Genomic DNA, 144179 nt, shown 5'->3' on the forward strand with positions numbered 1-144179 from the left:
CCTGTCTTCTCTAATTCCAATCCAGCATCCCCAACCCAGGGCTGGGGGAGGAAAGGGGACACAGGGAGGAGATTTGTTGCCTGTGATCTCAGACGATAAACATAACAGGACACAGGCATGAGGACGTGATATTTTCTTTCTTCTCCCATGTGACAGGCCAAAGATTAAAATCTCTCTCCCCTTCTCCCACTCCTGCTCTTGAACTTGAATGCACTTGAACAGTTTGTTCACAGCAGCTCCATGTCTGTGTGTGAGTGCGAGAGCACGTGTGTAGTTTTTGGTAGTCTCTGCTGCTTGTAATTATGCTGGCTTATAACAAGAAGCAAAGGTCAGGGTTCTGCTGGAAAAGGAGTGGGTGTAGTGGGACCGCTGTGGGACGTTTCCTTCTGTGCATCCAAGTTGGTAGGCTCACACAGAGGAATCAGCAACATTCTACAAAAGAAGAGGGAGGCCAGGTGCGGTGGCTCATGCCTATAATCTCAGCACTTTGGGAGGCTGAGGCAGGTGCATCACTTGAGGCCAGGAGTTCAAGACCAGCCTGGCCAACATAGTGAAACCTCATCTCTACCAAAAATACAAAAATTAGCAGGGCTTGGTGGCGCATGCCTGTCATCCCTGCTACTTGGGAGGCTGAAGCAGGAGAATCACTTGAATCTGGGAGATGGAGGTTGCAGTGAGCCGAGATCACACCATTGCGCTCCAGGCTGGTGACAGAAAGAGACTTTATTTCAAAACAAAACAAAACAAAAAAAGAAAAGAAAAAAGAAGAGGGAGGCAGAAAGGATGCTCTTCAGATTCAATGCCATGGCAAGGGGTTTGTGCTCAAATTTCAGTTTTTGAAATGCAGGGATTTCCTCTTGTGGGAGCTCAAATAGCTTATCATGTGAAATTATGATTAAGGTTTAAGTATTTTTCTTAAAATGGGACTCAAAAATGCCTGCCACTGTTTGGCTGATCTGGTGAAAGCAGCCGTACCACTTAACTTTCACAGGGCCCAGTGACTAGTAATTCACAATTTGTGGTCCAGTGGGCTCTCAAGCTGGAAGGGACCTTAGAGATGATCCAAACCCACTCCCTTGGCAAACACAGAAGCAAAGGCACAGAGATCCACTTCAGTCCCTTCTCTGTCCTCTCCCTGTCCCAACTAAGTGGACAAAGAGCTCTGCTCTCCATTTCTCTCCCTATTTGCTTCTCTGCTATCTTCTCCATAAATCCACTTTTCTGCCTGCACAGTCTCTGACCCTACATCACTCAGAGTTTAAGTTGTGCGCTCCCGTGCAGTGTAACCATCCATCCATTTATCCCTCCATCCATCCATCCATCCAGTCTCCTGTTACAATGTATCTAGGTTTGGAAGGGTGACACCCTAAATTATGTGTTAGCTACTTCTTCATCAATTACTTGAAGCCCTGCTTTGGACCAGATCCTACATAGGTGACACAAAGCTGCATAAAGGTGTCAAGGAGTGCTGGGCTGTTGGGCTGAACAGGAGGTGGAATATGATGAATATCACAAAATAGGCACCAACAAAATGCTCAGGGGGTATTCTCAGGGGAATTCAGAGCAAGTTTTGGGGATGAGTGGGAAGAAGCTTGGAGGGGATCCTGAGGGGCTGGGAGAGAGGATAAGAGACTCTTTGTTTTATTTTTGAGACAGAGTTTCATTCTGTCTCCCAGGCTGGAGTACAGTGGCAAATCTCAACTCACTGCAACCTCCGCCTCCCCAGTTCAAGCGATTCTCATGCCTCAGCCTCCTGAGTATTACAGATGGGACTACAGGCATGCGCCACCATGTCCAGCTAATTTTTGTATTTTTAGTAGAGATGGGGTTTCACCATGTTGGCCAGGCTGGTTTCAAACTCCTGACCTCAAGTGATCCACCCGCCTCATTTGGCCTCTCGAAGTGCTGGGATTACAAGTGTGAGCCACTGTGCCCGGTCCAGAGACTCTTTCTTACCCTGTGTGAGCTCTGCTACACTGGAACTCAATGGCTGGGGACCTGAGACTCAAACCATTATAGGCAGAAAGAGTCTTTAAAGTCTTTGCATTTTAGCTTTATAGGTAAAGGCACCCTTACCCTCTCTTTCCCCAACAGCTTAAAGAAAAAATAAGTCAACATTTCTCTTTGGATTCATACAAATCCTTTCTCTCTATGTATGGAACTAAGTGGCTCCCTGAGAGGCAAATACCCACTTCATCATGGACAAATTTAACCTGAAATTAAGAAGCATTCCAGGGAATGGCCTAAAATTATCCAGAGCTTCACTTAGCCTTGTAACCCTGACCTATGTCCCTATGTTATCACAGATGTCTTTATTTCCTCAAAGACTTTGCCTTACTGATAGCTCAATTCAAATTGTCAAGGTAATTTAAAAATATGTTATATAATATACATACTTGAAGTGCATATACAAGTTTAAAATAGTTTTGTTACAAACAGACATTTTCTTTCAATAAAACTTACTTTGTTCATCCAAACACACTTTGGGGCACCAACTTATACCAAACATTAATGGGGCACAAATGCCAAGAGTCACTGGAATGAAGCATGGTGTACCAGTTTTCTGGAAATCAAGCAGAAACTGTGCCTCCTCCCTACTGGAGGTGTTTCCTTTTTAGAAACAAGTCTTTGAGACTTGAAACCTATTCTATAAATCAAGTAATCAATATAAGCTTTATGGCAAACTCCCTTAAATTCCATGACAAGGAACTCTGAGGCATGGTCCCAATGCTTTTCTTGATTGATATTGTCTGAAATAAGGTTCAGTAAACCTTCAGCCTTGAAAATATTTTAACCTGAGGCATGTGGCCTGTATTTGCCTTTCCTCTGGTGCTTCCAGCACTTGGTGGGCTGTGTTCTCTCGTTCTTCAAGCTTGCCCATGCATTATATGAACAACTTCAGAGCAAGGCCCAGAGAAGTTTGATGACCTTTTCTAAGCCAGGGAGTAAGATGGGATGCCTGAACCTGGCCTCCAACATCACAAGTTTATCAGGTGGTCATTCATACCATCTTGGGCTGCGACGGACCTAAGATGGCCTATTTTGTGCCAACACTCTTGTTTTTCAGATAAGGAAACCAAGGCCCAGAGTGGCTTTTCTTGATCATCCAAAGCTATGGAATCTCAGATTCTTAGAGTCAGAAGGTACATTAAGCCTTTAGTTATCCAGTTTCACTTCATACCCAAAGGAGAAACACTTTCCACACACTCTCTGCCAGGTGATCATCCGGCCTCTCCTTGCATGCTTCTTGCACTGGGGAGTACATAATTTTTTTCTGACTTTTCTGTTTACGGACATGTCTAATTGTTGTCAAGTTCTTCTCTATAATCAGAGGAAACCCACTTTCCTGCTGCATCCACTGACAGCTGCATTCCAGAGATTCCAGAACAAAACCTGGTGTCTTCTGGGTTCCAGAAGGGTTGCTCTTCCCCTGGCATCCCTTAGCCTGACTGAACCATTATGTTTCCTGGAGAGTTAGGGCCAGATTGACTTTCAGTAGCATGGCTTAGCTAGCTATGTTTATTTATTTTGCTTTCATTTATTAATGATAACCATCACCTTCTATAAGTCCCACCCATTTCCCTTCCTTTTCTGATGTGCAGAAAGCTCTTATTAGAACATCAATGAGTTCACTGCACTCTTTAAAATCAAGGTTCAGAAAAAAGCTGGAGTGTGCTTCTCTTGACAAGGCTGCTTGAGTATAATCATAGCTCTGTCACAAAATATGCAGGCTTATAAGGGGTTGTCAAATTTTTTCCTGAAGTGGGAGATGTTTGGGAAAAATTTTTTTGAAAGTTGACTGAAAAAGAACAAAAAGAAAAAATCAAGGACCAAATGATTTTATGCAAGTTTTGCACAGCTACAATTTGCAAACTTTGCTTTGATTAATGAGAATGCAGAGGACTCCTGAAAAAGAGAAAAATGAAGTTCTGAGCTGCACACGTAGTCATGGGTCTTGACCTTTCCATTTGATGAGGTTTCTATTATCTTAACCTAGTGAGGAAGCAAGTGATATGAATGAACTGAAAGTATTAATTTTCAGCCATTCAGATTCAAACTTCTTGTTCTGAAAGGAAAGATATCCAAGGTGATCGTTTAATAAACATGCAGGTTTCTTTAAGCAATGTTCCGCTCAAATGATTCCAGTTATTACATTACATTCCACACCATGACTTTGGAGGACTTCTGGATTCTTAAGCATTAAAGTTTTTTAAAAAGTTTCTTTTAAAACTATTTGGATTTATGTCTCAACGTAAAGGAGAAAAATTCAGGTCTTTTTGAGTTCTGCAGATGGAATCAGTGAAAGGTGTCCTGGTTTTCTTCATTTCTCAGGCAAGCCTCTTGGATTTCCTGTGGACAACTGCTTGTACCTCCCAATCCTAAATCAATTCGTCTCTGGCCTAAGCATCTGGTTTCTTCAAGGGCCCTCACAGACACAGCTCCACATCACATAGCCCTTGGAGGAGCAATTTTAAGGAGGACACACTGTAAGTAAACCTGGCACTGAGTGGTTTCTCTATGGCTCTCAGATTGTGACAGGGACAGTCCTGGAGTCCCTGGGGCATTACTATGTCCCTGGGGCATTAATGCATCACTCCCTTACTTTTGAAGTGGAATCTCCCATGCACTCCAGTGATGATTAAGCCTCCTGTGGCCGCTCAGCTTAAGATTTCAGATCTCTTCCTGGCTTAAAATGCACTTTTCGTTTTTCGCCAGCCCTCTTCTGTCACTCCTCTTTGCCCTGAATTAGAAGCATATCAGCAGACAGAGTCACAGAACCTTAAACTGCCCACATGGCAAATTTCTATCTTCTAGTTCTCCAGTTAACTTCTTCTTTCCCTTTCTTTTTCGCCAAACACCAAGGGTAAATGAGATCACTGTCTGGGAAGAGCATGAAAACCAGCTCACCCTTTCCTCCAAATGAGAATGCAATCCCACCCTTTAAATTTCCCAGCGATTGTAATGAGGATTATGAACAAGCACTGCAGACATCAATTTTCAAATGAAATGTAAGAAGAACCCTTTTAAGTTCCTAATCCTAATTGTAGACTAAGGCAGTATTATTGGAGTTGATTTTAAAAACCAGGTTGATGATGCCTCAAAATTAAGTTATATTGTACCTGCACATGCAAAAGAAAGGGACATCAAAGAGGGAGTCAATTTGGATGGCAAACAGAAATAAATGCCGGGCTGAGACATTGAAGACATCTGGCCTTTTTGGAGCCCGATGTTTATTTCTTAGGTGGGGACAGTTAGAAACTTTCGTGAGAGCTGGCTGTGGCTTTGTTATGTCCTCCTCTCACTACTGTGAGTTTATTTCTGTGGTTGTCTCATTTCCAGGGCTGAAATGATGTATTGCTTGTTTAATTTGTCACTCTCTGTAACTTTTTTTGTATTTTAATAAACAAAAGTAGTCTTTTAGGCAAGAAGTCAAGGTTGATCTAAATGCATGCAGTCAGAATTAGACTATTTTTTTTTTGTATGTAAGTCTATGCACTCTTCACTTGGATGAAATCCCTAAAGAATAACATTTGGTGAAAATGAAATGGCAGAACAATAAAGTAACATTTTATGTATTCAAAAATATTTACATCAAGAGGATTTCATTATAGCTTAAATTTAATAGAATTTTTAGCAAATTAAGCAGAATTTAGGAAGTGTAGTTTCAGCAGTGGTAAGAATCAAATAGCTTTCCTAGATTATAAAATCTCTGACTATAAGTTTTATCCAAAGATTCATGTTTTCAATTTTAAGCAATTAAAGAGATCTTGGGGCTGGGTGTGGTGGCTCATGCCTGTAATCTCAGCACTTTGTGGGGCCAAGGTGGGCAAATCATGAGGTCAGGAGTTCGAGACCAGCCTAGTCAACATGGTGAAACCCCATCTCTACTGAAGATACAAAAAATTAGCCGGGTGAGGTGGCACGGGCCTGTAATCCCAGCTACTCGGGAAGCTGAGGCAAGAGAATCACTTGAACCCAGGAGGCAGAGGTTGCAGCGAGCCAAGACTGTACCATTGCACTCCAGCCTGAGCGACACGGTAGGACTCCGTCTCAAAAAAAAAAAAAAGGAGAGATCTTGGACATTTTAAAAGTCTAGTTTCTTCATAACGTAAAACTAAAGCCATAATTTTACACTTAGATAGTTCTTCGTAACAATTGAGCCACAGAATTAGACTATTTTAAAGGAAATGCAGTTTCATTACTTTCAACCTTGAGCAATAGAAAATTGCTCAGAAGAGGGAGTCTTTTTGGGATTTGCTCAAATGGAGATATGACATTTGTAGTTAACATGTCATTTGTTTTATAGACTTTGAAGTGTTTTGAATTTATTCTCATATGTAATTTTAACACTGCCTCCTATCATCTTTTTATACTTTGATTTATCTCTATCCAAAATATGTCAGATCCTAAATTGATAACACTTGAATAAAAAGGGTTTTGTTGCCCGTGATGAAGCAGTGTCAGTGGCTCTAGCGTTGGGCAGATCTGGGTTTGAGTCCTGGCTTGGCAGCACTGGCTGGGTGACTTTGGGTGTGCCGTTTACCCTCTCCTGGGTTCCGTTTCCTCAATGGTAAATGGGAATAATGACAGTCCTTACTTCCTGGTGATGTTGTGAAGATAAGATGACCTAATGCACATTGCCACTTACAACAGGCCTGGGAACGTACTGTAAAGAACAAGAGCTGTTATCCTGAGGTTTCTGGGAAAATCAGAGAGTCCCTGATTCATCAGGCAAACACCTGAATCTGAAAAGTCTCTACGCGCTGTAGCACCCTTCCTAGGAGGACACCAGAGGGCAAGGGCACCTCCTGCTGTGCCCAGGTTTAAACTCTGGGTGAATAACAGATTTAATTTCATGAGAAGCAAGCTCATTTTATTACAGGTATGGAAACATTTTATCCATCTTCAGACAAAGTGAACAGTAGATGAAAGGATGCCATTTTTTCCATTTTTTTCTGATGTGTAGGGTGAGAAAATTGCAGTGTGAGTTTCTGAGCAGTCTCAGAGGCCCCTATGTTACAATAAATAAGACCATGCTGGTGTTCATCACAAAGGAAGAGCCCTGGACTGGGCTTTCTCTACACCTGGGTTCTAAACCCAGTTCTGCTGCTGTCTTAGTCCGTTCAGGCAGCTGTAATGAAATATCTCAAACTGGGTAATTTATAAACAACAGAAGCTTATTGCTTACAGTTCTGGAGGCGGGGAAGTCACCAGAAGATTTGGTGTTAGGTGAGAACGTGTTCATCATAGATGATGCCTTCTTGGAGCCTCCTCCTATGGCAGAAGGGGCTAGGGCGCTCCCTCAAGCCTCTTTTATAAGGGCACTAATTCCATTCGTGAGGGTGGAGCCCTCATGACTTAATCACTTCTTCAAGCCCCAACTCTTAACACTATTGCATTGGGGATTTAGGTTGCAACATACGAAATTTGATGGGACACACATATTCAGACCATAGCAGCCACTAACAATATGGCAGTGGATAAATACCAAGCTCTATGGGCCTGACTCCCCAGAGCATATGATGGTTCCATTAGTCAGTCCCCATGGTCCCTTGGGCTTCTGAGTCCACAAAACAGCTCTCACAAGTGTAACTTCCCACTCTGGGGAGGAATAAAGCCATTAGATGACAACATGGGCCCGTCTAATGAAGCCTGCCTTACAAAAAGGTCTAGGGCAAGAGGTGGTTTTCCTCCCAGATATGTAATCCAAGGGAAAGACCCGTCTTGGCTGTGCTCTGGGGTGACACAAGGCAGGCCTGCCATCACCTAGTGCTGCTGCCCAATATCAGGCTGTTGGGCACTGTGGTTAAATTGGGGTGGAGGCAGGAGGTCCTCTACTTGGCAAAGAAACAACAGTGATTATTCAGATGGATAATAAGACTTACCTAATGCTTGATCAGAGTGATGGATGGTCTTCCAGGAACTTTCCATATTTAGTTCCAACAGGACATCCTTGCCTCCATGTTGCAAGCAGCAGCTATCTCTCAGTGGAAGCACGTGCTGCTGTTTCTTCCTGACATGAGTTTATGTGACACTGTTACACTTGCTCCACCTGAAAGCCAAGTCCACTTAAAATCAAACATTGATCTCTGTTACTTTTAGATGAGGGAGCTGCCTTTTGCAGCTCAAAAAGGAGGCCGAGCTAGGCGGATCGCCTGAGGTCAGGAGTTTGAGACCAGCCTGGCCAAGATGGAGAAACCCCGTCTCTACTAAAAGTACAAAAACTAGCTAGGTGTGGTGGTGCACACCTATAATCCCAGCTACATAATCCCAGCTGAGACAGGAGAATCGCGTGAACCTGAGAGGTGGAGGTTGCAGTGAGCTGAGATTGTGCCACTGCACTCCAGCCTGGGCGACAAAGCAAGGCTCCATCTAAAAAAAAAAAAAAAATTATATTCACCAATAACATGATCTTAAATACAGAAAATCCCAAGGAATCCACTAACAAACCATTAAAGCTAATAAAAGTTCAGCAAAGTTGTGGGATAAAGGATTAAGATACAAACATCAATTGTACTTGTGTACAATTGCAATAAACAATCAAAAAAAAACTTAAAGAATTCCATTCCCAATAATTCCAAAAAAATCTTAGGAATAAATTTATCAAAAGAAGTACAAAACTTCTCCCTTGAAAATTACAAAACATCACTGAAAGAAATTAAAGACCTAAATTAAAGGAGAAACATGCCATAGTCATTATTATGATGGTAATATTTCCCAAACTGATCTATAGATTCAATGCAATCCTTATCAAAATCCCAGCTGGCTTTTTAAATTGACCATAAACGTGACATTTATTTTTGGACTCTCAATTGTATTTCATTGATTCATATGTCTGGCTTTATGCCAGTACCATACTTCCTTGACTACCCTAACTGTAGTAAGTTTTAAAATCAGGAAGTATCAGTCTTCTAACTTTGTTCTTTTTTTAAGATTGTTTTGGGCATTCTGAGTCCCCTGAATTTACACCTGAATTTTAGGGTCAGTTTGTCAATTTCTGCAAAATAGAAGCCCTTATCTTTTTCCTGATCTTGGAGAAAAGTATTCAGTCCTTCACCATTAAGTACAGTGTTAGCTGTGTTCTTTTTCATAGGTGCCCTTATTGGGTTAAGTTTCTTTCTATTTCTAGTTTATTGAGTGTACTTATTATGAAAAGGTGTTAGATTTTGTAAAATGATTTTCTGCATCTACTGATATTACTATGTGATTTTTTCTTTTTGCTTTTTATTCCACCAATATGGTGTATTGCATTGATTAATTTTTGGATGTCAAACCAACCCTGCATTCCTGGAATTAATATCACTTTGTCATTATTCTGATACCAACTAGTGTGCTACATTTCATCTCTGGCACTAACCAGCCAAACTTGGTTCACATGCCACAAGTTAAAGGACATGGTCCACAACAAGATTGCCCTCACTTCAGATCAACTGACTACAAATTGGGGACTCACATGACCCCATTGGGTTAATTCACTAGAATGATTCACAGAACTCAGAAAAGCACTATACTTATTACAACCAAATATAGAGTCATGTAGGGTGAGGTTTGGGAGGGTCCTAAACACATAACTTCTGTGCTTTCTCCCTGTGGAATCAGGGTATGTCATTCTCCTGGCACATTGATGTGTTCACCAACCCAGGAAGCTCCATTGATTGTGTCCAGGGGTTTTACTGAGATTTTATTACACAGGCATGCTTTATTAAACATTGACCATGTGATTGAAGTCAATCTCCAGTCTCTCCCCAACCTGTCCTTGGAGGTTGGGAAGCCAGGCTAAAATCATATGGCTCCAAGCTCCACCCTTCTAATTACATGGTTGATCTTTGCAGCTCCCATCCTGAAGCTGTCTCGGGGCACACAGTGAGTCACTTCATTAGTACAAACTAAGATGTGTTCTAAGGGGCTCATAAATAAAAAAAAATACATTTTTATCACTCGGAATTCCAAGGGTTTTAGAATCTCCATACCAGGAACCCAGGGCAAGGACCAAAATCTTTATTAGACAACAGTCATAAATTTTTTAATGGTGGCTATTCCTCTTCCCCATACATCTCATCCCCCTTCCCTGCTTGTCAACTTTTTTTTTTTTTTTTTTTTTTGAGACCGAGTCTCACTCTGTTGCCCAGACAGGAGTACAGTGGCTCCATCTCAGCTCATTGCAACCTCCACCTCCTGGGTTCAAGAGATTCTCCTGCCTCAGCCTTCCAAATAGCTGGGACTACAGGCACCCACCACCACAGCCAGCTCATTTTTGTAGTTTTTTAGTAGAGACGGGGTTTCACCATGTTGGCCAGGCTGGTCTCCAACTCCTGACCTGAAGTGATCTGCCCACTTCGGCCTCCTAAAGTGCTGGGATTACAGGCATGAGCCACTATGCCCGGCTAACAGTCATAATTTAAAAAATGTGTTACTAGATACAGCTTGCTAGTATTTTTCACTGAGGATTTCTGCATCTATATTCAAGAAATATTGGTTTGTAGTTTCCTTTTCTTGTAACATCTTTATCTTGTTTTGGTATCAGGCTCATAGGATGAGTCAGAAGGTGTTCTGTTATTTTTTGGAAGAGTTTTGTGGAGAATTGGTATTACTTATTCTTTAAACGTTTAGTAGAAGTTACCAGGGAAGCCATTTGTTCTTTTGTTTGTGGGATGTCTTAAAATTACTAATTCAATCTGTTTATGGGTCTATTCAGTTGTTCTATTTCTTCTTGAGTCATTTGCAGCCTTTTTGTCTTTATGGAATTTAAAAAATTTTATCTAAGTTAAATTGTTCATAGTATTCATTTGTAGTCTTGTGAGGTCAGTTGTCATGCTCCCTTTGATTTCCGATTCTGTATGCCACTGTTCTGGAGATGGGAGTGAAGTCAGTGCCCTGCTATTTTTGGAGTGATACCTGTGTTTTGTGAGCAGGGCACTAGGTGGTGGTGGCAGCCTCTGGTCCTCTTTGCTTGCCTCTTGGTGTGAAATCGCTGTCCTGCCAGCGAGCTGAGATAAGGGTGTCCAAAGCTCCTGTAATCTCAGCTCGTCATGCCTGGGGAAGAAGCTCCACTTTATGAGTGGGGGCTTAGTGAAGGGAGAGGACCCCTGGACTCAAGGCTGCCCTCACCTGGAGTTTAGCCTTTCCAACACACAGCTTGGGGAGAGGAAGACGCTGGCAGCCTGCCCCTCCTGGGGAACTCCTGTAGCCCTTTACTCGGAACTGGGGAAGGGGGAGTCCCACCTTCTTGGCCACAGCTGGAGTGGAGCTTCCATCACATTGTTCTGGGGCAGGGGGAGGGAAGGAATGGCTATGACTCTGGTGTCACAGATTCTCACAGTTCTTATCGAGGTTTAGATTTTCTTGAATAAACGTTTCATTAACTGCATGCCTTTGGGACAATTTCCAGAGACTTTAAATAGCTCTTTTAAAAATAATTTTTACCAGTTATGGTTGTTCACTGGAGTTCCTCGTGTGCCATTCAGGAATATACCTTCATCTCCACCATTGGCTCTCCTGTCCACAGAATGCGTTAATTCTTGGCTTTATAATTCCAGGTGGCTGTGAACAGTTCAGGGAAGGCTGACAGAAAACATAAGACTGGGAAAGTAGATCTAGCAGGCATATGTGTGGGGAATTAATATTGAACTGAAGAAAATGTTAAAAATATGTAATGATTCACTTTGAAATGAGAAAGTTAAGGTTATAAAGAGCTAGGAAATATGTTCATTGAACAACAAGCGAGTGGAATGCTTACATCACAGAGCAGGGTACAGAGATTAGACACAAGGAATCATCTCCTGGCAGGGCTGTTAAATAAGAATATACTTCCCATAAAGTTTGCAGAATAGCATTTTAAAATAGGCTAGATCCTTATCTTCATATAGTTCATCTTATGAGTGGCTAAAATGCAACTTCTCTATCGCCTCACTCCTTGTGGTAAGTTTTGACAGAAGGGCTTTATTAACACAAATTATTAAAATGACTTCAGTGCTGTACCTTCCACCTACAACACTGAACCACAGCAAAAACACCCAAGGGTATCCTACAACTTATAACAGCAAGGTGCAAGGGAACCAAAGAAGGTTCTTGGCCATGTAGATGATTATCTTGTTCTTCCTCCAGAAAGTTACACAAATAAAAGCAGGTGTTTTTTTCTACTTGACTTTCTGCAAGGCTGACTTAAGTTTACTGTAATACTGCCCAAAGATGAGGGAACAGGGTAAACAGCCTCATTAGCTCCCATGCAACGCTAGGAATTTTAGGTCATGTTAGCTTCCTGAACATGGACAAGCTATTGTTCTTCCTTTTCCAGGATGGGCAGATAAACTATACTTCAAATATTTATCCTATCCTCCTTATCTTGCCTACTCTAATAAGGGACTTGGTTGTGATGTCATTTCCAATGAAATGCCAAATATAGAACCATGTCAATTTAAAGAGATAGATACTACTAAATGAGATGACTCCTTTCAAATGAAAACCCTAAACATCTTAGGAGAAATGCATGCTTCTCATGTGTTGGCAGCATTCCAGAACTCAGCCTTTCTTAGGCGTCTCCCACTCTTCAATGGCAGTTCAGTGATTTCTTCAATAAGCGGAAGTAACAGCAGACACATTATACAGTGATAATCTGTTAGTTTCTCTGAGCAACTGAAATTAAAATATGCTTAACATATGCAATCCCAATTTTCAAAGCTTGATGAAAGTTACTACTTACTAAAATGATACCCTAAGATTGACTAGAATTGTGACTCTGGCGTCACAAAGCAGAAACTAGAAACTGCAACTGGTCAAATTCACAAGAGATATATATATATACACACACACACACACACACACACACACACAAAATGTTGGCATACATAATTTAGTATACAATTTGTGTATTGTGTATCTCACAAGAGAGATATAAGCATGGTTTAAAAGTTGTGGAGATGGGAGATCAAGACCATCCTGGCTAACACGGTGAAACCCCGTCTCTACTAAAAATACAAAAAATTAGCCGGGAGAGGTGGCGGGCGCCTGTAGTCCCAGCTACGCGGGAGGCTGAGGCAGGAGAATGGCGTGAACCCCGGGGAGGGGAGCCTGCATTGAGCTGAGATCGCGCCACTGCACTCCAGCCTGGGTGAAAGAGCGAGACTCCTTCTCAAAGAAAAACAAAAAACAAAAGACAAAAAAACAAAAAAACAAAAGTTGTGGAGATGTTTTTAAATAAAAAGCTAAATTATCTGAACTAAAAGAAAGTAAATTTAAAGTGGTTTGAGGAACAGCAAAATGGCCCACAGCAGTTAATGTGAAAACACTTTCTCATTTTAGTTTTATTAAAACTAACGATTTTAAAACTGACTTGAAGCAATTCCATTGCTTATTTTGAGGTGTTTATCTCCCTCTTGGAAAGTAACTAGCCAGCACTGACATGCTACTACATGCTGATGAAGGTTGCCTCACATACTAGAAGGCAGATTTCAAAGGGCAGGAGTGTGGAAATACAGTTGTCTGTCAGTTCGGTGATCTTCTTTGATAATTTCTGCTCCTTAGCAGCTGGCAAGATAAGAAAGGAACACAAAATATCATAAAGATCTAGATGTATTCCAGATGTCATGAAAAAAAAAAAAAAACTCAATAAAGAACAGTATATTCCTTGGAAAACTGTTAACACTGAGGTCACAGATTTGTAAAATAGCTTGATTATTGTATGTTGAAAAGCCCATGATTTAAAAAAAAAAACCCTTCATTTTAATGGAGTTTTAAAATAGCTTAAGTTTTATGTATATAAAGAGTTTTGCAAATATTTTTCATGAACTACTTGTACAGAAAAAAGGGAGGGGAGTGAATTTCACTTTTTTCCCTCAAAATCCTTTTAAGTCTTAAGTTTCTTACCTAGTTAAGAGTTTAAAATATAAATCGAATTAGCAAGATTAGAGTTACACAAAATTGTATCCATTAATAAAGTTGCATTTGATTAAATGCATTTTAAATAATTTTCTGAGCCCTATTAAAACTCTGTGTATCTGTAAAATGCACTATTACTTGAATTGGTTTGTAGTGTATGTCTCATTCCAAAAAGTATTATAAAATCTGAAGGCATAAATAACAAATTATTGTTTTGAAATAAAACGAAACAGATTTTTCCATAAATATCTCAAATCACGGTCTCTGAGAATGGCTCAGAACTTCAGGTCATCTGGTTCCATTTTTCCCGATGTGATAAATACTCCGATCAGCCACCTCCCAGACTCTATTTGAAGACATTCACTGGCAGAAAACTCACTCCTCTCCATGGCATGAATAATGCAATGATTTGAGCATTTAGTAGTTGTTAGTCACTGTGTTAAGTGCTTTTCTAACATTATCATAAAATAATTCTGGGGTATTAATATCCAGATACAGATACGAAACTAAATGTCGATGGAGATGAAGCAATTCTGTTAAGTGACAGTGTCGGGTCAGCTGGCACAGAGTTGGTATCTTAGACACTGCACTAAGCTGTGGCATGCTCTCATTTTATATTTTTCTCCCTATATTCTAAGATAAACATCATAGGTTTTTTCCCCAAACATTTATGTATTCAGCATTCTTATATTCTCATTACAATTCTGGTTACCTTTTCCAGAATGTACACAAAGCAAGCCTTGTGACTGTGGGAAACGGAAGCTATCTTCTTCCTACTTATTTTTTGTGGAGACAGGGTCTCCTTATGTTGCCCAGGCTGGTCTTGAACTCCTGGCCTCATGATCCTCCCACCTCAGCCACCTAAAGTACTAGGATTACAGGTGTGCACCACCACACCCAGCCCTTCTACTCAATTTTGTTCTAAAAACATTATTAATCTATGAAAATTCAAACAATAAAAAATATTGTAGGATCAATAAATACTAGTTCCTCCCTACCCCCTTCCCCAAATTCAACTCTATATTGTTAATTAGGAATTTGTTGTGTCCTACTATATTTCTTTTTTCTATTCCTTTATATATTTCCACAGATCTGTGTGTAGATGCACATATATACATATATCCTGCATATATATATGCAGGCAGTCTTTGCTTTGAACAATTCTGACAGGCACAATTTCAGTTACATGGTTTAAATAACACCAGTCCCCAAACAACACAGTTCAAATTTCATTTCCATGGCATATTAGCTGTAATTACTAAGTACAAACTTCACTGTTAGCTCTTCAACCCACAACTCACTAGTAACAGGTGTGTCCCATGATCAGTAACCAATAATGTCACTTATCTCAAAATCCATCAGTGACTGGTCACTATGCATCTGTTATGCACAGACAGCAACGTGTGTAGTTGTATTGCCTTTTTGTGTCCTGGTGATAGAGGCACATGACATTTTACAAAACTGGAGAGTTAAAACAGGGAACTGGCCAAAAAAGACAAAAAAATACAGCAAAGAAATGAAAAGCGGTAACACTGGAAATAAAATTTGGGCTAACTGTGGGAATGCTGATACTGTGCTCTTTGATACAGACTCTAGGTAAGAAGCCAGAGAAACTTAGTGAAAGGGAACTTAACATTTATCGACATAAGTGAAGATATTGGTTATAATGAAAAGATGATGTCCCCAAGGAAGTGATGCTGGCATAAATAGATCATAGAACTCTTAGAGATATTTTACAACTGAAAGGAATGTAACAATTTGCCAAGGCATAGAAAAGGTACTTGCTCTGTATTGCAAATTACGAGATGCAAGCAAGCCCTGTTCAAATGCTCTTGGTAAGTTTGACAACAACTTGAATTCTCAACATTTGCAATGTTTTAAATTATGGCATACTAAATAAATACTAGCTTCACTATGTCTTTCATTTCCCCATTCATTTATAATTGACAGAGAGCTTTTAATATTTTCACTAATGTTTTTAAAGGTCATGAAACAATCATCTTTTCCTTCATTGGTTGTTAAGATTGCTTTGCACAGCTTCAGCTTGCAAGGTTGGTCATGCATTACTGTGCAAAGCAAGGATGGTTTATAGATGTACATATGTGGATGTGTATAGAGCTTTTAAAAATAAGATTTACTTTTATTCAGAAACTTGTTTTTCACATAACATGTGAGTACAAGTAGATGTCTGATTATTTTTAATGGCTGCATTATATTCCATGGTATGGACAGACCATTGTTTACTTAATATGTTCCTATTGAGACATTCAGGTTATTTTCAGTTTTTCACTATTACAATGTTGATACACTTTTGTGCACATAAGTATTCTACTAAATCAATTTCTACAAGTGCAACTATTGGATCAGTGAGAAAATGTTCAGCTTCACCGGTGGTCATGGCAATGCAAACAAACAAAATGACATACCATCTTCTATCTAAAGGGCAAAAATTCAAGTCTGACAATATAATGGCGAATACGTGGATCCACTGGCTGTCACGTACTTGGCCAGTGTAATTGGTGGAATCCTTTCGGAAAACAGATGCCTACGTGGCCTCTGCACTTCCCGCAGGTGGGTGTGCATGACTTGGGCTTCTCTCATCATTCAAATTCATTTGTGAGGCCTGGACTCCCCTATTTACCTTGTTATGGCATTTATCCTTTTTGTTTTATCCATTTTCTTGTCTCTCCCCTCAACTACAAGAGTTCTAGAGCACAGACCTTGTCTAACTTGTTCATCACTGGGCCTGGAATATGGCATAAAACAGGTGCTCAACAATAGCTGAATGAATGCATTTGCATTTCTTGATTTGGTGAGACTGAACATGTTTCATTATTGTATCTCTTTTGTGAATTGCATGCTCATATTCTTTGCCAATTCTCCAGTTGGGACGTCTTCCTCTGATTAGTTCATAAGAGCTCTTCAGATACTACACATAGCAATCCTATGTCCATTTTGTGTCTTGAAAATATTTTCACAGTTTGCATTTCCTTTTTTCATTTTTGTTCTTTCATTATACAGATGGTTAAAATTTTTATGGGGTCACACATGTCAACTTTTCCAATCATGCTTTTGGGCTTCAGGTCACTCTCAGGAATGCCAACCTCACCCTCAACACTATAGGTCGTCTCCTTTATCTTCTTCTGGCGTTTCTGTAATTTTATTATTATTTTTAATTTTATTATTGTACTTTAAGTTTTAGGGTACATGTGCACAATGTGCAGGTTTGTTACATATGTATACATGTGCCATGTTGGTGTGCTGCACCCATTAACTCGTCATTTAACATTAGGTTTATCTCCTAATGCTATCCCTCCCCCCACCCCACAACAGTCCCCGGAGTGTGATGTTCCCGTTCCTGTGTCCATGTGCTCTCATCGTCCAATTCCCACCTATGAGTGAGAACATGCGGTGTTTGGTTTTTTGTCCTTGTGATAGTTTGCTGTCATGTCATTAATTCCTTTCAAATTTGGTGTGCAGTGTTAGGTAGAGATCTAATTTCTGTTGTTCTTTTCAAATGTTCCCAGTATCATCTATTGAATAGATTACCCTTTCCCAATATATATATTAAAAATCTCTATAATTATGATTGCATGATTTGATCGAGGTATCTGCTTGCAGTTAAAAAAAATTTTTTTTAAACTAAGTATTCTCCTTTTCATTTCCCCAAAAGCTCAAGTAAATCATGGCTTACAGGTTTCTAAGTAGTAGAGTTACCTCATGATATACTTAGAAAGCACATTAAAACAGAAACACAGTTTTAGAGAGAAAATATTTAATCTATTTCACGAAAAAAATGTACAAAGCTTTAGAAAAGAGGCATTAGGTTTCCATGTACAGTATAAACACATTCTCACCTTCTATGATGACTTGTATTACACTTCTCTTGACTAGTAAAGAAGCCACTGCACTCTCATTCCAAACAATCTTCTGTTAACACATGCACTTGAAAAAGTCACTGAAAAGTACAGTCTTGAAATAAATGTAGAAATACGATGTTGTACAAAAATATATTAATCTGTCTACATGAAACACTCAAAAATGCACACCAAGTACATTCTTTTAGAACTAGACTCTATCTAGAAATATCAATATATGAACTTGTAAATTGGATTTTCGCTGCATTTGTAATCACTGGAGAAAAAAATATAATCAAGCCTTTGGAATGAGAAACACGAAGTTATTAGCACAGCAGACCAACTCTATTCTCAGAAATGAAACCATAAACTTTATCCATACAAAAGATGGGAAAGAGTTTGAGTTTCTAAAACTGACATATTTATGAAATGTTATAATTTGAAACTGCAATCACACAGCAAACTTTCATTTGTTCATAATCCACATGTAAAGAGATGACAATTACAACAATTCTAATTGTCTCTCAATGCAACTTAACAGTGAGAATTTAAACTTAAAAAAATTAGCCTATATAAAATATAATTAGGAAGGTATACGTCAGAGTAAATTAATTTGAATTCACATGGGGTACTGTTCCCCTCCTTTGAAAACTGAGCTATTATTAAGAAATGCTACGGAAAAAATACTACAACAAAATTGTTCTGCCACATTGTTATTTATATAATCATAATTTCTCACTGAAACTTCTACAGAAACTACTATTGTTTTTAGTAAGAGGGAGGCCTAAGGTGTGGAGAGGAAGCGGTAGTTTATTTTTTACAGGTATATTTCGATGATGAATATCACGGGCATGCATGAACAATACATTCCAACTCTATACAAACAAAAACTTGCTGGCATTTTGAAAAGTGTAATAAATACAACAGGGAGCCCATGCTGTACATGCTCAAAGAATGAATATATTTCCAGTGGCACTAAAAACAGTGACTACAAATTCTAAAAACAGAAGACAGTTGCAGGACAGAGTCCTTCTAAATGTTCAGAGGAACACGTCTGTTTTTCCCATTAATTAGCATAATTTAACTAATGTTTTGCCCTATTTACCTCAATATACATTTTTAATGAGCTTAGCACACATTAGATAAAGAAGGAATAACAGGCCAGGTGTGGTGGTTTATGCTTGTAATCCTAGCACTTTGGGAGGCTGGTGGCTTGAGGCCAGGAGTTTGAGACCAGTCTGGGCAACATAGCAAGACCCCATCTCTACAAAAAATTTTTAAAAAATTAGCCAGGTGTGGTGGCACACACCTGTGGTCTTAGCTACTCAGGAGGCTGAAGCAGGAGTATCCTGAGCCCAGGAGTTCCAGGCTGCAGTGAACTATGATCATGTCACTGCTACACTCTAGCCTGGGCAACAGAGCAAGACCCTGTTTCTTAAACACAAAAAAATGGGAAGGGAAAAAAAAACTATACAAATTGGGCAGATTTAAATCTGAGAGCTGATTTTGTCTACTTCTCAGCATCAGTTTGAGGTCTTTCATTTTATTTCAAATGGAAATAGATAACCAAGTATATTAAAAGCAAAAGGTAGTAAACTATGTCCATAATACTCACACTTTCAAGTTTTCAACATTAAAAAATAACTGACCATTTGCTTAATTCTACATTACTTAAAGCCACCAAGCCTGTGATAAGTTGCTGCTTAAAGAGGAAGGAATTCATACCATTTCCTGACAGTTACAAGAATGCTTTTTGGTATAAGGCTATTTAGTGTTCATTTGTGCTTGTTAATACTTTTTAGTATATGGCTGCTTGTATAGGTAGGGAAGTATGTTTGCAAATAGCTGCAATACTTTCCTTTTGGTCCTGTGGCTTTCAACAGAACAAAATGTCCTTTGGTACACTTGAAAGTGACATGCCAGTGAAGAAGAGGGACACACCAAAACAACCAGGCAAACATTCCACAGCAAGTGTCTAGGGTTTTCACTTTCCAACTCCAACCCTTGAAAAGAATTAAACCAAACCAACACACTCAAAAACAGGTGGGATGCAATCAGAAAAGCCGAGTGGGGCTGCCTCCTGTTCCACCTTACCCAGGCTCTGTGATTGGGGCAGCTTTCTGAAAGCCAGAGGCAACCAGGCAAACCTCCAGCGCTCATATGTGAAGGGGCCAGGTTTGTTAGTCATGGAATACATATAGGTAGATTAGTAAAGCCTCTGACTTTTAATACTATTCTTTATATTATCCTATTGCAAAGACATGGGAAAAAAAGCAAACTCTTAATTATTCAGGACAAAATAGTGACATGATTATTGCTAATACTTCATTTAAATAAACTGTGCCACAGGGGGAAGAAAAGGTAATCTTGGTGTTAACAGTGGATTCTACTTTTAAAATATGACGCTATTATCACTTTCTTATTATCACATTTCCTTACAGATTTCAGGAGAAGGGGTTTATAACAAAATTAACAAAATTCCTTACTGCACCATACTACTACTTAATTAGCACACTAAGAATGAAAAGTTAAGTCTGCATTCTGTGTTTAGGTGATCATGAATCATAATCATTGGTACATAGCATTTTGCTTAATTCCTTTTAATAGTATTTAGTGCACTGGACTCAGCGGCTCCCACCTGTAATCCCAGCACTTTGGAAGGCCAAGGCAGGCAGATACCTGAGGTCAGGAGTTCAAGACCAGCCTGGTCAGCATGGCGAAACCCCATCTCCACTAAAAATACAAAAAGTCAGCTAAGCATGGTGGCAGGCCTGTAATCCCAGCTACTCAGGAGGCTGAGGCAGGAGAATTGCTTGAACACAGGAAGCGGAGGCTGTGTTGCCATGGCACTCCAGCCTGGGCAACAAGAGCAAAACTCCATCTCAAGAAAAACAAAAACAAAACAAAACAAAAAAAAGTACCTAATGCTAGGCTGGGTACAGTGGCTCACGCCTGTAATCCCAGCACTTTGGGAGGCCAAGGCAGGCACATCACATGAGGTCAGGAGTTTGAGACCAACCTGGCCAACAGAAGCCCTGTTTCTACTAAAAATACAAAAATTAGCCGGGTATTGTGGTGGGCACCAGTAGTGGTGAGTGCCAGCTACTTGGGAGGCTGAGGCAGGAGGATCACTTGAACTCGGGAGGCGGAGCTTGCAGTGAGCTGAGATTGCACCCCTGCACTCCAGCCTGGGTGACAGAGTGAGACTCCATCTCAAAAACAAAACAAAACAAAACAACAACAAAAAGTACCTAATGCTGGAATAGGTTGACCATGGTGCAAACTTTACTGTAACAGAATTGCATATTAATATATTTGAGTCACGGGGAGGGGTCTACATACCAGTGTTATTTATGAAACAAGAAAGCAGAAGACTATATTTCTAGAGCTCACTTGGACTAATATTTAATACAACAAAATTTTCTTAAATATGAATAAGCTTCTTCGGGTTTGAGATAGTCCGTGCAAAAGGCTCTTTATGATAAGGTCTTAATTACATTTTGAAGACCAACCGTTAGAACTTTTAAAACAACTTTTGAAACAGCACTGTTAGAACTAACATTGGAAAGCTATTTTTTTTTTAATACATCCATCTGCCAAGAAAAACTCTGGACAATATCTGAAATTAAGAAAAAGTAGTACATAAAATCTTTTCACAAATAATTACAGACTGTTCCAAGGTCTGAATAACAAATTATAATGCAAAGTTGTATAATTAAATGGATTTATTTAAATTGCAGGAACAATCATTGCTAGTACTTTTGGGGTTCTTTGGATTAAGTTACTATAAATATATAAAGTTATGAAAGATTTATGTTTTAAGAAAACCTACTTTAAGAGGCAATACAGCAGAGAGTTGAGCAGACTCCCATCCAGGCCCTGCCATTCCCTAAATTTGTGATTTTGGTTATGCTGGTGTATTTGATTATGCTTACCCTCTCTGTGTGTTTCTTCACCAATCAAATAGTATTTCTCACATAAGGTTGTTGTGAGGATTAAATGAGTTAATACATAAAAGCACCTAATAGATGAGTGCTGGCAAATAGTAAGAACTCAATACATATCTACTCAATAAATATCTATTATTCTTGTTACTTTATGTGAAGGCTTAAGAAAGTGTCCACGGAAGAACTCTTAATTGAGCAGTTTGTTTTCCCTCTGCATCTTGGAGTTAGGAACGAGGAGACCTGTGCCTGAATAAAGGCTCCACCACTCACTACTTCCCCTTGTTTGACAGAATTGAACATCTGCTGGCGCCAGGCACCACTTCAGGCATCGAGCACTATTCCGAGAGTTTTCTATTCTTCAGGTACGTCACCACTATTCCAAAGCTGTCTCCTCCTCTGTAAACTAACATCTACCTGCCCGATTTATAAGGTTATTTGAAGCTCAAATGAGGCAATATACATGAAAGCACTTTGAAGATTTTGTGAAGCACCATCATTGGAGTGAAACTTTTTGGTTAAGATATAAGTACTCTGGTGCAGGTTGCTGGGCATATGTTGTAGGAATGTGGTTCAGGATGAGTATGTCTGGACCCTCTCAAAGCAAGTTCATTACTTGTAGCTCCAGAAAGTCTTATAAAAAGTTTTTAATAACACTACAGGCATGCTTCTTTATAACTACAATGTTGTTTATAAAATAGTTATATGCTTCATTACAAAACATTTCTCTTCTTGAACCCAACTCTATGAAGAATATTAACATAACCAATAGTTAGTGGGAGATTTTCCTTCACAAATTGTAGTTGCAAAGAAAATGTAGGGTGGTATGTGTTTATGGTCCCAAATTATCATTATAGTAACTAAGCCAATAATTACCAGTTTCATTAATTACTAAGTGCTGTACACACAATATTTCATTGAATGAGGCAGGTATATCAGCCCCATTTTAAAGGATTAGAATCCAAGTTACTGCAAAATCCAAGCTCTTAACCACTATGCTACGTTACACAATAAAAACACCAGAACAAAAAAGCCATAACCATGGCTTTCTTCACAAAATCACGTACTTAAGAGAACCGGTAGATCAAAGGACTCCAAACAATGTTCTGAGCTTTGGTAATAAAAATGACTTTTAAAAAGTTATTATTTAAGTGCTTACGATTCAATTACCTTTAACTCTTTAAACTTTATGGGTTTCCCCCCACCGTGATTTTAAAAGTAACAGATTGCTCACTAAAAAGAAAAAAAAAAGAAAAAAGCAAAGTAGAATTAAAATAAAAACATCCATAATTCCTTCATTCACAAGAACCATTGACATTTTCCCTCTGCATATATTCTTATCTAACTGTCAACTACAGAATTTAAGTAGATTTTGACGATTGTGGTTAAACGTGATGCCAAATCTAACTATGGTATTTTTAACTGGTAGACATAAATTAATAGTAAACTTTGTGCAGGCAGAAAATTATTACATTATAGAGATATGTATTTTCAATACCTTCCTAAATTTTCCAACTACAGAAAAACAAGCAAAGAGTAACTTATCTCAGTTATATAAGCTCAAAAGTATATTGGCCATAAAAGAATCATGAATAATTCTTAATCTTTGTGTATACACACGCCTACATAAATATACACATAGTAATTTTTTTTTCTGGCTGTTAGGATTTATAGCTTTCTGAAGGTTTGATAATATTATAACTAAACATTATTAGAACAGTTAAGAAAAAAATTACTTTTCATAGTCATTGAATTTTGCTAAAGTTACACTTACGGGTGATTAAACTACAAAGTTTTCCCTTGTTAAATATTTGCTTAAGACAGAATGTTCAAGATAAGCTAAACTCTTTACAAGAATCATATCGAGAAATTCTACCATTTGTGAAATAATAAAGGAAGAGGAAAAAAATAGCAACAAACCAGCAGAATAATTTAGGGCAAAGATTCCAGGTATTATAAAAAATATGTGCAATGCCACATTACTGGCATTTCAATTGAGGTGACTTACACTAAAATCTTGTTCTTTTTAAACTATCACTGGACATAATAATTTACGCAACAAAAGCAAAAGATAAAAAATATGCAGAAGTCCTTATAGAATATAGATCAACAAGTTTTAAAAATAAACTTTCTAGTGCTTCCTCTTATATGAGAGGTTTATCCTTGTCATAAATTCTAGGAACCTATTTATATTGCTTAAGTGTGATTTATTCAAAATCCTATTAGTCTACTATAAATAATACTTTTAATGTAAAAAACAATGCAGACTGGCAGTGGGTAAGAATAAGAATGTTCAATAAAACTGTATTTTGAAAGTCAAGAAAAGCATCAGCTAAGGCTAACCTAAAACTGTCTAGACAAATGAAGGGAAATAGATTCTAAAAAATGCCTTTGCATTTTCACTGTACATGAACATGTATAACAAACACTGTGTTTGTATATTATATTGAAAAATAAATTGTCAGATATTTCTAAATTAGCAAATTAAAATTGTATATACTTCTTTCAGAGTGTGAAATTGTTTATGTCCTTAAACAGAAAATGATTGGGCCAAAATATTCTCATCCTGTCCATCTAGAAATGAGAAATATAATAAGTCAAATGAGATTAAAAAATAACTAAGGCCGGTAGGGCACGGTAGCTCACCCCCTGTAATCCCAGCACTTTGGAAGACAGAGGCAGGCGGATCACCTGAGACCAGGAGTTTGGGACCAGCCTGACCAACATGGTGAAACCCTGTCTCTACTAAAAATACAAAAAAATTAGCTGGGCATGGTGGCGTACGCCTGTAATCCCAGCTACTTGGGAGGCTGAGGCAGGAGAATCTCTTGAACCTGGGAAGTAGAGGTTGCAGTGAGCCAAGATCACACCACTGTACTCCCAGCCTGGGCTACAGAGCCAGACTGTGTCTCAAAAATAAAATAAAATAACTAAGGCCTATTCTCCATAAAAGAGAGTATGTTATACACCCTTTTATTACAGAACATTTCATTTTTTTTACTGCTTGTGGAGAGAAAAGGTTTATGAGGTAATCACATATAATTTTAAACAGGATTCCTTTTAATTTTATATCTATATTTCCCTTTAAAAGTAGCTTCAGTAGATGACTAATTAAATAAATGTCATGATTTATACATCCTTACTTCAGAGATTCAGCTAACCTTATGAATAAAACAAACTAATACTACATTTCAAAAAAAATTAAAAATAGACAATGATGCTTAAAAAAAGATTACACTTCAAATTTAGCACTGTTTTTACAGGGAAGGGAAGCATATTATGCCATATTGCCTATAAATATTTATTGAATAAATAAACATGGTTCACCTGATGTTTTTAAAATCTTGTAAGCTGATTAAATCACAAACATGTTGAATAGGTATTAAGGAAAACAAGATTAGGCTTTTAAGTAGTTATAAATTATGACAATAGAAAAAAAAACCTTTCCAATATCTTTTTTTTTAGGGTTAAAAAACAACAAAAATTAAAAAATAGTATCATTAAATCACTGTTTCGGCCTTAATATTTTGAAGAGTAATATATTAGGATATACTGTATCTATTAATAGCATGAAAGCACCTCACACTGAAAATTTCACTTTTAAGGCTTAAAAGTGATTTTTAAAAACATCACAATAAACGATCATAATTTAAATTCTGAATATGGGAACAAAAAAACCTCAAAACCTAAACTCAACAAATCTGCATTTAATGCTTACAAGTGAAATGTACATTTCCAAAACAAGATACATAACCATCAGATTTAGCTGTCACAATAAATTATTTATCACAGACACTAAGTAATGTGTCCTGAAGTCCCTTTTTCCTTGAAAGTCATAATATTTCTGGGGACTCATTCATTATCTGGTAATGTAGTCACTCATAAACAGGTAAAGGAGTCAGTCCTTAGAGATTCGATGTCCAACTTTATCTGTACAAAGTTTTAAGGCATTCATAATGGTATGTTAAATAACAAATAATTTATAATAAAAATAGATCAAAACTCTCTTTTACAAATATCTCAACTGAGAAAACCACAGAAGAGAATAAAGATCGTATTTACCACCGATGTACTCCTTAAGCTTCTACAGCGATGGAAAGACTTATTTTTGGCTTACAACAGACTTTATGCCTTGAATACTTGGTGTTACACAAATGTGGACTGGAGCTTAAGTTCTGCCTAAAGTTACGGTGAAATTTACACATTCAAGTGTGCTGATTGCTATTAATAAAATTAGGTAGAAAAAGTTAGTTAAAATATCTGGTATTATAATTATCGGTATTTATTGCAAATTATCTTATAGTATTCTCTACTGTAGTGTGAACTTCAGTCTTGTGCCAAATAGCAGCATAGATTACAATATCATGGTTCCAATGATGATCAATGACTCAGCTAGTATCAGCAAAAGCAAAGGAATTTGTTTATAATAAAAGAAGGAGCATAGCTTTATTTTAATATCAGTTGTTAGAACTGAGCAATGGGCATCTTGGTATCCAGAGGCAGAACTGAAGTTTTCTTTCCTTAAATTACAGTGATAGTCAGGATGGGGGACAGTAGGTGGTGGCAATGGGTTGCTAGCTAGCTGGCTGGCTAAAATACATACCTGAGCTCTACTGGAGCTATGCAACCTTGCTGTGTATCCGTTATTTGTAAAGGCTGACTGAACAAAATTGCCTTCATCATGCAAGCACTGCTGTCTGCACTACAGTAATAAAGAAACACGCTGATAGATACAATGGCTTCAAGTGATAAGCAATCATCAGGAATTTGTAGTGAAATTGTTGGTTGACTGGAAATGTTCTCTATATCTCCAGATGGTATCTGTCCTTGAAGTAGCCATTCATTGCCTAAAAATTAAAAATGAAATTATTAAGACTGTATAAGACAAGTAGAAAACTGGGAATATCTTATGAAGACTAGATAAACTCAATCAACAAATATTTATTAAAAAATCTCTAAGTGCCAGGCATTGTAGTCTGTGGGAAGGACATAAATATACATAATATATACTGACCACTCATCAGAAGTTGCCGGTCTGATGATCATTATATCTAATTATTATAGTTCTTCCTTTGTTTGGATACTATAAAATAAATTACACAATTATTCTTGTTAAAATCAAGCTGAATGTTGCAAATATGGCTATAAAGCCTTAATCTCTAAAGTTAAAAATAAAACCTATTAAATTTTAGAAATAGGGGTGGGGGGAGGGGGGAGGGACAGCATTGGGAGATATACCTAGTGCTAAATGACGAGTTAATGGGTGCAGCAAAACAACATGGCACATGGATACATATGTAACAAACCTGCACATTGTGCACATGTACCCTAAAACCTAAAGTATAATAAATAAAAAAAAAAAATTTTAGAAATAAACATATGACACTTGAGAAAATGGATCATTTTTACCAAATAGATAAAAGTCTTCAGGGATATAAAAACTACAAAATAAAATTTTATCTAGGGAATACAAATGTATGTGCAACTCTCTAGTGACTTTCTGGTTAATAATGAATTATTGAATATCTAAAAATAATTTAAAAATACACACACACTTTATTTAGAAACAGGTACCATTGCATATCTATTCTCTGTGGGCTTAAGTAATGTAAAAACCAAGAGATTTTGTATATCTTATTTTAATACGTAAAACTCTTCCTAGAAATAAACATTATCTATAACAAAAATCGAAAAAACTACTAACAAATTTTAAGCCCTCAAGAATTAAAATCATCTTTAAATGCTTTTATTCATCTCGACCTTCTCTTGGAACACACGTGTCATACTGGGGAAGCACAGACACATACAGACATTCAGCCTAAGAGGGTGGCAGCCTTCAAGAGCCAGCATTTGGGAAATATATGAAATGCTTTCCCGCCATGTAAATGGAGAACACTGAACATTTTCTAACGACTCCTCTGTACAAAAATTGGATCATCTACTGAGTGTGATGAAATGCTGTCTATTTTTTAGCTTTTCTATCTCTTTTGTTCTCAGGATAAGTCAAGCGACTCAGAGTACCTGCCTTTATCAGTCCTCTTGATGTCTCTTTTAGTTTATTGCTTTAGTTTACTGAAAAATCAAATTTGAGAAAAATATGTCAAATAAGAGTAAGAAGGTGAAAGATAAGTAACAAAGCTTTTATGGTAAAGCTTTTAAAGAATTCTTTTTAAATTCTCTTTAAAATTCTTTGGCTTTCTTTGCTTATTCCTGGACTGGAGAGTATCTTTTATCTAATGCATGATTTTGCTAGAGAGATTAGAGAACTTCTTATATTTTATTTATTATTTTTTGAGACAGAGTCTCGCTCTGTCACCCAGGCTGGAGTGCAGTGGCGCGAGCTTGGCTCACTGAAGCTCCGCCTCCCAGGTTCACATCATTCTCCTGCCTCAGCCTCCTGAGTAGCTGGGACTACCCTACCAACACACTCGGCTAATTTTTTGCATTTTTAGTAGAGACGGGTTTCACTGTGTTAGCCAGGATGGCCTCGATCTCCTGACCTCGTGATCCACCTGCCTCTGTCTCCCAAAGTGCTGGGATTACAGGCGTGAGCCACCACGCCTGGCCAACTTCTTATATTTTAAGTCAAACAAAGAAAATAGTACTAAGCTATTTTAATGTCCAAATCTAGAAATAAAACAGAAAATGTTTCTTTAGATATTTTTCATATATATCACACACACAATTTGTGAAGTAACAATACATGTGGTGCTTTTATGCTGCTGTTTTGGCTTAAAACTTGCATATATTCTAACTTCTTTAAGATTATACAGACCAAAATTTGGCTAAAAATAAGTGTTTCTAAATAACAAGCTAAAAGAGAAAATGTCCTTTAAACATAAGTGTACAAATGTACTCTATAATATTCAAAAACCTTAAATTATTAGGATTATTGCCTGAAAATTATCTGCTACCATATAATAAAAATGGGGCCAATATCTTAGACAAATTAGATAAAGTATCTATAGACTACTTTATTTGAATACTATCTGTATTTTATATCCCAGTGACTCAATATTAATTAGTGTGTCTGACAATGCAGACCAATGTTAATTTGTCAATATCCTATTTTAAAAATTAATACACTGCTCCTACAGTGATACCATTAAATACACTGCTCTTACAGTGACTGCTCTTAACAGTTACACTGAGAAAAATTAATGATCTCCAACTGATGTAATACCTCCAGACTTAAATTGGCAGCCTAGGACTTGCTCTGAACCTACAGAAGGCTATGGAGTGGCCAGGGTTTGAGTATTCTTCTGTCTACAAAGCAAGCTCCAAAGGTCCTAGTACATGGTTAGCCTTCCCCTTGTGGGAAGTGACAAGGGGTGGTTTCCCTACAGACTCAATCACCCTAGAACCAGCCTCCCAAACACTAACCAGCAGTTCCTCCCAGCTAGTCTACCAAGATATCATTATCCTCTTGGTTTAGACACTAAGTTGATATTATAATTGCAGGCCAGTGGCTGCTGCCCTGAGAAAGTTGAAGGTATGAAGGCATGAATTACCCAGGATTTGAGTAATGTACAAAAGCAAAGTGTGTGAGAGGGTATGAAGGAGGAGGAGTTGGGAAGGAAATGGAAAATTGAGTGAGAAAGTGTGAAAGAGCGTGGGATACCAGGACAGAAGAACATCAATCAGAGACAAGTTGTAATTTAGAAGTTGTGAACTACTAAAATTTCACTTTAAAATTTTTGTCCACCAGGTTAAGATATTGGAAAGCACTACTGCAAGGCAAGCAGTATACTGATTCCTTACCATAGATTAATGAAATAAGGAGCTAGCTCACACTGTGATGCACGAATAGAAGAAAGGGAGGAATGCCTAAGAGTGACTGAAAGGAAGAGTCACAGAAAAAGATGTTAAATAAGAAGGCTCCACTTTATTTCTCTGTTTCAGACTTTTTAACTCTAAGATTCTTTTCGGAACAAGAATAGAATGAAGAACAGGATCAGAATAAGGGATGAGGTATAGGAAAGTCCATATTCCGATAAATCATGCTAAGAACTGACTTGTAACTTTTGGTGAGTTACACTGTTCTTTAACAAAGGGGAGGAAAGACTCTTGATGACTAAAGCAAACGGCCAATGTGGGGTTGGATCTGGATTCATTTGTTCATATGATCTCCTTCAAATCTTGCCTATACAGAGTAAAAATATCACCTAACAAATAAAAAATAACTAGATTAAACATCAAGAATATATGATGTATTAGTATTTGCAAGCTTATACTCATACCTTCAGCTGTTAGAAACCAGCAACTGGGTACTCCTTCAGTTAGCTTTGATCCTGATGGGAGCTCTAATCTGAGTTTGAACTGAAGAGTCTGGCCAGCACATGCAGTCACGGGGGAAAGCCTAATGCTTGGAGCAGATTTAGGCAGTTTGGGTAATGTCTTCTGTTTTTCTACTAGGAATGGGCCATCTACCACAGCATTTTCAGATCTGAAGATGGGGAGCTAGGAAATAAGAAAATTTGTTATTAAAACATAAGAACTTTATATTAATTACAGAATGAGAGAGCATGTTTTTAGACTTTAGTAGAATAATGAAGTTCTATGTCAATGAAACTAATGGCCATTCTAGTTTGAATTAGAATGTGTTAGTTAGATGCCCTCAAGATTATTTTTGTAGATACAGAGAAAGTTTATCTTAGCGACAACAACAAAACCCAACACTTATGAATGAGGCAGAATTAAAGTAACTGTCCAATGTATAGATGCAGGAAATTAAAGCAAAAGTTTATACATTTAAACATAGTAGATATACATTTTCTTATAATTTTCCTTGTCAACTATAAGAAAATGTTATTCATCTTATATCAGAGATCTATGTGAACAGAAATGACACATGTTGCAATAGTAATCTGTGTTTTTTATTTTAAAAATATACCATGCAAATTACCAGACTTCAGAAAAAAACTGTTGCATTTTTTTCAGGTAAGTGTCATACATCAAGAGTTAGTTTATAATAGACATTTCTCCTTGAAAATTCTATAAGAAACCATGTCTATATCTTTAAAAATTGACTATAACTCATTTAAGTTTCTTCCACAATCTTATTTTCAACGTCTTGAGAAAGTGGCTTCTAAAGCTTTTGTTAGATTATTTGGTAATGGATTCATCACAGGGAAACAAAGGTTACACGTTAATCTAAAGATCACTGGAAAAAAAAAAACAAAAGCAAAAAGCTAAATAACCCAACCCACAGAGCAGGTGTATGTAGTGTATGTCACTATGTCTATACACTTAAAAACAGATCTGAGTCCTCTCCTTTTTTTTTTTCTTGAAGGTTCAGTAGATTCTCTCCAATTTCCAGTATTTTTCTCAAACTCTCAGCACAGATGGAACTTTTATTTTAAGAATAGAAGGACATCCTTAAAGCAGTCCTGCTGGTCTCTTTGTCAAAGAACACGACAGAAGCATCCACTTACTACTCTCCTGGAGATAGTCTAACCAAAAATGCCTCTGTCAGTGCTGTGAGGATCTTAGCATCATTCTTAAAACCACATCCTTTAACTTACGTTTTAAAATTACTTACCACCGATACCATTTTAGTTTCCAAATCCATCACTTTAATTTGATGATTATTGGTGTCTGCTACATATAATAATTGTCCGTTCTCTCCAATACACAAGCCTCCTGGTTCATTAAAAGTTGACTCGGTAAAACTGGAATTGGTAACATTATTTGTATCTCCAGTTCCTGCTAATGTTGTACAGTTTTTTGTTTTTGGATCCACAACTTTAATCTAAAAAAGAAAGAACAAAAATTCATATATCTGAAGATCAATCTCATGTTTGTAGTATGGAAGAGTATAGTATCAAGCAAGCTAATTTCTGATTGCCATTAATATTCTCAATAAATCTCACAAAAGGAATAGTTATTTCCATATTTTCTTGAAAAGCCAAACATTCAAATTATAGTCTAAGGGGAGATATTCTATTATAAGAACTAAAAACAATGTAAAATCCTTAGCTCCATCTTATCTTCTGGAAGCAATCTTTGATGAAATTATTTCTGGAATTAAAAAAAATTTTTTTAATTGAATTGTTTTTCTTCACAATGGGACACACTTTCACAACTGAACTGACTTTGTCTTCCTGAGCATCTAGCATTGCCTGAGAATTTGCTACCTTGTTAAACTTAATGATTGCCAGTTATGTCTCAATTATATTAAATTTATGGTCTCACATCATGAAGTACTGTATGAACACTTATTATCCACTGATTTTTGTAAAAAGCAAAAATGCAATAAAACTTAAGACAATTTAATAGACAAAAATGGAAATGCTGCTGAAAAAATTATTTACTAACAGGCATTGTAACTATGCAACAGCTCAAAAACATTCGTTAGTTGACATATTAATTTCCCTGCTATTTGCCTTCTCTTGATATACTGAATATGTTACTAAGCAGCTTTGATGGGTTGCAATTCACAACTGTTGGCTATTGCCATTGGAACTGGTTCAGTGCTTTCCCTAGTTCAGAATACCATCATAACCTCCTGGCAAAGAAAGGACCAAGAAAACAGCAGAACATGCTGGATTATAGTTGTCAAAGACTGTTACTCCTTTCTATATTTTAGAGTGGCAGTTGTAGGAGGCTCACAGATCTTTCAGTATTTTAAACGCCACACACAAAAAGCAAGATATTATATAATTCTGTCACGACTCACCTTGTGATTGTAGGAGTCTGCCACATAAAGTAAATTCCTTTTTTTGTCCCATGTTACTCCAAGGGGGTGTTGAAGCTTTGCATTGATTCCTACTCCATCAACGTCACCAAAAGCAAATAAATTCTTTAATTTTTTTTTAAAAGAAAAGAAACAGCAGTTATAATTTTTACAGTGTTTTGTTAGAATATGAAGTGAAAATTCAAATAGTTATAAGTGGTATTTAAGTTAAAAGAGAAAATGCTCATTTTCATATAAATAGGGTTGGATACTTGATTCAGATTAGAAAAAAATGACAGTATTTTGAACCTGTATTAATCGGTGGTGCTTAGTAGTTTTACTCACAATACTACATCTGGTCAGGAATAGGTCAAGTCCACTAGTCTGGTGCTCTTTCCGCCCCACTGCCCAATATCTAATTTACATTTTTTCTTTTCTCCAATAATCAATGCTTCACCCTTTCTTTCTCCCTGAAACCTTAACATTTATACACAATAAAGTAGAGTCAGTTGACTTTTCTTAGATGGTGTGTTCCTCATGTTGCTTTATATTCACATTTCCTTTGGTTTGACTTTCATTTTGATTCGCACATAGGCCAAGGATGGTCTCTCTTAAATCTTATTGACTTTCTATAATTCACAAAACTGAGAACTTGCTCAGTGTCTGAGCGTACTGTGCAAGAATGACTGTCATTACCATGGGGTCTCTTTCTCCTCCTACGAGGTGCTTCACTGCTCCATCTTTCAGTGAAACGGTTCTCACTGTACTGCTCTCACTATCTGCTACAAACAAGCAGCTCCAGGGATCTTCAGAGGCCAAGGAAAGGCCTGAAGGTTGGGCAAAACCTGCCTTGTGAGGATAGGCGTTGTTTCGATTCTCTTCATTTCCACTTCCAGCAAACCTAAGGCAGGTTCCTTTTGTTAACTCACTGAAAAAGACAAGTTCATAGGTGGAGTCAACATGTGGTATATTGTGTGCAATTTAGTTCTTAAATAAATGAATGTAAATAATCAATAGTGATAAGCCTCATAAAAAAACAAACTAGTGATCTTAGCCTAGTTAAATTGTTCAAGTCAGCTTTCATGATCATTTTTCCAACCATTAACTTATTTACCCACTGTGTAGGGAACTTCTTACTTTACTTTGATATACACAAAACTGAAATCACTTTCAAATGTTAAATGAGAAACCCCTGATAGAGTTAGAATTATAAGATAAAAATAATGATCAGATTATTGATGAGATACGTTGTTTTTACTACCTTAAATTCTTAACTTCTTAGTTTCATGCAATATGAGGTTCTGAAAGGGAACTAAAAAGATTATCTAGCTCTTGATAGTTTAAAGCTTCAATTTTCATTAAAAATGTTTTGTGTTCTTGTATATAAATAGAGACTAGCAAAAGGAATTAAAGAATAATTTTTGAAAGATAGCCAGGTCAGACATTATTACTAATATATGAAAAATGATATAATTGTACATAATTATCTTACAATTACATGGGATAATTATGTACAATTATATCAATTGTACAAATCAATTTCTTATGTACATTAGGGAAATTTCTAAAGAACTATTGCAATGATTCCTTTTGTAATGCAGAGAAAGTTTTAGACCCTGGTTTCTAAGTTTATGCCAGAGAGATTGTAAGGAAGACATGGTAGTGTGTTGTGTTGAGGGAAGGGAAGCAGCTGACTCAGGACACAAAATGAGAGTCTGTGTAAATCGTTTCTGAATATGGTACAACATGCAAAAGTCTGAACTCACCATCACTTACTGGCTGATATGTTCCCATAATAAGTTAGGTAGGGAGCAGGGGACAGAGGCAAAGGGATTTAGCATGCATAAAATATGGCCACTTATTCAAGAAATGTATAAACATAGCAAGTACAATATATGTAATAACTAATATGCTAAACAAATTAATTGAAAGGAGTCTACAAGGAGTCTTAATACTTTAAAAAAGAGTTTCCTTAATTAAATAAAGAAAAGAGTAGGGAGAAACAATAACTTTTAAAATGCTAAGGGTCATTACCACCTGAAGATTGGTAATAAAGATAATACTTCCTTAAAATTAAAATACAGGTCAGTGTGGTCCTAGTGCCAATTTCCTATTATGAAGGAGAGTGACAACTCTACTTATGAGGAAATTTAGGCAGCTCTGGACCATCTATGCCTAAAACAGCCATCACCCAGAACAGCATATTCTGGCAACTTCTGTTTGCTGTTTATAATTATGCCTCATGTAAAATCTTATTGGTAATCTCACTGTTCAGGCTACTATCACCTCTTGCCTGGATAACAGCAATAGGCTCCTCAGTGGTATCTCTTATCTCTGTCTCTAGTCTTGCTGCACTCTGAGTGCTGCCAGTGTTCTTTAAAAAACACAAATCTAATCATGTCACTTCCCAGCTTAAACCTTTCTAGAAAGGCTTGTAGAATATCCAAATCCCTTAAAAGTACTCACAAGGCACAGAGTGATCTGGCTTCTACTGACATCACTAGTGCCAATTCTTGCCTGGAAAACTTCCCACTCTCCCTAACTCCTACTACTTTATCAGGTCACTGTTTAGTTGCCTCTTCCAAGAAGCCCTACTTGACAACTCAAATCTTACTGATGTTGCATCTTCCTCTTACTTATATAAGGAAAAATTTCAATTTTTTTTTTTTTTCAAATGGAGTCTCGCTCTGTCGCCCTGGCTGGAGTGCAGTGGCACAATCTCGGCTCACTGCAACCTTCCGCCTCCTGGGTTCAAGTGATTCTCCTGCCACAGCCTCCTGGGTAGCTGGGACTACGGGTGCACGCCACCACGCCCAGCTAACTTTTTGTATTTTTAGTAGAGACGGGGTTTTACCATGTTGTCAATCTGGTCTTGAACTACTGACCTTGTGATCTGCCCACCTCGGCCTCCCAAAGTGCTGGGATTACAGGCGTGACCCACCGCGCCTGGCCGAACAATTTCAATTTGCAGCGATTCCTTCTGCACACACTAAGTTTTTTTTTGTTTTTGTTTTTTTTTTTTGAGATGGAGTCTCACTCTGTTGCCCAGGCTGGAGTGCAGTGGCGCAATCTCGGCTCACTTCAAGCTCCGCCTCCCGGGTTCACGCCATCCTCCTGCCACAGCCTCTCCGAGTAACTGGGACTACAGACGCCCGCCACTACGCCCGGCTAATTTTTTGTACTTTTAGTAGAGATGGGGTTTCACCGTGGTCTCGATCTCCTGACCTCGTGATCCGCCTGCCTCGGCCTCCCAAAGTGCTGGGATTACAAGCGTGAGCCACCGCGCCCGGCCTGCACACACTAACTTTTAATGGTTTGCTGATCTGATTCTTCCTCTATAAGTTCACTGATGACAACAACCACATCTTTTCATTGTATCCTTAACATAGTGAGCATGTTATTTCATCCCTATTGCCTAGCATATAGTACGTTTCATAAATATTTGCTAAATGATTAAATGTCTTAAAACATTATATAAATGTGTCCAAAGCAACATGCACAAACATACACACTATTTGGAATATCGCTATTTTGAATGATCTATATAAATGTGGCTTTCTATTAATAATGGTAACTTGAGATGATCATTTTCCATGGCTATTTGACAGCCTTTCTGGTTAATGGCTTTTATTCATTTATTCGCAAACCCTTACTGAGCTCCTCTTAGGTACCAAATACTGTGCTGGGTACAAGGGACACAAAAATGAATGGGAAAGGATCCTTTCCTTTAAGAGACAGTTTAGTAGGAGGAAATGGCTAAAAACAAGAACAATCAAAAAGAGAGAAGAGAGAGAAAGAGGAAGGGGCAGTGGGTTGGGGCAGGAAAACTTAGCGCAGTGATGTAACTATATACCAGGTACAGTGAGGTCACAGAGAAGAGTATGGCCAGCTCTGCCTGGGGTATTGGGGGAAGATGAAAGGGTCTAAGGAAAAAACATGAGAAACTTTGCAGACACTACCCTTTCATCCTTATATCCTTGTGACAGCAAAGCTACCTATGTTTACTGTACATGTTAGGCACTATGCCAAGTTCTCCACATGTATTATTAATTCTCAAAGCAAGCCTATGAGGTAATATAAATAAGGAAACTGAGGCTTCAAAAGTTAAAGTGGCTCTCCTAAACTCACACAGATAATAAATGGCAGAGCCAGGATTCAGTCTCAGGCCTGACTACAAAAACTGAGTTATTAAGCACTCTGCTATGTGGTATTCAACTATTTGAATGAATGATTAGAGATAGTTCAACTATGTCTTAAAAGATAAGGGTCCACTGAATATTCTTAGTTCTCTTTCTAGACAGTAAGGAGAATGATTCTTTGCAGGTTCCCTGAAGTGAAGTGTGGCCCTAAGACTTACTCTGGCTGATAAAATGTAAGTAGAAGTGATGTGTGTCACTTCTGAGTAGAAATTTTAACAGTCACTGAGTGACTTACTACCTCTTTCTCTCTCACTGTGCCAGGATGACTGGCAAAGCTCCCGACAGCTCCAGGCTGTTTCATCAGCCTGGGCGACAGAGTAGCGCTCCCCAGTGAACTCACGTGAGTGAGCAAGAAACACGCCTTGTTTTAAGTCACTGAGAATCTGCGTTGTGTGCTATGGCAGTACAACCTAGCGCATCCTGACTGGTACAGTGAGGATGGTGATTTTGAAAAAAGAAATTATATGAACACCAAGTAGTACACTCTACTCAAAGAGAGAGGCTGTCACTTACTTTTTCTTTGGCAGTTTGCCAGAGTCCAGTAGGAGTGCCCATATCTGATGAGTCCCTGCCATGGCTATCCACAAAATGTCACCTCTTTGGACCTCTGAACCTTTATAAAAATAAATCATTATTATTATAATATACATATCTGGTTAATACAAACACTCCAATGGTTTTAAAATGTTAAATTTATGGAGGATAACAATGTGTTTATAAATCATCTGATAAATAAAAGGATCTGCAATGTTTCAAGTTATCTTTGAAAATTTTGTTTTCTTGTGAAAGGTTTACTTTTTTAGACTTGTAATTTTACCCACAATAATTTCACAGGTATCCAAAGTATTCTTACTAGAAATATGTCCTCTGCATCTCTGCATCTGAACTCTGCCTCAGCAGTTTGTTAATTTTACAGTGAGTATTAACAATGTTTTTAAACATCTGATTTCTTATTTTACATGACATAAACTATTAAAAGTGACACTGGCACACATATATTCTGGGGACTGTCTCTGCTTAATCACCTTAAAACTACATCAAAAGCTTTCCACAATTAATTTTTTGCATACCACAATGTTCCAGTTATTCTAGAGCCACAACCTGGGACTACTAAAATGAACAGGAAACCTAAGCTAATAAAATATTCTGTTATGTTAGATATACTGACATTCAAATAAAAGGCTCAAAGCATATGATGCACTCAGAGTAAAGCCTGGAGGCAACATCGCTCAAATGTTAGCCATGATCATTTAGTGAATCTGGACCTTAATTTTACATATTTATACTAGGAAAATATAAATACATTTACAAACTGAACAGCCCTTCAATAGACATCATAGAGGGTAAAAAGTATAATACAACCTCTTCCACTTAAGAAGTTTGTTAATTTTACAGTAAGTATTAACAATGCATGTATTACCAACAGATATTTGGTACCTAAGAAAGCACTCAGTTTAGAATTGCTTATTTCTGTTAAATCTACCATAAATCTAAGATAATAAATTTTTTAGTATTAAACAATGAAAATGACTTTTATGTTCCTGCATAGTCAATGGTATTATCAACTATGGAAATGACCAAGAAAAACAAAAACTTCAGTAGGTGGTAGAAATAAAAACATGGAAAGCCCATGAAAATGAATAATCTTATTCATTCTAACTTAATTTGGAATGTTTTCCATTCACAATATTTCAAAGCCTTTATTGGTTCAACATTTTTTTTTTTTTTTGAGATGGAGTCTCACTCTGTCCCCCAGGCTGGAGTGCAGTGGCGCAATCTCGGCTCACTGCAAGCTCTGCCTCCCAGGTTCACGCCATTCTCCTGCCTCAGCCTCCCGAGTAGCTGGGACTACAGGCACACACCACCACACTCGGCTGATTTTTTTGTATTTTTAGTAGAGATGGGGTTTTACCGTGTTAGCCAGGATGGTCTCGATCTCCTAACCTCATGATCCACCCACCTCGGCTTCCCAAAGTGCTGGGATTACAGGCGTGAGCCACCGTGCCCAGCCGGTTCAAATATTTTTAAAATGCTACATGAAAAAATGTAAATGATTATGTTTTCAAGTCCTCTACCCTGTTCTCCCATTTCTCTGAATGAAATGTAATTACTCTTATGGTAATGTGATAGACCACTAAAAGAAGAGGGCTCCTGAAAGCATTCCTTTACCAGTTCCTTAGCTTTGGAACCAGGTGGGTCTGGATTTGAATTGTAGTAGCTACATCACTTTCTAATGTGTGTGCCTCAATTTCCTCATCTGTAAAATTAGCACATCATCACTCTCTACATAAGATTACTGGAAGGAATAAAACAGTATAAACAAAGCACCTAACATGGTGCCAGACGTCATGTTAGCTGCTAAACAATTTGCTGTCTTTCAACTTCTATACCTTTCTTATCCTAGAAAGCTTACACCCAGATATGAACATTCAGATCTCTGCTCAAGCTTCTCCCCTACTCCCCCATCTAATACCCGCCCCCACACACACCCATCATTCTTAGCTCCTTACCTTGCCTATTTTTCACTGTAGCATTTATCACTATCTTACATGTTACTTATTTATTAATTTACTGCCTTTCTCCTCTACTGAGCATAAGGTCTAAGAGGCCAGCAACTTTGTTTTATTCACAGTTTTATTAGTAGCACACAGAATAGTGCCTGGCACATGCCAAACGCTCAGCAGGTATTTGTTGAATGAGTAAACTTTCCCCTAGAAACCACAAAAAAAGAAAGCCCTAAAACTATCCTAATGATGGTTGGTATTTCCTAATAGTACTAATGATTCATCTCTAATCCCAGAAGTCTGCTATAGATGTAAACCCGCACTATTATCCTCTCAAACAATGATGCTGAATGGGAGTGGCAGCCCACCCTAAAAAATGCTGTGGATATTTGATGGGTAATATATCAAATAATATAGTCATGCCAGATCATTTACATAATGACTACACTATTTTATTATAAATTATGCTTATTTCTTCTCTATATTTATAATATGTATATATCAATATATAGCACAGGTGGATTATATTACCTATGAATTTCACTTTAGGTATGCTAAAGGAGGCTTTTCATAAAATGTATTATAGGAAGGGGATTTGGGATCTGATAGGGCTGAGAACTCCAAAGCCACGCATAACAGTAAAGCCTTTCAACATCTCTAACAAGCTTCCATTCATGATAAAAACTCTTAGCAAACTAGGATCAGAAGGCAATTTATTTAATCTTATAAAGAACATTTTTAAGAGAGTCACAGCAAACATCCTACTTAAGAACAAAATCCTACAAACATCCCCCAAGAATAAAAATGAGACAAAGATACCTACTATCAACACTTCTATTTAACACCTTATGGAGGTCCTAGTTTGTGCAACAAAGAAGGAAAAAGAAGCAAAGTACAAAAAGATTAGAAATAAAACTGTAGTTATTAGCAGATGACATAATTATGTACATAGAAAATCTTCACAATTTTATACAGGAATTTAGCAATGTTGTTGGGTACAAGCAAGGATAAATTCTTTTATCAGTTTACAGCAGCAAATATAACAGAAAATTTATAATGACATTTAAAAACATCAAACACCTAAGGGTAAATATAAGAAAAGATTTATAAGCCTTCTACACTGAGAACCATTATTGAGAGAAATATAGACAGATATTTTTATACAACTTATCTTGATTGGAAAGTCAGCTCCAGCCAATGTTAGGACCTTATGGGTAACAAGACTGCAAGTTTGACCAAGTAAATGAAAATAAAAGCACTCCGTCCTTTTAGCTTCTCAGGTCATAAGCCTTGGAGTCATCTTTAATTCCTCCTTTCTCTCACATGTCACACATGATCCATCAGCAAATTATGTAGGCTCCTTATTCAAAATATATTCAAAATCTGACCACTTCTCACCACCTCCACCTTGACCTAAGCCACTATCAGGGATTACTGCAAGAATTCCTTCTGAACTGGTTTGTCATCCTGTTCCCACCTTGAAAACTGCCTTTTTCTTTCTCTTTCACATCAATGTCCCACTCTAAGAAAATCTCAGAAGGGTGAGTTAGGCAAATTTAGCTCTAAGCTTTAGGAACAAAAACATTTGCTTTTCTTAGCTTGCTTTTAGAGCCTCTGTCTTGGCAAAGGAGAGCTATGTTGGTGCATAGCTGAGTGAAAGATCAAATTTAACTTTGTTATCTAGTTCTCCAAACAGGTCGGTCTAGCTCAGCTGGGGCTTACTATAATAAGGCAAAAGCTTCCCAGTGATAGATAAAGTATGGGCATTGGTTTAGTTTTGGTCTCTGTGTACTTATTTCCTTCAGATGCCCGAGGAAGGAGAAAAAGTAGAGAAGCAGCAGCAGTGTCAGGTCAGGGTTCAGGTGTTTGGAATTCTAGATACCAACTTATGAGGATAATGATAATCATCACCCAGGTCACTTTCTGTGTTGATGGCACCGAGCTAATCATTTTACATGAATTATTTCCTTCAGTTCAACAACCTCAACAAGTCTTATTATCATCATCTTCATTTTATAAAAAGCCAGCTTCAAAGAGGCTAAATAATTTGCTGAAATTCACCCAGCTAAACTTGGAAAATGATTCATTAGTGAATCTGACTCTAGATTATGAATGTTCTGATGAGAATGAAGGAACTATTTGGTTCAGTTCTCTGCTTGTCCCTTTTTCACCCTCCCTTCTGCCTCTGATCCATGGACTTAGCTCTGGTAACAAGTACTCAAGTGCATTTCTGTCTGTGATCAGAAACAGGGATCTGATTAAATGTACCCACAGCCTCCTACTCCAGGACGCAGAGTGAGGTTTACCTATCTGCCTTTCTCTCCCTGTACCCCTGGGAATGGTCTATGGTTGGATAATGTCTTTAAAGTTATTTTCTAGTCCCTTGTCTTCCCATTTCCTGTTTGGTTCAGATCATCAGCATCTGTTTGTGACACTTTATGACAAAATTCTTATCTTATAGAAAACAGTGATAATAGCAAACACGTATATTATATTATGCTTTCTATGCACCAGACACTGTTCTAAGTGCTTTACATATATTAATTCTTATCCTCATGGTAAGCCTTTCAGGTAGGTACTATTTGTATCATCAATTTAGATGGGAAAGTTGAGGTATAAAGAGGCTATGAAACTTGTCCAAAGTCACACAACTACTAAGATGTGGAGCTGCAAACCTAGCTGTTCTGGCTCCAGGGTCCCTGCTCATAGCCACCGTGCTAGACCACTTCTCCAGAAATTTTTACCCTGAGCACTGAAGAGTTTGTTTTTGTACAAAATGAAAGTCTAAAAAAAAAAAAAAGTGGGCTAGCATTTATAATGTCTATCAAAGTAACAAGAGTCATATTAACAATTTACAACTGTTCATCCTGGAGTGTGGTCTCCAAAGCACACAGTTCCATCACTGAGTATGGGTATTAGATTTGTTTCCTCTAACAAGAATGTGGTAATCATGAACATTTCCATTTTAAATTAAGAGTATACTTAGACCTACACAACAAACCTGGACACATACCTCCCAATCTAAAATAAAAGGTAAAATTACAAAAAAGAGTACACTTAATATTACTGACTTTCAACAATCACAAATTAAAAATTTTTTAAAACAACAATGACAGAGGCTGAAAAGGTTCTGAGAATATTTTTAAAGGCAAAACTCACTCATAATTATCAGTAGAGATTAGACATATTTTTAGAAAACAGAAATAAAATCAACAAATGTCAACATGAAAATTACCTGAAATCCAGCTTTAAAAAAATTCTGTCATTTTAAGTACCTATGACTAGAACCTTCCTAACAGCATCCGTGAAACTCTCCATCAGTGCTTCTACACAGATTTGTTTCTACAAAGTCTCTAAACCTCTTAGGAATCAAAGTCTTAAGTCACTAGGGAAGGGCAGCAAAGCCTGTCACTTTGCACAGAGCACAGGAAAATACCATTTACAGCTGTGGAAAAGGTAGATGAAAAAATGCCCTACTGAAACCAAGCAGAGTTCTCATTCTGCTAGGGGAGAAACAGGAGGCTCCCCAAACCAATCACAGACACAAGACAGAGTCTGGCTGCCAGAGAGAGGAACAGCAACAATGAAAAAGCTCCCCACATCCTTTCCTCAAGGCCTAGGCACTCAGGGCCTTCCCAAGGCTGAGTCTGAACAACAGAGAACATCCCCATCCACAACACAAGCCTGGGGCAGAATAACAACTAGTAGCAGTCTATCCCTGGGACGGCTGCAAGAGTGGAGAGAGGGAACCACCATGTGGCTTCGTTTTACAGGGATGACAGAGCTGAGGGTAGAGGACTAACACTGAGAAAATCCTCCAGCTAATCTTGGCCCATGTACTGAGGCAAAATCAGAAGGCAACAGCTGCCCAGCTAGAGGAATTTAAAACATATGGTGCACTGACATAGCAATAATAAAACCAGCTCAGCTCCTGACCAAATTGACTCAATCTTCAATAATTATAACATAAGTACTATTTATCTCAGCCTCTATTCTTTTATACAAGATGATTGACATATAATAAATCATGAGAAGACACACATAAAAGCAAAAACATTACCCACTTCTGAGTAACAAAGGAATGATCAGAAACAGACTCGAGGATAGTCCCCAAATTTGGAACTATCTAATACAGACTTTGAAATAACTATGCATAGTATGTTAAAGAACCTAGAGAAAAAGGTGGTCAACACACCTAAATGGATAAGGAATTTCAGCAGAGATGAATCTGTAAGAAATGCAAATGCTATATTAAAAAGGCATAATATTAGAGATGAAAAATTCCTTCTACAAATGATATTGTTTGGCCGTGTTCCCACCCAAATCTCATCTCAAATTGTAATCTGAATTGTAATCCCCACATGTCGAGGGAGGGACCTCGTGGAAAGTGATTGGATCATGAGGGTAGTTTCTCTCATGCTGTTCTCATGATAGTGAATGAGTTCTTACAAGATGTGGTTGCTTGGTAAGTGTCTGGCACTTCCCCCTTGATACTCTCTCTTGGCTGCCTGCTAAGTAAGATGTGCTTTGTTTCCTCCTCACCTTCTGCTGTGATTTTAAGTTTCCTGAGGCCTCCCCAGCCATGTGGAACTGTGAGTTAATTAAACCTCCTTTCTTTATAAACTACCTAGTCTCAGGTAGTATCTTTATAGCAGTATGAGAATGGACTATACAACAGGCTCATCAGTTGACTAGACACAGCTGAAGAATTAATGACTGAAGATTAATTGGTAGAAATTACCAGTACAAAAAGAAAAAAAAGAAGAATGAATAAAAAGAACACAATATGCAAGAGTTATTGAATATAATATTAAGAAGAAATCTAACATGAGTAACTGAAGTCCCAGAAAGAGAAAGACGGAAAGGGGCAGAAAAAAATATCTGAAGAGATAATGAGTGAGAATTTCTTGAAAATAATGAATGTCAAACCACAGATTTAAGAACTCCAAGCAGGATAATTCTTAGATATATCAAACTGCTGAAAACCAAAGATAGAATCTTGAAAGCAACCAGAGAAAAAAATACACTTTACATATAAAGAACAAGAGATAATATTAAAACAGATGTCTTGTGGAAAACTATGTAAGTCAAAAGACAATGGAGTAATATCTTTAAAATATTAAAAGAAAAAATATTAATCCAGATTCACATATGCAATAAAAATAATTTTCAAAAATGAAAGCTAGATACTTTTTCAGACCAGAATAAAGGCAAGAGAAATCACTGCCAGCAGACCTGTGTCATAAGAAGTTCTTCAGGCAGAAGCAATGACTCCCAACAGACATTTGGGACTTTAAGAAAACAGCCACTGTGGAAAACAGTCTGGCAGTTTCTTGTACACATTCACTTACCATATGACCCAGTAATCTCATTCTTAGGCATTTGCCCAAAAGAAGAGAATGCATATTACCACAAAACAAAAACCGTGCACAAATGTTTATGGAGGTTTTCTATAGCCACTGAAAACTAGAAATACCTTCAAATGTCTATCAACTAGTGAATGAATAAACAAACTGTGGTACAGCCATAAAACGAACTACTACTCATTGATAAAAGAGAACAAATTACTGATACATGGAACCACAGAGATGAATCTCAAAAACATTATGCTAAATGGAAGAAGTCAGACATGAAAGATGACAGAGAACAGGAAAGAGATCACTGCTGCCAGTTGCTGGGGTGAGTGTGATGATGGTCGGGGGAAGAGTCAACAACAGGCTATGAAATAACTTTTCGGGATGAAAATATTCTGTATCTTGACTGTGGTAAAAGTTACAAGACTGCACATATTTGTCAAATTTCATAGAATTACATACCTAATAAGGGTAAATTTTACTTTATATAAATTATACCTACTTAACCTAAAGAAAACTCAACACCAAGTCAATGTGATAAGGCAGTATAAGAATCTTCTCTCAAATTTTAGACATAAAGATATAACTTCTTATTTTAACAAAATAAAAATATATTAGTCATACTGCATCAAATTTATTCCTTCAAAACTCCCTGTGTCATCTGATCTTTTTTAAAGCAAAAATATTTTCATGGTATTTTGTATCATATTAATAATGGGAGTCAGAGAAGCATTTATTGAAGTACATAAATACGAACACTGTAGATTATCAGACTAGCATACTAAATAGTTGGATTTCAACCATTAAAGGTTGTAGAAGAATGGCTAAACTTCTATCCAGGGAAAATGTTGATTAAAGGGCCAAGAAAGGTTAATGGGATTCTGGCACGTTATCCTTTCTACAAATGACTCAAAATCAGGTAAAGTCTTAAAGTACTTAGATACTGATAGGGGTTTTGGCTGGGCACAGTGGCTCATACCTGTAATCCCAGCACTTTGGGAGGCCAAGGCGGGCGGATCACTCAAGGTCAGGAGTTAAGAGAACAGCCTGGCCAACATGGTGAAACCCCATCTCTACTAAAAATACAAAAATTAGCCAGGCATGGTGGTGCACACCTGTAATCTCAGCTACTCGGGAGTCTGAGGCAGGAGAATTGCTTGAACCCGAGAGGCAGAGGTTGCAGTGAGCCGAGATCACGCCACTGCACTCCAGCCTAGGTGATACGGCGAGCCTCAGTCTCAAAAAAAAAAAAAAAAAAAAGATACTGATAGGAGTTTCAACCTTTATGCTAAATGTCTTTCAGGTTGTTGTCTGGTACAAATGGAGTCAACACAGACCTGACACACATTTTAGAAACATTACAATGTATCTGCTGAAAAAATGAACTTAGTGTAGTAATTATTTTTGGTGCATGATGTTCTGACCATATTAAGAATGACAATTAAAAAACGAACACAGATAAAACGTAATTTTGTAAAAGTCACTTTATATTACTTTTATAACTGTACAGCATAGTTAGGTTAAATATTCAGACACTATTTAAAATACATAAACACATGCATTTACATACTACATGTAGATTTAAAATAATGAGATATTTCTAGTCCCTTTCTCTTTTTTCAAATTTTTAATTGACCAATAATAATTGTGTACATTTGTGGGGTACAATGTCATGTTTTGATCTATGTGTACACTGTAGAAAGATTCAATCAAGCTAAATAATATATCTATGACCTTACCAACATTTTTTTCTGTGTGGTGCGAATGTTAAGTATCTATTCTTTTAGCAGCTGTGAAATACATAACTACAAGTCAGTCACCATGCAGTGCACAATTATCTCTAAAACTTATTCCTCCAACTGAAACTTTGTACCCTTGGATCAACCTCTTCCCTTTCCCCATACCTTCCCTTATTCCTAGCCTCTAGCAACCACCTTCCTATGTTCTTTTTCTGAGATTTTCTTACAATTTTTTTTAATTTATTTTTTATTTTAAACTTTCTTTTGTAGAAATAGTGTCTTGCTATGTTGACCAGACTGGTCTCAAACTCCTAGCCTTAAGAAATCCTCTCACCTTAGCCTCCCAAAGTGCTGGGATTATAGGCATGAGCCATCATGCCTGGCCTAAGATTGACGTTTTTAGATTCCACAAGTAAGATCATACAGTATCTGTCTGTCTGTGTTTGGCTTATTTCACTTAGCATAACGTACTCTGCTTCCATCCATGTTGTCATGAATGACAGTATTTAGAGCTGTATAGTATTCCAGTGTGTAGATATACATTTTCTTTTTGTTTTTTTCAGAGACGGAGTCTTGCTCTGTTGCCCAGGCTGGAGTGTAGTGGTGTGATCTTGGCTCACTGCAACCTCCGCCTCCTGGGTTCAAGTGATTCTCCCACCTCAGCCTCCCAAGCAGCTAGGATTTTTACAGGCATTTACTATCACACCTGGCTAATTTTTGTATTCTTGTATAGACAGGGCTTCACCATGTTGGCCAGGCTGGTCTTGAACTCCTGACCTCAGGTGATCTGCCTGCCTCAGCCTCCCAAAGTGCTGGGATTACAGGCGTGGGCCACCATGCCCAGTCTTAGATATACATTTTCTTTATCCATTCATCCACTGATGAACACTTGGGTTGCCTCCATATCTTAGCAATTGTGAATAACGCTGAAATAAATATGGGAGTGCAAATATCTCTATGACACAGCAATTTAAATGCCTTTGTTAAGTCGGACTACTGGATCATATAAATATTCTATTTTTCATTTTTTCAGGCACCTCCATACTATTTTCCAAAATGTATTAATTTACAATCCCAACAGTGTACAAAGATCCTCTTTTTTCCGCATCCACATCAACATTTATCATTTGTCTTTTTGATAAAGTCATTCTAACAGGTGTGAGGTAATATTGCATCATTGCTTTAATTCTCATTTTCTTGATGATTAGAGATGAATGTTTTCTCATATATCTGCTTACTATTCATATCTCTTTTGAGAAATGTTTGTGAGACCCTTTCCCTATATTTTAGTCAGGTTGTTTTCTTGATATTGAGTCACTTACATATTTTGGACATTAGCCCTTTATCGGTTATATGCTCTGCAGATATTTTCTCCCAACCCATAGGTTGTCTCTTCATTCTGTTAACTGTTTTCTTTGCTGTATAGAGCTTTTTAGTTTGATGCAATCCCATTGGTCTAGTTTTGCTTTTGTTGCCTGTGTTTTTTGGAGTCCTATCCAAGAAATCATTCATTGCCCAGATCAATGCTGTGGATCTTTTCCTTTCTTCTTGTAGTTTTACCGTTTCAGGCCTTGTGAGTCTTTAATCTATTTTGAGTTGGTTTTTGTATATGATATGGTCCAATTTCATTTGTCTGCATGTGGATATCCAGTTTTCCCAACACCATTTATGGAAGGAATTGTCCTTTCCTCATTGCGTGTTCTTGGCACTTTTGCTGAAAATCATTTGACTGTAAATACTTGGGTTTATTTCTGGGTTTTCTATCCTGTTATATTGGTTGATACGTGTGTTTTTATAACAGTACCATGCCATTTCGATTACAACAGCTTCATAGCTTGAAATCAGGAAGTGTGATGCCTCCAGCTTTGTTCTTTATGCTCAAGACTGTTTTGGTTATTCAGGATCTTTTCTAGTTCTATACATATTTTAAGACAGTTTTTTTCTATTTCTAAGAAAAATGACAACACAGTTTTGATAGAAATTACACTGAATCGGTATAATGCTTTGGGTACTATGAACATTTTAACAATATTAATTCTTCCAATCCATGAACATGGAGTATCTCTCCATTTATTGTCTTCTTCAAATTGTTTCATCAATGATTTATAGTTTTCTGTATACAGATCTTTCCACCTCCTTGGTTAAATTTACTCTTAAGTATTTTACTTTTTTAAATGCTACTGTCAATGAAATTGTTTCCATAATTTCCTTTTTGGATAGTTCACTGTTAGTATATAGAAACACTATTAATTTTTGTATGTTGATTTTGTAATCTTCAACTTTACAAAATTTATCAACTCTAATAGTCTTTTGGGGGAGTCATAAAGATTTTCTATACATAAAATCATGTCATCAGCAAATAGAGACAATTTCACTTTTCTTTTCCCATATGGATGCCTTTTATTTCTTTTTCTTACCTAATTGCTCCTCTTCCCATAAGGAACCACTAGTATAAAAATGTGCATTTATCATTCTTCTTACTTTTTAACTTCATTATGTCTGAATGGATCTCCCAATGCTTGTATTAAATGCTATTGTACTTGCTATAAAAGAAATCATATTGTAGATTTCTACGTACAAAGAAATTATATTGTACATATTCTGTAACTTTATCACTCAAAATATCCCTTGTTATATTTGTCCATGCTGCTAGATGTAGCTGTAGTTTGTTTACTTGCACTACAGAACAGCTCTTGTAATAAATAACATCATGCTAAAATATGATTTAGTAAAAATAATCAAAAGTAGTGCAAATAAGGCAGGGAGGTAAAAGTGAAAAGTACTGGTGAAGATTTAGCACTGAAATTATTTAGAATTGCTAATGCATGGTAATAAAACGGAGACTGAGTTTTAGTTCACTGTATTAATATTTCAAAATTCTCTACATATGAAGTATCCCTTTAGTCGGATGCACTGCTCCTACTACACCATCCCCCCCTTGGTGAGCTACAAAACAAATTATAGATGTTTACAACATACAATTCCATAAATAGAATTCTCAAAAATAACCTACACAAAATACTTAAGTGTTAAGGGAGGGTAGTACTAGAAGTTCACTCATTTATTTTATGAATATTAAGTGCTTCATAAAAGTTAATAACAAAAAAGTAGGGTGTTTGAATCATAATTAAATTGGCATCATAAAAGAAAATTACCTCAAATGTAAAGCCTTTCAACTAAGCTGGTACTTATATACTCTTTATGAAGACAACACCAACCATTTAGTCCAAAATTTCATTTTCAACGTATTCTAACTTTGTTTACTCATCAATCCAATTTTAGACATGTAGATGACCATCTCAGTATCACTGAGAGCCAATAAAAAATAAGAATACTAATAAGAGTACTCCTGGATTTCTTTTAGTCAATTAATGTAGATAATAAAGATAACGTTAAGTTTCATTCATTATCAATGTCTACACAATTCAGTGGGGTAAAAGTTTAAAGAAGCTATCATACTTTAATATAAATTTTTTAAATCTAAAGCAAAAGCAGCTGCCTCTGATTTCTTTTTCAAACTAGAGTATATAACGACACTGTAAGTTCCTTATTTATGAATAAATTTATTTTTATTATTACTGATTACTGTTCATGAATAATCTTCTGAAGTTCTGACAGTATAATCCTTTCAATATAAGAAATTCAGAACTACATTAATTGGAGGGTGCATCTAATACATAATTCTTTAGAGTAACACACAGTCTATCTTATAGATAAAATATGTAATATTATATATAATACATACTCTAGTATATATATCTATATTACTGCTAGCTTTGTTTTTACACAATTAACGAACTCCAAGGCATAGGTATAAAAGTATAAAATAAAGTAACTAGCAATGGAATCCAAATGACCACCTCAAGAATATTTTAAAATCTTATATGAAGTAAAATTTACTTTTACATTTAATATCAAAAGTTCACATACCTGATGTTCCAAAAACCACATCCCAAGGGGAACTAATGGGTTGTTGTTCTCCTTTTGCTCCACCTTCTTTATCTGTACCTTGAATTCCAATGCCAGCTACAGTGCTCACCTTCCCAGCTTCTAGGTCAATCTATAGAAATTCAAAGGATGGTTTTATGCAATGAATGTTACTTTTGCTTTTGTCTTTTGCTGTGTAAAGATTTTCAATAGTCAATAGAACATTCAGAGTGTATGTGCAGTACAAAGTTTTATTTTAAAAAAAGGCCAATCAATTATAGAATGAACTTCTTATTCAAATGCACATAATCAGTCCATTTCATATCCCCACCTGTCCATTCCTCCACTTTTCCCCTCTTATCCCCGTCTCCCATCATGACTCCAGCAGATCTGGCATTGACCTCATCTTAACTAAACAAAAATTTTAAAATGAAATTTTAAAACACAATGTAGCAAAATACATGTTTCTAAAAATTAAATGCACATATTTCAGTTGTGCTCAGCTAGTAATAGACACACATTAAAACTTATATGTGCCAAGCACTGATCCATCCAGCCATGCTCATAACTATGAGACGATTTTAATATTTTAGAGAAAACTAAAACACAGATCGTTAAGTAACTTTTTCAATGTCCCACAGTTAGTAAGTCAAGAATCTGGGACCTGAACCCAGGCAGTTCCATGACACTTTATCGACTTTACTTCATAAACTGAAAAACTAATGTATTCTACTGGGAAAATATGTTCTGCTTTCATCTCCTGAGACCCTCTCCCCAACAATGCATTGGGAAAATTTTCAAACACACAGGAAAGTTAAAAGATTTTTGTAACAAACATTCATATACCTACCACTTAGATGATATTCAATATTTCACTTAATTGCTTTATTGCATATTTTATCCAGCTATCAATAGACAGGAATTTTCCTTACTTCATAGATATCTTATTCCTCAAAGCTACAGCAAATATTAAACTTCTGGAGAAAATTTACCTGTATTCCCTTTAAGATTATAAGCATGACAAGATACCCACCATCATTGCTAATGCTTAAAAGCAAGAGAGGTACTGGCCAGTAATATAATAAAAGGAAACAGGAAGTTTAAAAATCAAAAGGGAATTTGTTTTTGCAGACAATATGTTTACATAAGAAACAATCAAAAGATTTTGGCAGAAATGGACAAGCTGGTCCTAAAATTCTTACCAAATTGCAAGGGACCTAGGATAGCCAAAATAATCTTGAAAAAGAAGAAAGTGAGAGGACTTATACTTCCCAATTTCAAACGTTATTAAAAGCTACAACAATCAAAACAGTAAGGTACTGGCATAAAGACAGACAGAGAGATCAATGGAATAGACCTGTCCATACATCTATGATCAACTAATTTTTAACAAGGCTGCTACGGCTTTTCAACGGAGAAAGAACAGTCTTTTGGACAAATGTTTCTGGGGTAACTGTATATCCACATGTAAAAGAATGAAGTTGAATCCCTACTTCACACCATATACAAAAATCGACTCAAAATGGATCAAAGACCTAATTATAAGAGCCATAACTAAAAGACTTTTAGAATAAAACACAGGGGTAAATAATTGTGACCTTGGATTTAGCAATGGATTCTTATGACAACAAAAACATAAGCAACAAAAGGAAAAAATGGACAAATTAGTCATCATCAAAATTTAAAACTTCTATGCATCAAAGAACATGATTAAGTATAAAGGCAAGCAGAAAAATGTGAAAAATCATTTGCAAATCATATATCTGATAAAGAACTTGTACCTAGAATATACAAAGGATTCTTACAACTCTATTATAGAAAAGACAACCCAGTTAAAAATTTGGCAAAGAATCTTAAGACACTTCTCAAAGATATCAAAATGGCCCATAGGCACAGGAAAAGGTGCTTGACATCATTAGTCATGAGGGAAATGCATATCAAAACCACAATGAGATGCCACTTCATATCCAGTAGGATGGCTAGAATTTTTAAAAAATGAAAAATAACAAGTGACGGTGAACACGTAGAAAATTGGAACCCACATGTATTTCGAGTGGGAAGGTAAGACGGTGCAACTGCTATGGAAAATAATTCAGCAGCTCTCAAAAAATTAAACATAAAACATATAACTCTACAATACCAGTTCTAGGTATCTACCCACGACAAATGAAAATGTACGTCCATGTAAAACTTGTGTATCAATGCTCACAGCAAGATTATTCATAACAGCCCAAAATAACAAACTATACAAAATAGCCAAAAAACAATCTAAATATCAATGGTGAATTGGTAGATAAAATGTCATATATTCACACAACAGAATACTATCCAGCAATACAGAGGAATGAACTACTGAAATGCTACTTCACACATGAACTTTTCATTATGCGAAATGAAAGAAGCCAAATACAAGAAAATATATATAATTCTATTTAATAAAATGTTTGGAAAAGGCAAATTTATAGAGACAGAAAGTAAATTAATGGTTGCCTAGGGATGGGAGGGGACAGGGACTATCTGTAAGTGGTCATGTGGGTTCTCACTTGGGGGATGAAATGTTTTAAAAACAACGTACTTACAGTTGCAAAACCTGTTAAATTTACTAAAAACTAATGAATTGTAGATTTGAAATGGGTTAACTTTATGATACATAAAATATAGCACGATAAATTAAAAAATATACACAAAACATTATGTTTCACAAGATCACATACAAATAAAAACATATGCATTAAACATATCACAATGGCTGCTTATAGGTATGTTAATGTAAGGGGAGTGAGAGCGGGGGGTATGGGGAAGTAGGAGAATTTGTAATTTAAATAAATTATTCTAAATGAGAAGGGTCTGCATGAAACAATGTTTGTGAGCCATAAATGTAGAAGTATAATCAACTCAATCCTCTGCAAATGAGGTCTTAAACAAAAATAAAACACAATAAATATTCTTGTATTTTTAAAAGGAAAAAATTCTACTTTCCATTTCTGCAGACACCATATTAAGTCACAGAATATAGAACAATTTCAGGTAACCTAAATTTGTTGTGATTATGCTACTTACATGCATAAATATTTGAAATGGAGCACATGGTCAATACTCCAAAACCCATTAAGTTGTAAAGCAAGAGAAATGACATACGATTAAAAAAGAAGGACAAGTACTCCCTGAATGTTGCAGGCTGGCTATTTTACTAATTCAATACACCATTAGAGGTCTAGCCCCTTTGATGAATTATAGAGGCATACAACCCCAAAAAGATAATGATAAAGAAATATTAATCATTAAGAATTTAGTAATAAAAAAACCACTTTTCCCTAAAATATACACCATGGAAACATTAGTCCTATGAGCAGCTCTGCTTATAAAGGGTTCTCTGGTCAAATAAGTTTAGAAATGCTGCACAGATATCCCCCCATTAATGCACTCAACAATACATTAGCATATTTAAGTCTGGAAGAAGAAAGTCTGCAAGACTTTAAAAAACACATCTGCTTTAATGTATTAACCCACAAAATCTGTTTTTCATGTAACACTTTTATACTAAGAGGAATACACACTTTCAAAAGTGCTTCATGAAACAGTATTATTTGCTCATAAATTCATCCAACAAATATCTGCTGCACACCTACCATAGGCCAGGTCTTTTCTAGGTGCTAGGATTCAGTAGTAGACAAAACGTATTTCTAGCCCTCAGGGAGACTTACAGCACAGTGGATATTATTATATATGTATTTTTTTCTGCTATGTGTATATAGGTGATAATATTGTCAAATAAATGAGGATAAATGTCAATACTGAAAGAAACAGTGAGAAAAACAAGGAAGTATCTGAACAATGTATTTAGACAGGATGAGTATGATGAACTTGGTTACTTATTTTCCAAACACATGGCAACTTAAAGACCAATGGTTTAGCCAAAACAACCATCAGTAGGAAATGTTTGAAATAACAGAGTACATCTACAATGGAATGTGATATAGTCATATCATTCAGGTGACTAATACGCAAAAAAAAAAAAAGTTAGAAAAACCTGCAAAACATTATGTATGCATAGTATCATTACATTTGTTTTAAAAAATTCTCTACAAATAGGCTTTTTAATATCAATTTATAAGAGTAGAAAATTTCCAAAAAGACACACACTTTAACAGTGGATGGTTACCTCTGGGAAACTGGAATTGATGGTCAGCGAACTTTTTTTTTACCTTTATGTATTAGCTGACTTCTTAGAAATAAGAACACATAATAAAATAAAACAAGTTTTAAGACGAATTGGCTAATCAGTATTTTCTGCCAAAGCATAAGGGTTGAAGAGAAGCAGGAGTGGTATGATTTTTTTTCTAGTTTGAGAAAATTCAACTGAAAAAGGACAAAGGATCATTGTAAAGTAGTGGTTAGGAAAATACTTCAAAATGAGGAGCTTTTGAGTGATTAGGGATACAGCTTTGAAACAAGGGTTAAAAAAAGAACTGAATGGGGTTTTCTTTTGTGGCAACTACATACTGACACAAATAGAAACAGGATACTTGAGAATAAAACTAAAGTGAGTACCTCAAGAAAAGCAGAACAAGGACATCGACATACGTAAGCATCACACTTTAACTTCAAATATTTAATGTAGCAAATACATTTCCTTTTTCTGATTATAAGTATTAAAACAAATTTAAAATGAAAATTACCTTTCTTATAAGGTGGTTTTCAGTGTCTGCCACATATATGATATTATTCATTATGGCTACACCCTGTGGAGAATTAAAAGTTGATTCTGAAAATATTCCATCTTTTCTTCCAGGGTTGGGTCCTAAAATAAGATAAAATTTCCCACTTAAGAAGTGATCTCAAGGTAAAACAAAACAAAACAAAACAAAACAAACTTGTACTTAATGCTGGGATTTTAATATAAAAACATGGTATGTCCCTCTAAAAACTAAAATGTTCCCCAAGGAACATTTTTCTTAAGAGTGAGTTTTGCTAATGACAGGGCTCATAGTATAATTACTAGTGCACTTAAGCATAGTAGCATATAGCGAAGAAAATAATTTTAAAAGCATTCTAATTATCCATTACCTAGACTACAAAGATTTAAAAATAACTCCAATTGTTCAACAGACGAACAATTTTTAACAATTTTGAAAGATATGCTCCTTGGATAATACAATGAAAATTATGAGCCCTTTCCCTAGAAAAATATACATGGCCAAATTGTTGCAAACAATCCTAGATCCTGAGGACCACTGAAGCCTTTCTTAGGAGTCCAAGGACCCCAGATTAAGAATCCTTCTTATCTACTATTTCACTTTGTCACAAAGTCCTATGATATATCATACACACTGTAAGAGAGAGTGACTCTAGTCCACTTCTCAGTTTTTACAATTCATGTAGAGTTTCAAGGGTGGAGAATATAACACAATAAAACGTACTGTTATTTCCGTGGCCAGCAGACAAGCCATTCGAGGCTTTGTGGAACTCCATTGTCCTAGGCAACCATAAAAAGGTAGTGTAACGGTGTGGCTAGAAAACAAACTCAAGGCCTGACACAGTGGTTCACGCCTGTAAGGGTTCAAGACCAGCCTGGCCAAAACAATGAAACCCCATCTCTACTAAAAATACAAAAAATTAGCCAGGCATGGTGGCAGGCACCTATAATCCCAGCTACTTGGAAGGTTGAGGCAGGAGAACTGCTTGAACCCGGGGAGTGGAGGTTGCAGTGAGCCGAGATCATGCCACCGTACTCCAGCCTGGGCGACAGAGCAAGACTCCATCTTAAGAAAAAAGAAAACGAACTCAAGAGCCCAACAGACCCTGTCTAAATCCCAGGTCTGTCTCTTTCTAGCTGGTGATTTGGGCAAGTTCTTTGTGTCTCAGTTTTTCTTCTGTAAAATGGAACTAATTGCCTAACTCATAGCATTGTGCAGGCAAAAATGAGTTCATGTAAGTAAAATGTTTCGAATAATGCCAGACATATAGTGTCTGCTGTAGCTACAATTGTTAATAATACTATTATTGTTGTTATTGATAAGAGTTCCCTGAAAAAAAAGGGAGAGTTCTGTGGTTACATGAGATTGGAAAATATTGTGTACTATACCCCCTCTCATGAGGAAAATTAGGAGAGTAAAAAATTTGAGAAATATTATGATACCATCACCAATAAAAATCTGTTAGATAACATTAAACTACTGTTTACCGAGTGTATCGGACCAAAGAATTCTTTTTTAAAAATTATAGAATAACTATATCAAAATATAACAGTATTTCTAGAAATATGTTTGGGTAGTGTAGCTTGCTGCTGGTTTCTCTTTAACAAAGAATATTCACCTACACTATTTTGAAAATCACAGAATCTATTAAACACTTTAAAACCACTTAAGTTCAAACTGCTACAAAAGACACTTTTTCAGTAACAATTCAATTCTCATAACTGCCTGTCATAAATCAAAATACCAAGTAGCCAAAACAAAACAAACACCACAAAACACAACACATACTGTATCTTGGTATATTAAGAATAACATGAGGGCACAGGACCACAACTAGCTTTTTTATATTAGGAATTCAGACATTCCTACTTTATGTACTAATGCTGCATATATTACTAAGCAGGATTGATTGCAAAGAGATGAATTACTTTTGTCTTTGACTAACATGTTGTCAGATGTCAGCTCAGTTTAGATAAGCAAGATTAATAAGAATGTACTCAAGTAGAGTTTATTAATTATGTAGATGTAACCAAGAGGCAGTTTTAGATCTAAGACCAGGGAGATATAGAACAAAATGATCTATGCTTGCATGATACTTATACTCTGCTACACCTATTTCTGTTCTGGAAATAGATCCAGAAACATGTTCAAGTTCTTATGGAAGAAAGGAGAGAAAAGTAAAATTATGCACAAATTCTAGCTTATTTATTTTATAAACTACTTCTCAAGTTCATGGGGCACTGACATGATCTTTAAAAAGATACGGCTGTATTTTGTTGGAAAGTGAAACATAATACTTCTACTTAAAATGTCTGCAATCCAAAACATATGTTTTCATAAGAAACAGTAAGTACAGCAGTTTAAAAAAAAAAAAAAGATAGAATATACGAATATACCTAAAAGCTAAACTATGTCCTCTTTTTGACCTGGAGCTTTTTCAGTGTTTTTGTTTGTTTTATGAGGGAGTGAGAAGAGGTTAATTCAGACATCATACATTAATTAACAAAAAATTTTTGTTAGGAAATTAAGTCAGTGTATATCACTTTTCTATAATTAGTTTTCATTTAGACATTTCAACTTTTATATTTACCTTGAACTATTTTTTTTACTGTAAAACACATTATATATCATAATCAGAAGCAAGCTTTACCTCCAATGCTATATTGAATTTGTCCATTCTTCCAAACGACCAAAATTCTATGATGTCCAGTGTCTGCTATTACCAATCTATTAGTAACTTGGTCTACCGTTACTTTGCCAGGAAATAGCAATGGTGAAGGTGGCAAAGAATCTTTATACAGTTTTATTCCAATTTTATTATCTCTGATCTGCCCCCTGTCTTTGTAATACTTTAAAGCAATTGAAGTATATAAAAATAATTTATCTTTGTGTCCCTCTCCAATCAAAGAAAACAACATGTTTCCGCGAGGTCCAAGTATGACTAGAGTTGGCCAGCAGGAAACTTCTAGTTCTTGCCAAAGGCTGGCATCTGTATCATTAACCATAGGGTGGGTGATGTTGTATCGAAGAACAGCATTCTTAATGTTATCCAGGACTTTTTCATTTGGAAACTTAGCCGAGTGAACACCAATAATGAGAAGACCATCTGAAAGGAAAAAATTTATGTTAAACATTATTAAATATTTAAGTTTGAATATCATCATCCACACATTAGGTTTTGAGTCACAAATATTAAGTCCGTAGATTAAAAAAAAACAAAAAGTAGAACTACGCTGATCTTCAACTGCATTTTAACACACATATAAAAAACTAACAAATTTAAATATCATAACAATCTTGATTACTACATAAAAACACACATGATCAAATTCATATGGCTATTGCAGGATTAAAACTTTTTTTCTTTTATTTAGATAATGCTATAAAAATTATCTTTATTTTCTTATTAAATGTTAAAATTTTTTCCACCTATAATAAGCCCCTTTGAAATTCAGAGTTGACTATGCCTGCTTTTGGGAGGTATTTATTGTTATATCACTCTCTTATATTTTTTGATCTAACTTTAGATTACAGATTAACAGAATAAATATAAGCAAGATGTTTCCTTATAAGCCTTTTATTTAAAATTCCTATTCCATGGTTCTTAGAACAAGCCTTTCTGTAGACACAATTGCTGAAAACAACATACTTCTCTTATCTAATCAATACATTATTTCAAGAAGTTAGTACCAAAAAACAAACAAACAAAAAAGAAGTGTTAGGCTGGATTCAGTGAAAAAATTCAATATCAACTACCAAAGTAGTAGAGATAATAACAGCTAAGTACGTTCAAATCTCCCAACACATCCACCAAAAACTACTCAAACCTGCAAGATGAATAAAACCACACGAATCAGGAGGTATAATTTCCCAGCAGCTCATACTTCTATTACAACTATTAATTCCGAATCAAAACACAAACACGCATGCTTGAAGACACACCCTGCTTGAAGATAGAGAAAAGTAAACACGACCAGGTAGATTGTACAGCAGGGCCAAAACTCAGAAAAGCAAATGACAGAAGATCAAATGACAGAAGAGTGAGCTGCCAATTTTATTTTCTTTTCCCATCCTTTTCTAGCTTTCCCCTGAGAGTGGGTCAGTTTTGGAGCTGTATGGGGAGCCAAAACTCCAATAGAAACCCCACTGCAACTCTGGCCCAAGAAACCACATAACCTGGACAGTGTGGGAGAAACCCTGAGGGGAAGAGCTGGGGAAGGCGGCTCCTTATTTCTGAGTATGAACACTCACAAGTGTTAGTTTAACCTCTAAACTACAGTACATGGAACAGATTTTTAAAAGTGTAGCAAATGCTTGGGGAGCTGAGAACTGAATAACTGGGTTTACAGAAGGAGAGAGAGCTGATGGAAGATGAGACAGAAGTTATAATTTGAATTAAGAAGGTTGAATGACTACTAAAATAAAGCTACCAATATTCCCTACAGGACTATAAGAGAACCCAGAGTTCACATATCATATATTACAACGTCGAGGATACAATTCAAAATTACCTGACATTCAAAAAGAACAAGAAAATATGGTCAATTATCAAGGGAAAAAAAAAATCAACAGATATTGATGCCAAGATAAAGCAGATGTTCGACTTACCAAAGACTTTCAAACAACTAGATAACTATGCTCCATGAGGTAAAGAAAAACACAAATGAAGTAAAAAGATAGGAAATATAAACCGAGAAATGGAAATTATAAAAAATAACTAAAAATATCAGAACTGAAAAATACCACAAGTTTACTGGACGATCTCATTGGCAAAAAGGACATGACAAAGAAAAGGTTAATGAACCTGAAGACAGCTCAACAGAAATTAATCCAATATAAAGAACACAGAGAGAAAGAAGATTGAAAAAAAAAAAAATAAACAGAACCTCAGGGACCTGTGGAACAGTTTCAAAAGATCTAAATAAGTATAACTGGAATCCCAGAAAAAGTGAATAAATAGATTGGGGCAGAAAATAATGCCCAAACTTTCAAAATTTGATTAAATATATAAATTTAGAGAATTCAAGCTCAGCACACACAAAATAAATTAAAACCATGTCTAGACACATCATAAACAAACTGCTGAAAACCAAAGGCTACACACACACACACACACACACACACACACACACACACACACACACATCCCTTGAAAGCAGCTGGGAAAAAAGATGCAGTGAGGAATGGTTGCCTGGGGAATGTGGGTAAAGGTGGTGGGGAGGAGTGGGAAGGACTGCACACCTGTTACCTTGGGCAAGTTACTTAACCTGTTCATCTGTTTTCTCATTTGCAAAACGAGGAAAATAACAGTAAATGCCTTATAAGTCAGGTGGATTAAAAGAGATAATCTGTGTAAGGCATTTAACATAGTACCTAGTGTAGAGTAAAATTTCAACAAATTTTGCTATTATTATTTTTTAAAGTTGTAAGTACAAAGATTAATAAAAGATAAATGTAAACATTTACAAATATCAGAAGAGATTAGGAAAATAAAACAGCAAAGAAAGTGCATCATGTTGATAAACACAACAAATATAACCAAATACACATAATACTTGTACATTACCAGTCATATGAATAAATACCAATGGGCTTAACTCATTATTAAAAGATTTGGATAAGTTCTTTATATAAAAGACACATCTAAGAAAATGTGAATCAGAAAGGTTAAAAATAAAGGGGTAGAAAAAGATATGCGAGGCAAATGAAAGCAGTAAGAATATAAGGGTTGTAGATCTCCTCCTTCTGCATCTCCAATTTCTGGGCCAGATGAGTGTTTTGCTCCACTTCATCATCTAAACTGAAGCTTACATGGGTTTCAGTTTATCCTTGTGAGTTCTAGTTCATGTTTGCAGGTTCTTTCTGGTTTGCCCTTGTTCTCTGCTACTTTATATCCATCTTTCCTTCTCAACTGCCTGACCTGCCATCAGGAGATATAATTTGCCAATAATTACAACTTCAATTCCAAACCAAAGCACAAGAACATATGCACACACACCTCTGCTTGAAGACTGTGAAAAGTTAGCAAACTCAGGTAGGTTGTAGGAGCACACAGAAGGAACAGCCTCACATATACTAGTTAGCCATGTAGCTCCACAATAACATAAGGTCAACTACCTATAATGAATTATGTGTTAGTTCTTTCATTATTATACCCAGTTGTTGTGCTTCTCTGATCAAACTATGACTAATATAGCAAAACTCTACATCCTAGTTTTGGTGTTAGCTCTACATGTATAAAATCTCCACCCATCCATTAGCAGTTTCCCTACTCACCCATGGTTCCCTAGCTCTCCCTATAGTAGATTCACCAGAAAGGGCACATGTGCACAGTATTCTCTGAGTTTTTGGACATTCAAACTGTTTTTCTTTAACCTTGATTGATTCTTGAAGGACAAATGGTTGGATATAATCTCTTTGGTTTATGGTTTACACTCATTAAGATTCCTGAAATGTCACTCTATTGTTGCCTTGCTTTGTACATTATTTGTGAAAAGCATGGCCAGTCTAACTTACATGTCTTTGTAAGTTACGTTCTTTGTTTTTCAATGCTTAAAGTATAATAATTTTACTAGGATACTTCTTGGACTGTTCTGGGTCAATCTTCCCTGGTACCTTGTAGGCCCTTTCAATATGTAAATTCAAGGTTTCTTTTCTTTCCAGAAAGTTTTCTTGGATTCTAATTTTAGATATTTGTTCAAGTCAGCTGTTCTGATTTTCTTGAGGGTCTCCAAGTAGTTTTATGTTGGACCTCCTCTGCCTGCTTTCCAATTCAATCATTTTTTTCTCTAAACCTTTTAACTTTTTTTTTTTTTTTTTTTTTTAGCTCATTTTCATTCTCTGGGGTTTCCCTCCCTGCTTTTAATGCCCCTTAATAAATTTTTATACAAATTTATTGTCCCTTGGACAAATTTAGTTTTCATTTGTAATACAATTTTGAATTTGTCTTTTCTTTTCTGGATTCAATTAACACTCATTTCCCTGTTTCTTTTTTGTCCATTTCTTATTTTCAAATTTCTGATTCAAGCTGCTTTTTTCATTATTCCTAAATGCTGACTGAGGATATTTAATCCAGTATGAAGCAAGGTGTTACAGTTTTGTCAACTTTGTATCAGCATTTTAACTCTGAATTGCATTTTCAGCTTTTTTTGCAGTAGTTTTTATATAGGTGTGATCTGCTTTTTTCTATTCCTCTTCATTTTGTGAACAGGGTTCCTAGTTTGAGAGTGCCCTTTTCTGACAGTTCCCTTTTTCTGGGCAGTTTCATTTATGAATAGCATTGGTGGAAGGTGGGGTTGATATATCTTCTTTCTCTTTTGTTTCCGTTAGAACCTTACCTTTTCCCTCATATACCCTTTTTTCCCTTCAGTGGCCTATCTCCAAGGGAAACCGAGCAATGCTTCTCTGAAGCTTCGATTCCTCGTCCTGCACTCTTTTAAGAGCTGGTGATATGGTCTAGTATGTCCAAACCTGTGTTCAGTATTTTATACTTTGTATTGGAGCTTCTCTTTCTGGGGGTAAGGAGACTATTCTGTTTGTGCTTTGTCTAAGTACTCTGAACAACTCTACTTGTTCTCAGGGAGTCTTTTTAAGTCTCCCCTACACTTGTTCTTGGCATCCACAGACTTACAGCAATAGAACCTTTATGGGAATTTAGTTTATTTCTGAACTTACATGTAATGTGAAGGCCATGATATTCTCTGTCTCCTAGTATTGTGAAATGCAGGGCCAAGTGTGATTTTACTTGCTCTCCCCTTTTTTATTGTTTGGAACAGAGGCGAGGGACAGTGGGGAGATTCAAGATCGGGTGGCCACCATCTTCCTCCAAACTCAGAAGTAGCAGAGATAGATTCTTTTTAATCATTAGGTTTATTGACATATAATTACTTACACTAATCTTTCATACTTTGTTAATTGATTAAATAAATTCAACTGAGTATAAAACCAGAAACTGGTATAAAAATAGAAGTATAGTATAAAATAAGTATTTCCAATAGCATAAAAACGGAAGTACTTCCAATATGATAAAGAATAAGGAAAAAATGCCTACTATCTCTATTATTGTTTAACAATAAATTGAGGTGGGGCGTGGGGGATTAGCCAACATAATTAGACAAGTGAAATCAATTAGAGGCATAAGACTGAAAAATTTCTATATGGAAATATAACAGTATATCAAGAAAAGTCTGGAGACTCAATTATAAAACTAAGTCAAATAATAAAAAATTCAGGGCCAGGTGCAGTGGCTCACGGCTATAATCCCAACACTTTGGGAGGCCGAGGCTGGCAGATCACCTGAGGTCGGGAGGTCGAGACCAGCCTGACCAACATGGAGAAACTCCATCTCTACTAAAAATACAAAATTAGCCGGGCGTGGTGGCACATCCATGTAATCACAGCTACTCAGGAGGCTGAGGCAGGAGAATTGCTTGAACCTGGGAGGCAAACGTTGCGGTGAACCGAGATCACACCACTGCACTCCAGCCTGGGCAATAAGAGCAAAACTCTGTCTCAAAAAAAAAAAAAAAAAAAAAAAGATTCGGGAAGGAAGAATACATAATTAACACATGGAAATCAATAGCCTTTATATACTCAAACAACAACCAGTTAGGGGATATAATGGCAGACAAAACTCCATATACAATAAATAGCCATATAAACATAAGATTAACCCAACTCAAAAATGCATCTTAAAATTACACCAAGATACCATTTCCTATTAGATTGGTAAAAATTTAAAAGTATGTCAAAACAGTTTATTGAAGCAGCATCTGAGAAAGAGGTACACTCACACACTGCTAGCAGAAATACAAACTGGTACAACTTTCCTGATGGAGAATTAGGCAATACCTAACGAAACTACATATGTACTTAACTTTGACCCAGCAATGCCACTTTTAGGAATTTATCCTCAAGTGATTCCACCAGCAAGACAAAAGCATATCTACAAGATTATTTATTGCTTATAATTGCTAAATATGGAATGATCTAAGAGCCAACACACAGGATAGGAGAGTGGCTGAATGAGTTATGGCACACACACAGTGAAGTACTATGCAGTTACTTTTAAAAGTCAAGAAGTTCTCTATGAACTGTTATGAAGTGACTCCTGGGATAAATTTTTACATGAAAAAAGCAAGTGTATAAAAATGTCTACAGTATGTCACCTTTTGTTTTAAAAAAAGGAAATTTTAAAAAATATGGGACAGAAATGGAAAGGCAAGAACAGTTAGAAGGGATGGGTAGATAGAATGAGCATCTGTTTCATCCTCACTTTGAAGACCATGTTGTCTTACACACCCAAAAACTAAGTCAACAAAGATGGGGGGGGACTTAAAATGAAATACAAATAGAAAAAAACAAATCTAACGATACTTCAAATGAGTAACATAATTTAATGGGGAAGCTGAGAAGTGGGAAGGAATAGCCTAAGTAATTTCTGAATTATTTGACAGACTAGAAGCAAAAACACCATAGTAGCAATGAGCACATCTAGTTCCCAGACCTTGGTTTCTCAATACCATTCCCTTCTAAAAGGGATCAAAGCTCCTTAAAGAAATAGCTGACTCAGGGTTGGGCTGGAAAAACACAAGATACATCTGGAAACATTTTGGTGTGTTTAGTAAGGAAGGGCTCAAAAAACGACAAAGAAATACCAAAAGATCACAGAAGACAGCCTGAAGGGGATCCTATTAGTCAAATCTTGGACAATTTGAATACCAAAATCAATTATCACAGTAATGATTTATAACCCAATGAATTTTAAATAAGAATCCATGAGTTAAATCTGTATACATTTTATGTACATTATATATATGCAATATTTATCATAAAGTATGTTATCATGTATCACACATTTTCCTACTGACGAATATATCCCAACATTTCCTTGAAGAAGTGATGACTCAAGTGAGATATCAATGATGAGGTGTTAGGTGCAGAGAACACTGAAGGAGATTCCAGGGAGAGACAACAGCACCTACAAAGAGGAAGCAGGAAGGATAGAAGAAACTGAAGAAGGTAGGTGACTAGGCACAGAGAACAATGGAGAATGTGGGACAAAATGAGAATAAACATACAGATGGGATCAGTCTTGTAAGTCATGGTAAAGATTTATATCTTTATCCTAGGAAAAATGGGAAGTTACATGGAGAATGAGAGGCAAGTCTCAAAGATATTTCAAACTAAACTCATAACCTTCCCCTCCAAATATGGCCTTTTCAGTGTTTCCTGTCACTGAATGGCACCATCATCCATCCAATTATAGAAGCAAAAAACCAATCTAGGACATCTCTGCAATAATCAAATCAGCCCACTCTCATCATCCATACTTAATCCACAATCAAGTCCTATTGCTCTTATCAGCTATGACTAGTTTCAAGTTGTTATCCTGTTCACAGAGAGCACAATAGCCTTGTCACAGATTTCCCATATCCATTCTTGTCCACCAAGTAGTTATCCATCCTGAAGTCACTGATCTTTCAAAAACGCAAATCTGATCATGTCACCTTGCTGCAGAAAATCCTTCATTGGCTTTCAATCGTTCCTAGTATAACAAATCTCATCTCTCCAGTATCTTCTCCACACTCTTTTCCTCCTGCAGTATATTCTAGGACTTCTTTGGTTCCTCAATAATATTATTCCTTTGGCTTTATAGGGTTGGCATACAGTGTTCCCTCTGACTGGAATGTTCTCATCTGTTCTCAACTACTAAAGCCACACTTGTCTTTTAGAACTGAAGTTCAATTTTTACTTTCATAAGAAAGATTTCTTCCAGATTAAACTCTATAATGTCATCATAGCAGCCTATAATGTTTCCTATAGATCACTAATCAGAAATTATAAAAATATGTATGATTATTTAATTATATGCCTTCTCTTGTTAGACTATAATGCCTACTAATTACACAGGTCCCATGCATGTTTTATTATTCTCCAGTGCCTAGTACATAAGCAGGAAACGAATGATTTCACAGGACATAAATACTGAAGGAATTTATACATCTGCATAATAAACCACATCATATTGTCCAAATAGGAGATCTATATTGATCTACATACAAACACAGTTGCCAAATATCCACTCCCATTTTTTTCTGTAAGAACCTCAATATGCAGATTTTTCTTAAATTATTTTGCTTTTTCTGTTAATCATGCATACTAAAAAGTGGATGTAAAAGATTCTTCCCTTTATGAATCCTTTGCCAACATGGGGATCAAAATTACTCCATTTAAGAGAAAATACAGAAGAAAGGAAAGAAGAGAGGGAGACAGGAAAAAGGGAGAGAAGAGGGCAAGGAAGAAGGGAATGAGAGAAGGAGAAACTATATCAAAAATTGTAACTTCCTTCTTCTCAGTGAAGTAAAACACCACCACCACCACCAACAAAAAAACCACACATCCATGGTGGCTCAAGCTATTTGTAATACCAGCACTTTGAGAGGCTGAGGTGGGCAGATCACTTGAGCCCAGGAGGTCATGGCTGCCGTGAGCTGTGATCACACCAGTGAACTCCAGCCCAGGCAACAGAGTGAGACCTTGTCTCTTGACTAACAAACAAAAAACATGATAAATATATAACTGCTTCTAAAATATTAGTAATAAAACCACTTTTTAAAATACATATTTTTAAAGCTTCAAAGGTCTTACTGAGAGATGTATACTTCTAAATGCACTCAATTACAATTGTATATACTATAGTAGAACGTGTAGTTTAATCACAGGCAATGTAAAAACCTAGTTAAATGCAAGGATTCAGACTATTTGAGGCATTTCGAAAGATGCTAAAAACAAAAAAAAAAAAAAAAAAAAAAAAAAACCCTGTAATGGAGACATTCTGAGATCCAGAAGACAACCATGGCTTCACTAGACAAAAAGGATGAAACGATGATTCCAGGCAGAGGGAACATTGTGTCAAGGTGGTAAAGCAAGAGGAATAATGATACTTAGGAACTGAAGGAAAGCCAGGGAGGCTAGAACAGCCTTGAGGAAGGATGAGAAGGGTGTGGAAAAGATGCTGGAGAGGGAAAATTTTCGTTTTTATACTAAGAACAATGGAAACATAAAAATGAAAGGATCAAAATTGCTGAACACTAAATTGGGAAATAAATGAGAAGCAAATTTGAAAGCCAATCAAACACTGATGTCAGGCTGTTGTCCACACTAAACATCTGAAAATGTGCCATAAATTGGCAATGTTTTCATAGTCCTTTAAGAACACAGAATAGATGAACTACTGAATAAAGAAAATATAAAGTGTGTGCAGAAAGAGTTAACATAGTAGCCCGGACTGCCATCCTTTAAAAGGCGTGCAGACAAGATAGGCTCTTGCCTGGCTTCTGGGAGCTTAGATTTCGGGAGGGTTTTCACCATTCCTAGAACTGATAAGAGTGGCTCACTATGCCTAAAATGTTTGTACAAACAATATAGCTTATACTGAATACCTGCTTTCCGTCTGAGAATCTGAACTTTTGAAACATGACAGCAGGCAGAAGCTGCCTACATGACCAGACCCCAATAAAAGCCTTGGTTATTTCTGAGCTTCTCTGGTTGGCAACATCCCAAATGTGCTGTCACAACACATTGCTGAGGAAATTAAGAGCATCTTAGGTTGACTCCACTGAAAGAAGACTCTAGAATCTTATACCTGGTCTCCCTTCAACTCAGCCCCATGCATCTTTTCCCTTTCCTGATTCTGCTTGGTATCTTTTTGCTATAATATAGTCATGAGTACATGAGTACAACTATATGCTGAATCTTGTGAGTACTCCTAATGAAAACTATCAAACCTGGTGAAGGAGCTGGGCGGGTGGGCGGGGGCGGGGCAGGCAGGCGAGGTTTGAGAACAATGACACAAAATGAAATTATATATAGACTTATTTAAAAGCTTAGTTTTACTATAAAATTAAAGGTGCATTCTTCTAATTTTTAATAAAGTATAAAACAGAAAAAAGCATATGCTATATGACAATACTAGCATTTACTCAACAGTAATACGAAATTCAGATTTTTAGAAGTCTGATTTAGTTATACATTAACATACACCTAGCAATCACATTAAACACACAAGGCTTTCCTAATAGATGTTTTCTTATAAAACAAAAGTGCTTTTCCTTAGATAATAGCCATTATGTTCAATTTCAGTACTATATAATAACATACCATTAATGTATACACCATAAATAAAAAACTTAGAAGTTCTCAAGTAGAAAAGGGTAAAATATCACTTGCAGTTTAACATAAATACGTACTAAGTTATTATTAATTAATAACAATATTAGGGCATAGTTACTTCTTTAAAAATGTTTAAACATCAGAACAATTCATTACTATTAAGTACGTTTTGCTTTTTGCTTTCAAACCTTTTGGCATTTGTGATTTCTCATTTGCTGCTGTGAAAGTGGCACTGGCCCCTATTACAAACCTGCGTTTAAAAGCTGATTTAGAGGAAGCAAGTTGATTATGAAATTGGGCCTCTTTCAAGGTGTTTTGAATTAATAAACACTTCTTTATTCAGTGAAACATTTTTGGCTTTATGGTAAAATGAGTGGAACATTTCATGGAATTTTAAATATACTACCAAATGTCACTTTGAGAACATAAATAGCACTGCTGCAGACACATTCAGAAGTACATCAAATAGTAATGGGAGAAGATATTTAACTACAAAAAAGCAAATTTAATTTAGTGACTTAGTGACAGCTTATTGAGCTGTCATGTGATCATTTCTGGGTATGTCTGCTTTTATGAATATGAACTGATCTTCTAATGAATACAAAAATCTTTTAAGTTATCAGGATTTTCACATAGTAGCATATTACAGAAGTAATGTTTCTTTGAAATACAATGTTGAGACTACTTACAAAATATTTTTTAATAGTTAAAAATTTATTCCACTATATAACAAACCTGCACGTTCAGCACATGTATCCCAGAACTTAAAGTAAAAAAAAAAAAAAAAGTTGAAGTTATATTAAAAAAAAAGAAAAGAAAGCCTCTGTGAACACTTATCCCAGTGGCATTCTCAACCATTTCTCATGCTTTTCCTTTTTTCCAATATTCTTCACAAACCTGTGGCAAATTAAAGAAAAAGTTCTACGGTAATCTCAAAAAATATATATTCCACAAATGATATTCTAAGCCAAATACAGAAAAACACTAGTCAGTATTCTCTACCACACTAACAAGTGAGTTATTGGGCCAGCAAATCATACGCAGTAATATGCTAATAAACCAGCTCTATTATATGGTGAGAGGAATCGGGGGATGAAAAGCGATTTTTAAAAACCTCTGATTTGTGGCCAGGCGTGGTGGCTCACGCCTGTAATCCCAGCACTTTGGGAGGCCAAGGCGGGCGCATCACAAGGTCAGAAGATCGAGACCATCCTGGCTAACACGGTGAAACCCTGTCTCTACTAAACATACAAAAAATTAGCTGGGCGTGGTGATGGGCGCCTGTAGTCCCAGCTACTCGGGAGGCTGAGGCAGGAGAATCGCTTGAACCCAGGAGGCGGAGCTTGCAGTGAGCTGAGATGGTGCCATTGCACTCCAGCCTGGGCGACAGAGCAAGACTCTGTCTCAAAAAACAAACAAACAAACAAACAAAAAAAACCTCTGATTTGTAGCATTTGTTGATTTCCATGGTCTAAATACTCCCACTATGGCTGGCTTCAAGATTACCACTGGCTCATAAAATTTCTTACATATTTAACAAATGGCTCTCATCAGCCTACAGGAGCCAGCTCCAACACACCACTGACTGTACCCCTCCCAGTGGTGCACAATTCTGACCCTGTAAGGTTCATTTTTAAAATAGTTGTTAAAAACCCATTTTTGTGTGTGTGTGTGGGTTTTTTTTTTTTTTTTTTAGACAGAGTCTTGCTCTGTTGCCAGGCTAGAGTTCAGTGGCACGATCTCAGCTCACTGCAATCTCTTGCCTTGTGGGTTCAAGTGATTCTCTTCCCTCAGCCTCCCTAGTAGTTAGGATGACAGGGGCACGCCACCACACCCAGCAATTTTTGTATTTCTAGTAGAGACAGGGTTTCACCATGTTGGCCAAGATGGCCTCCATCTCTTGACTTCATGATCCACCTGCCTTGGCCTCCCAAAGTGCTAGGATTATAGGCGTGAGCCACTGCGCCTGGCCCATTTTTGTGTTCTTATAGTTTCTTCCACAAAATTTACTATTTTAACCATTTGTAAGTGTACAGTTCAGGGTATTTAGTACATTCCTATTGCTGTGCGACCATTGCCATCCTCCATCTCCAGAACTCATTTCACCTTGCAAAAAACTGAAAATATACCCATTAAACAATAGCTCCTCATTCTCCCCTCTCGCTAGTCACTAGCAACCACCATTTTACTTTCTGTCTCTATGATTCAGATTACTCTAAGTACCCTGTGTAAGTGAAATTATGTAGTATTTGAATTTTTGTAAGTGGCATAAATTGTGAATTTTTTTTCACCTAACATACTGTCCTCAAAGTTCATCCATGTTAGAATTTCCTTCCAAGGTTGAATAATATTCCACCGTATGCATACACCACATTTTCCTTACCCACGATCCATCAATGGACACTTAGGTTGTTCCTAAATCTTGGCTATTGAGAATAATGCTACCAGATATAGGTCTATTCAGGTTTTCTATTTCTTCACAGTTTAGTCTTAGTAGGTTTTGTTTTCAGAAATTTGTCTATTTCATCTAGGTTATCCAATTTGTTAGTGTACAATTGCTCATAGTACTCTTATAATAATCCTTTTTATTTCTGTAGAACCAGTAGTAATGTTCCCATTTTCATTCCTGATTTTAATAATTTGAGTCTTCTTTTTTCTTAGTCTAGCTATCTAAAGGTCTAGGAATTTTTCTGGTACTTTTAGAGAAACAACTTTTGGTTGGTTGTACCCAAATTGATCTTTTCTATTACTTTTCTATTATCTATTTTGTTTCTCCCTGCTTGAATCTTTATTTCCTTCCTTTGGTTAGCTTTGGGTTTAGTTTGTTTTTCTTTTTCTAGATCCTTAAGGTGTAAAATTCTATTGATTTAAGATATTTCTTGTTTTTTAATATAAGCATTCATAACCATAAATTTCTTCCTTAGCCCTGTTTTCACCATGTGCCGTAAGTTTTGTTACACTGTGTTTTCATTCATCTCTAAGTATTTTCTAATAATTACCTATGTGTTTTCTTCTTTGGTCCACTGGTTATTTAAGAGTGTGCTGTTTGATTTCCACAAATTTGTGAATTTTCCAATTTTCCTTTGGTTATTGTTTTTTAACTTCATCTGCGATCAGAAAAGATACTTTAATATTTATCTTTAAAAAAATCTATTGAAATTAACTTGTGGCATAACTAATGGTCTATCCTGGAAAACGTCCCATACGCAATCCTGTTGTTGTTGGGTAGTGTTATCTTGTTGGGGAGAGTGTCCTGTATATATTGGGTATAATTCTCCGACTACTATTGTAGAATTGTCTATTTCTCCCCTCAATTCTGTCAACTTTTGCTTCATATATTTTGTCTGTTAAGTGCCTAGGTGTTTATAATCATTGTATCATTATAATCATTGTATCATCTATGTATTAATTTTTTTATTTTTTAATAAATGAGGTCTTGCTATGTTACTCAGGCTGCTCTCCAACTCCTGGCCTCAAGTGATCTTCCTGCCTCAGCCTCCTGAGTAGCTGGGATTACAGGTGCAATCTGTGCTCAGCTTGGGCTTTTCATTAGTATATAATGTCCTTCTTTGTCTCTCGTAACCGTTTTAGATTTAAAGTCCGTTTTGTCTGATACTAGCATAGGCATCCCAGCTCTCTTTTAGTTACGATTTGCATACAATATCCTTTTCCATCCTTTTGATTTTAACCTGTTTGTATCTTTGGATCTGAAGTGAGACTCTTGAAGACAACATATAGTTGGAGTATGTTATTTATTCATTCTGCCAATTTCTGCCTTTCAGTTAGAGGACTTAATCCATTTACATTTAAAGTAATTATTGACAAAGAGGGACTTATCTGTCATTTGGCTATTTGTTTTCTACACGCCTTAGAGCTTTTTTGTCCCTCATTTCCTACATTACTGTTTTTTTTTTGTTTAGTTGATTTTTATTTTGTAGTGAAACATTTAAATTATTTTCTTATTTCATTTTGTGTATATTCTTTTTTTTTTGTGGTAACCAGGGGAATTACATTTAACATCTTAAAGTTATTACACTCTCATTTGAATTTATGCCAGCTTCAATAACATACAAAAACTCTGCTCCTTTAACACCTCCATCCCATCCCTTTCAGTTGTTGATGGCCCCAAATTACATCTTTGTAAATTATATCTCCAAATATATAAACTAATAATTACTTTAACGCATTAGTTTCTTAAATTACATAGAAAACAGGCCGGGCTCGGTGGCTCATGCCTGTAATTCCAGCCCGCAGTTTGAGAGGTTGAGGCGGGCGAATCACCTGAGGTCAGGAGTTCGAGACTAGCCTGGCCAACATAGCAAACCCTGTCTCTACTAAAAAAAATACAAAAAGTAGCTGGGCGTGGTCGCAGGCACCTGTAATCCCAGCTACTTGGGAGGCTGAGGCAGGAGAATTGCTTGAGCCTGGGAGGCAGAGGTTGCAGTGGGCTGAGATGTGCCACTACACTCTAGCCTGGGGTATAGAGCGAGACTCCGTCTCAAAAAAAAAAAAAAAATACATAGAAAACAAAATGTGATGTTACAATAACATTAGCTTTTAGAATAATTTTAAAAATATAGTAGTCTCTTAAATCATGTGGAAAACAAAAAGTGTAAACACCAATGTTACAATAACACTAGTTTTTATACTTGCCCATTATTTACTTTTACTGAGATCTTTATTTCTTCACAGACTTGGAATTAATGTCTAGTGTCCTTTCATTTCAACCTGAAGGACTCCTTTAGCATTTCTTTCAGGACAGGTCTATTAATGAACTCCCTTAGCTTTTGTTTATCTGGAAATGTCTTACTTTCTCTCTCACTTTTGAAGGACAGTTTGCCAGTCATAGAATTCTTGGTTGACAGTTTTGTTCCTTTAGTACTTTGAATATATTGGCTCACTGCCTTCTGGCCTCCAAAGTTTCTGATGAGAAATCAGCTGATTATTGAAGATTCCTTGTATGTGATGAGTTGCTTCTCTCTTGCTTTCAAAATTCTCTCTTTGGTTTTAGGCAGTTTGATAATAATGAGTCTTGGCGTGGTTCTCTTTGAGTTCATCCTACTTGGAGTTCACTAAACTTCTTAGATGTTTGTGTTCATGTTTTTCATCAAATTTGGGATGTTTTTAACCATTATTTCTTCAAATATTCTCTGCAAAAACGCATATGCTGGTCTGATTGATGGTGTTCCATGGTCCATTAGGCTCTGTTTTCTCTTCTTCAATCTCTGTTCTGTTTGTTCCTTAATCATTTCCATTGCCTTATCTTCAAAGTTCACTGATTCTTCTTTCTGCCTACTCAAATGTGTCTTTGAATCTCTACATGGCCCGACCTATGAGGGTATGACTTATGATTTTTCAACTTTATGATGAGTTTATCTGGACATAATCCACTGCATGTCAAAGAGCTCCTTATGATTTAGGAAGTTATGATTTCTACTGAGTATCACCTTTCCACCATCAAGTCAAAATATTTTAAGTCGAATTATCACAGGTCAGAGACCATCTGCTGTGCTACCAAGCATTAAACATACTTTCTCAACTTCATGGTATTTTCAACTTACCATGGGTTTATCAGCTGCCCTGTAAGTCAAGGAGCCTCTAGTGAGTTTCTCCTCTCTGTTAGTCCACTTTTCAGTTCCAGAATTTCTTTCTAGCTTCTGTTTAGGTTTTCTATCTCTTTATTGTACTTCCATTTTCTTCATACACTGTTTTTTGAAAACTTTTTCCATATTTTCCTTTAGTTATTTGGGCATCTTTAAGACAGTGTTTTAAAGTGTTTGTCTCATCGATATGCTATCAGGTATTTTTTAGAGACAATTTCTATCGGTTTATTTTTTTCCTTTGAATGGGCTGTACTTCCCTGTTCTTTGTGTATGCTTCATGATTCTTTGTTGAAACTGAGAGTGAATTCTTGCTCCACTTACAAAGTATTTTACTTTTCAGAAGTGTATTTGTATATAAAAATATTTTTAATTTTTTTGTCACAATGTGCTATAAAAACAATGTTTCCAGTAAACTGGTAGGAGATTATAAGGATCCATTCTAGGAAGTCACTGAATCTGCTTAAGGTATGGGGTTAACCATGAGTTCACCAAACAGTCTTTTAGGGGTGATCTTAGGTATGGAACTGGTAAACTTTGAGATTCTTAACTCCATGTGTAATGCCATTCTAAAACACAAATGTCATCCGTCTACTAAAAAACAAATCAAAAACAAACTTCAATATCTCTGTATCCTCACAGAAGGAAAAGTCTAAACTATTAAGAACGCTATACAATGCATTTCACAATGTGGTCCTAACCTAACCTACCTTTGTCTCCTTTTACTTTTACCATGAACCCTTACAGTCTTACCATACTAAATTATTTACCTGTTCTTGGAGCAAGAATCCTACTCCTCTGTGCTTCCATGCTTGTTTACCTGACGCTTCCTCAGCCAGGAGTGTCCCTTCTGCCCCATTTTCATTTTCAGCTGCACTCCTGCTCATTTTTCAAGTCCTAGCTCAATTGTCTCCTTCTCTGAGAAATCTTTTCCAACATTTCTAGGCAAAGTGACTTATTCCTTTCCTTAGGTTCCACAATGTTTTTTATTCAATTTTGTTACATATTTCCTCAGCAGTTAGCAGAGTACCCTGCACATAACAACATGTTTAATAAATGTGATGTCTTGAACAAGAAACACTGGCATCTAAAACCTAGGAGATAAGATATCCATATTTCTTAAATCCATACAGATAAATTTTTAATAACAGGATTTAGCTAATAGAAATATTTGAGTTCTTGATAAATCATTTGACTGGTAATTTTAACATACACTCTATTACAATTCAAAAGCATCTGAAGTTTCAGTTGCACTGAAGATTTCTCTATCACTTCCCCTTTAAAGTTAAGTTTCAGAATATCCTTTACTTTTGTACATATATAGTCTATTCTCATCTTTACTATCACAGGATCGGTGACCCTATCTCTTTTTTTAATCCACTCCAAGATTAGTGCTTCAATTCATTTAAACCTAATTAAATGGTACTTTTAATTAATTTCATTTACTCCCATGCTCTTTTTTTAGAAAGTAGACAAAAAAAAATCTGATTAATTTTTCAAACTTCTAAAGCCAATAAGTATTATCTCCCACATCTTTAGAATTTGTAATACCATTAAAATGGATTTCCTAGTGTGCTTTGAAAAACATTAGCTGTAATAAATCATTTTTTAATGAAGCAGGGTCAAAGAAAGAGTATCTGTTATGTTTTGCATTCCACTGCAGTTCATGTCATTCAATATTAATGAAAGCCTAGTCACATTTCCTAATAAGAACTTTAAACCTTTATATCACAGTGAAAACAGTGTAAAGTTAAGGTCATATATTTTATTTTTTTAATAGAACAAATTTAAGTCAGCCTCAACATACAAAAAGACCTTTTAAAATATCTGACCATGAAAAAAAGCAAATTATGCCCCTATCCTCAGAGAAAAACCATATACTAATGCTGGTTCTTTAGATAGGCAAACCACTATCGCTAAGCTTAACCCTTTATGAAAAGGTACATGAAGTCCTTAATTCATAGATTAGAGATTACTTTTAGAATCCCTGAAGTCTTGCCAAATGTTCATTCTCCTATGAGCTAATGAGTCAGCCACTCTTCCAGTGACTATGCCAGGACAGTCTGTTAGAAACTAATTAAAGAGCAGATACCTTTATCAGAGTATGTGTGTTCTAATGCATGGAGATCAGGCAATAGGTGAATACAGTTTATGCAGCAGTAGGTGAAGAAATCAAGGACGACTATTTTTCCACATAGATCCTTGTAGACAGAAATAGGTTCTTCTGTGTTCAGCCATTCTAATCCTGAAATTTACATAAAATAAATTACAATGATTAAAGAGAAAGATAAAATTTACCTAAAACTTTCCATTACAATGTGACCTTTTTTTTTTTTAAGACTAACGCAAATAAACACTTTAAGAGAGAGTAGCACCATATAAAGGCTGTGGCGGTTGCATGTATTTATACTTATTTACTATGAACCATCATTTTCTATCAACAAAAGAAATAAAAGATCTATCTTTATGACTGTGACTAAACAGGTATTTGTGGTTTGGAAGAACATACCAAGAAGGCAAATTAGTAGAGATCAAAAGCCCAAAAAGAGAAGAAAGAAAAGGAAGGGATGGGGGTACGGGTGGGGGAGCAGGAGGAGTAGAGGACGGGAAAGCTGCTATTATGATGCCGTCTGCAAATAAAGCAAGAAAAAGCTACTAAATTTTTTCAGAAATAGGGTAACAGTCTGTGAAAAGGAGTAACGGCAACACACTTAGGCAAAAAAAAAAAAAAAAAAAAAGGGAAGAAATATCAAATAGTAAATGAACCTAATTACAGAAACAATTAGATACAAATGGGCTACTGAGAATAAAGGTCAAGCTTAAGAATAGTAAGATATAACTAAACATCAAAAAGGAGTGAAATGTGTATAACGATAAACATACAAAATGCCTAAAACAGTTTCCTAAAGGAGAAGAAACTGAAATATTCTGGATTTGGATGAGACTGTAAATACAAATAAAATATGCTAAAGTTAAGCAAAATACACTTATTATTGTTACAGATTTCATTGAGGTAACATTAATATTAATGAAGAACATGTTCCTTTTCCTCCAAAAAAAGAAAGCTCTGTACTATGAAGAAAGATTTTGTTAACTAATAATAAAGTACAGCATCCCTATTTAACCAATTTAGGAAAATAAAGTTTACTGCTTATAAATCATTCGATGCAGCTATTAAACTATTAATTATACCTTGAAGCAGGTATTTAGAATAGCTTGTAGCAACTGAAAGCCAAAGTTGGGAGGAATAAGTAAACAGTAACAGCTAATGACTAACAACAATAACTGTAGTTACTCAATTGTAACAAAATTCTAGAAAAAAAATCTGCAGATCAAACTAGTATTTGGGCCAATTAGTCCAAACTAATGAGGTTTCAGGGTACAGTGACCTTTTAATTATCCATTTTGTTAAAGTATTAATTATATACCAGATCAAGTGATCACACAAAACTTCACACTAATTAATGTATATTTCATATCCTACTTGCAAAATATTAATCTGTCTTCTGTGACTTTTCTGTAGTCAAGAGTGGCTTAGATCGGGGGTATAGAAAGAATGACTACATCTCAGTTACTGTGCTAGATACTTACCAGGCTTAATAAAATGTATTTTACAATAACAATAATTGCAATGAATACAATAAAAAGCTGCTAACATTTAGTAAGCTTTTCTGTGAATTAAGAATTTTACATATATTACTTTCAATACAAATAATAATCCTGAAAGGTAAATAATAGTTCAGTTTTGCAAGTGAGAAATATAAGGCTTTGAGGTCAAGTAACTTGCTCAAAATCACACAACTAACAAAATGGAAATAACAAGGATCTAATTCCAGGTCTCTGTGAATCTACCCATTACACTGCACTGTCTCCTATAAACATGTAAGTCTCCTAAGAAATGAACAAAGCATACAGTTTTTCAGATAAAGTTATGTTTACGACTTCTTGATTATAGTTTACTGCTAAAGAAACCAAGAAAATAGTCATTTCTAGCATTCTGTCCTCAATAATCGGGTCCAGGAGAAAATCATACTATGTTAAACACAAAGCCTGAATATTTTATTATGTTTTTTTAGTTATGAGTCACAGAGGTCAAATCTCATGGGAATAAAATACACGCCCTGTAAATACAAACAAGACTAGAAAATAAAAAACATTCCCCAAATCCCAGCTGATGGCCGGCTTGTTTATAACAGTGTACTTACTATATAACTACCTTCTGTACCAAAAATTTTTTAAATCATATATTTGTATAGATGTAAACAATATTGTAAAGTTTATTTGATGGGATAAGCATTCATGTACCCAATTCTTTTGTAAGAATTCCACAATATTTCAAATCCAGTATAAGATTAATAGCAGGAAAAATAAGCACTTTTCAAGGTGGGTAGTGCAAAAGGCTTGGAAAAACACCAAATACTCTGTTGTCAGAGGCAGGTTCCGATATACCTCCCATGAGATAACTGAACTCTACCACATCCAACCAATTAACTATACATGTGGTTTCAGTGTCACGCCAGGACACATGCCAGCACCACCAGGCAAAGCAATGCTACTCCCATCCAAAGAAGGTAAAATACGTTTTCATTTATCATGGCAAGATGTGCTTCACAAACATCCCTGCTAGGAAGATCTATTCCTTCAGGCTCCAAAAGCTCACATAGCCAGGATTTAAACCCTGGAAATAGGCTATAATTGATTCCGATTTTTAAAAGTATTAGTTTCACGACTTTGAACGGAGAAGCACAGCACAGCTAAGAAAGCAGCAAATCTTGGGTCTGTATAATGCAGCTGGGGCAGTTAGCAGCTGTGAGGCCCTGGGCATGTTACTTAACCTTTCTGTGCTTCCATTTCCTCAACTGTAAAAGGGGAATGATAAGAGCACCTCACTGGGCTATAGAGGTAATTAAATAAGGTAATATCCCCTCAAGTGTTTAGGTATCCCCTCAAGTGTTTAGGACTGTGTGTGGCAGGCTGGGCGCGGTGGCTCACGTCTGTAATCCCAGCACTTTGGGAAACGGAGACGGGAGGATCACTTGAGGTCAGGAGGTCGAGACCAGCCTGGCCAACATAGTGAAACGCCGTCTCTACTAAAAATACAAAAAACAAAACAAAACAAAACAAAAACAACTAGCCAGGCGTGGTGGCGCGGGCCTGTAGTCCCAGCTACTCCGGAGGCTGAGGCAGGTGAATCGCCCGAACCTGGGAGGCGGAGGTTGCAGTGAGCCAAGATCACGCCACTGTACTCCAGCCTGGGAGAGCGAGACTCCGTATTAACAAACAAACAAAAAACTGTGTGTGACACATGAAAAAGTGATCAATAAATGTCAAGATGATGCAGAAAGATAGAAAGATGACGAGACGACACTGGGGAACCAGATTGAATGGACAGAATGGTGTGGACGTTGCAATCATTGCCACCGGGGACACTAAACATTCACGGAGTGTCTACTTGGCTAACATCAGACGCGGGCGGGACTCAGGATACACAGACGAGTATGTGGATCCTCGTGCCAGGGAAACCCCCGTCGGTGGCCGCTTGGGGACCCCTGGGAATTGCAGAGCACGCGAGCAGCGGCCCAAGTTAGGCGAAGGGCCACTCCCCGGGGCGCCAGCGACACAAACCCGCCTAGCCCACCGCTTCGGGCGAGGGCGCCGTCCCCGAGGAAGGGGAGGTGCCGGGAGAGGCCCCCACCCCGACGCCAGCCCCTCACCTTCCGGAAACTCGGGTACTGACAAGTCCTGCTCCCAGCCGTCCACCTTCTGCAGATACTGGTAGACCAGGCTGTCCTTCTCCTGCTGGGTAACGGCGTCAAGCAGGGCGTACTCTAGCGAGGTCTGCGCGGGGAGCAGGCCGGAGAGGCTGCGGCCCCGGGCTCCGGGCGCCGCCATGTTTCCGCCGGGCTCCTGACGCGGCCGCCGGGCCCGCGGGAGAGTCTCGCTGGGAGAGACGAAACGTTCACTGTCCTGTGGCTTCCAAACGGCGCATTCACCTCACCCTCCACTAGCCCCACTCCACGCCAATGACACTTTTTTCTTTTTAAAGCATAGGTCCAAGTGCCAAAAGTCCAAATCGGCGCAGTTCCCGGGGACGTAATTAGACTGCCGTCCCGACCCACCCCGCCCCTTCTCGGTCCCCACCCCGCAGCCGAGCCTGGACATTGAGAGCGTCAGATTCAACATGGAATAAGACCTCAGGGACAGCGTCCCAGAGGCGCTAAGGGAACCATCCCCCACCCTCCACATTGGGAATTAGCGGGCTTTCGAACAAAAATGAAATACAGTAAATCCGTAGGACTTAAAAGGGCAATGTATTTTTAAAAATTATTTTTAAAGTCTCCCTCTTTGACCAGCATCCGCCGATTCGACACGGCACTGGCAGCGGGAAGTTGTTCCCGCCAAGACACTAAAGGTAAAGGGGGTAGGGATAACCTCCAGAGAGAAGGCTTTGTAAACTGGAAGTGACTGGCTTTCACTTATACACAAACACAGCGTTTTGTCATCTGGGAGTGCTGAAAGTGCGGGCGCGAACACATTTTTAGATGGGGGTGCCGAGAGGAGCGGATGCAGCTGGAGCGGCTCCCTTAGGGCGCCGAGTGGCAGGTGGGCGGCGGCGAGGGTCCTTGAGGGCGGGTCTCAGAGTCTTCAGAAGGGGAGGGCTCTGAGGTCTTTTTGAAGCTGGCTGTGCTTAACCTGGAGAGGGTTAAGGCCCCGCTTCCTGGCCTTCCAGACTGTAATGCCAAAAGATAAGGGAGAGGCTGTCGTGTGACCCCCGTTTTGAGTCAGGTGGACAGAGGGCTGGCCACCTTCGGAACCATGGGTGCAATACGGAGTCAGACCTCAATACAAGCACACTCTTTCACATATCTGAACTTTTTTTGTTCACTGTGCAGGGATTGTTCATTGCTGCTGGAGGAAGATCATGGACTGTCCTGGGAAACTGAAGTGGTTGAGTATCCACTAGTCGTGGATGAGGACAGTGACTTCGCAGTTTTTTTGCGAATTACACATCTCTTTGATTATGTTGTGACTAGTTTTGTTAGTAAACTGAGATAGCCATTCAGTGTTTGGGATACCTGTTAAGCCCCTTGTCCAGGGACTGTGGTTGGATTTATGAATTATTTGGACGGTTGTCCACTTGAAAGAACTGACAGTAGCTTCATAACACTGTTACAAAGCTCGTTCTAAGATTAAGCTGTTGAACCTATATTTCCCATTAGTGCTTAATTTTTGAAGTATTATTCTTATTTTTATGAATCAAGTCCTGGAAAAGGACAAGATATTTGAATGAAATAGCACCCATAATGGAGAACTTCACAGTTGCTACTCCTGTGATAGGTTTATCTTAGTGTCATTGAGGTATAAATGGAATAGCAGGTGTTGTCAGGTGCAAGGTTTGTAGCTTACCGATATGTTCTTTACCAACACTGCAGATTCCCATTGAGTTGGTGGGGGTTTTGTTACCTTTTTTTTTTTCTCAACAAAATAATTCTATAACTTTTTGTGACAAGAAATGGACTTTCAATTTACTTAAGATTAATACTTCTTGAATGATAAAATCATTTTGCCATGTTAGAAGACATTTCCGAAGAAGACATTTGGGAATACAAATCTAAAAGAAAACCAAAACGAGTTGATCCAAATAATGGCTCTAAAAATATTCTAAAATCTGTTGAAAAAGCAACAGATGGAAAATACCAGTCAAAACGGAATAGAAACAGAAAAAGAGCCACAGAAGCTAAAGAGGTGAAGGACCATGAAATGCCCCTCGAAAATGCAGATTGTCAGACTTCTGTAGCTTCTAGTCAGAATTCAAGTTGTGGAGATGGTATTCAGCAGACCCAAGACAAGGAAACTACTCCAGGAAAACTCTGTAGAACTCACAAAAGCCAACACGTGTCCCCAAAGATACGTCCAGTTTATGATGGATACTGTCCAAATTGCCAGATGCCTTTTTCCTCATTGATAGGGCAGACACCTCGATGGCATGTTTTTGAATGTTTGGATTCTCCATCACGCTCTGAAACAGGTAAGACTGCAGAAAAGTTAGCAGTTTCTAAATAATCTAAAACGTCTTCATTGGGTCAGACATACCAATTCAGTTAAACAAGGAAGGCAAGCAGTAAACTAAAAGGAGACATTGGGAGACACCATACCAGTCAATGGTATAATTGTAAAGCAAATGGCAGACTAGAAAACAGTTTCAATACACTGTGTTATTTCATAAAAGTTCCTGAGTATCTGGATTATTTTCCATAAATGTTAACTGAATCCTTACTATGCTGGGTACTTTCACACTGTCTACTCACCCAACTTTCACAATCACCATATAAGGTAGATAGTATTGACATTTTATAGATGAAAGTTCTTAAAAGTCAGATAACTTGTCCGATGGGTTATTTTGTTTATTTGTTTTTTTTTTTTTTTGAGACGGAGTCTCGCTCTGTTGCCCAGACTGGAGTGCAGTGCTATCTTGGCTCACTGCAAGCTCCGCCTCTTGGGTTCACGCCATTCTCCCACCTCAGCCTCCCGAGTAGCTGGGACTACAGGTGCCCGCCACCGCACCGGGCTACTTTTTTGAATTTTTAGTAGAGATGGGGTTTCACTGTGTTAGCCAGGACGGTCACGATCTCCTGACCTTGTGATCTGCCCACCTCGGCCTCCCAAAGTGCTGGGATTACAGGCATGAGCCACTGCGCCCAGCCCCAACTGGTTATTTTTATGGAACTCCATAGAAAACTATAAATAGGCTGGGCACAGTGGCTCATGCCAGTAATCCGAGTACTTTGGGAGGTCGAGGCAGGCGGATCACTTGAGCCTAGGAGTTCAAGACCAGCCTGTGCAACATGGTGAAACCCCATCTTTACAAAAAAAAATTACCAAAAATTAGCCAGGTGTGGTGGGCTACTTGGAAGGCTAAGGTGGGAGGATCACCTGAGCCCAGGAGGTCGAGGTTGTAGGGCCCTGTGATCATGCCAGGGCACTCCAGCCTGGGTGGGGCGACAGAGTGAGACCTTGTATGAAAAAAAAAAAAAAAAAACTATAGATATAGTGTGGTTTCTAAATATGGTTATGTTTTAGTCATCATGCTAATGTATACAGGAAGAGGAACTGTGAAGGAGTCCTAGGTGACTAAGATTCCAACAAAAAACGTGTCAAGTGATAATAAAAGTATGCTATGTTTTTTATCTTTTAAAATATGTAATAAGTATTTAATGTAGAAAATCCTACTTGGAATATATATGGAGAACGGGTTGTTGTGATGATTTATATATTTTAAAATCATTTATATTCCATATATAGATTTTTTAATCTAAAAAAAGTTAAAATTCAGTAAAATAAAAAAATACTCAATATGGCTTTCATGTTAGCTATGATTCAGAATACATTTTATTATTAACCTGTAGTTATTTTAAGGTACTGCATGAAGATACAAAAAAAAAAATCTCTAAATTTGGCATTAGCCTTTCCCAGAAAAGGATAGCAAGTGAAAACCTCATAAATTTGCTAGTAATTTGCTTTCATGTAACTTGAAAATCAAGAATGGAAATTGGAGTCCATGGATGAAGACCTTAGGGTGAAATGTCTTATAGATGAAACCACCTCAAAAAATTTTTTTTGGTTTTTCACTAAACTCCTTTGAATAGACTTTCAGATGGCTCTCGAATTAAATTCCATTCTATAACAAATGCTTTTAAGAGGCATTTTTAAGTTAGGTTGTAAGCCACGAAGTTTTCTAATTTAACATAACAAATATAACATCTTTTTTGAGGGGAGGGAAGTGTCATTTTTTGATAAATCTGGAAATTAACATACACAGGGATATGCCAAGACGGCTTATAGAAAGTTTCTCAATCATGGTAGTATGATAGGGAATAGTTTCCAAATTAGTAAAGCCTTATAATGAACCAATTTCTCAAATTCTATTCTTAGAATAGAATCTAAAACTTGTTCAGTGTTATCAACAATTATAACTAATCTTATTAAAATTGTTACTTTTTATTGTATGCAATGTGAATGTTAAATAATGGAACCCAATTTATACTGCTAATGTTGTCAAAGCTTAATCTATGCTTTGATCCTGTAATTTTTTTTTCTGTATTAAAATTTCAGAGTGTCCTGATGGTCTTCTGTGTACCTCAACCATTCCTTTTCATTACAAGAGATACACTCACTTCCTGCTAGCTCAAAGCAGGGCTGGTGATCATCCTTTTAGCAGCCCATCACCTGCGTCAGGTGGGAGTTTCAGTGAGACTAAGCCAGGCGTCCTTTGTAGCCTTGAGGAAAGATGGTCTTCATATCAGAACCAAACTGATAACTTGGTTTCAAATGATCCTTTATTGATGACACAGTATTTTAAAAAGTCTCCATCTCCAACTGAAGCCAGTGAAAAGATTTCTACTAGTATCCAAACATCCCAGCAAGCTCTACAATTTACAGAACTTGTTGAGAATGACAAACTGATAGGAGTTGCTTTGCGTCTTGCAAACAACTCAGGACACATAAATTTGCCATTGCCAGAAAATGACTTCAGCGACTGTGAAATCTCCTATTCTCCACTTCAAAGTGATGAAGACACTCATGATATCAATGAAAAACTGGATGATTCACAAGAACAACTATTTTTTACCGAAAGCTCAAAAGATGGCACCCTCGAAGAAGATGATGACAGCTGTGGTTTTTTAAAAAAACGACATGGTCCCTTACTGAAGGACCAGGATGAGAGCTGCCCCGAAGTGAACAGCTTCTTAACTCAGGATAAGTATGATGAAGGATTGTATAGATTCAATAGTCTAAATGATTTGTCTCAACCTATTTCCCAAAATAATGAGAGTACTTTGCCTTATGATCTGACATGTACTGGTGGTGATTTTGTGTTGTTTCCACCTGCATTGGCAGGGAAGCTTGCTACTTCTGTTCATCAGGCAACTAAAGCAAAACCTGATGAGCCAGAATTTCACTCAGCTCAATCAAATAGACAGAAACAGGTGATTGAAGAATCATCTGTTTACAATCAAGTTTCTCTTCCGTCAGTTAAGAGTTTAATGTTGAAACCTTTTGAAAGTCAGGGAGAAGGGTATCTTTCTTCCCAACCAACCCAAAATACAATTAGAAAATTATCAAGTGAGAACTTGAATGCTAAGAATAATACTAACTCAGCACGTTTCTGCAGAAAGGCATTAGAGGGTGTGCCAGTTGGTAAAGCTACAATTTTAAATACAGAAAACTTGTCTAGTACACCTGCTCCGAAGTATTCGAAAATATTGCCTTCTGGTCTTAAGTGTAATGCAAGACATCCTTCTACCAAGGTAATGAAGCAAATGGATATAGGTGTGTATTTTGGACTACCTCCCAAAAGAAAAGAAGAGAAATTGCTAGGGGAAAGTGCATTAGAAGGGATAAACTTAAATCCAGTTCCAAGTTCTAATAAAAAGAGGTCCTTGCAGTGCAAGAGGAAAGCAGAAAAATCTTTAAGTGATTTAGAATTTGATGCAAGTAATTTAAATGAGAGTCAGCTTTCTGTGGAACTTTCTAGTGAGAGGTCACAGCGTCAAAAAAAGAGACGTAGAAAGTCAAATTCACTGCAGGATGGAGCGTATCAGAAGAGATCAGATCACCTTATTAATACAGAATCTGAAGCAGTCAGTTTAAGTAAAGTCAAAGTCTTCACAAAATCAGCTCATGGTGGGCTGCAAAGGGGCAACAAGAAAATCCCAGAGTCATCTAATGTAGGAGGATCAAGAAAAAAGACATGTCCATTCTATAAGAAAATAACTGGTAAGTTGAAATATCAATACTCGATATACCAACAAAGACAACGTTTTTGAACTTTGTGTTTATTGCCAGTTGTGTGTGTGTGTGTATGAGACAATTTTTTTGTATGTGTTTCCTTTGCTTTTGTGATACTTCATGAGCCTCTAACATAGACTTGGTTTTTGCTTATTGATTTTTTTTTGCTCCATCCAATTCATCAAGTTTCTATTAAACATGTCCTCTATGTAAGTGACTGTACTAGTTAGGTAGATATTATGGGCTATAGAAAGATTAGTAAGAGAGGAGTAGGGATTCAGCTTAATACAAAAGGAGGAAAGGCATCTCTGTAAATAACTTTAATAAAAGGCAGCCTCTAAGTGCTTGTGAGAAATACAAAGTACTAAATAGTTTCAAAGATGGGAAATGTCACAGGTTTTACATATATTAAATGCCAAAAATTTTAAAACCATATTAGAACTTAGTTTCTCTGCCCTTTCATATACTTGGTTGCTGCCAAAATATACTTGGTTGCTGAAAGATTTTTAAAGTGCTTTATTGATGTTCTAGATCTATAATTTGTTCAATATATTTATGTAAAGAATAGCATTTATATACTTCATAACATCAGTGGTGTTTTTAATAATTATTTTGATTAATTTTCTGTACTTCATTTATTTATTTATTTATTTAGAGACAGAGTTTCGCTCTGTCGCCCAGGCTGGAGTGCAGTGGTACGATCTCAGCTCACTGCAAGCTCCGCCTCCCGAGTTCATGCCATTCTCCTGCCTCAGCCTCCCAAGTAGCTGGGACTACAGGCACCCGCCACCACGCCCGGCTAATTTTTTTTTTTGTATTTTTGGGTAGAGACAGGGTTTCACTGTGCTAGCCAGATGGTCTCGATCTCCTGACTTCGTGATCTGCCCGCCTTGGCCTCCCAAAGTGCTGGGATTACAGGCGTGAGCCACCGAGCCCGGCCAATTTTCAATACTTTAAATGATCCTAAAACCATGTGTTGATAAGCCTCAATAGAATTGAGAAGTTATGCTTATTTATTTGCACATCACCAGTCAGTACACTTAATTATTTCTTGCATGAGCACACTTTAGAACAGTATTTCTCAACCTCTTCTTCATCAGTGCTCCTGTAAGGAGCCTTTTTAGGCATTTTTTTTTCTTGTTTCCCACCCCTGTCCTCCAGTTCGACTGTGCAGTGAAATTCAAAGATGATAGATATATTGTTTGTCTCATATGTGAGATTATGTTTTCCCTCAACCATTTTGGCTTCCTTAGATCAATACTGCCCCCATTGAGAATTCATGTTTTAGAAGAAAGTTAATATTCTCCTTTTGCTGTTTTACAGAAGTAAAGTGCTAAGTATAATGAAAGTATTAGTTAAATAAGTAATTGGTTTGTAACCTAGAATTAAAAAAAATTTTTTTGGTGCAGTTATTCACAAATAAAAGTCTCTATACGAGATACTTGGTAGAAACTTTTAAGACATTCTCATCTTTAGTGTTACCTTTTGCTAAATTTATGTGGTATAAGTTTTTAAATATAGTTAAATTGGAAATAAGAGGTAAAGAGGATAGACGGTTCATTCAGTATTTATAATCAAATTGGGTATCTTTGTTAGCTCTTGCTCAACCTACTGTGTCGATATTTTTATTGCAGGAACCAGCTTTACAGTTGATGCCTTTCAGTATGGTGTGGTTGAAGGTTGCACAGCCTATTTTCTCACACATTTTCATTCTGATCATTATGCTGGATTGTCTAAACACTTCACATTTCCAGTTTATTGTAGTGAGGTAAGTTTTAGTATTCTAACTTTTGACTTTGTAGAATGCTGTGAATTTCTAAGCAATTTGGTTAAAAAATAATAATTAAAACAGTAAGATCTTTCATTCTACTAGAAAAAAATATGAGAAAACATATTCCACATAAAAGTTCTAAACTTAAACGAGTTAATGTCAAGTTTCAGTTTTTAGAAAACATGTTTTATTACATGGAAACAAAAGATAAACTAGTTCACGATGTACTAAAAACAAGAAGTTTCATTTAGTAAACATTCACTGAAAGCCTAAATGGATTCTCAAGGCAAAATACAGTCAGCCTGCTGTATCTGTGAGTGCCCTATCCACGGATTCAACCAACTGCAACTGAAAAGATTCAAAAATAAAAAATAATACAACAATGAAAAGTAATGCAAATTTAAAAATATAGTATAACAACTATTTACATAGAATTTACATTGTATTAGGTGTTATAATTAATCTAAAGATGATTTAAAGGGGGTATGCATAGGTTATATGCAAATACTGTGCCATTTTATATAAGGGACTTGAGCATCCTGAGATTTTGGTGTCCTCAGGGGGTCCTGGAACCAGTCCCCTGCAGATACTGAGGGACATGACTCTGTCGAGCTTCAAGGTGCTTATAACCTCCAGAGGAAACATTCATAAATAATGCCACATTGGGATTGTATTATAATAGAAAAATGAATGGAGTACCTAGGAGTAGGGAGAAGAGAGTGCTTTACCCTGTCCTGGGCTAAGGTTAGACACAGTTTCGTGGTAAAAGATACCTTGAACTAATTATTAAAAGGTGAACATTTTAATGCTCATTACTAAGGGCTTGAACTAGAATTTGATTTAATCCTCACAGCATTCTTGAAGCATGCTTCAAGAATTCTTTTTATTAATGAAGCACCTGAGGTTTGGAGAAGTTAAGTGACGTGCCCCAGGTCACAGAGCTAGCAATGGCAGAGTCTGAACTTGTATGCAAATTTGTCTGATTCCAGGACCAGGCAGAGGAAAGAGCATTCTAGGTAGAGAGTAAAGTTTATGTAAAGGCACAGGCACCTGAGAAATATGATCCACCCACTTCGGCCTCCCAAAGTGCTGTGATTACAGGCGTGAGCCACCAGGCACTTCAGATAATTCAAAATGGCTAGAACTTAAGGTAGGGAATAACAGGAGACAAACCAACAGGAATGGGCTGGAACCAGATCACTCAGGCTTTTGTATGTCATGGTGGAAAGGATGGACTCTTCACAGATGAGGCGAAGTCTGTGACGATGTTCAGGCAGAGTAGTGGCACAGCCATTATAGGAAATTCTTCCTGGCATTGTGGAGTGCTTACTTAAATATAAGCAGGAAAAGGGACGTTATTAAGATGTTATGGTTCTAAACTAGATCTGAAATAAAATATTTAGTGTTTTACTGCATCAGCAATAAGTACGTCCTGTTTTGCAGATAACTGGCAATTTGTTGAAGAACAAGCTTCATGTGCAAGAACAATATATTCATCCATTGCCACTGGACACTGAATGTATCGTGAATGGTGTCAAAGTTGTTTTGCTTGATGCCAATCAGTAAGTATTAAAGTCATCTTAATAGCACATTTTTTAAATGTTCAAAAGGACAACACATTGGCATGATTATTTAATAACTTTTTTCATTATAATTAATATGCTTGATATTTCTTAAAAACTTGAGTAAGATGTTTCTCCTTTTGAAAAATAATGTGCCCAATTATAGAATCAGAGATTAAAAGTAAAGGGATCTTCTAAATGTTATCTAACCCATTTTTTATCCAGTTTAAATTACTACACTTGACATCTGAGATTCCATCTTATTTTTTAAAATACTTTAACATATTGTTTCTGCTGTTCTTTGCAAGATAACATTTTGCCATTTTCTTTAGTATCATTTATCATTTATATAAATTAACAGCTTGTATTCCATTCAGATACTAGAGGTCAGTTTTATCTCACCCTACCCCTCTTTAAACTAAGAAATCATTCAGCCTTCAGATATTAAAGATTTGGAAGATTTTTTTTCTTGGAAATGGCCTCCATTTTTCCCTCTTTTTTTCTTTTAATATAAAGTACTATCAGCATTCATGTTGTCAAAACACAACTATCAACTCTGCTTCTTTCTACTTTCCGTAGAATGTTAGCCCTCTGTACCATAGAGGTCATAGATGAAGAGAAAGAAGACTAAATCTAGGTTTCCTAAAATCCAGGCCAAGCTATTACATTAGGTTGCCTTTAAGTTTTTGTCTGCTAACTTTGCTGCTGTTTTTTTTAATTGCCAGTTTGAGTTCTGATTTTTTATTTTTTATTTTATTTTATTTATTTTATTTTATTTTGAGACGGAGTTTCCTTTTTTTTGCCAAGGTTGGAGTGCAATGGCATAGCCTCAGCTCACTGCAACCTCTGCCTCCCGGGTTCAAGTGATTCTCCTGCCTCAGCCTCCCAAGTAGCTGGGATTACAGGCGTGCACCACCATGCCTGGCTAATTTTTGTATTTTTAGCAGCGACGGTTGGCCAGGCTGGTTTCGAACTGCTGACCTCAGGTGATCCACCCGCTTCAGCCTCCCAAAGTACTGGGATTACAGGTGTGAGCCACCATGCCCGGCCGAGTTCTGATTTTTAAAGTCAACTTTATAGGGTTTTCACCATAGATCACAAAGTTAGCATCAAGCTAGTATCACATAGTTCAATGTCTCAGGCATACAAAACAGTCTTACAAGGCATAATATTCCTAGGGTTCAGAGTTCATTTCCCAGGAGCCAGCCAAGGGCCAGTCCTGAAAACATGCTTTTCTTGGGAATGTCTGGGTCTGCCTTTCCTGCACACCAGTTCTTTTTATGATGTAAATTTCCTTGAGTTGAAGTGCCACATTTCCTGCAGTGCAATGCTATGTCATTGTGGTCACTAATAAAGTGTGCTAACTTGTTGATATTGAAATAGATACTGTTCCTTTAGGTGCTTGCCTGTGTTAAGAACATTCCTTTGAAATTTGTGTTCAGCTGTCCAGGTGCTGTCATGATCCTCTTTTATCTTCCTAATGGTACTGTCATATTACACACGGGAGACTTCAGAGCAGATCCCAGCATGGAACGTTCTCTTCTTGCGGACCAGAAAGTCCATGTGCTGTACTTAGATACCACGTAAGAGAGGCTTTTTGTGTGTGCTTCTTTTTCCCACTGACAGTCTTTGCTCTCTGTATTATGGTTATCAAAACGACAGCTTATTGCCAATTATTATTTTAAGGCTCTTTATCAGAAGGATGCTGTTTGAAAAATATATATATACTTGCTTAAGGGCAAATTTGAGATTGCATGTGTTAACTGACTACAGCTCATTTTTTTTTGTGATTTATTTTTGAAAATATGTTATATAAGAATCCTGTTACTGAAACAAGGAAGAAAAACTTAGGAGCAAACTTTAGGAAAACACCCTTTTAAGTTGTCCTTTCAGAGTAACTGTGTAGCTATTAATTGTGAAGAGAAGACGGGGTCAAAATGTGATTCTGTTTTTGAGTATCCAAAGTTGCTGTTGTTCTTTTCTTAAAAAGATAATTTATAAGTGACAGTTTTGAATTCCTGAGTACTATAAATATAATGGCATAAGCCATTACATTTTAACTGTGTATGTATTTCTCCCTAGCTTTATTAAGTAAATAAAAATTGTGTATATTTCTGGTATATGATGTGATTTTATATATTAAAATATTTCATCAACTTGTTAGAAATTATCTTAACCATTTCAACCTGTTTCAAGAAGTACGTTTGGATGCGATATTTTAGTAAAAGATGGTCTTTCCGCATCCAGTTTTCTCACACTGTAATTGATTTTTCCATTCTTCTGTATGAGTTTTAAGTACTGGATAAATTTAAAAAGTAAGTTTAAAAAAAAAAACAACCTTTTTTTGTTACCTAGTTCTATTCTGATATGATTCTGAATTTCCTCATGGGTTTTTTTATTTTTTATTTTTTATTTTTATTTTTATTTTTTATTTTTTATTATAATTTAGGTTTTAGGGTACATGTGCACAATGTGCAGGTTTGTTACATATGTATCCATGTGCCATGTTGATTTCCTGTGCCCATTAACTTGTCATTTAGCATTAGGTATATCTCCTAATGCTGTCCCTCCCCCCCCCCCCCCACCCCACAACAGTCCCCGGAGTGTGATGTTCCCCTTCCTGTGTCCATGAGTTCTCATTGTTCAATTCCCACCTATGAGTGAGAACATGCGGTGTTTGGTTTTTTGTCCTTGTGATAGTTTACTGAGAATAATGTTTTCCAGTTTCATCCATGTCCCTACAAAGGACACGAACTCATCATTTTTTATGGCTGCATAGTATTCCATGGTGTATATGTGCCACATTTTCTTAATCCAGTCTATCGTTGTTGGACATTTGGGTTGGTTCCAACTCTTTGCTATTGTGAATAGTGCCGCAATAAACATACGTGTGCATGTGTCTTTATAGCAGCATGATTTATAGTCCTTTGGGTATATACCCAGTAATGGGATGGCTGGGTCAAATGGTATTTCTAGTTCTAGATCCCTGAGGAATCGCCACACTGACTTCCACAATGGTTGAACTAGTTTACAGTCCCACCAACAGTGTAAAAGTGTTCCTATTTCTCCACATCCTCTCCAGCACCTGTTGTTTCCTGATTTTTTAATGATGGCCATTCTAACTGGTGTGAGATGGTATCTCACTGTGGTTTTGATTTGCATTTCTCTGATGGCCAGTGATGATGAGCATTTCTTCATGTGTTTTTTGGCTGCATAAATGTCTTCTTTTGAGAAGTGTCTGTTCATGTCCTTTGCCCACTTTTTGATGGGGTTGTTTGTTTTTTTCTTGTAAATTTGTTTGAGTTCATTGTAGATTCTGGATATTAGCCCTTTGTCAGATGAGTAGGTTGCAAAAATTTTCGCCCATTCTGTAGGTTGCCTGTTCACTCTGATGGTAGTTTCTTTGCTGTGCAGAAGCTCTTTAGTTGAATTAGATCCCATTTGTCAATTTTGGCTTTTGTTGCCATTGCTTTTGGTGTTTTAGACATGAAGTCCTTGCCCACGCCTATGTCCTGAATGGTATTGCCTAGGTTTTCTTGTAGGATTTTAATGGTTTTAGGTCTAACATTTAAGTGTTTAATCCATCTTGAATTAATTTTTGTATAAGGTGTAAGGCAGGGATCCAGTTTCAGCTTTCCCAGCACCATTTATTAAATAGGGAATCCTTTCCCCATTTCTTGTTTTTGTCAGGTTTGTCAAAGATCAGATAGTTGTAGCTACGCGGCATCATTTCTGAGGGCTCTGTTCTGTTCCATTGATCTATGTCTCTGTTGTGGTACCAGTACCATGCTGTTTTGGTTACTGTAGCCTTGTAGTATAGTTTGAAGTCAGGTAGCGTGATGCCTCCAGCTTTGTTCTTTTGGCTTAGGATTGACTTGGCGATGCGGGTTCTTTTTTGGTTCCATATGAACTTTAAAGTAGTTTTTTCCAATTGTGTGAAGAAAGTCATTGGTAGCTTGATGGGGATGGCATTGAATCTATAAATTACCTTGGGCAGTATGGCCATTTTCACGATATTGATTCTTCCAACCCTCCTCATGGGTTTTTAATGAGAAAGGTTTTTCTTCTTCTTCTCTAGTGGTTGACTAGCAAAAACAATTCCAAAAATTGGGAAAAATGTTTGTTTTTTGTAGCTTATTACATTTTTAGTGAAAAAGTGCTTACTTTTCATCTCAAATATAGATAGATAATAGCTTAGAGTTTATTTTTCACTGGGTTATATTGTATGGAGATAGACCAAACTGGATCTGTTGTATTTGTGTGTGTGTGTGTGTGTGTGTGTGTACACATATACATATATATACACATAGTATATATATTTTGTGTCTGTAAGAAATGATATTAATATCAACCATGTCAATATTAACTGATTTAAAACTGTTGCACTAAATTCATGTTTAGTTTCATTACTTTAATCATTTTTTATTAAGTCAATCTTTAGTCCAAATATAATCCTTATCAATATGATTTGTTGATAGTGTTTGGAGTTAAATAAAAGATACTGAGGTTTATAATTTATAACTAAAATAGCTGGCTTGCTAGAAATATTCTTGGAGAAAAAAGTCTTCAAAAAGACAATTTTTTGAGAGTGATAAAAGAAATATAATGAAAAAGATATATTGAAAACTTACAATTTGATCATAAGTTAGTAGTAACTGGTAAATAATTCCAACCACAGGCAGTGAGATAATTTGTGGTGTTAATATATTATACTGCTGTTGTATGTAAGTTGCTAACGCTTGTTTTCTAAAATAGCATCCAGCCTAAGGTGATGGCTTTTTTATTGTTCTTTTTAGTAAGTACCATGTTTCCATATCACAGATATTGTAGCCCAGAATACACCTTTCCATCTCAGCAAGAGGTTATCCGGTTTGCCATCAACACTGCCTTTGAGGCTGTAACTCTAAACCCACACGCTCTTGTTGTCTGTGGCACTTACTCTATTGGAAAAGAGAAAGTCTTCCTAGGTGAGTGGTAGGTGTATCTAATTTACATTAATATATTATAAAGATCAGATTCTTTTTGCCTAAAGCCCTTTCAGTTTCTACTTTGCATTTGATAATTATTTCATGTAATGATTCAATATTACCTTTGAAGTTGAAGGAAAATTTGATAGTTTGAAACATTTAATCTTTGAAAGGTTTGACTTTAGGGAAACATTTGATAAGTGTGTTTAATTTAGGCTTTCTAGATATAAGAAATTTATAGAGCAGCTGCCCATGCTACATTATTATTTAGTAAACTTTGAAAGATGATTAATGCATAGTTGTATTGCTGCATTCTTTGAGGATAATAGTTATATTAGCAATCAGTTTTAATTTTTCTTCCAAAATGATTTCTGGATGTATAACTTAGTTTGTCCAGGTAGTATTGTACTAATTTGCCACATACTTTCCATTTCTTCTTACGTATGGCCACATTATATCAAACATTAAAGATGGTAAAGCTGGGGCTTTTAACTTCTTCAAATTTAGTTCCTTCCCTTCCTCTACCCACTTTCTATACACTTTTGCAGTTTTTAAATAGTAAATAATAAGCCTTTAAAAATAAATTATTTGGTTTTCTCACAATTTATTCCACACAGTAAACTAACAAAATGATTCAGCCTTTTTGAGATATCATGGTAAAAAATGTGAATGTTTTGAATTTCCTTTTATTTGGTAAATTCTTACCTTAAAATTTGCTTAAGCTGTAACTTTTTTTCACGAGCTGTAAGTTTACTATTTTTAATCTTTTCTTTTGCCCATAGCCATTGCTGATGTTTTAGGTTCAAAAGTGGGCATGTCCCAGGAAAAATATAAAACTCTACAGTGCCTCAATATACCAGAAATTAATTCACTCATCACTACCGACATGTGCAGTTCATTGGTTCACCTTCTCCCAATGATGCAAATTAATTTTAAGGTAAGCATTCAAGAGATATGTCTTTTAGGGTGAACAAAAAAGGTAATCTGATTATTTTAAACTACATTCAACTTAGAGGAATTCAATTATAATAGAGTCACCCATAATAAAATTTGCCCTAGACAGTCTTTTAAGAGGAATTTTAAATGTTCATAGTTTTTCTAGATGTGCAACTCTGTAGAGTAATTCATATGCCCACCAGAAGTTTAGGAACTAGAGAACTAATATATAGGAAGGAACAAAAATGGAAAGGTATGCAGCCATCTGGACATTCAGACCTTCAATTTTTAATATCATTTTCCAGTTCTTTCTGGGTTAGTGGGGAAATGAGTGAAGAATCTAAGAAGGTCTTACTTTACTTCAGGTCTGTTCTATTCTGTATTAATATTAAGCCTTTCTAGATTGATAAATATTGAAAATTTACTTGTTGCGACAATTAAATGAAATAGTGGAAGTGTATCCTAAGAGGAAGTTTGAGCATTAGTTCCAAGGTGTAAGTTAAGACATATGATATGACCTTGCTGGGATTTGGGGGCTTATTTGTCAGATTTATTCATATACTAACTAAGGTTTATTCCATATACTAACATTTTGACACCTGGCAATCGAATACATCAAACTTGTATATTAAAATAAATTCTGAACATAATGCATGAAACAATGTATTTTCACATTTGCTATTGTGTTTATGAAATAAAAAGAATGAATGAGAGGTGTGGCAATGGAGACAGGAAGACTAGAGCATGGTGTGAAGAGGGGCTGGATACTTTGATGGCCTGAGGGAGGAGGGTTGCTTGTTTGTTGGCCATCAGAGATGAGGATTTTTATGTTGTGAGGGACAGGGAGAATCTAAGATAAGACAATAATTGATGAAGTAAGATTTCTGAGCAAGATCTGAAAAATAGGTAATGAAGTGCATCCACTTTGAACAGGAAGAGGGCCACCTCTTCCTGACAGTTCCATCACAACCTACCACTCTACAGACTGTGTGTTCTGATGCATATGGCCTTCTTGTAGACAGCATATATTTACAAATCCCAACTTAAACAAGATTTAGATTTTCACTACTACAAACTCAAATGTATTTTTTTTTCTTTTTTTGAGACAGAGTCTCGTCCTGTTGCTCAGGCTGGAGTGCAGTGGTGCAACCTTGGCTCACTGCAACCTCTGCCTCCCAGGTTCAAGCGATTCTCATGCCTCAGCCTCCTGAGTGGCCAGAATTACAGGCATGTGCCACCATGCCCGGTTAATTTTTGTATTTTTAAGTAGAGATGGGGTTTCGCCATGTTGGCCAGGCTGATCTCAAACTCCTGAGCTCAAGTGGTCCGCCCGCCTCAGCCTCCCAAAGTGCTGATATTACAGGTGTGAGCCACCACGCCTGGCCTAAGCATAACTTTTTAATACAGGAATTCAAGTTGGTTTTAATAACTCAGAAATGTTGATTCTGAATGATTTTTTGAGGCTAGTGTCCTTGGAGGAGTGATCTGGAGTCATTAAATCTATATTTTTGATAGTCGTCAAGTCTGTATGTTTCCACGTCTAGGATTTTATAATAAAACACAAGTTCTTTGTGAAAAGGTCAGTCTGTAAGGCTCCTAGGTGCTGATGGTGTAATAGATGAGGAGAGATAGAAAAAGCTGAGAAAGGGCAGGTGGTTTCCATTAGAAGGTGGGGTTTACTGACCTCCTGCCCACTAGGCTGTAAGCTCGCAGAAAGTGAAGTCTGTATCTTCTTGTCCTCCACGCTGACCCTAGCAACTATGTAATACCAGAATGGATATTTACTGGTATTGCCTTCAATAGTCCCTCCTCTTCCTCCATTAAAGTGACTGGGTATTGATCACATTTTCTGAAGACTTCTTTTTTTTTTTCTTTTAATATTTATTAAACATTCTAGCAATGATAATAGAAATATATATTTAAAATGTTTTTGAATAGGTGATACATTCACAACGGTAAAAACAAAACTATAAAATGGCATATTGTGAAAAGTTGTTTTTCCTCCCCTGTCCCTCATTTACCCACATATTTTCGGAAGATTTTTTTTTTTTCTTTTTTTTTTGAGACAGGTTCTCTCTCTGTCGCCCAGTCTGGAGTGCAGTGGCTTGGTTTCGGCTCACTGCAACCTCCACCTCCCAGGTTCATGCCATTCTCCTGCCTCAGCCTCCTGAGTATCTGGGAATACAGGCACCTGCCACCACGCCCGGCTAATTTTTTGTATTTTTAGTAGAGACGGGGTTTCACCATGTTAGCCAGGATGGTCTCGATCTCCTGACCTCGTGATCCGCCCGCCTCGGCCTCCCAAAGTGCTGGGATTACATGCGTGAGCCACCACACCCGGCCTCGGAAGATTTCTTACCTCCAAAACACAGATGAAGCAGAAGCTGAAGTTTGTAATTAGAGCCAATTTTTTTTTTTTTTTTTTTTTTACCAGCCAAAAGTTGTGTTTCATGAGAGATAATTACTTTTTGTGAAAAGGTAATCCTAATACAGTTTTCAAGGTGCCCAGGGCATGCCTGAAAGCCTTTGAAAGGCTATAAATGCAATTCATGCTCTCTAGTTCAACACCCCAAGTTCACGTATGTGCTACATAGTTGACTACCACCTGATTTAAACCTGATTGATTGATTGTGGTAAAATGTTATAACAATGATGTTATAGATGATTATTTGCATGCTGAAAAAATAATTCTAGTAACATTGCTAAAAGTATTTTTCTCCCAAACTGGTTACCAATAAACGGAGAGAGACAAGTCATAAATCAGGGATTTCATATTGACTAAACTATTCTTAATAAATTTCCTCATGAGAATAGTTCTCAGATTGTGGTTAATGGACTACTCGTAGCTGCTGGTAGTCTTTTTTTCTGTAGATTTGGCTTATATGATAGTATCTGAAGTTTTTGTTTATGGTACAGGTTAATGATGTTTTTGTGGTAACTCTAATTTGTCCCACAAAAAGCAAATATTAGTTATCATTTAATTCTTCTGGATGGTTTTGCAGAGACAAATAGGAATGGGCAGGTTTGAAGATGTATATTGAAAGTTGGACTCAGTATATGTATTATATGTATAATTACTCTAAACCTCAGTTTCTTATTATTTTCTTTCTTTGTGAGGACAAGGGCAGAAGGAATAGTGATTAAATAATATTACATTAGCTAGGTCCTAGACTAAGCAAGGCAAAAACTTGCAAATTTGCAGAACCAAGAATATTGAAATGGAAATTTAGTTACGTATCAATAACTAACTTTTTTTGGTGTGCATAGTAATTGGTAAGAAATATGGCTGTCTTATGGTAGGTATTTTTATATTCACTTCTAATTAATAAAAGGCTCTTATTTGATACAAAAGAGAAATCAAAGGATTGTTACCAATTCATCAATAAAATTAATTTTATTATTCATTCTAAGTCTTTGAAACTATGGGTTTTAGTCTTCAGACCAAAAGTATTAGATTGTTTTGTATCCCTCGTGCCATTATTATTTATAACTGGATTTCTCTTATCTTTCGAAGACTGAACTTTGGTCATTGATTTTCTAAGAGTTTTATCAAATGTCATCATTTATGATTACTTTAGTTTGGGGAAGTTTTATTCTACTCAGGACTTATAAGGGGAGCATATTCCAACAATAGTGGTATGAAAAGTTTTAAAATAAATCTAGTTCATGTTTAAAGGGTAAAAGGCATAAACACCTGAAAAGAATGCTATTAAGCAGCTATAAAATGTATCTCTGTGTTGAGTATAATGCCATTCACATAAAATTATTTCTATCCACCTAGCTACCCCCTTTTGGTGTATATGCATGGAGATATGTTTGCATTGGTGTTTACCATTTTTAATATTATTATCTCCGTGGAGTAAGATTTGGAGAGTAGTTTTGTTTTTGTTTTTGGTAGCTATCAGAGTTGTAATTTGTTTATACCTAATTGCTTGTGTTTAAAGTTGTCTCGCTATACTTTTTTTTTTCCAGACTGCACTTGTTCAACTTCAGATAAGTAAAGGAGAAAATATTTTATATATTTTTTTTAGTGATTATTTTTAGAAGCATAGCACTAGGTTGTTGAAGCTAATGCTTAAAAAGTGAAAACTCCCCATGCCTGTGCCAATATAACATCTTTAATCAGTCTGTTTTATTCTACATAACTCGTCTCCATTGACCTCAATATACTATTTTTATTTAACAGGGCTTACAGAGTCATTTGAAGAAGTGTGGTGGGAAATACAATCAGATTTTGGCGTTTCGACCAACAGGATGGACACACTCTAACAAGTTCACTAGAATAGCAGATGTTATACCCCAGACCAAAGGAAACATTTCAATATATGGTATAGTTATTAAATTTTCTCACTTTTAATGTTTATAATTACTTTACATTTTAAAAAATGTTGTAAAGTTCAAATCCAACAAAAACAGGCACCAAAGAATTTAATAATTCAAGAGTTTTCAAATCTCTCTACAACTCTAATCCTGTATCTAGTCCATTGTAAACTGATATAAAGGAGCTTGACTAGTAGATAGACATTAACGAATACAGATCATTTCACTTTGTGATCAGTGATATTGAGAGGAAATTGCAGAATTACTTGAAAGGACTACTGTGGGTGTATACTGGAAGTATAGATGACAATGTGAGATTGGGAGCAGGAAGATGATGGGTTAGATGTGGTGACAGCAGGAGATACAGACTTGCCTGTTTTCATCCTTGAAGGAGGTTTACCACTGCCTTCAGAGCTGGCTTATTGCAGTGACAGCTGATGGAAACATATTTGGTGTGTCACCAGACCAGTGATTTACCCTCAGCCTCTAAAGACCCTAGTATACTGAAAATAGGACCCTTTTCACCTTTCTCTGTAGTACTCGATCTTCAATAAAGAAGATAAAGGGTGTGGTTTTTTTTTTTTTTTCCTAATTTTTTATGTGTGCAAAGCTTGGGGACAATCTGCTTACCTGCTCTGGAAGTGAGAGTCTCCTGCTTGTTATTCTTCACATTTGACTCATATTTCTTCCATATTTTCCTGAAACCTGTAGCTAAGTGAAGTGTCTAAAGGAAGAATTGTTTAATAAGAAAAACCTAATTAAATAGGACTCTCTGGAAATGCATATTATTAAGTATACACACAATAAGGTAATAGATTTTTGAACGTTCTAAGTTTCATATCTGTATTAGTCCATTCTCCCACTGCTTTAAAGAACTTTCTGAAACTGGGTAATTTATGAAGAATAGAGGTTTAATAGACTCACAGTTCCACAGGCTTAACAAGAAGCATGACTGGGAGGGCTCAGAAAACTTACAATCATGACAGAAGGCAAAGGGGAAGCAAGCACATCTTATCCTAGCGAAGCGGGAGAGTGAGAGAGAGCACAAAGGGGGAAGTGCTACACACTTTCAAACCATCAGATCTCCTGAGAACTCACTCACTATCTTATTATTTTTTTTTAATTTTTTGAGACAAGAGTCTCGCTCTGTCCCCAGGCTGGAGTGCAGTGGCACGATCTCGGCTCACTGCAACCTCCATCTACCGGGTTCAAGCAATCCTTCTGCCTCAGCCTCTTGAGTAGCTGAGATTATAGGCGTGTGCCACCACACCTGGCTAATTTTTGTATTTTTAGTGGAGACAGGGTTTCGCCATGTTGGCCAGGCTGGCCCCGAACTCCTGACCTCAGGTAATCTGCCTGCCTCAGCCTCCCAGAGTGCTGGGATTACAGGTGTGAGCCACCATGCCTGACCAAGAACTCACAATCAGAAGAACAACGAGGGGCAGATCCGCCCCCATGATCCAATCGCCTCCCACCAGGCCTCTCCCCCAACACATAGGGATTACAATTTGAGATGAGATTTGGGTAGAGACACAGAGCCAAACCTTATCGGTATCATTTTAATATCTTAATCTTTATTATTCATAAAAGATATCAACAAGTTTTCTCATCAGAACTAAAGCACTGAGGAGTTTTTGACAAAAATACTGTGGATTACTTTTCTTTTTTGTTTTATTCTGTTTTATTTTAGGATTGTGAATGTTTAAATTAGTTTGATTTTAGTGTACAACTTGGTTTCTTTGGTGTTACAGGAATTCCTTACAGTGAACATAGCAGCTACCTAGAAATGAAACACTTTGTCCAGTGGCTGAAGCCCCAGAAAATCATACCTACCGTAAATGTTGGCACCTGGAAATCTAGGAGCACAATGGAGAAATATTTTAGAGAGTGGAAATTGGAAGCCGGATATTGATGATACCTCCGAGGATTCAGTAGTAGTTAAGTTCGTTGGATGTAGCTTGTTAGTAGTTAAATCTATAGAAATATGAAATACACTTTGTGTGGAAAAACCTCATGAAGATTGTTCAGATAGTTTATTTTCTCATTTATGTTTGAACAACATGTTCACGGTGCTGAATGCCTCTCAGCATCATCAAGGATAACTGAAACTGGGTCTCCCTGGGACCCTTAATTTCTTGTCCCCTGCCCTCCATGGGCAGTTATATTCTGCATCAAGTCTTAGAAGAGGAAGCAAAGGCAGATTCAGGGACCAAAAGGATTAATGATAATTAATAAAGTAGATTGAAGCATTATATATATAAGTAATTATGTGTGTTTAAAATTATGAGATAAAACTTTTATATGACATATATACTTAAATAAAATTAATATAAAATTTACTCTGGTGTCTTGTTATTTTTGTTTGTTTTTAATAGATTTTATTTTATTTATTTATTTATTTATTTATTTATTTATTTATTTATTTTTGAGATGGTGGCTCACTGCAACCTCCACCTTCTGGGTTCAAGTGATTCTCCTGCCTCAGCCTCCCGAGTAGCTGGGATTACAGGTGCCCACCACCATGCCCAGCTAATTTTTTATATTTTTAGTAGAGACGGGGTTTCACTATGTTGGCCAGGCTGGTCTCGAACTCCTGACTTCATGATCTGCCTGCCTTGGCCTCCCAAAGTGCTGGGGTTACAGGTGTGAGCCACCGCACCCGGCCCAAGACTTTATTTTTCAGAGCAGTTTTAGGTTCACAGCAAAGTTGAATAGAAGGTACAGAGATTTCCCATATACTTCCTGCCACCCCCACATGCTTAGCTCCCCTGTGATCAACATTGTTCACCTGAATGGTACATTTGTGACAATAGATGAACCTACGTTGACACATAATCACCCAAAGTCCACAATTTACATTAAGGTCACTCTTGGTGTTGTACATTCCTTGGTCTGTATAATATATAATGACATATCCATCATTGTAATATCCTACACAATTTTTGCTGTCCCAAAAATCCTTTGTTCTCTGCTTATTCATTCTTCCATCCCCCAAACCCCTGGCAAACAGTGATCTTTTTGTTGTCTCCATATTTGCTTTTTCCAAAATGTCATGTAGTTGGAATCATACAATAGGTATCATTTTCAGATTGTTTTTTTTTCACTTTGTAATATTTAAGGATCTTCTATATCTTTATGTGGCTTGATAGCTCATTTCTTTTTAGCACTGAGTACTATTCCTTTGTATGGATGTATCACAGTTTGTTATCCATCATCTACTGAAGGACATCTTGATTGCTTCCAAGTTTGGGCAATGAGGAATAAAGCTGCTATAAATATCCCAATCCAGGCTTTTCTGTGGGCTAAGTTTTCAACACCTTTGGGTAAATATACTACCCAGCAATCTCAATCCTTTATAAGAGTATGTTTGGTTTTACAAGAAAGTGCCAAACTGTCTTCTAAAGTGGCTATATAATTTTATATTCCCACCAACAACTATTGAGTGTTCCTGTTGCTCCACATCTTCGCTAGTACATGGTATCAGTTTCCTAGATTTTGGTCATCCTCTTAGGTGCATCTCATTTTTGTTTTCATTTGTATTTCCCTAATGACATATGATATGGAACATCTTTTCATCTGCTTATTTGCCGTCTATATGTCTCAAATGAAGTGTCTGTTCAGATCTTTGGCCTACTTTTTAATTGGGTTGTCCATTTTCTTATTGTTGAGGGTTTTTAAATTTGTATTTTATTTTTTCTTATTTTTTAAAAAATTACAGTACTTTGAGTTGCTGTTTTATTTTATTTTATTTTTAAAAGATGGAGTCTCACCAGGTTGCTCATGCAGAAGTGCAGTGGCTATTCACAGGTGCAATTATAGCACAGTACAGCCTCAAACTCCTGGCCTCAAGCTGTCCTCTTGCCTCAGCCTCTGGAGTAGCTAGGACTACTGGAGCATGCCACTGCACCTGGTTATTGTTGAGTTTTAAGAGTTATTTGTATATTTTGGATAACAGTCCTCTATCAGATTATCTTTTGCAAATATATTCTCCTAGTTTGTGGCTTGTCTATTCATTGTCTTGGCAGTGTACAATGTCTTTTTTTTTTTTGAGACAGAGTTTCCCTCTTTCATCCAGGCTGGAGTGAAGTGGCACAATGTTGGCTCACTGCAACCTCCGCCTCCCGGGTTCAAGCAATTCTTCTGCCTCATCCTCCCGAGTAGCTGGGACTATAGGTGCCCACCACCACGCCTGGGTAATTTTTGTATTTTTAGTGGAGATGGGGTTTCACCATGTCGGCCAGGCTGGTCTCGAACTCCTGACCTCAGGTGATCCACCTGCCTCGGCCTCCCAAAGTGCTAGGATTACAGGCACGAGCCACCGTGCCCGGCCTACAGTGTACAATGTCTTTTGGAGAGCCGAAGTTTTTAATGAAGTCTGTCTTATCAATTATTCCTTTAACGGATCATGCCTTTGGTGTTGTATTTAAAAATTCATCTTCATACCCAAGTTCATCTAGGTTTTCTTTTATAATGTCTCTTAGGAGTTTTATTGTTTTGTGTTGTACACTTAGATCTGTGATCCATTCTGAGTTATAGTGTAAGGTCTGTTTCTAAATTTATTATTTGGCATGTGGATGTCTGGTTTTTCCAACTTCATTTGTTGAAAAGACTCTTTTCTCCATTGCGTTGCTTTCGTTCCTTTGACAAAGATCAACTGACTATATTTATATGGGTCTATTTCTGGACTCTTTGGTCTGTTCCACTGATTTATTTGTTCTTTCACCAATACCACACTCTCTTGATTACTGTACCTTTATGTTAAGTCTTAAGTCAGGTAGTGTCAGTTCTCTTAACTTTTGTCTCCTTCAGTATTATATTCACTTTTCTTGGCCTTTTGCCTCTCCATATAAACTTTAGAATCAGTTTGTCAATATCCTCAAAATAACTTGCTGGGAGTTTGATTAAGATTGTACTGAATCTGTAGTTCAAGTTGAGAAGAACTGTCATCTTAATATTGAGTCTTCCTACCTATAAACATGGAATGTTCCCATTTATTAAGTTCTTCTTTATTTCATCAGTTTTATAGTTTTCCTAATATAGATCTTGTGTACATTTTGCTAGATTTATACCTAAGTATTTCATTTCTTTTCTGCTAATGTAAATTGTATCATGTTTTAAATTTCAAATTGCATTTGTTCATTGCTGGTATGTAGGAAGACAACTAGCTTCTATATATTAGCTTGTATTCTTCAGCCTTTGTATAATCTTGATTACCTATATAGACAGTTACGTCATTTGTGAACAAAGGTGGTTTTATTTCTTCATTCTCAATCTGTATACCTTTTACTTCTTTTTCTTGACATTGTATTAGCTAAGACTTCCAGTATAATATTGAAAAAGAGGGGTGAGAGGGGACATCTTTGCCTTGTTCATACTATTAGTGGGAAAGTTGCTATTTTCTCACCATTAAATATGATGTTAGCTGTAAGGCTCTTTTAAGATAATCTTTATTAAGTTGAGGAAGTTACCCTCTATTCCTAGTTTACTGAAAGTTTTTATCATGAATGGGTGCTGGATTCTGTAAAATGCTTTTTTTTTGCATCTATGATCTTGTGACTTTTCTTCAATCTTTTGTGTGATACATTACGTTAACTGATTTTCAAACAAGCTTTGCATACCTAGGATAAATCCCACTTGATTATGATTTATAAGTCTTTACACATTGTTGGATTTGCTGTAATATTTTGTTAAGGATTTTTGTATCTATGTTAATGAGAGATATTTGTTTATAGTCTTCTTATAATCACTTTGTCCAATTTTGGTAATAGGGTAATGCTGGCCTTTTAGAATGAATTAGGGAGTATTCCTCTGCTTCTATCTTCTGAAAGAGATTGTAAAGAATTGGTGTAATTTCTTCCTTAAATGTTTAGTAGAACTCACCAGTGAACTAATCTGAGCCTGGTATTTTATGTTTTGGAAGGTCGTTCATTATTAATTGAATTTCTTTAATTGATATGGGCCTATTCAGATTGTCTATTTCCTCTTGTGTGAGTTTTGACAGATTGTGTCTTTAAAGAATTGGCTCATTTCCTTGAGGTTATCATTTGTTTTGTTTTTGGATTTTAGGATTTATAGCTGTGCCATTCATGACATTTTATAGAATCTCAGTGAAAATAATTCAACTTGTGGCTTTGAACAAGACAATTCAAAAACCTTAGATAATCATCCAATAGAGGATGCAGAAACGGTTGCATGTTTATCTGAACTATTCAACTTAAGACATCAGAAAACTAAAAGTTTAAGTTGCAGTGTTTTATATAAAGTGAGATTATATAATTTATTTATGGATCCTAATCTCTCCAACATAGATTGAATAGTTGATCCAAAGTGAAAATTTGCAGCCAATGCATATTAAAGATCTTTTTATATGGTCTAAATAAGACAATAGCTAGTACAATGAATGTATGCATGTGTGTATTTGTGTATTCTTGCATTAGCTCTAGCAACGAAATTAAGGAATTTCTTAAAGTTTTCACAGAAATAGTCATGGAACATTTTCAATAAAAAATCAGGATAGTATTCTCCATGAACTTTATTTCATAGGTTTGGATTTTACTTTGTAGAGGCAGGAATTATAGGGGATCACATTTAGAAGAACAGAAGCTTTTGGGGGGGCACAGTGGTAGTGTTTATGTTCTCAGTTAACTTCAATTACAAATTTAAAATATTTTAGCTTGTCTTGATGTTTTAAACTTTTTGTAAGCTATTAAGAGTTATAATTAGAAAAACTTTATATTTCTGTAATTATAGATATTCTTAACATAGGGGAGATAGTCAAGTCGTCTGGGGTTATTTTTATTTATTAATTGAATGATTTTTCCCACTAGAATTGTCATTTTTCATGGGTAAAAAGATTTTTTATGATTTTAACGTTTTTGAAAATACAAGCATGTTATTTTAAGAGCAGCCTCAGCCTCAGCCTTTTTATTATTCTAAGCAAAAACATCTTTCTACGTGAACATCATCATTTGTGGCAGCTTGGAATAATGTCCCTCTATTGCTGGAAATGTAAAACCTCATTTAAGGGACATACCAAATAGTGTTATAAATAAGTCACAACCACAGCTAAACTTTTCTAGCTTCTATTGACAGCATATATGAAATTTTTGTTCTGATACAACATTTTGGTAGGTAAAAATTTTCCATTTTTAAGTGAAATGAAAGAAAAAGAAACCTACCACCAACCCAAAATATCTGGCAGCACTTAACGTCCTAAAATATGTGGAGAGAAGGGCAAGTAGAATCAAGCCAACGTGTGGGAAATGTTTTGCTTTATATTTACTTGGAACTTTTCAGAAAGCTTTTTTTTTTTTTTTTAGATGGAGTCTTGCTCTGTCGCCCAGGCTGGAGTGCAGTGGCGCGATTTCAGCTCTGCAACCTCTGCCTTCCAGGTTCAAGCAATTCTCCTGCCTCAGCCTCCCAAGTAGCTGGGACTACAGGTGCACAGCTAATTTTTTGTATTTTAGTAGAGATGGAGTTTCACGATGTTGCCCAGGCTGGTGGCAAACTCCTGAGCTCAGGCAATCTGCCGGCCTTGGCTTCCCAAAGTGCTGAGATTACAGGCGTGAGCCACTGCTCCCGGCCTTCAGAAAGCTTCTTTACAAGTTTATCTGACAATGAACATTGTATTACCAGGTGTAGTGACAATTGAAAGGCTGATTTCAAATTCTTTTAACTTTGATCTAATGGGAAAACCTTTCCTACTTAATGTCAAAGCCTTTTACATTTAAATTATCACTTATTCTATATTTCATAATGTACCTAAATAGGAAACTTATCTTTTGGACAACAAATTTAATTTTAATTTCAATTTTAAATTTCATTTGAATGTAAAATTTAAATGAGTTGTATTCCCATGGATCAAAGTGCATCCAGAATTTCCTTATTCAGTCTTGAATAACCATCAACAACTACACTAAGGAATTAAGAAAATAATCTGCAGGTGCTAATCTCCAAAATAATCTGTCTTAAAAGAGTGTCGATATTAGCTTGTAACTTACTGTTTTTTTATTCATTTAGTTCATTTGGTATTGATCTTAGAAAAATGATAGGGTTGGTTGTGTCCCCACCCAAATCTCATCTTGAATTGTAGTTTCCATAATCCCCATGTGTCCTGGGAGGACCAGGTGGAGATAATTGAATCCTGGGGCTGGTTTCCCCATCTTGTTCTCATGATAGTGAGTTAGTTCTCACGAGATCCGATGCCTTTAAATGGGGCTTCCACCTTCGCTGGGCACTCGTCTTCTTCTCTGCCGCTCCGTAAAGAAGTGCCTTCTGCCATGATTGTAAGTTTCCTGAGGCCTCCCTAGCCAGGCGGAACCGTGAGTCAATTAAACCTCTTTCCTTTATAAATTACCCACTCTTGGGTATTTCTTCATAGCAGCATGAGAATGGACAATTACAGATGCCAATACAAGTTATTTGAAGTTAACAAAAGCATAAGTTAATGGTTATGAATGATAGTAGAACAGTTTAGTCATGAGAATTACTTCCAGTCTGAACACTCGAAAGCTTTTAACTTGGCAGTCATTTTAATGTGCTAATTCTGTTTCATTTCTCCTTTTCCCTTAGTATCTACTCCTTCTTCCCAAAAGTAGACATATTCCCTTTGCATCATAATGCATTCCCTCCATAATTTCACAGTTCCATTTTCTATAAATCAGAAATAATTTATAAAGCATTTGTTATGGAGTATACCAAGTATACGCAACCAGGTATAACACAAAATTACTAATTTCTTAAACATTCATAGCTGGGCCAGAGCTAAGGTAAGGCAGAAGAGGCGACTAGGGTGATGAATTTAAAGAGGCACTCCTTTTTAAGGTTGACCCTGTATTTACAGGACCCTGAGAGTGAGTGGCCTCATGAAATTTTGCTCTAGAAAACCTCTCTTTACTCACCCTAGTCCCAGCCCTGAGTCATAGCATCTAGTTATGTTCTTTTGCTGTTTGCATGAATAAAAATGGCTTTCTAAATAAAATATTATTATACCTTTGTTTTTAGTACACATTGAAACATAAACATTTAAATCTGAATTTAAAAGAGTACTTTTTAAAGAACTTCCAAATTCATCAATATCAAGGTAATTAGTACCAGTTTTTCTGAAGCATCAAACCCAGATTCCTTTGAGATCCTTCCCCTAGTGTACTGTAAACACTTAAGGTCAGAGCCTGTATCTTATTGATGATTCAGTACCTTTTTCAGTGTCTGCCCAGAAACAGTTCACTTAAGTGATAAATACTTGAATGAATCTTGAATAAACAGTGACAAAAATCCATGTACATTCTAAGAATTGACTTCCAAAATTATTTTACATGTATTCCTCAGATGAAAATAGTTTTATTCCAGAAGGAACACTGGAAATAAAAATATATTGAAACTAAACACTCAGCTAATTGTTTTGGTACATTAAATCCTCTGTTACTTAAGCCCAATTCAGTGTAGGAACAATTTAGAGAATAAACTTTTTTTGGTGATGATCTATCACTTCACTGTCATTAAAATCAGTCATTGAGCATCTGAATCTTTGCCCTAGGAATGTATATTCTATCAAGTAACATTGTTTATTGATTAACTGCTGTATGCCCCACACCATTCTTGGTGTTTTGGGAAATTCAAGATAATAATTCAATCTAGCAAGCATTTATTTTACTTTTCTTAAATTTTACTTTAAGTTCTGGGATACATGTGCTGATTGTGCAGGTTTGTTACATAGGTATACATGTGCCATGGTGGTTTGCTACACCTATCAACGTGTCATCCCTAGCAAGCCATTATTGAGTGGTTTTCTTTTTGTAAAGGGTGAAGAGGATACAAGCACGGTGCTTTGGTAGGTGATTCACACATAAACAGTTGCAAACATCAGAGAATTAATACTAGGAGAGAAGGATGTCTTTGGCACCATGTAAGTCAAGCTGTGATAAGGAGTATAGACAAAGTGCTATGAAGGGATTTAAAAAGGAGAAATTCTGAAAAGGAAGGGTCTATACAGAAGATGGCTCTTGACATGGACTTAAAAGTGTAGCAGATTTTTCATAGACTGGATAGCACTCCAAGGGACAGCAGAAGCCTGGAGGTGCAACAGCAGAGGGGTGGAAGAGGAGCTTTAAGTAACTGGTGTGTTGGCATCTGATGCTCAGGCTAGAAAGGGTAGATGGGGAAGTTGACAAAGAGCTTTGAAATCCATAGGAAGGTGTTTGGGGGTTATTCTGAAGAAAATTGGGAGTTCTTAAAGATTTGGGGGCAATCAATATATTATGTGTTGGAAATGAAGTATAAAAGAAAAACAGATGGTAGAGGGATAAAGATATATAGATATAAACTTGATACACACACATATATATACCTTAATAATATATACAGTATATTATTGTAGCTTGACTGGAGAACTGGCTCACGCCTTAGACTTTGAGAAACACATTTCAATTGTGGGGTCTCTGTGAAGTGTTGAAGCTTAAGACGAGGTCCTTGCCTTTAAGGAACTTAGAGTTTCCTTAGGAAGCTGGACAAAAGCCAATATATGTAAAATACTTAAGAAATTAATCGGTGTGGTTTCATATCTTGAGAAGTGTGAGATTTAGGGTAGACTGAAATCGTATGATCTAGTTGATGAAATAGAACACACAGGAAACTAATTTAGAAACACAAAAAGTATGTAAAGTCATAAATGATCAATTGGACTGATTTTTAAACAACTTATTTGATTTAAATCAAACTTGGTTTTACGTAAGTGCTACTTCTGTACTTCAGACTGAATTTGGGGGGTTTAAATCCTGGTAGAACTATAGTAGATTATGTAGAGATTCAGACACCGCTTTGTCCCAAATATGATAGGCTTTTTTTTTTTTTTTCAAAGAAAAAGGAAGTTTAGCAAAGTCAAATTTCATTATCTGTGTAAGCCCTTCTGTTATTTCAACATGGAAAGCAAGTGCTTAAGATCATAAAACGGCATCAAAGCAGGGCTTTAATACACCATTAGATAATGTTACTAAACTGTTTTTTAAGTTTGTTTGAAAGGACTGTTACAAATTTCCTGCTGAAGCCCTGAGCTCTGATTACATATCACATGGGATAAACAGATAAAATTGTAAAATAAACTAAAAGCAACAGTATCTGGAAGCAGGGAATAAAGCCCAAATATCCTTGTTTGCTCAGTCAGCCAGTTTTTTTTATTAGTGTCTTTTATCTGTGGAGAGTGCTGAACTCTATTTTTTTTTTTTTTTTTTTTTTTGAGATGGATTCTTGTTCTGTCTCCCAGGCTGGAGTGCAGTGGCGTGATCTCAGCTAGCTGCAACCTCCGTCTCCGGGGTTCAAGCGATTCTTGTGCCTCAGCCTCCTGAGTAGCTGGGATTACAGGCGCATGTCACCATGCCCGGCTAACTTTTGTATTTTTAGTAGAAACGGGGTTTCACCATGTTGGCCAGGCTGGTCTTGAACTCCCGAAAGTGATCAGCCCACCTCGGCCTCCCAAAGTGCTGGGATTACAGGCGTGTGCCCGGCCCCCAAACTCTATTTTTAGTTTTTTTTACACAGTTTTATTGAGAAATGATTCACATACCATACAATTCACACATTTAATGTGTGCGGCTCATTGGTTGTTATTATGTTTACATAGTTGTGCAACCATCACCACAATCAGTTTTAGAACACTTTTATCATCCAAAAAGAATCCCTAGGCCGGGCGCAGTGGCTCACGCCTGTAATCCCAGCACTTTGGGAGGCTGAGGCGGGTTGATCACGAAGTCAGGAGATTGAGACCATCCTGGCCAACATGGTGAAACCCCGTCTCTACTAAAAATACAAAAATTAGCTGGGTGTGGTGTCGCACCCCTGTAGTCCCAGCTACTCGGGAGGCTGAGGCAGGAGAATCGCTTGAATCTGGGAGGTGGAGGTTGCAGTGAGCTGAGATCGCGCCACTGCACTCCAGCCTGGATGACAGAGCAAGACTCCATCTCAAAAAAAAAAGAAAAAAAAAAAAAAGAAGAAGAATCCCTGGACCCGTTAGCAATCATGCCCCAGTTCCCTACTATGCAACAACTAATTTTCTGCCTGTATAGATTTAACTGTTCCAGACATTTCTTATAAACAGAATTATATAACACATGGCTTTTTTCACTTAGCATATTTTCAAGTTTCGTCCGTGTTGTAGCATGTGTCAGTACTTCATTCTTTTTCATGGCCAAATTATATTCCATTGCTTGAAAATGCCACATTTTTTTTTACCCGTTCATCTGTTGGTGGATATGTGGGTTGTCTCTACTTTTTGGCTATTATGAATAATGCTGCTATGAACATTGGTGTATAAGGTTTTGTGTGGATATATATTTCATTTCTCTTGGATATATACCTAGGAGTAGGATTGCTGGGTCATATGGTAACTTTGAACTTTTTGTGGGACTGCCAAATTGTTTTTCAAAGTGCTGCATCACTTTACATTCCCACCAGCAATGTATGAGAGTTCCATTTCCTCCACATCCTCACCAACATTTGTTATTGTTTTTGCTTGTAGTCATCTTGGTGAGTGTGAAGTGGTATCTCATTGTAGTTTTGATTTGCGTTTCCCTAATGACTACTGATGTTGAGTATCTCTTCACTAACTGTTTGAAAGGGAACAATGTATAGAAAGCTCAATTAAATGGATGTTCTAAAATGTATTTAAACCCAAGCAAAATAGTTTTATAGACTTTGGCCTTGAATTGCTATATGATTATGATGTTTAATCATGAGAAGTCTACAATTTTGGTCCAATGAGAATTATTTGAATTAATAATAGGGTAAAGTTAAAATGCACAGCAGCATTCCAGGTGTCATGAAGTGGTTGTATGCAGTGCAGGTAGGACAGTTACTGCTCCAGATTGCAGAAAGTAATGAAAATGAATTCATAATTGTAAGTTGGAATGGAAACCTTGAGATAAGGGAGTTTTAAATATCAAGGTAGATAACATCAGCTGACCTCGAATAAGCAATGTCATTTTTAAAAAATGTTGATGTGAATATATAAAATGTAAATCTTTATTTTTTAAACTTTAAAATTGCAGCAGGCTCTTATAGATCTTCTCTGAAAGTTGGATAATGAAATTGATAAATTATTTGAGTTACTTTTAGCTCCAGAGTCTATAATTATATAATTCCTGGTTAAGATCAAGTTTTTTAAAACATACATAGTAAAAGCATAGAGTTTTAAACAACTCAACTATTCACATGTCATGAGAATAGATAAGCAGCCAAGAAACTTATCTTTTTGTTTCCAAGGTCTTGACTTTTATATAAGAACTCTATTCTTATTCCAGGTTGTATCCTAGTACTTTATTCATATGTATTAAAATTTTTAACAAGTTTTTGACAAAGAACAGGTAAGATAAGTCAGGAGTCATTAGAAGTTCAGCACAAAGTGTTTTTGGTCAGCATTTGAAATCCCTGGAGGAGAGGAAACAGATGGGTTTGGTTACATTATCATTGCTGTGCCAAATAAACAATTGGGGAAAACATTAAATATCCTTTTGCTACATATCAGCTTGGTGTTTGACGTTAACAGTGGTAGCCTTTTCATCTAATTTAGTGATAGAAGCTTGAAAATGTTTTTAAATATATAACATAAAAAACAAAGTTTATTTCAATCCTCATCAGGTGACTTAGTTTATTCAGGAAACATTTGCTGAATGGTAATTATGTGTAAGACACTGTGACGGAGAGAGGACAGGAAATTAGATTCATTCCTTTGGGAAATCTTCAGGGACAAGGTAGCATTTGAGGTGCAATTTTATTATTTATTTATTTATATTTTTTGAGATGGAGTCTGACTCTGTGGCCCAGGCTAGAGTGCAGTGGCGCCATCTCCGCTCACTGCAACCTCCACCTCCTGAGGGGTTCAAGCAATTCTCCTGCCTCAGCTTCCCGAGTGGCTGGGACTGCAGATGCGCCACTGCGCCTGGCTAATTTTGTATTTTTACTAGAGACGAGGTTTCACCATGTTGGCCAGGCTGGTCTCGAACTCCTCACCTCAAGCGATCCACCTGCCTTGGCCTTCCAAAGTGCTGGTATTACAGGCGTGAGTCACCGTGCCCGGCCCTGAGGTGGAATTTTAAACACAAGCACAACTGGGATACTCATAGGGGAGACAAAAGCTAAGAATGACAATTATATCTTTAAAAAAAATCAAAGATGGTTGTGAGTAAAACCTTCGTCTCAGGGAAGAGTTGGACAGAATCCGTATATGCAAGAAATATCTAAGTGTTCACTGAAATAGTTCGGGCAATAAGGTGAGCAGTTGAAAAACACCCAAAAAGGCCGGGCGCAGTGGCTCACACCTGCAATCCCAGCACTTTGGGAGGCCGAGGCAGGCGGATCACGAGGTCAGGAGTTCGAGACCAGCCTGGTCAACATGGTGAAACCCTCTCTCTACTAAAAGTACAAAAGTTAGATGAGCGTGGTGGCACGAGTCTGCAGTCCCAGCTACTCGGGAGGCTGAGGCGGGAGAATCGCTTGAACCCAGAAGGTGGAGGTTGCAGCGAGCCGAGATCACACCAGTGTACTCCAGCCTGGGCCACAGAGTGAGACTCCATCTCAAAAAGAAAAACAACCAAAAAGACAGAGATGCTGGCTATTAAAGGGCTAGTGGACTATACAAAGAAGTGAGCAGATCAGAATTTGTTGCTGGGGAAGTAGAATGGTGTGGGCAGAGGTGATGTCAAAGCTGGGAGTTGAATGATAAGGAGAAGGACAGCCCCATTAAAATCAAGCCACCTCACCATCTCCCCCTGTCATCAGTCATATTCAAAGAACCACCATTTCACAAAGACATATGGAAAGCCATTTAAATCTTTTCTGTAGCCTCAAAAAATGTCAAAAGGGAGTCTCATAAGGTATAGTACAAGGTTAACAGTCATTGTTAAATAGGAGAATTCTTAAGCTAAAATGTTAATAGAATTTCAATTAAATTGGTACATAGATAAGGCTTATTTTCCTCCTCTTCATGCCAAGATTCATTAACATGGCAGGGAAGATATTAAAAAGGATAAGAAGATAGTAGAGGAGGCATCAATCAATGAGAGATTTCAACTAGATTTTGGAAGACAGGAAAAAACTACAGAATAAGTGATTTGGTAGGTGACATGATGGATAATCTGGAGTGAGTTGAAGCTGATATGCACACAAATAACAGCTTCAATTCATTCCCGATTCCCCACCATATCACCTATCAAGCCACTTATTCTGTAGTTTTGTCTGTGTGTGAGAAACAAAGTATATTATTAACTTGAGGCAAGCTAAGAGTTGTATAGAAAAAGAAATGTAATCTCAGCATACTACTTTTTTCTGCAGTGAACAATATTTATATACTAATGATGAGGTTGTGAAAGGAAAATATCTTGGGCCCCCAAAATCACTAAGCTAAAGGAAAAACTCAAGCTGGGAGCTGCTTAGGGCACACCTACCTCCCATTCTATTCAAAGTCATCCCTCTGCTCCCTGAGATAGATGCATATCTGATTGCCTCCTTTGGAAAGGCTCATCAGAAACTCAAAAGAATGCAACCGTTTGTTTCCACCTATCTGTGACCTGGAAGGCCCCTCCCCGCTTTGAGTCTTCCTGCCTTTGCTTCAAGTTGTCCCGCCTTTCCAGCCCGAACCAATGTACTTCTTACGTATATTGATTGATGTCTCCTGTCTCTCTAAAATGTGTAAAACCAAGCTGTGCCCTGACCACCTTGGGCACACGTCATCAGCGCTTCCTGAGGCTGTGTCATGGGCCCGCGTCCTCAATCGTGGCAAAAAAAAAAAAACTTTCTGAATTAACTGAGACCTGTCTCAGATGTTCTGGATCCACCTTATAAATAGTGATTAATAATTTAGTCAAAATTAAGGCTATAATGCTATTAAGAAATGGGAAAGAGGTAGATATGAGAGAGAATGGTCGAATCAGTTACCCGCTGAAAACTCTCCCATGGAAATTCCTTAGCCTGGTTTTAAAATCTCTGCATTGTTCAGTCCTATCTGCTACCTGATTTAAGATCCTCCCACTCTCCCCTTCTTTAACCTCTGTTCAGTGTCCTGGACTTCTCTCTCTCTTTTTTTAAATAACAAGAATGCTTGGCACAGAATCAACAACACAATAAAGTGGCTGCCGTTACTGCTATTAACTGAGACACCAGCAAACCCTTCCCCAGTCCTTTCCTTTGTGATCCTGACACGGTGTGCAGCATGAACCAGCACACACCCGACCTGATCCATCCTCTCACAGGCTCTTAAAACTCACTAATGAAGGCTGCTCCTGGTGAAGGCACTCTCTACCTTCCCACTGTCCCTTCAGACCCCTAGTGGCCAGCCCAGCGCGAAGGTCAGAAATCCCACTCACAAGGCCAGCCCACCCTCCCAGATACCAGTGAAGGAAAACAGATGCCAAGTCCACAAAACAGGAGTGTCAGACTATTAAACATTCAAACATTCACGGGGCAGAACGCTGAGCATAGACACAGCCTCTCTAATCGCTGCCACCTAATGACACAAATGTGACACAGCAGCCACATCTGCAGTGCCTCTAGGGGCAGTTTTTTCTCTTTAACAAGTCAAGTTCTTTCCTTCCTCGGGGCCTTTGTCTTCAGTCTTTCCTCTGTGTAAAATGTTCTTTTGGCAGAAAATCAGTTGGTTCCGGATAGTGTTCTCCCCCTCTTCCACAGTAAGAGAATTTTCGCTTAGCATGTAGCTGCCCAGAATAGAAGTTACATTTCAAGTTTCTCTTGCAGCTAGGTGTGCTTATGTGACTAAGGTCTGGCCAAAAAGATGTGAGCAGAAGAGATGGGAAATTGCTGAGTTGTGTCCTTATAAAGAACTGCCCTTCTTCCTCCATCTTGCTGTTTGGAACACAGAGGTGGTGGAGCCACCTGGGACCTTACAGATGAAGGACTGAAGGAGCCTGGGTCCCTGGATGGCCTATCCTCAGACTACTACATGAGGCAAACAATAAACTTACTTGCTTATGCCATTGTTAGAGGGTCTCTGTTACATGTGCTGATGCCTATCACGGCACTTCCCATAGAGCTTCACATGGCAGGCCCTGCTTATCATTTAGGGGCTCAATTCTGACATCATCTTAGAGGAATGTTTCTGACCACCCTACTGAAAGTCAGGCGGTTAAATCTCTCTCACTCTCTTTTATTTTCATGATAGCACATAGCAGTATATGGAATGGTTTTATTTTGTTGTTTGCTTTTTACTTGTCTTTCTCCTCGATTTTAAGTTTCATGTATGCAGTGACCTTGTTGTCTTGCTCATTGCTGGATTCCTAATGCCTAGAACAGTGCCTGGCGCATAGTGGGTGCGCAATATATATTCGCTGCATGATTAACTACATCAAACAGGGAATTCAGTAGATGGGAGGTCAGTAGATAAAGTAAATAAATCAATAAAAAGTGACGTACATATACTGTTCGGACATACAGAGATACATTAGGAAAAGCAACAGCTAAAATATTCTTAAGTGGTTGCTTCTGGGGATCAGGGCTGAAGTGAGAACAGGTGAGACAGACTGTTTTTTTTTTTTTTTTTTTAAAAAACCTGTTGATACTATTAGATTTTTAAACTTGTGCATATATTATTTTGGAAAAGACCAAATTTAAGAAATAATTAAGAGGCCACACACGGTGGCTTCATGCCTGTAATGCCAGCACTTTGGGAGGCCAAGGCAGGCGCATCACTTGAGGTCAGGAATTGCAGACCAGCCTGGCCAACATGGCAAAACCTCATCTCTACTAAAAATACAAAAATTAGCCAGGCACGATGGTGTGTACCTTTAATCCCAGCTACTCGGGAGGCTGAGGCAAGAGAATCGCTTGAACCTGGGAGGCCGAGGTTGCAGTGAGCCAAGATTGTGCCGTTGCACTCCAGCCTGGGCGACAGAGTGAGACTCCATCTCTAAATAAGTAAATAAATACTCTGTAGTCATTAAAATATATGGTAGAAGAATGCTTAAATGACATGGAACGACATCTATAATATGACAATATATCATATGTAGAGCAAGACTCAATTGTTATACATGTATGAAGCACACAGCTTTAAAAAAATGCTTTTATAGTTCATGCACAATTAACTTCCTAACTTTAGATATAAATGAATATTCCTAACTTTAGATATAAATGAATATGCTATTTTTATTAATAGAACCAGCGTTTCCTGGTTAACAATGTTGAATGAATACTGAAAGACTTCATGTTTGAAGGGACAACACAGTGTCTTCCTTCCCAGAACTCCTACGGGCCTTTGTCCAACCCTTCTTTTTAGCCACTTAGTGAGGAGTTTTGCCCTTATCCTAAGAACAGTAAGGAGCCAGTGAAGTATGTTTAGCAGCAGTGGTATAAGATTGTTTTTAGGCAGATTTGCGGAAATGGCTTTAAAAGGCGAGCTTGGAATCAGAAAAATAATTAGGAAGCTATTAAGTCAATCAAGGCAAGAGATGATGGATGCTTAAAACAGGAAAACAGCAGTCAGGTTAGAGAGAAGAGGACTGTCTGAAGAACAGCACAGAGGGTTGGCAGTCTTGGCGGAAGTGAAGAAGGCTCCAAGGCTATAAGCTCCATGAGGGCAAGGACCACTTTGACCTTCTTTAGTATTCTGTCCTGGGCCTGCCTAGCACAGTGCGGGTGCATATTGACACTCAGGAAATATTTGTGATCTTAAGAAGAAAAAATGATGAAGGATGCGGCTTGGAAGTCTGGCCAGGTTGCCTGGTGAATCACAGGTTGTTCACTGAGCATGACAGGAGGACCAGTGTGGGTAGAAGGAGATACTCTGGACCTGCTGAGTTGTAGACGCCTGGTGTTCATTCCAGGGAAGGTAATCAGTGAGCAGTTGGCTGTCCAAGTCTAGAAGATCTTGGCAAGGGATAGGCTTAAGATGGTACCTTTAGGCAGAGAGTGCATAATACTTTATTAGAAGAGTGTATAGGCCACTATAGGCCAGGCATGGTGGCTCAGGCCTGTAATCCTAGCACTTTGAGAGGCTGAGACGGGTGGATCACTTGAGGCCAGGAGTTTGAGACCAGCTTGGCCAACATGGAGAAACCCTGTCTCTACTGAAAATACAAAAATTAGCCAGGTGTGGTGGCAGGCAACTGTAATCCCAGCCACTTCGGAGGCTGAGGCAAGAGAATTGCTTGAGCCCGGGAAGTGGAGGTTGCAAGTGAGCCAAGATTGTGCCACTGCACTCCAGCCTGGATGAGAGAGTGAGACTCTGTCTCAAAAAAAAAAACAAAAAACAAAAACAGTATATAGCATTGAGAGATGAGAGATGATAGGACAGAACCTCCAAGCAACTCCAAAATTAAAGGACAGGGGGCCTATGGAGGAGAAGACAAAGGAGCAGCAGAAAGGCAGGAGGGACAATCTGCTGTCACAGAAGAAGGGACGATCAGCAGTAAGAAATGCCACCGATGCGGCATGAAGGTGGGCTCTAAACATCGTCCGTTGCATTTAGAACAAATAAGTTGTTAGTGATGATCACTTGAGGTGCTTCGGAATATATATAAAAAAATTAGAGACTGGGAACCATTTTATTGTGTTAAGAAGGCTGAATGACTAATCTGCCACTTTTCTCTCCTTTTTAACTTTTTTTCTCCTTTAATTTTAATGAGTCTCTGAACTTGTACCCACCACTAGATTGTCACCTTCTTATCAAAGTTCCAGTGACTAGTTTGGCAGCAGGGAAGTTTTTCCACTTGGTCACATTTCTAATCAGGTCACTATCAGTAAGCTGACAGAGACTTGTTTGTGCTGGTTCAGAACATGGGTCCCATGAAACTAGGCCTCCAAATACTTGGCTTTCTTGCTTTATGATTGCATTTACAGTTCGTGTGTATCTTTTTCATCTTTCCTAGAACAAAGATACACTCACACACACACACACACACACACACACACACACACACACCCCCCAGAAAAGGACTGACGTGAAAAATTATGGCATGAAAAATTATGCTGCCATTATATTCTTGATTATTGATTGACATTTGGATTGTGTATTTTTCCAAATTTTCTTGGCCAAGAATATTCTCAGCACATAGTTATTTCCTGAATACAGCTTTTATTCCCCTCTTCTTTCTTCCTTCAATATATTATTTCTATTTTTATCACCACCCCAGAACAGGACTTTTTCCCTTACAATTAACCAGCCTGTTTCTTGCTTCCACTTGAATAGCATGAATTCTGTCATCTTTCTCTCTTGTGTTTCATGATTTTTTCTTTGTAAATAACTTTTTTTTGGTGAAGGTGGGCAGAGTCTCACTCTGTTGCCCAGGCTGGAGTGCAGTGGCGTAATCTCAGCTCACTGCAACCTCTGTCTCCTGGGTTCAAGCCTCAGCCTCTCAAGTAGCTGGGATTACAGGTGTGCACCACCATGCCTGGCTAATTTTTGTATTTTTAGTAGAGACAGGGCTTCACCATATTGGCCAGGCTGGTCTCAAACTTCTGGCCTCAAGTGATCTGCCTGCCTCGGCCTCCCAAAATGCTGAGATTACAGGTGTGAGCCACTGTGCCCGGCCCCTTTGTAAATAACTCTTGGAAGCAACAAATTATTTGGCAAATTGCATAGGAATATTAAGAGCCTGATTGTTTTGTGGTAGAGTATACTATGTGCAAACAAAATGTTTTTAATTGTATACTACCTGTTTTGTCATAAATTTATTTGAAAACACTTTATTGACACCACCTGGGTGGTGAGTAAGTACCCTGTACATACTGTAGATTTATTGACACCACCTGGGTGGTAAGTACCCTGTACATACTGTAGATTTATTGACACCACCTGGGTGGTGAGTAAGTACCCTGCACGTACTGTAGATATCAATAGCAGATACAGGTCTCAGCTCAGTACCTTCCACCTAGTAGCTGTTCAATTAGTCTGTGATAAATAAGAAGCCTCAGGCAGCCATGAGTACCATCAGGAAATTTTGGGGGAGAGGAAGAGATGAGGTTAGACCCTCACCCTTGGAAAGCCCTGGAGATAAAGCCATGACAGCTTTCCTCAAGGACATGGTGGTCTCTGCCAATAGACACTCAGACAGGGGCAGACAAAGTGGTAGATGGCAGGTCCTGGGGACCTTTTAAAGATGTCCACGAGTGGGTAAAGCACCCCCACTGCCCTGCCTGTCTCTTTAGATGACTAAACACTTTCGGTTGAAAAGGCCACCAACCAAAAGAGGAGGAAAATTTTGCCAGCTCCAATTAAACAAGGTGAAATTAGCCAAATGAGCCGGGGGCATATCTTTAGTCTGTTTGTGCTGCTATAACAAAATACCTGAGACTGGGTAATTTATAAGTAATAGAAATTTATAGAAATAATAGACATTTATAAATAATAGAAATTCCAGTTCTGGAGGCTGGAAAGTCCAGGATAAAGGTGCCAGCAGGTTCAGAGTCTGATGAGGTTCCTGTCTTTGTGTCCACAATGGCACCTGGAAGGCTGCATCCTCAAATGGTGGAAGGGATAGAAAGGCAAAAAAAAGCCAAATCCTGTGAGAATCCCCTTTCCTAGGGCCCTAATCCCACTGACTAGGAAGGAGCTCCCATGACTGAATCACCTTCTAAAGACCCCACCTCTTAACACTATTGCATTGGAGATTACATTTCAACATGAAGTTTTGAGGAGATACAAAATTCAGATCATAACAGGATGTTAGCACCATTTCATGATGATCAGAGGGTTCAGGGGTTAGCTCTGCAAAAAGCCCATCAGTATGATTTATTTTCTATTTTTTATTATTTTTATTTTTTCTTTATTCTAAAAAACAAAAAACAAAACAAAAAAAGGGATACATGTGCAGAACATACCAGTTTGTTCCATAGGTATACATGTGCCATGGTGGTTTGCTGCACCTATTGACCCGTCCTCTAAGTTCCCTCCCCTCAACCCCCACTCCCCCAACAGGCCCTAGTGTGTGTTGTTCCCCTCTTTATGTCCATGTGTTCTCAATGTTCATCTCCCACTTATGAGTGAGAACATATGGTGTTTGGTTTTCTCTTCCTGTGTTAGTTTGCTGAGGTTGATGGCTTCCAACTTCATCCATGTCCCTGCAAAGGACATGATCTGATTCCTTTTTATGGCTGCATAGTATTCCGTGGTCTATATGTACCACTTTTTCTTTATCCAGCCTGTCATTGATGGGCATTTGGGTTGGTTCCATGTCTTTGCTATTGTAAATAGTGGTGCAGTAAACATATGTGTGCATGTGTCTTTATAATGGAATGATTTCTATTTCTTTGGGTATATACCCAGTAATGGGATTGCTGGATCAAATGGTATTTCTGGTTCTAGATCCTTGAGGAATGGTCATACTGTCTTCCACAATGGTTAACCTAATTTACATTCCCATCAATAGTGTAAAAGCGTTCCTTATTCTCCACAGCCACGCCAGCATCTATTGTTTCCTGACGTTTTAATATTGCCATTCTGACTGGTGTGAGACGGTATCTCATTGTGGTTTTGATTTGCATTTCTCTGATGATAAGTGATGTTGAGCTTTTTTTCATATGTTTGTTAGCCACATAAATATCTTCTTTTGAGAAGTGTCTGTTCAGATGTTTTGTCCACTTTTTGATGTTTTTTTTCTTGTAAATAAGTTTAAGTTCCTTATAAATTCTGGATATTAGACCTTTGTCAGATGGGTAGATTGCAAAATTTTCTCCCATTCTGTAGGTTGCCTGTTCACTCTGATGATAGTTTTTTTTGCTGTGCAGAAGTTCTTTAGTTTAAGTAGATCCCATTTATCAATTCTGGCTTTTGTTGCAGTTGCTTTTGGCATTTTTGTCATGAAGTCTTTGCCCATTCCTATGTCCTGAATGGTATTGCCTAGATTTTCTTCTAGGGGTTTCATGGGTTTGGGTTTTACATTTAAGTCTTTAATCCATCTTGAGTTAGTTTTTGTAGGAGGTATAAGGAAGGGGTCCAGTGTCAGTTTTCTGCATATGGCTAGCTTGTTTTCCCAGAACCATTTACTGAATATAAGATCCTTTCCCCATTGCTTGTTTTTGTCAGGTTTGTCGAAGATCAGATGGTTGTAGATATGTGGTGTTATTTCTGAGGTCTCTGTTCTGCTCCATTGGTCTATATGTCTATTTTGGTATCAGTACCATGCTGTTTTGGTTACTGTAGCCTTGTAGTATAGTTTGAAGTCAGGTAGCGTGATGCTTCCAGCTTTGTTCTTTTTGCTTAGGATTTTCTTGGCTATATGAGCTCTTCTTTGATTCCATATGAAATTTAAAGTAGTTTTTACTAATTCTGTGAAGAATGTCAATAGTAGTTTGATGGGAATAGCATTGAATCTATAAATTACTTTTGGACAGTATGGCCATTTTCACAATATTGATTTTTCCTATTCCATAAGGATGGAATGTTTTTCCATTTGTTTGTGTCCTCTCTTATTTCCTTGAGCAGTGGTTTGTAGTTCTCCTTGAAGAGGTCCTTCACATCCCTTGTTAGCTGTATTCCTAGGTATTTTATTCTCTTTGTAGATTTGTGAACGGGAGTTCATTCATGATTTGACTTTCTGTTTATTATTGGTGTATAGGAATGCTTGTGATTTTTGCACATTGATTTTGTATCCTGAGACTTTGCTGAAGTTGCTTATAAGTTCCAAGAAGTTTTGGGGCTGAGATGATGGAGTTTTCTAAATATAAAATCATGTCGTCTGCAAACAGAGACAACTTGACTTCCTCTCTTCCTATTCAAATACCTTTATTTCTTTCTCTTGCCTGATTGCCTTGGCCAGAACTTCCAATACTGTGTTGAATAGGAGTGGTGAGAGAGGGCATCCTTGTCTTTACCAGTTTTCAAAGGGAATGCGTCCATCTTTTGCCCATTCAATATGATATTGGTTGTGGGTGTGTCAGAAATAACTCTTATGATTTTGGGATATGTTCCATCAATACCTAGTTCATTGGGAGTTTTTAACATGAAGGGATGTTGAATTTTTTCAAAGGCCTTTTCTGCATCTATTGAGATAATCATGTAGTTTTTGTCTTTGGTTCTGTTCATGTGATGGATTACATTTATTGATTTGTGTATGTTGAACCAGACTTGCATCCCAGGGATGAAGTCGACTTGATTGTGGTGGATAAGTTTTTCGATGTGCTGCCAGATGCAGTTTGCCAGTATTTTATTGAGGATTTTCACTTCGATGTTCATCAGGGATATTGGCCTGAAGTTTTCTTTGTTGTGTCTCTTCCCAGTTTTGGTATCAAGATGATGCTGGTTTCATAAAATGAGTTAGGGAGGAGTCTCTCCTTTCTCATTGTTTGAAATAGTTTCAGAAGGAATGGTACCAGCTCCTCTTTGTATTTCTGGTAGAATTCAGCTGTGAGTCTGTCTGGCCCTAGACTTTTTTTGTTGATAGGCTATTAACTACTGCCTCAATTTCAGAGCTTCTTATTGCTGTATTCAGAGATTTGACTTCTTCCTGGTTTAGTCTTGGTAGGGTGTATATATACAGGAATTTATCCATTTCTTCTAGATTTTCTAGTTTATTTGCATTATAGTATTCTCTGGTAGTAGTTTATATTTCTGTGGGGTCAGTAGTGATATCCCCTTTATCACTTTTTATTGTGTCTATCTGATTCTTCTCTCTCCTTTATTAGTCTAGCTGGTGGTCTATTTCGTTAATTTTTTCAAAAGACAGCTCCTAGATTCATTTGATTTTTTTGGAGGGTTTTTCATGTCTCTATCTCCTTCAATTCTTCTCTGATCTTAGTTATTTCTTGTCTTCTGCTAGCTTTTGAATTAGTTTGCTCTTGCCTTTCTAGGTCTTTTAATTGTGATGTTAGGGTGTCCATTTAAGATATTTCTGGCTTTCTGATGTGGGTATTTAGTGCTATAAATTTCCCTCTTAACACTGCTTTAACTGTGTCACAGAGATTCTGGTACATTGTCTCTTTGTTCTCATTGGTTTCAAATAACTTCTTGATTTCTGCCTTAATTTCATTATTTACCCAGGATTCATTCAGGAGCAGGTTGTTCAATTTCCATGAAATTGTGTGGTTTTGAGTGAGTTTCTTAATCTTGAGTTCTAATTTGATTGTACTGTGGTCAGAGAGACTGTTTGTTATGATTTCAGTTTTTTGCATTTGCTGAGGAGTGTTTTACTTCCAATTATGTGGTTGGTTTTAGAATAAGTGCCATGTGGTACTTAGAAGAATGTATATTCTGTTGATTTGGGGTAGAGAGTTCTGTAGATGTCTACTAGGTCCACTTGATCTAGAGCCGAGTTCAAGTCCTCAATATCCGGTGGCATGGGTTCACAAGTAGGATCTTCTGATCTGTGGGTTGCACGGTTCCATGAGAAAAGCACAGTTTTCCCTGCTGGGTAGCACACTCACTCACTGCCTCCCTTGGCTGGGGGGAGGGTGTTCCTCTTCCCTGTGTGGCTCTCAGGTGGGCTGCCACACCACACTGCTCTTCCTTCCCTCCGGGGATCACGCCAGCTTCTAGTCAATTTTGATGAGAGAACCTGGATACCTTGGTTGTCAGTGAAGGATTCACACGCTTATTATGTTTTTTTTCCCAATGGGAGCCTGCAAATGCTGCTGCCTCTAGTCGGCCATCTTGGCCCCACCCCCTGGCCATAGATATGATCACACAACTTCTAATTATTTAGGATTCTTTGAAAAGAGATACTGCTTAATCAGCCAGTATAGTAATGAAAGCTGTTGACTTAGTGTTCAGAGACTATAATTTAGGTAGGCCTGGTTCTGCCACTAACTTTGTGACATTGGGCAACTTAGTTCACTATCCTGAATCTCAGTTTCCTCCACGAGAATGAGAAGTAATTGATCTTAGGTCCCGCCTGGAAGATTCTATGAGTCTGTTAGTTCGTTGCTATTTTTTTTTTTTCAAAGTATTGCATGGTTTGCCAGGGCTTGGACATGATTGTATTTTTCAAGTTCATTATCACAATGGATGTATGTGATAATATTAAGATATATCAGGTGAGAAAATGTTTTGAGCCAATGTGTTTATTTTACTTATTAATATGTATTTATCTAATGCTTTTTGATATATAAATAGCACAACTGGCTGGGCGTGGTGGCTATGAGTTCAAGACCAGCCTGACCAACATGGTGAAACCATGTCTCTACTAAAAATACAAAAATTAGCTGGACGTGGTGGTGCACACTTGTAGTCCCAGCTGCTCGGGAGGCTGAGGCAGGAGGATCACTTGAACCAGGAGGCGAAAGTTGCACTGAGCCGAAATCACACCTTTGCACTCCAGCCTGGGCAACAGAGCAAGACTCTGTCTCAAAAATAAAAAGATAAAAAATATAACAGCAGAACTTCCTCCAGCTTGGGTTTGGGGCCTGGAGGTACAACAGTGGAAGAATCAATCCCTCATGATGGTGTAAAGTGTAAAATGGTTGTATTAACCATAAAATGAGGCAGTGAGCTGACAGCAACAGAGCAGCCCAGTAGTAAGTGAGTGAAAGAGTTCAAAGAGCACAGCACACTAGCTCTTCAGCACTCCCAGGGTGAGCACACAGGCACTGAGCACATCCATCAGTACAGATTATTCATTCTGATTAACAATGTGTTGATATAAATACTTGGTGAAACCTATATATCTTACATCAGTTGCCAAACAATGGCTTACAGTTCAGAACTGCAGTTTCCAGATTCGAGTTAGTGGTGCAACACATGAACAGGCTTTAGCAGCCTATGGAATGTCTTTGGTGATTCCTGTTGGACAATAAACACACCGCAGTATCTGCTCCTCCCCTGCACGTAGAATAAATTGATGGCCCAAGAGACATGAACAGAAAGGATACATTTGAAGGTTTGGCGTGGCTTTAGGGAGAATCAGAAGTTGAAACCTATAGAAGCTGAGTGACCCTGAGTAAGAATTGCTCATCTCCTACTCACAGGTGAGCCCCCTTTCATGCAATTCCCTGCCATGTACTCCAGATACGCTCTTTTGTCGTAGGAGAGCCAGGTTCCCAGATGGAAAATGGGTTAATTCCCTATCTGGCAAGTCCATCCAGGGGTCTGACTCCTAGTGAGGGCACAGAGGACAGAGCTATTCCACTTCTCGAGAAAAAAAAAAAAAAAAGAGTAGTTGTTAAAAGTTCTCCTTTCTTTCCCAGGACAGCACCTTTGACTGCAAGGAGGTGAGTACAGACACTGCCGGGATTCAAACCCCACTGTTCATTGTTCACCCATTTTTTGCAACTCCCTTCTTCCCTTTCCAACAGCTAAATGTTCAAAAGACAGTGAGCCCTCCTTCCTTCAACCCACCCATTTATCCCTCAAGGGGTCCATGGAGATACTTTGTCACCATTTCCTGGTTTGGCGAGAGAGATATTGCTAACCGTCTGCTCAGATGACAGCATCAGGACTAACAGGGCAGCAGATTTGCTTCACTGACAGAAGAATGAAGGGCCTTGCTTGTAAATAGGTTTGTCTGTGTTCACAATCTCTCTCTCTCTCTTTTTTTTTTTTTTTTTTTTAGATGGAGTTTCCCTCTCATCACTCAGGCTAGAGTGCAGTGGCACCATCTCGGCTCACTGCAACCTCCACCTCCCGGGTTCAAACGACTCTCCTGCCTCAGCTTCCTGAGTAGCTGGGATTACAGGCACCTACCACCATTCCTAGAGTTTTTTGAATTTTTAGTAGAGACAGGGTTTCACCATGTTGGCCAGGCTGGTCTCCAACTCCTGACCTCAAGTAAGCCACCGGCCTCAGCCTTCCAAAGTGCTGGGATTACGGGCATGAGCCACCTTGCCCAGCGCACAATCTCTTAAATTAGTCTTGCTACCCTCCCATTCCTCAATGGCTCCTTCAAAAGCACTGCTCCTTTCCTAGGCTATGAGTTACTCTGGTGCTAATCCTGATAATCAGTTCCTGGAGGATAATACTGGGGTTGCCTGAGAATCTTGTGGCAGCCTCTTCCTTAGCTCCTGTGTGTGATGGCTTTGAACTTGTTTGAATTTAGGGGCACTCCACAGACTGCCACCTGTTTGCATGTTCCTGTTATGGTGTATGGAGTGGGATGGGGAGCAATGCTCCTTTGCCAGGATCCAAGCAATGGTGCATTCCTGAATTTCTCCACTATTTTACATCATGCCTATCAGATTCATCTTGAAAAATAAGAAAGGTGATTTATTCCCAGCCAATTCCAGGACTCTGGAGAGAGTGGTCTCTTAAGTTCTGAGTCCTACCTTTAACTTCTGCTAGCAGTAGAGACGTACCTACCTCATCTTCTTAGACTTTTGTGGCAGACTTCACTTCAGCCTCTGAAAAAAGAGATTGGATAAGGAGAGGAGAAAATCACATTTGCCCAAATGAACCAAAAGAGGAGAAGGAGGAAGAAAGGAAGAAGAAAGGGAAGAAGAGGAGGGATAAAGGAGACGAGGAAGAGAAGGCAAAAGAAAAGGAGGAGGAAGAAGAGGACAAGAAGAACAAGAAGGTAGAGCATGAAATAAGGCTACTTTTTTGAAACAAAACATTTGCCTTTCTCTATTCCCAAGGCATCTAAAACCACTTATTGTAGAATATTCAGTTCACTCACAGAAGGACTTGTGTGGGTTTCTTTCTGAACTCAGACCGAAATTACCCTTGATGGCAGCTGGACTATTAGGTGAGAATACCTTAAACCACTCGTCTTCATTCTAGGGTTTCTCAGAGCATGGTCTGTGAGTCTTTCTCAGAATTACCTAGGGCCCTAGCTTTAAAAAAAATAGACAAATTCCTGAGCCTAAATCAGCATCTCTAGGAGTGGGGCCTGGGAATTTGTAATCTGCAGGGCTTTTTTCTTTTGTTTGAAAGAGACAAGGCCTTCAGATGGTTCTTGATGCCAACAAAAATTCGAGAATCTGCTTTAATCCATAGGTCCCAGAACTCTGCTTTTCTCCCTGTAAAAGATAAAATTTAGTTCTGCTTAATTCGGCAAGACTTAAAAAAAAAAAAAGAAAAAAAAACACATAAAATTTAGCAGTTTTTTTTTAGCACTTGAATCATCAGGCAAGAAATGTGGGTGTTGCTTAGCTCTAAGCCTCCTGAAATATTAAAGAAATATGTATGTGCAAATACCGAAAGAGGAAAAAGCTTCTGCATTGCTACGCCACAGACAGCATAAATGATACCAGCATAACGGGTCTCTAAAGAATAAGATTTGGGAGCCTCATCTGCTGGGAGCTTAAGAATATAAACATGTATAAATAAGAAGATAATATACCTGAAACAAAGTTTTTTTTTTTTTTTTTTTTTAGAATCAATTCAACTTAATTGAAACAAAGTTTTAATAAGGAACTAAAACTGGAGTGTAGTGGCGCGATCTCGGCTCACTGCAACCTCCGCCTCCCAGGTTCAAGTGATTCTCCTGCCTCAGCCTCCCGAGTAGCTGGGACTACAGGTGCACACCACCACGCCCAGCTAATTTTTGTATTTTTAGTAGAAATGGGGTTTCGCCATGTTGACCAGGATGGTCTCAATCTCTTGACCTCGTGATCCACCCACCTTGGCCTCCCAAAGTGCTGGCATTATAGGCGTGAGCCACCGCACCTGGCCTATTTATTTATTTTTAAGACGAAGTCTCGCTCTGCCACCCATATCGGAGTGCAGTGGCGTGATCTCGGCTTACTGCAACCTCATCCTCCCAGGTCAAGCGATTCTTGTGCCTCAGCCTCCTGAGTAGCTGGGACTACAGGCATGTGCCACCATGCCCGGCTAATTTTTGTGTTTTTAGTAGAGATGGGGTTTCACCATGTTGGCCAGGCTGGTCTTGAACTCCTGACTTTAAGTGATCTGCCCACCTCTGCCTCCCAAAGTGCTGGGATTACAGGCCTGAGCCATTGTGTCCAGCCACAGCCAACTTTTAATAGTATTATGAGGTGGAAAGACATTGAGATTTAGTGTCCAGCCAGGTGGCTGGCTTAGCCTCATCATGGAACCCATGCTGCTGTGTTTTCTCTACTGTGGCTTAATATGCAGGAGCTACTAGAAGATGATCATAAATGACCCACACAGGGGAGGGAAAGGAAGGGAAGGAAGTGTCAGGGGAGAGGACCACCCAGCTAACAATGTGGTGAAAGAGAAAATATCACCAAACACACCTGAAAACCTGGCATCTGAGAATAACCCAAGGCAAAAAAGAAACAAACAAAAAAGCCCCTGTGCTTTACATTTTATATTCCTTTTTTTTTTTTTGGTATGGGTGAGGGGGTCTTGCTCTGTTGCCCAGGCTAAAGTTCAGTAGTGGGAAGATGGTTCACTACAGCCCCCAATTCATGGGCTGAAGCCATCTTCCTGCTTCAGCCTCTTGAGTAGCTGGAACTACAGGTGTGCATCCCCACGCTCAGCTAATTTTTGAATTTTTTTGTAGAGATGAGGGTCTTGCTATATTGCCCAGGCTTGTCTCAAACTTCTGAGCTCAAGTGACCTTTCTGCTTCAGCTTCCCAAAGTGCTGGGATTACAGGCATGAGCTACAGCGCCCAGCCTATTTTACACTCCTTAATGACCTGTTAGACTTCATTTTTCATGGGTAGGAGTAGAAGACTTGTATTTTTTTAAACTTAAACCAAACTGCAGTTTATCAAAAATAAGCTATTTTAAATAAATAATTGAGATGAATGATTAAAAACTTAAAGAAGACAGTTCTCTGCTTTTTATTTATAAAAGTTTATGTTGCTAAACTGTTTTCCATTATTGCTCAATCCTAATAAGTTTTGGGAAATAGTGCTCACTTCTTGGCGCCCTACATGTATTTTTGTTTTGCATTTTGGTTTTTCTAAAGAGGCGGTAAACGAGAAAGATCTAGCTGGCAAAGGGAGAGGAAGAAAAAGCTGGAAAGGAAGAGGGAACAGCATGTACAAACAGCTTGCTGTGGGAAAAAAGCTTGAAGCATTTGAGGTACAAATGGAAACCAGTATGGGTGGAGTGTGGGAGCTCTGGAGACAGTGACGATGCTGGAAGCGATGTTATTGTGCAGGACCTGGCTGACTATAGCTAGGAAGTTGGGTTTTATGCTGAGGGTGATCGAGTGCTAACAGAGCACTCCGGGAGTAACCTGATCCACATATTCAAGATACAAACTTGTTTCTCAAAATTTACAATAAAGAAAAATAGAATAAGGCCAGTGCAGTGGCTCATGCCTGTAATCCCAGCACTTTGGGAGGCCGAGATGGGTGGATCACTTGAGCCCAGGAGTTCAAGTCCAGCCTGGCCAACATGGTGAAAACCTGTTTCTATAAAAATACAAAAACTAACCGGGCATGGTGGCACATGCCTGTAATCCCAGCTACTCGGGAGGCTGAGGCAGGAGAATTGGTTGAACCTGGGAGGCAGAAGTTGCAGTGAGCTTAGGTTGTGCCATCACACTCCAGCCTGGGTGACAGAGCAAGACCCCGTCTCCAAATAAAATAAAAAGAATAAGAGGAAAATGTAATAGCCCCTATTTTGTTATCTTGATTTTTAGAGTTGGTTGACTCTTTGTTGCTACAAATTGAGTAGACCTTGTATTATTTTGAAATAAATAAATTCTTAAAGCAATGACCACACTTTGGGAATAACCGAAAAGGTAGCCAGCAACTAGCCCAGGACCCCAAGTCATAGGAGATGCTTGCTGACTGCTTATGGCTAATGAAGATCATACTTCAGTCTGGGAAGGAGACATTCAGATAATAAATGTCAATTAGCAATGTCTGTAAAACATTATCAAAAGAAATGCATGAGGAGGAAAATATGACTCCAATGAATGGAAACAACGGAAAATGTTGTCATAAAATAGCTACAGAATTTCAGAGTGGTTAACTACATGTTTTTTTTTTTTTTTATACTCTCTGCCCAAAATTGTTGATGCTCAGGATCCTAAAGAAAGCTAAGGAAAAATTTTCCAGCTAGGCTAGCCTCTAAATTCATGCAGTGTAAAAATGACCTTCGATAGTAACACTGAGGGATGTGATTTCCATTTCAACACTATACATTTCCAAAGGATTAGAGATGTCCCTCTGACATTCCCTGTGTCCTCGAATAAGCCATTTGGACATATCATTGACTCAAAAACTTATTTAAAACTTCCTTAAACTCATCTATGTTTTCAACCTGCACCTCCCCATGGGATGAGGAGTTTCTTGATTTTTTTTTTTTTTTTTTAGGCATTCAGAAATTTGTTTATCCTAAATTCACTTCTTTCAAATTACACTTTCAAAATATCACTAGTGCTCTACTGTGTCTCTACCCAATCTTAGTGGTTCAGTGTCTTCTCTTTCTGGGGAGCATTGCAAGAAGAAGGGAGAGCAACCCCTTTTGTACCTTTTTGAAGAGAAATTGTTGAGGATGGGAAGGAGGGGATGCAGGAGGAGGGCAATTACCCAAGCACAAATCAAAAAGGAGCCACTGATTACTAATGGCTGGTTTGGACTCCCTAGAAGAAAGGAAATCAACATTTTATAAAAACCCTAAAGAAAAGCAGTTTAGTGTCATCAGTGGCTTGGGAGTCAAACAGCCTTGGTTGGAATTCTTGCCCCTTAGTAGAAGGTTATTTAACTCCTCTACACCTTAGTTCCTTCTGTAAAATAAGCTACTAATTAGTCCTCACTCCATGGAGCCACTACATTATAAGTGCGAAGATTCATGTGTGCTAGGTGTTTAGCACAGAGCAGGTGCAATAGCACCCTGGAATGTTTGCTCTGACCTTCCCCAGTCATGCTCCCACTTTACAGAATGTCATGTCGAAGGCCCCTCCAATCTTTCATCCTGAGGAATCTTGATATGGCAGCCCGCGCTCCCAATTCCATTCAGACCTTCAGAGGCATTCTGACTCCTCTCCAATGAGTCTTGGAATGTGGCAATTGAAATTGTTTCAAAGATTCTAGGTACACTGCAATTTTCAGAGAGTTTAGCTCGCATATTCCTTTCTGAGGATGCTTTACATTTAGTTGACGTTTGTTTTTAGTTCCAGTACTTTGAGCTCACAGGAAACTCCATAAGGAGAACTCACAGGGATTGCTGAATCCCATAATTATTTAAGTGTGATTTCCTTGTTCTCTTGCTTACCTTGAAATTTTCTACTTCTATTCTGGCTGCTCTCAGAACTTAGCGAGCTCTTTTGCCATTTATTCTTAGTAGCTTGGCATTCTGCTTCGAGAAAACGTATCGTGATGTGCAAACTTGGAGATTTCAATTCTGAATTACTTATAGAAACTTAAGACTAATTCTAGCACAAATGCCTGGGAGGTCGGTCATTAGTATTTGCAGTTTTTCTATTCAAAGAAGAATCATCCATCTTTGCCCAGTCTTTGGCTGAGTTCTCAGTTCTTCAGGCCTGGATTTATTTTGTTTTAGGCACTAAAACAAAATGCCTGAGCTAACTTGCATTTTAACGTTACGTGGTCACTCTAGCCATAGCTGAGATTTGGCTTTTTGCATGATTAGATTCTGGCTCCTGAGCCCCACGATTGGGGATAAGCACAGCCTTCAGTCTAGATCCTCAGTAACACACGCAGGTTAGCTGTTCCTCTAATCGTCTTTTTGCTGGGCATTGTGCCAGCACATCCACGCTAGGTCTTGTGCTAGGGAGACATGAATTACAACCCCAGTGTTGTTTTCCTGTCTTTACTACCTCAGAGATTTCTTGTCATAAATCAAGCAACAGAGCTGAAATTGATATTTAACTTTGTAAACTTCCCAGTGCCAGAATGCCCCAAATGACTACATTAAACAAGAACTACTTGCAAAGCTGTTCTTTTGTTTGTGTGTTTTGTCAGTCTTTGAAAGATTAACCATGGGTGGATGTGAATCCAATAAGAGATACGTACTTCCTATGTACCGTGGAATGAGGAAGTAGCAAGGGAACTTTACTGATAGCAAGCTGGGTCTCTCTTGTGATGAAAATAACAGTGTAGGCCACATGTGGTGGCTCATGCCTGTAATCCTAACACTTTGGGAGGCCGAGGTGGAAGGATTGCTTGAACCCAGGAGTTTGTGGCCAACTGGACAACATAGTAAGATCCCATTTCTAAAAAAAAAAAAAATTCCAGCCTGCATGACAGAGTGGGACCCTGTCTCAAAGAAAGAAAGAGAAAGACAGAGAAAGAGAGAAAGAGAAAAAGAAAAATAGCAGTGAGGCCATTTTGCATTTTAAAAGCCAAGATCGATTGAATTCTGTAACATTCTTGGTACTGTTTTGTTCTGACTCCAAATTCCAACAGTACAATGAAAGCCAAACCTTTTTTGGATTGAAATAAATGACGGACATTAATCTCCCTCTTGCTCATCTACTGCTTTATTTACAAAGCCTTGCCCCAGTCGTCTCACTTAGCCAAACCCAGACCAACCTGTGCAGCTGTCCTGATAGCCCTTACTCAGAGCTTTGGTAAACCAGTTTGTTCTTTTCTTTCCAGAACCAGGTTTGGACCAGCTAAGAAAGTTCCTAGAAGCAGGCTGGGGTAGAAGAATTCTTCCGCTTTCCCCCCATATCCTTATCTCTTCCCAAATGCTACTACTCTGCTTTTGTTTGTTCTACTCAGATGTGTAGCTTAGTGTTCTTCCACCATAGGGGGCCTGCAGAGAACCAGGAGGGGAAGAAGGACTCCACACCCTTTACTCCTTTTCAACAGCAGCCTTTGAAATCACCAGATCATCTTCGAGCTTCTCAGTGCTCCCTATTGATTCAAACAACAACAGATCTAGAAGTTAGGAGTCCTAGGTTCAAGTTCTTATTTTGCTACTAACCGAGTCAACTTGGGCAAGTCTTTCAACTTCCTGGGGTCCTTAGACCTCATTCTGTAGATGAGAACGTTAGATTGGATGGCCTCCCATACTCCGTCCAATCCCAGCGTGCCATGTGTCATAGAGAAGCTTTGAGTGCCTGCTGTGAATGAGACAGAGTCTTAGTACCTGCTCCTCAGTAACTAGAGTGTGGTTGGGGAGTGAAGGCACCACACACAAGAGTCCAGTGTTATCAGTATGAGGCTATGTGTCATGGAATGCCCAGGCTGCTGACGGCTGAGACTCACAATTTTGACTGCAGCACTGGAAAATAATACTGAATGCAGTTCGTAAACAAGTCTGTGAGCTCTTGGGAGGCCAAATATCAAGTCTTTTGCAATTTGTTAGCGTAGGGACAGATGTTTGCAAATTGTAGATATTTACATAGTTGAAATACAATACTCTAAGGGGATTTTATTGGAATGAAATGTCCAGTCACCATATTGTAAATTTAATTCCAACCAGAATCTTTATTAAGCCTTTGGGGCAGGCGGACATGGGGATATAAACATTTTAAAACTCGGCTGCTCTCCAGAAGCCAGCACTCGGAGATGCAGCGGTCTTCTTTCCAGTTGCTGAAAAGTTAATGTCCTATTTTAGTCACATTCAAGTAACTTTAATTGAACCTTAACTCCTATTAGCTAGTTCATGAAACACCAAGAGAAAGTCAAGGCATGCACAGGTATTTGGAACAATAGCTACGTTTTGGGTGAGTGTTCTTAGCCACACTTGATAATGCACCAGGGTTCCCATTAAATAACAGCCGTTAGTTTAGGTCTCTCCACATGGAAGACCCTCAAAAAAATTATTGTTAGGGGATTTTCCCTGAAATTCCAGTGTACCTGAAAGCCAACTTGAATTAAAGAAAATAGGCCAGGCTCGGTGGCTCTTGCCTGTAGTCTTAGCACTTTGGGAGGCCGAGGCGGGTGAATCATGAGGTCAGGAGTTCAAGACCAGCCTGGCCAAGATGGTGAAACACTGTCTCTACTAAAAATACAAAAATTAGCTGGGCATGGCGGTGGGCGCCTGTAATCCCAGCTACTTGGGAGGCTAAGGCAGAACCTGAACCCAGGAGGTGGAGGTTGTAGTGAGCCAAGATCTCGTCACTGCACTCTAGCCTGGGCAACAGAGCGAGACTCCATCTCAAAAAGAAAAGAAAATAATTAACACTGGTGCACTTGAACATTATAAAAGTCGTTTGCATTTCCATTATTTTCTCATCTAAACCCTATTTTAGAAAGGAAAAAACTTAGATTTATGGAGATTAACCCGCTCAAGATCACATTTTCATGGCATCAAGAGTCCTCTACCTTTAACTTAAAATTCCGTGATTCTTTCCAAAGTGCTGATGATTTGAAACACAGATAAATGCAGACATAAACATAGATAGAGATGTTGGTTAAGGGGTACAAAGCTTCAGTTAGGATGAATAAGTTCTGGAAATCCATTATACAGCATGGTGACTATAATTAATAATAATATATAGATAGTATACTTGAAAACTGCTACGAGAGTAGACTTTAAATGTTCTCATCACAAAAATGCTAGGTATGTGAGGTGATGGATACATCAATTATTTGATTTAATAATTCTATAATGTATACATATATCAAAAAATCACCATATATATTTTTATATATCACCATATCTATATCTATATAAATATATATATTTTATGCATACTATAAGAATAAATAAATAGACAGATGTATTTCTCCTAATAACTTTGCATTCTTTGGAGGTAAAGAAGTCCTTGAGAGGGCTGGGCGCAGTGGCTCACACCTGTAATCCCAGCACTTTGGGAGGCTGAGATGGGTGGATCACCTGAGGTCAGGAGTTCAAGACCAGCCTTGCCAACATGGTGAAACCCTGTCTCTACTAAAAATACAAAAATTAGCCGGGAGTGATGGCAGGTGCCTGTAATCCCAGCTGCTTGGGAGACTGAGACAGGAGAATCACTTGAACTCAGGAGGCAGAGTTTGCAGTGAGCTGAGATCATGCCACTGCACTCCAGCCTGGGTGACAAGAGTGAAAATTCCATCTCAAAAAAAAGTCCTCAAGAAAGAAGAAATCCTTTATTCAGTGACATTTTTCTTCCCCATACTTTTCCAGGCTTTCACATACCTTGCCTCGGTTGCATGCATTGAACTTCCCAAGTATCAGACCCAAGTACGAATTTCAGGAAAAGCCAGAAAACTCCACACCTATCCTTGAGAATAATTTTAAGAAATTCTTCAATCCTTAAAGATTCCTGTTGGTGTCCGGTGTGCTTCCTAATCAGGGCTAGCATCCGGCCTGTGTTTTTAATTTCCCTCTACTGCCATCTGCTGCTAGTACATCTGCAATGGCATCTTCCAGAACATAAGCCACAAGATGATTCGTGTTCCTTGGGTCAGACTCTCTGTAAGACTTAAGTGATTCTCAATTCCAGCTGCATATTAGAATCATATGGGACATTTTCAAAAGTATTAATGCCCAAGTCCCACCCCTAGAGATTCAGATTCATTTAATTTGGAAACGATCACCAGTATTTTCTGAAAAGTTCACCAGAGAGCTAATACGTAATATGTAGCCAGTGTTGAGACCCACTGGCCTAAGCAATCAAGTCTAACTAGTACAGATAATGGGAAGGTTAATGTAACCAAGAAAAATCTGCATTCAGTTTGGTCATATCTAGACGAGTTCTCCAACTCATTTCATACTGTTAATACAACTCACTTCAACTCTATGTGCTTTTTATGGATTAAAACATTGAAATCAATTATTTTATTTTCAGTCTTTCAGGATTTTCCTCATGATTAAACAGGAATACAGCCTAAAATAAATCAGCTTTATTATTTTTTCCACATTTCATAATATAAGCTATGATATAAACAAATACTAAAAATAAAATGAGTTCTGAAAAGTGTAATTCAGAAAGAAGTAGGCTTGTATTTTATATTAATGTTCCTATAAATGTTGCATCCCTTTTCCACGTTGATGTTAGACTAAGAAATCAGAAGCCTGATTACTTTGTAAGCAGGTAAATTGAAAAGGCAGTTTATTTGAGATTGAATTTCTGTCTAATCATGAGGAAAATTGAAAATTTGCAGAAGAAAATTATGTAAGCTTTGTACACACACACAATACATTATTTACAGATCCCATGTATTTTTACATATTTCAAATGAGTGGGAATGAGGGTTTGATTTTCTTGGAAGTGAATTTAACAAATGATCCAAAGAATATCTAATAAAATAAGCAAGCATCAATCCTGTTTTCCCAGGAGATATTCTGTAGGTCTGAGGGTCAGGAAGCACCCCCAGACCCCAGCTAACCCCAATCTCAAGTAGCCCAAATGGAAATGTGATGTGCTTATTCTAATAGATTCTCATAATTGTTGGAATGCTTTCCATGTTGTCAGCAGAGAATGTCAGTTTTTTTTTTTTAATCATTGCCTGTACCTCTGACTTGCTGAGCCACCTGGAATTAGGGACACCAAAGCTGTGGCATTTTCTCCTTAACTGTGTGAGCTTTCTGGATAAACAGAACCAAAATCAAAACCAACTAACCAACCAACCAAACAACAACAACAAAACCCCACTTAGTACCTTTTGGCTTTTAGACTTTGAGCTTTAAAACTTTTAGGAACACTACACAAAATTCACAATCCTATTAAGGAGTGATTTTCCAGTCTGATGAGACAGACTTGTCACTGTTAGCCCCAATGGTAACTTTTTGGGGAAATAATATAATAGAACATAAGCAATTCTTGAACAAGATGGATCTGAAATTTTCACTGAACTTAAAATATTTCCAATAAATACTAACCTTACAAAAATTAAGGCAACGTGAAAGAAAGAGTAAATAGTTGTTTTCGATCTTATTGCCTGATTTCAACTTGGTTTAAGTTCTAAAAATATTGTGTAATTATTTCCATGGCTGAAGAAATGAGTTACAAAACTAGAGAGATGTGATCTTGAAATAATTTGAAAACAACCCACTAGCCTAATCTCTCACCCTTATTTTATCTAGAAGATTAAATGATTGTCCTGGTGAATTTCTCAATATTAATTAAAATTAGAGGTTTAGAATAATGGCTATGTCTTTGGTGTGTATTCTTAGCCATACCTGATTAGATTAAGATTCTTATTCTGATTATTCACAACAGATCTAGGGAGATAATGTGATTTTTAAAATTTCTGTTAAAATTATTTTGTACATGGAAGGAAACCATTTCAGCGCCCTTTGATACTGAAATGTAAACAGCTAGTTTTAAATTCCTGAGATTAGTGTCAATCTCAACCAAAATATTGTCACTAAAATGAATTGTCATACCTATTTAAACTGTTTAAAACTAAACAGGATTACTCACGGAAATCCAGTTTACTGGATTTAAACATCACCAAATTGTTTGGAAGGGAAGTTTCATTATTTGGAGGGCAGACAGGTTTAAAATCAAGGTGAGGCAGAGAACTTACAATATATTCAAGGTTGTACAGTAGTGAGTAAGTGGGGAGGGTGGGACTAAATTCAGATGTTTTGGTGGTCACCAATATCCCATTGCCTTGGGAACCCCACTGTTGAACTCATTGGTGGCAATACTCTCATTTTAGTTCTCTTGATAAATGCAAACCTCTGCAGATTTTAAACCAATTTCTTGCCTTTTTCAAACTGTGCACTCTATCATTCAAATGTTAAATTCCAGAGCTCTTTATTCCAAAATATGTCACTAGGAAATGTCTGATCCATTCCAACCGCCTTGCAGAAATGCAGCAAAATTGTGAAGCAAAAAAATATTTGGAGCCTTTACAAGGGTACTCATTGGGACTGCTATTTCTCAGGACAAAGACAAGTTATTCAAAAGATTACATTTGTCAGACAAAAAAGGAGAAAGGCAAGATTATGCTGGCAGCAGAAACCCAATCTAGCAAGACCCAAGATTTTAGGAATAACAGCAAATTCACAAAAGGGTTTTGATGTTATCAGTATGTTAAATCTATTGAAAATTTTTAGATGATTAATTTAAAATATGTATTTAGTCCATAGCATAATTATACTTAATTTTAGCATAAGTACTCTATTAATTTTCTTTCTTTCTTTGCTTCCTTCCTTCCTTCTTCCATCCCTCCCTCCCTTCCTTTTCTTTCTTTTCTTCCTTTTCTTTCTTTCTTTCTTTTTTTGAGACAGGGTTTCCCTCCCATTGTCAGGCTGGAGTGCAATGGCACAATCTTGGCTTATTGCAACCTCCACCTCCTGGGCTCAAGCAAGTCTCCTGCCTCAGCCTCCAGGGTAGCTAGGACTATAGGTGCATGCCACCGCACCTGGCTAATTTTTGTATTTTTTGTAGAGATGATGTTTTGCCATGTTGGCCAGGCTTGTCTCGAGCTCAAGTGATCCACCTGCCTCGGCCTCCCAAAGTGCTGGGATTATAGGCGTGAGCCACCGCACGTGGCTTCACTATTAATTTTCAATTCAGATGTCAGTCATTAAAAAGTCCCTAAAATAATTGGCAGGAAATATATAGCTTCTAAGAACTTTGTGTGGAAAACAGATCTATTATTATAATTTTTATGCTGAAATTGATGATTTTACCAAAATGTAAGCTCCATGAGATCAGCAATTTTTTTACTTCTTTGGTCTGTTTTGTTGTTGTTTGTTTGTTTTTTAGATGGAGTCTTGCTCTGTCGCCAGGCCGGAGTGCAGTGGTGTGATCTCGGCTCACTTCAGCCTCTGCCTCCCGGGTTCGAGCGATTCTCCTGCCTCAGCCTCCTGAGTAGCTGGGACTACAGGCGCGTGCCACCACGCCCGGCTAATTTTTGTATTTTTAGTAGAGATGGGGTTTCACCATGTTGGCCAGGATGGTCTCGAACTCTTACAGTTCTGGTGCCTTGATTAGTACTTGGAATGTAATTGGTCCTAGAAATATTTGTTGAGTGAATGGCTTTTCTTAAACAGATACAAATTGGCTAGCAAGTAGACAAAACTAAAAATGTGGACAACTTACCAAAACTAAAGAGCACTTAGTACTTAGAGCTTATTCCTATTTTCAGGTTTCATCAATTTGGGATTAAGGAAGCGAATTTGGTTTTGATGTTGATTTTGTTTTTACCAAATCTTCAGCCCCTGTATCTGCAGCCACGTGCTCACCTTGACAGTTTGCAATGCCAGAGATGGCAATAGAAAGACGGGTTATATTTAATGTGTCTTTATGTCTTCAGGGTGTCTTGTGCATAGTGGGTATTCAATGCATACTTATAGAGTTGCGTTGGAATAGGCAACTTACGTTTTAAGCATAGCTTTCTATTTTTCTTGGCAAATTTTATTCTGGGAAAGGAACAACATAAGGGCTGAACACATAGACATATTGTTATTCAGTCCTGCCACAATGATTAAGTTTGGTTTTATTTCCAGACCTGAAATGAAAATCAGTTAACATACGGGAAATGCTGCACAATTCCTCTTCACCTGCCTGTCATTTTCTAAGGAAGTGCTAGCTGCATACTTTCCCATGTGATTTTACGGTGGATTTATGTTGTATTAAGATACTGTGGTTACTAAGCATTTCGATATGAGAGTCAGGTAGGTTGACACTTACCTGCTAAGTTTGCCCTTTGCTGCCCCCACCTAAGCAGGGCTCATGTCACACAGCAGGGGAGACTTCATGGCTAAATTTTCATAGGATGTCACCAAGGGCAGTTGGGCACTCAAGGAGTGTGTGCAGTGAATGCACTTTCCACCTGCTCACTACACCTTCCCCTGTCCTATCAGTCCACATTCTTTAAAGTCACTGCAGTGTTTTTGAATGCTAACTTTCTATATACTTTACTTCCTTTCCAAGTGGCAGTCTTCATGTCTAGAGTGATGGGATCCAGAATTTTCCCATCTAAAAAGACATATCTTTTTCCTAAATATTCATTTAGTCTTTAATAATTGGCATCCCAAGAAAATCAACAGAACATTTAACAGTAGCAGCTTCACCTGATGGTCCCTGAGTCTTTAAGTGATTCCCTCGTGCCATGCACTTGAGGCACAAACTCCCACTAACTGCTGGGGACCCCAACCTTGAAGGCACAGCATTTATACTGAGAAGCTGGATGACAAGTAGACTGACTGCCATTATAGATGAACAGAAGCAGGTGTGGATGCTTCAAGCCATGGTGGTGATCAAAAAAGTAGTTCTTTCTCAACCTAAAAGACAATAACCAATGTTGGCTTACTTTGAAGCCAGATCACTTCCGGAACCCTGAAGTCACATAGTCACAGGATTTGATTGCTTTATTTTGTGAACGACAGTGAGGGAAGTGACTTTTTTAGATCATGTCATTTCTATATTAAAGGTCTAGCTTTAAATTCTTGAACTGCTTGGAGCACAAGGACTGACAATGTGATAGAACCCAAGCTTCTAGCCTAGGCGTTCTCTGATAGAATATCATGCAGAAAGAGTTGTATTTGTTTAAGGGCTCAAAGAAATGAACAAAGGATTAAAAATCCTGAGAGAAAGACAGAAAGAGACAAATATCAATGGGCACACAAGAAAATGAGTCTAAGATTATAACAATAATCAAATGTGGAACTCTTTTTTAAGCATAAGGGGATTAAAAGAAATTTTGACTGCAAAACAAAGACCTCAAAGAACTATCTTCCTCTGAAGAATTTTTGGGAAATATGTCTCTGGAAAGTATGTCATGTGGCTGCCATCTGTCAGATGAAATTAAGGAAATAAATCTGCTGCTTCGTTGACCAGCCAGTATGTCATTATTGTTCTCTCAACATGAAATAATAGACAAGTTATTAAGTTAAAAGGTTTTTGGATATTAACTTTAAAAAGGAGAAGAAAGGATAATTTTCAAAAGGGAAGAAAAGTAGGTACTGGAAACCACCTTGATTTTGTGTTGACATCAAGATATAACAAAACATGACATCTATTGACATTGGCAAAAATGAAATGCTTCAGTGATGCCCAGAAAAGGTCAAGACAAACGAGTGGGATTTGTTGTTCCATCAAAGGGTAGGGCAAGATTTAGGAATCTGGGTGAGATGTTGCATCTGTTAACATTTTGTGGGGAAAATTAGTTCACATAGACTGATACTCCCAGTGACTATAGAAACCATCTGGACTTCCATATTCCTCTCCATAACCTCTTTCCAGCATGGACTGTCTTTCCTAGTTAGACAAGAATGTGGAGTTAGATCTTAGTTCTACAACTTAATAACTGTATGACCTCTCTGATCTTTAGTTTCCCCATCAGTAAAATGGGAATAATCCAATACCTAACCTTATAAAAATTATTGGGAGGATTAAGTGAAACAATGCTTACAGAGGGCTTGGCTCACTTCCTGCTGTAATCACTCAACAGATGGTAGTTTTCATTATTTTTATGTGCAGTGTCTCTTCACTATTATGTTCATTTTAAGTCATTTTTCTCCCTATGCTCAATCTACTTGTCTTTCCAAATGTCATTCATCCTTTAAGTCCCAATTTAAGCCCTGCCTGTTCCAAGGAGCCTTCTTTGAGTACAATAGCTTGTACGCATGTTCTCTTTCTCTGAATTCTTGCATCACTTATGGTTTATGGTGGATTCAGGCACTTAAATACATTCTCTCTTCTGTTTCACAATACTTAGTTCATGCTAATTATTCGTATTCCCTTGAATGGATTTAGAATGGTAGACCTTAGGGTTTCATGGGTTTCTTAAAAGATTACATTATCATTTGTCAAAAAAAATTTCCATTTTACTGATGCAGTAATTGTGACCCAGAAAGGTGAAGTGAATTTTCCAGGCTAAAGGTCAAACTCAGTGGCACATCAGTAGGACCCTAAAGACTATGCCTTATACAGTGGGCCTTGAAGGGAGGCCAACCTGAGTGAGAATCCATCACCTCAACAGTTATTTAACCTCTCTGACCTGAAAAATGACGTTGACAGTACTTACCTTGCAGAGTTGTTGAGGAGATTAAATGGAATAATGTTTATAAAGTCCTAGTACAGCACCTCACATTGTTGAGTAGATGTTCAAAAAATCAGATCCCTTTCATTTATTTTGTTTGTTTTCAGACCGAGTCTTTCTCTGTCACCCAGGCTGGAGTACAGTGGCATAATCTCGGCTCACTGCAATCTTCAAATGATCCTCCTGCCTCAGCCACCTAAGTAGCTGGGACTATAGGTGTGCACCAACAGCCTGACTAATTTCTGTATTTTTAGTAGAGACAGGGTTTCACCATGTTGGCCAGGCTGGTCTCAAACTCTTGACCTCAAGTGACCCACCCACCCTGAAGTGCTGGGATTACAGATGTGAGCCACCGCAAATGGCCCATTTCTTTCTGCATCTTTAGGAACAAAGAAGATACCTTTTATAGCACCTAATTCCAAACCTATATTAAGCAGCGCTGAATAAATTCTTGGTTTAATGACTCAAGGGCAAAGTGGAGGGCTTTTGCTAGTGACAAATGTTAGAACTCTATTATCCCTAGAGTCTCTGAACTATACAGCTCTAAGAACTCATCTACATAAGCAAAAGCAACTAGAGACTTTGGGTACCCGTGGGCATTGCAGCTGCACTTTGTGGAAGGCTTTGCATTGTGAGTTGGTTACCTCATATTTCACTTCAATTTGACATGCAATTGTTATTATTTCAAGCACTCTTAAAGACTTGTGGTTTTTAATTTTTTTTTTATTTTTAAAGACTCTTAAATATGAACATGACCAAGGTGTGGTTTTGTCGTCAAAGAATCCATGGATTTGTGTGGAATAACAGATATATTTACAAATAACCTCAATAGATTTGCATGCTGCAGAGGGAATGGATACAAGGTGATGTGGAAATACAGATGGGACAATCAATTAGGTCCAGGAAGGAGAGGCAAAGAGAGCTGTTGAGAAGCATGACATTTGAGCTAGACCCTGTGGGTTGAATGTTTACCAAGTAAATACATACTTTATTAAAATCGTTCAGAGCACTGCAATATGCTTCACACTTCTTTTCTCTTCAATTCCTAGATCACAGAGAGTTAATAAGGCAATCCTGATATTGTTTTAATGATCTGGGTAATCTACGTTCTCAAAATCTATCGAATTGGGAAGGAGGGATAGCAGGGGAAAGGAGGGTTGCAGAGGTGAAAATGCTTTGATGATCATGAATAGCGTGCAAATGCCTAACAGCCACCATGAGACCATGTGAAGGGAAGCATCCTTCCTAAATTGATGGCGACACTAGTGTCAAGTCTATTTATATAGCTCAATAAATAAAGACTGCATTAAACATGTTTACAGCACTGCCTAATAAATCCACAACCCAGCTCAAGTTTGGCTTGTGTAAGCTGGGAGGAATCTTGGCAGAGCCCTTTGCAGTTTCACTCACTTCGAAAGTGTGAGACATTAATTAAGGAAAAGGTGGATTATAGCCTCTAGGCTGATTTGTGCTGGCAAAATCTTGCTAGCAATCTGTAATCGCTCAAGACTAATTTCTTCCTAAATATCCCTCTTCTTGAGTTTAAGACCATGCCTCCTCCGCTTAGCTCGCAGTTAGAGCTTCTTGTCTCCTAGCTAGGCCTTATGATTTGCTCATTTTTCA

The 144179-nt window shown here is 37.6% G+C and overlaps 2 protein-coding genes and 1 non-coding gene across 7 annotated transcripts; 1 reads left to right on the top strand and 2 right to left on the bottom strand.

The window, feature by feature from the left end:
- Positions 1–17633: 17633 nt before the first annotated feature.
- Positions 17634–79651, bottom strand: NHLRC2 (NHL repeat containing 2). 3 transcript variants are annotated; one of them, XM_032177377.2, is made up of 12 exons: positions 79259–79631; positions 75637–75789; positions 57422–57877; positions 54754–54875; positions 50078–50207; positions 37064–37163; positions 33048–33279; positions 32355–32477; positions 31218–31427; positions 29917–30136; positions 26691–26759; positions 26447–26523 (listed from the first exon to the last, which is right to left on the bottom strand). In XM_032177377.2, the coding sequence occupies exons 1-11, from the start codon at positions 79434–79436 to the stop codon at positions 26728–26730; spliced, it is 1956 nt and encodes a 651-aa protein (XP_032033268.1). In that variant the 5' UTR covers positions 79437–79631; the 3' UTR covers positions 26447–26523; positions 26691–26727. The 3 variants fall into 3 exon arrangements, with proteins under 3 accessions (XP_032033265.1, XP_032033278.1, XP_032033268.1); XM_032177374.2 differs by lacking the exon at positions 26691–26759 and having other exon boundaries at positions 17634–26523; positions 79259–79651; XM_032177387.2 differs by lacking the exons at positions 26691–26759; positions 75637–75789; positions 79259–79631 and adding an exon at positions 74315–75284 and having other exon boundaries at positions 19895–26523.
- On the top strand, positions 79641–101229 carry DCLRE1A (DNA cross-link repair 1A). 3 transcript variants are annotated; one of them, XM_032177408.2, is made up of 10 exons: positions 79641–79956; positions 80438–81573; positions 83658–85322; positions 86969–87102; positions 88549–88667; positions 90110–90250; positions 93489–93634; positions 94417–94571; positions 98757–98898; positions 100642–101229. In XM_032177408.2, exons 2-10 carry the CDS (start codon positions 81114–81116, stop codon positions 100800–100802), a joined length of 3123 nt encoding a protein of 1040 aa, XP_032033299.1. In that variant the 5' UTR covers positions 79641–79956; positions 80438–81113; the 3' UTR covers positions 100803–101229. The 3 variants fall into 3 exon arrangements, with proteins under 3 accessions (XP_032033299.1, XP_032033310.1, XP_058291980.1); XM_032177419.2 differs by lacking the exon at positions 79641–79956 and adding an exon at positions 80032–80147; XM_058435997.1 differs by lacking the exon at positions 79641–79956 and having other exon boundaries at positions 80052–81573.
- A 14072-nt stretch (positions 101230–115301) lies between these two features.
- Positions 115302–115433, bottom strand: LOC116466199 (small nucleolar RNA SNORA17). The gene has a single exon (XR_004247438.1). It is a non-coding gene; the product is annotated as a small nucleolar RNA SNORA17 (small nucleolar RNA).
- Between the last annotated feature and the right edge of the window lie 28746 nt (positions 115434–144179).

The sequence above is a fragment of the Hylobates moloch genome, unplaced genomic scaffold (genome assembly GCF_009828535.3).
Source record: "Hylobates moloch isolate HMO894 unplaced genomic scaffold, HMol_V3 SCAFFOLD_3, whole genome shotgun sequence".
Taxonomy (NCBI): Eukaryota; Metazoa; Chordata; class Mammalia; order Primates; family Hylobatidae; genus Hylobates; species Hylobates moloch.

Coding starts and splice junctions, on each gene's coding strand:
- DCLRE1A (XM_032177408.2), top strand. CDS start 81,114: ATGTTAGAAGACATTTCCGAAGAAGACATTTGGGAATACAAATCTAAA. Junction 93,635..94,416: donor AAAAGAGAAAGTCTTCCTAG/GTGAGTGGTAGG, acceptor TTTTGCCCATAG/CCATTGCTGATGTTTTAGGT. Junction 94,572..98,756: donor TGATGCAAATTAATTTTAAG/GTAAGCATTCAA, acceptor TTTATTTAACAG/GGCTTACAGAGTCATTTGAA.
- NHLRC2 (XM_032177374.2), bottom strand. CDS start 79,436: ATGGCGGCGCCCGGAGCCCGGGGCCGCAGCCTCTCCGGCCTGCTCCCC. Junction 75,790..79,258: donor AGTACCCGAGTTTCCGGAAG/GTGAGGGGCTGG, acceptor TGTAAATTTCAG/GATTAGAATGGCTGAACACA. Junction 57,878..75,636: donor ACACACATACTCTGATAAAG/GTATCTGCTCTT, acceptor TTTTCCTTTCAG/ATGGTCTTCTCATTATTGGT.